The 143,134-nt window shown below is 39.7% G+C and overlaps 13 protein-coding genes across 13 annotated transcripts; all 13 read right to left on the reverse strand.

Annotated features, from left to right (window-relative positions):
- Positions 1–2,516: 2,516 nt before the first annotated feature.
- Positions 2,517–14,655, reverse strand: KRT23 (keratin 23). The gene is made up of 8 exons (XM_037809824.1): positions 14,219–14,655; positions 10,183–10,265; positions 9,346–9,502; positions 8,122–8,283; positions 7,912–8,034; positions 4,912–5,132; positions 4,041–4,072; positions 2,517–2,630 (listed from the first exon to the last, which is right to left on the reverse strand). Exons 1-8 carry the CDS (start codon positions 14,612–14,614, stop codon positions 2,527–2,529), a joined length of 1,278 nt encoding a protein of 425 aa, XP_037665752.1. The 5' UTR covers positions 14,615–14,655; the 3' UTR covers positions 2,517–2,526.
- A 17,524-nt stretch (positions 14,656–32,179) lies between these two features.
- Positions 32,180–38,628, reverse strand: KRT39 (keratin 39). Its single transcript, XM_037809080.1, has 7 exons — positions 38,170–38,628; positions 37,221–37,303; positions 36,451–36,607; positions 35,639–35,800; positions 35,407–35,532; positions 33,846–34,066; positions 32,180–32,456 (listed from the first exon to the last, which is right to left on the reverse strand). The coding sequence occupies exons 1-7, from the start codon at positions 38,626–38,628 to the stop codon at positions 32,180–32,182; spliced, it is 1,485 nt and encodes a 494-aa protein (XP_037665008.1).
- Positions 38,629–55,721: 17,093 nt separating this feature from the next.
- Positions 55,722–60,573, reverse strand: KRT40 (keratin 40). The gene is made up of 7 exons (XM_037809079.1): positions 60,127–60,573; positions 59,478–59,560; positions 59,056–59,212; positions 58,134–58,295; positions 57,929–58,054; positions 56,336–56,556; positions 55,722–55,821 (listed from the first exon to the last, which is right to left on the reverse strand). The coding sequence occupies exons 1-7, from the start codon at positions 60,571–60,573 to the stop codon at positions 55,722–55,724; spliced, it is 1,296 nt and encodes a 431-aa protein (XP_037665007.1).
- A 12,509-nt stretch (positions 60,574–73,082) lies between these two features.
- On the reverse strand, positions 73,083–73,376 carry LOC119514320 (keratin-associated protein 3-3-like). Its single transcript, XM_037810034.1, has one exon. The coding sequence runs from the start codon at positions 73,374–73,376 to the stop codon at positions 73,083–73,085; it is 294 nt and encodes a 97-aa protein (XP_037665962.1).
- A 5,615-nt stretch (positions 73,377–78,991) lies between these two features.
- On the reverse strand, positions 78,992–79,285 carry LOC119514321 (keratin-associated protein 3-3-like). The gene has a single exon (XM_037810035.1). The coding sequence runs from the start codon at positions 79,283–79,285 to the stop codon at positions 78,992–78,994; it is 294 nt and encodes a 97-aa protein (XP_037665963.1).
- Positions 79,286–87,062: 7,777 nt separating this feature from the next.
- Positions 87,063–87,365, reverse strand: LOC119514753 (keratin-associated protein 3-1). The gene has a single exon (XM_037810494.1). The coding sequence runs from the start codon at positions 87,363–87,365 to the stop codon at positions 87,063–87,065; it is 303 nt and encodes a 100-aa protein (XP_037666422.1).
- Positions 87,366–108,675: 21,310 nt separating this feature from the next.
- LOC119513101 (keratin-associated protein 1-4-like) lies at positions 108,676–109,116 on the reverse strand. Its single transcript, XM_037807980.1, has one exon. It carries the CDS (start codon positions 109,099–109,101, stop codon positions 108,676–108,678), a length of 426 nt encoding a protein of 141 aa, XP_037663908.1. The 5' UTR covers positions 109,102–109,116.
- Positions 109,117–111,574: 2,458 nt separating this feature from the next.
- On the reverse strand, positions 111,575–112,045 carry LOC119513098 (keratin-associated protein 1-3-like). The gene has a single exon (XM_037807978.1). The coding sequence runs from the start codon at positions 112,043–112,045 to the stop codon at positions 111,575–111,577; it is 471 nt and encodes a 156-aa protein (XP_037663906.1).
- Positions 112,046–118,724: 6,679 nt separating this feature from the next.
- LOC119513096 (keratin-associated protein 1-4-like) lies at positions 118,725–119,225 on the reverse strand. The gene has a single exon (XM_037807976.1). It carries the CDS (start codon positions 119,223–119,225, stop codon positions 118,725–118,727), a length of 501 nt encoding a protein of 166 aa, XP_037663904.1.
- A 4,791-nt stretch (positions 119,226–124,016) lies between these two features.
- On the reverse strand, positions 124,017–124,472 carry LOC119513100 (keratin-associated protein 9-3-like). The gene has a single exon (XM_037807979.1). It carries the CDS (start codon positions 124,470–124,472, stop codon positions 124,017–124,019), a length of 456 nt encoding a protein of 151 aa, XP_037663907.1.
- Positions 124,473–128,550: 4,078 nt separating this feature from the next.
- Positions 128,551–128,949, reverse strand: LOC119513102 (keratin-associated protein 2-3). The gene has a single exon (XM_037807981.1). It carries the CDS (start codon positions 128,947–128,949, stop codon positions 128,551–128,553), a length of 399 nt encoding a protein of 132 aa, XP_037663909.1.
- Positions 128,950–137,341: 8,392 nt separating this feature from the next.
- LOC119513104 (keratin-associated protein 2-3) lies at positions 137,342–137,740 on the reverse strand. The gene has a single exon (XM_037807982.1). It carries the CDS (start codon positions 137,738–137,740, stop codon positions 137,342–137,344), a length of 399 nt encoding a protein of 132 aa, XP_037663910.1.
- Positions 137,741–141,878: 4,138 nt separating this feature from the next.
- LOC119513105 (keratin-associated protein 2-3) lies at positions 141,879–142,277 on the reverse strand. Its single transcript, XM_037807983.1, has one exon. It carries the CDS (start codon positions 142,275–142,277, stop codon positions 141,879–141,881), a length of 399 nt encoding a protein of 132 aa, XP_037663911.1.
- Positions 142,278–143,134: the final 857 nt, after the last annotated feature.

The raw sequence follows: 143,134 nt of genomic DNA on the forward strand, positions 1-143,134 counted from the left end.
AACATTTGATTAAGCACCTAGACAAGATTTTGCTATACTTAGATGGAAACAATTTTTTAGAGTTTTGTGAAATACTCTTTAGCATTATTCTTATTTCTAAGTTTTTATTTAGCTATGTTTCCTGGAAGTGTTCTCTGCAGTTATTTAAAATGAAACTCTTATCATAAACATTTGGGAATGACATGAAGAAATTTCTTATTTTTCTATTAGCTGCCATTAATGCTTAGGGAGAGTATTAAAAAACTAGTAATGCAGAAACATACAAACAAAAAAGCACCAGAAACTATGAAAGCAGTGGCTCTCAAACAAGGCTGTGCATTGCAGTTACTTGGGTGGGTGCGTGGGGCTTTAAAAAATATTGATGCCTGGGTTCCAACCCTTAGAGATTTTGATTTATTTGGTCTGGAATATGGCTTAGCATTGGAATTTTTGAATCTCTCCAGGTGTTCCTGAGATGCAGCCAAGTATGAGCACACCTCTGCCCTAAAGAAAACTTCTCTGACTACCTTCTCTTACTCATCTTTTCTCAATATGATATGAGGCCTTGCTCCCACCCTTCTCAGCTTTATGACGTCTCCTCCAACAAACACTCCAAATCCACATTCCTTAGTAATGAATTTTTATGAAGTCTAGTTCCCAATTTCTCAAATCATTAATGGGGTAGGTGTGTAAAATTGTTGGTGGGAATATGGACATTTAGGAAAGACATGAATTGGGTTACATTTAAAAATAATGGCTCTATCCACCCAACGATTTTGTGGTGCTATTGGCAAATATGTTAACATAAATATTAAATCCCCAAATAATACTTTAGGCTTCTCTGGATTAGCCAACTCTGTTTAATTGGGATTTGGGAAGTGGAATGATAACTGCTAATTATTCAAAGTGTTTCCGTATGAAAACAATAGAATTTATCACAGGTAATGGGAACAGTCTTCTTTATGTGGGTGTGTGTTGATCAAAACCAAATGCAAAGAAGTCTTTGGTTGGTAACTCATCTGATTACACAGATGATTTGTAATGAGTATTTTGCAAGTTTTCTGGTTGATTTAGATGTGGGAGAGAGGTTATCTTAAGTGTTATCTAGACAGAACTTTTGAAATTGTCTATTCGGGCAAATGGTTTAACTTCATTCTACTTGTTTCTACTTAGTGAAATAGAGGCACTTCTTTACTGATGGGGTGACTAACCATCCCAGTTTGTCTGGGATGAGGAGTTTCCTGTGAAAACTGGGACGAGCTGGTCACCTGGCTTTTTTTTTTGGCTATGATTGTCAGGGGCTGGCTTTCTATTCTTTGGGTATCAAGAATCAGAAACACCAATTGTTTTAAAGGGAAGACTATCCAGCTATAACTTATGTCTAGCTCAGAAAAAAATATCAAAAGCAGTCCTTTCCAAGAGAATATTAAAATCTGGAGACAGAAACTATACTGGACATTGCCCATGTGTTAGACAATAGTCACTTTTAATTTGCTATCAACTGTTAAAGAAGTCAAAGACCAAGATCCAAACCCAGCTGGACCAATGCAGTGAGTTTTTGGGGAAGTGCTTTTACCTCTCTGTATTTCAGTTTCTTTGTCTGTAAAATGCAGTTCAACTCGCCTATTCCAATGGTCCCTTAAATTTCTAATATCCTAGAATTCCATGTGCAACATTCTGATGATGTCTTATGGGAAGTACAGATGGACTTTTGCCTTCCTTTTCGTCAGCATCGCTCCTCGGTACTGACCTCGGGACAATGACCCACGCTGCTACAATTAGAGAAAATGGCATCTTCCTCAGAGGCCGGAGGTACACAGCCTCAGTACTCTAGCCACCTCTGCAGCTCAGCATAATACTCTTGATCCTAATATTGGTGATTCAAATCTTGGAGATGTCACTTCCCCTTTCAATGTCTTAGAGTCTTGTCTTTAATGAAGTTTTTTTTTTTTTTTTTTTTTTTTTTTTTAAATGTGAGATGGCATAGTTTTTGGTTATTTCACAGTCTAAGTGAGGCTTTCTGGCCCTCCCTTCTCTGTTGCTCTTCCCGCCTTTACTGCTGGCAGAGCCCGTGAGCTGGACATGCACACTTGTCATCCCTGGCTGCATGGCTGCAGGCACCAACCGGGTCCTGTGGCCATCAGCTGTGACATGTGCGAAGCATTAAGGACCCTTGGGATCGTGTGTGGACGAAGCTCTGAGAACTCCTGGTCGGGGTGAGACCTTGAGGTCCTGTTGCATTTTATGATATATATAAAAAAACACGATGCAGCTGGTGTGGGGTTTATTGGCTACAAAACTGCGTCACAGTGATAGGAATCTGAAGATTGTGGTGGGAGAGTAGAGCTTTAAACTCATAAACTTTGGTTTGGAAAGTGCGGCAACATATTAGGATCATTATGGAAAGTCTGGTGCGATTGTTATGGAGAGAAAAATACAAGTTCCTGAGTTTGATAACTCCAAGGGTAGTTCTTAGGACGTGCCCATTAGTGTCTGGGAAAGGACTTTCCACTGGGGAAAACACAATTTTTACACCAGGCAGAATTTTTATTGGTCTGTCACATTCTTTTGGATCTCATTCACTTGAGAAAGAATTACTCTTCCATTAATGCTCTCCCGTGTGATGGCCTTGATCTTTGGAGCTGCAGATGCTGAGGAAAAGAAGCATTGAACAGGTCACTGCTATGCCCCTCTTACCACCAGGACTGGACTCATTCTCAGTTCCCTGCTGTGAGGATTTGGATTTCTGTGCCTTCTAAAATGACTACTAAGCAATACGGCAGACTCTTCTGGAAAGGGACCTCACTGGGGAAGGCCTTTTCTCCCACCTTCCAGGTAATGAGGATATCTGAACAGCGTCACCTTCCAGAAATCAAGCCCTTTTTCTAGGCGTGCCTGATACAGAATCTAGTCTGAGCACAGACAACCAAGAAATCCTTTCTGCTGGTGTGGGTTTACAGTGCTTGCCCCAGTTTCTGTGATCTTACAGAGCACTAAATGTCATTCTGCAACTCATTTTAACAGGGACATTCTAGAAAGAAGGCCACTGGTGGGTGAGAATGCAGGCAGGGGTATTTATCTTGGTCACAGTTTTCAAAGATTGGATTCATTTGAGTAAGTGCCTTCTTGACACATCAATAAACCAATTCTAGACCAGAGGGCAGAATTGAAACCACTAACAGAAATACAGAGGGGCACTTTTAAAAATCAAACCTCTACAATTATAGATTGGGCCACCCCATAAAGTACCCTAGCTATGAGTAAGGAGGGGCTGAGAGACCATTGTCAGAGTCTTGTAGACGGCTATCAGTTAGGCCAGCTGTTCTGTGGCAGTTCTCCCAACTCTGATTCTGAGTCTCCAATGCCTGAAAACAGATTTTACCACCAACTGATCAGGAAGTGCAGTTGGTCACAGGCTGTGGTCCCAGAACTTTCGTGTGAGATGTTAAGGATAATCTAAGAAAATAGGGTTTCCAAGTCAAAGAAGTTTGGGAACATTGGGTTAAACAAAGTAAATCTTGGCTGTTTTTTTCCCCCTCTTTCCTGTTCCTTTTCTTCCCCACAGCAGTACTTGTTGATCCCTAAGACACTAAGACGCAGCTTGTGTCTTCAAGAGGAAGAGTTTTGTACATAGTGTTCCCCAATTTATCTGGCTACAGAACACATCTTTCATCATTCACTATTAAAATCTCATAGAACTAGTGTTCAACAGAATATAGTTTGAAAATTTTGTGGAATCATTTCCCCTTAATTTCCTAGGCGTTTATAAACACACTCTATTATTTAATAGAGATAAAATCATATTAATGATCTTTTTTACCTACTTTACTGCCTGTAAAGAACTTTCATATATATTTTTGAGGACAATATTGAGAGCTCATTTCATTCTGTAGTGCCCAATTTGTTGATTTAAAATCTCTGACCATTTGGGAGTAAAACAAAAATTGAACACAGTGTATTTGGAAGTACACTAAAGGATTATGACTATTACAGAACGGATGAAAAAACATGCTGATCCATTAAGAACACAGGTAGAGTCAAACAATAACATAAATTTTTACCTTTCACGCTCGACTTGGATTCCTCTGTTATCCTATAAAAGTGATAAAGGTTAAAGCTCATTTTAGTATTAGCAACAATCATAAAAACTTCTCAGGATGAACCCCCAGCCTGTCTGGCTTGTAAATTCTCAGCTCTTTAATGAGAATAATTTTCTGAGGTGGGTAGTCACAAGGATCACGAGTGCATGGGAAAAACCTTCTAGGTGCAGAGAGCAGTAGGTACTTGGGATCAGGGCTGTTCTCCCAAGCCACCCCCCTTTTCAGCTGAATGCTTTGCCTGTACCAGTCTTCTAGGCCCTGGGTCTCAAGCCCAGAACCACTGGGCTTCTCAGACCATTCAAAGTTTGGTCCAATGACTTTTTATTTGTGTATTTCCAAAAATCTTCTAATCCCTTCTCTTGGGTCATAGAATGTATGTGTCAACTACGTGGCCAGCCATTGTGATTTCCTGGGATGGTTAGATTGAAAATCTCGGCATCTAAATCTCTTATGGATCTTTTCCTGCTGTTGGCCTAAAACATCCTCCCCCACTTTTCACCTTTTTTTTCTGAGCCAGAACTGTAATTGTGTGCATTCCCACTGGGAAATACCACAGCCAAACCCTTATAGTTGTTTTTTTTACTAGGTACTTTCATATATTAACTTTAATTGTTCTGAGTGCATATCTTAGCATCCTAGCAGTAATAGCTAATTAATTCACACTTGCTCCTTAATGAAATACAACCTAATATAATTATCTTCAGGAGAAATTCAACATAAACCTCTCTTTTTCTAGAGTGATGTTCAATAACAGAACCAATAAGGTACATGAATGCACACACACGAGTCGGGTGCCTTTTGCATCCTCCTCTCCCATCAGGCTGTGCCTTACCCGTCACCCTCTCCCTCCAGGAGCTGGCGGTAGGTGATGATTTCCTTCTCTAGGTGTATTTTGACACCCAGGAGGACTTTGTATTCACTGTCCTGACGCTCCAGGTCCTGGCGGATCTGCCTCAGTTCTTCCTCGTAGTGGCAGATGATTTGCTGCATGTCCTGGAGTTGGCAGGAGTACTGAGACCGGGTCTCTGACAACATGTTTTCCAAAGCACATTTCTAAAAGAGGAAATGATATTCCTTTTGCTAAGTGATTGATGGATGATGGATTCAATTACTTGTGCTTATCGAGTACTTGGAATATGCCAGTCACTGTGCTTGGCAGCTGCTGGGGATACAAAGATGAGAAGCAGGATGACTTACTAGGTTTGGGGCTTGGACAATCAGGAGTTGAGCAATGTTGGGACTTTGGAAGCCCCATTTTCTGTGCATAAAACCTTTGCATCAGGGAGCTCTTGGCAATTCCGCCACACTTCGGCAGCGTTCATTATCTACGCTGCTCATTTGGGATTGGACATGTAGTGTCTTGTGCTGAACTATTGTTTACCTTCTGATGTGTACATTTCATCTCTGGCCAGATGGAAACCTTCTAGAGGGAAACAGAAACTAGGATTGCCATCTCTTTATATCTTCAGTGAAGGATCTCAAGTAGGAATGTCAGATTAAATACAGGGCTCCCAGTTAAATTTGAATTTCAGATGAGCAAAGAAATATTATTTTAGTACAAGTATGTCCCAAATATTGCTCAATATTGCATGGAACATATTTATACTAAAAAAAATTGTTGTTTATCTGAAATTCAAATTTAACTGGCGTTCTGTAATTTTATTTGCTAAATATGGCAACCGCAGTCTCAAGCAATGCTTTTTGATTATGACAATGGTGACAAATTGCCATTTTTGAAGAAATTCTAAAAGCTGCAAAATGAAGTTGCTGGGCTTGGATACAGAAAGCCTGAGTTCATGTCCCCATTCTGTCTGGATTGCCACTTGCCTATTTGGAGCACATAAGTTGAAGCTTAAAGAAAAACTCCTGACTGTGCTGACTGCTCTCACTTTGTCATGGCTGCTAACTTTCAGTTGGCTTTTAATGCTGCCTGCTGCCAAGCCACATTTCCCTGGTCCAGCCATCCTCCATCCCTCCAGAGGACTCGTTCATTCCTTCTCCTCCATCCTCAGACCTCCTCCCTTCCCATTCTGTCTCTCAGCCAGCGGTCTTGCTCCCTCAGCCATTGGTTGTTGATCAGATGAAAGCAATCAGGAGAGAAGTCCCACCAGCTCCCGCCATTACTCCCACCCTCGTACTTGCACCTGGGTTCCTGTCCTCGCTTCCCCATTGTTCCATTGCTGTTGTAAGTGAGCTGTCTGTGTTCTGGCCATCTTGGCAACTGCCCACCTTCCTGCCTCAATGGTGGTCTCCTCTTATCAGGTTATTACTACCAGCATTCAAATAGGATAATTTCTCCCACCTTAAAAATGTTCTCTCTGGAAAGCATATCTCCCTTGGCAACTTTCGATTTTTCTGTTCCCTGCCTGCAGCTGAGCTCCTTGAAGGGTTGTCTACACCTACTGTTTCAAATTCCTTGTGGACCCCCGCCAAGGCCCTGCAGGTCTTGCTCCATTGTTACATCAGTGCAGCCTCTCCCCTTCCCTCCCGTCCTCTCCTCTCATCAACTGCAGCCACACCAGCTTCCTTTCCTGCAGCAAGCAGGACACACCTGTCTCACAGCATTTGCACTTGCTGCTCTCTCTACCTGGAACACTCCCCCTTTCCCTGCTGTGGTCACATCAAACACCACCTCATCTCTCAGATCTTTGCTCTCCTGTTCCTGTAATTACTTTTTTTTTTTTTTTTAAACTATATCTTTCCTGACCAATTTGTTTAAAATGCCAGCTCTTCACCTTGGCACATCTTACCTCCCTCCCATGCTTCATTTCTTTGTCCCACTTTTCTCCTGCTAACATATCATATATTTTGATGCTTTGTGCATTTATTATCCATTGTTCCCCACTAGAATATAAACTCCTCCATTGCCAAACCCTTAGTCCTTAGAATAGTGTCAGATATGGCATTCAGGAGAATGGGTATAATGGCCTTGCTGACCTCACAGCGTGGTTGTGAAGTATTGCTTGTAAAAATGTTTTGAAAACTGTAAGACACTGTCATTATTTCTGTGCTCATTATTACCTTGACAGTGCACATTTTCAATGTTTGTCACCACCACTGATTTGTGTTAACGTAACAGTTTACCGTGTCCACCTTCAACACAATTGAACTAATTATTTCTCCCCAAGACCTAGGAGGGAGAGGCACTCAGGAATTATACTGATGAATGATTGGACGACTTGGATAGGCTATAAAAGGAATGAAATGATAGATTCTATTTAATGAATTGTGAGTGCTTATGACGGTCGTACAAAACCTTTTACTCAAAACCACAAGGGTGATAGAAATGACTTAGAAACAAGAACTTACAATTTCCTGGGTGGTAAGACATACACAAAATGAATAGGGCAGTACTTTGGAGTCAGCCAAGCCTGGAATTGCCACCTACTATTTTGCACCTGGAGTTTTTTTTTTTTTTTATTTGGGGATTGGGGGACAGCCTGGTTGTAGGTGGGGAGAGCAATCTTAGAGATTGTGGGGGCCTAGGGCCCTCGTCAACCCCGGTACGCCATGTGGCCTCTAACTAGCTGTGTTACTTTCACCAAATTACTTAACTGGTTGGAGCTTTGTTTTCTGCATCTCTAAAATGGAAAGATTAATGTGAGGATTAATGACTTAATATAACTAGCTACCTAGCACACTGTCTGGCTCAATGGGGACACTCAATGATTGATTGCTCTTATTTTCATTCTCATCGTGAACAGTTTGGATGGAAAGTGGAAAGTGAGAGATGTCCTGAGGGATTTGGGGCATTGGAGAAGGGGTGAGGGGTAACGGAAGGCTTTGTGGAGGAGGTGGTACCCTACCGAGGACTTTCCTAGCCCAGACTCACCCTGTTGGCCTGTGCCTGCAGGTCAATTTCCAGAGCCTGGAAAGTGCGCTTCAGCTCATGGATGCCACTCTGGCTGCTCTGCACAGGCGCTGGACTGGCCACCTCCTGGGACATGGCTGCTGACTATAAGACCAAGCAAAGGGCGGAGACATCAGCATTGGAACCACGTGGAAATGGAACCTTTAGGAACTTAGGGCGCCTTTCTTTTACCTGCTGTTTATACCAAGTGTCCAACTCTTGATGCTTCCTCTTCATTATAAACTCATATTCCTGTCTCATATCCTCCAGGACCTTAATCAGATCTTCCGCTGGGGTTGTATCCACCTTCACATTGACCTTGAGGTCATTTGGCATATGATGTTTCTCTATGTCCTGTTTAATAATAGAGAAAGAAAATGAATCAGCTGTGACAATCAGAAGGCAGGAAGTGTGTTGCTTGCAGAAGTAACCGTATCTTTAAAAAATTATGTTTCTATGGTTGCTACCCTTTCACTGGTTTGGCTTGGTTTTTCAGTTATTTCTTGTTGATGACAAAACATTATATGCTTTCTTTTTTCTCTTATAATTTCCTAAAACAAAGAATAGCACCAGACGGGTAAGTAGATGGCTTTCATGATTACTGATTTCATCCTTGGTTAAAAAACATTTCAGAGAGAATTATGCTGATGTGGTATGTAAAGACCTGCTCAGCAAATGTTTTTTATTGGTGAAGTGCTCACACAGTTAACCAGTTAAACATTTCAGGTTGTATGCAAAAGCTTTTGGGAACTGTTCAGTAACCAAAAGCCAGAAGGTGTGGAAGCTTTTAAAATCTTGTCAATGCATTCTGGCTTTGTAGGGCCGACGCCCATGGGATTTCATGAAAACCAAGCAACCACAGGAAAGGTTTAATTAACAATGATTGTCTAACCAGCTATTCAGAAGGCAGGTTCTTTGATGTTCAGAAGCAATTTTGTTTGTCTAAAATGGGAATTGTTCCTCTCATGTGATCAGACTCTCAGGGAATTGAGATGTTTTAGAAGTCAGTTAAATGCTTCTGGAAATTAGGATTCATAATTTTTGTCACTAATCTTATTTACCTTGCTTAGTGGCAGATTCCCTTTATTCTGTTGTCCCTCAATTTGCTCTACATTGGGTCAATGAACGAAGTTCAACCTGATACACTTATTCATTTAGTATCGTATAAACAAACAAGCCTAGAAAGCATTATGCATTAACAAAATTGTTGACAACTGTTCATTAATTTTGATTGTGCTTTGGCTGTTGTGTTGACATCTGAGCAGATAACTTTGAAATGGAAAAAATTAGATATTTATATAGTTCCTTTAATTCTTTAGGTGGCAAGACAATAGGAGTGGCATCCAGACAGTGGTTTCTTCTGTAGCTATTGCATCTCCTTGAAATGTGCAGGTTAAGGAGCGGGGGGAGTTCTACCTGCTCATGGCACTTCTTCATGAGGATGAGCTCTTTCCTCATTCCCTCGACCTCCAGTTCCAGATCCGTTGTGACAATGGTCAGATTGTCCAAGGTCTTTCGGAGGCCTTCAACTTCAGTTTCCAAGTCTTTCATGAAGGAGTATTCATTTTCATACCTTTAGTTGGAAGGAAAGGAAACAATATACCTCTTGTTGAAAGGCTGTGGTGTTTGTAAGGATTCACCTTAGTTTAGAGGTGAACTCTTACTTTTTACATTTAATGAGAATCAGTGAATACATGCAGCATGTCCTTTGTTTCATGCCACAATTTCTATGATTGTGACTCTTTGTTAATTTTTTAATCGAGTAGAGAAAATAGAATAAAAATCCTCCGTATGTACATCACCTAGATTTAGCAACCATGAACACCATGAACATTCTGCCATATTGGCTTCATCTGTATTCTTTGCTGAAGTATTTTAAAGTAGTTTATAGACATTATGACATTTCATCCACTAAGTACTTCAGAATGATTTTTTTTTAAAGAAAAAGACATTTTCCTAAATAACCGTAATACTATTATGACATCTAAAAATTAACACTAACTCTTTAATATCATCCAATGGTGGGTTCCATATTAAAATTCCCCCATTTGATTGGTTTGTTTAAGCTAGAGTCTAATTAAGTACCATGCATTGCATTTGGTTATTATGTCTCTTAATTATAATTTAGTAAGATTTTAGATGTGGATAATGGCGAGATACATTGTCATTTTGCAAATAAATAAATAAATAAATAAAAGAACAATAGAAACAAACACGCAAACAAAAATCCAACACTGTCAGGAAGGAGCTTACTTGAGGCTAAAGTCATCCGCGGCCATCCTGGCATTGTCAATGAGCAGAGCAACCCGAGCGTTTGTCAGTTTACCATCCACTATCTGTAAAACATGCACCAAGAGCCATTTCAGCTGGACACACTCACACTGCCTTTTTGCACTCTCGTTTCCTGGGTGTCTGACTTGCCAGAACAGATGACTTCTCTTTCTGGCAGTGCAACGGTAAGTATTCAAATCAATAAACATTGATTGAGCAGCTACTAGGTGCAAAGCACCAGAATGATTTGTGGGAAGAAATGATCATATCCTATGATCTGTAGACAGTCTCCCTGTTTTCGAAAGACTAGGATTGATGCAAGTGCTGAAAGTATGCTTTCAAAGGAAAGATAGTAATTATTCAAAATGTCTTACAATTTTCTAGTATTATGAACATGTCTTAATGTTTTGATTAAGTTCATCGACATCTGAAGATATAAAAAGGAGTCTAGGTTCTGTTCCTTTTCCTACTGTGAATATTAGTTCCGTTCTCCTAAAGTACAATAATTATTATTTTAGATGACCATAATCCTTCCTTGTGATAGCATTCATGTTTCTGATCAGTGTTGCTGAATAAAGATGACAAACTAATTTTAAATGTATTTCATAACAGTCATCACATAGCACAAGTTTTTTTTGTCCAATGTGTGCTATAGCCATACAAAACTTATAGGTATATGTATGTATTTGTAGCATTACATGAGAATACTCAATTGCAACTATTAAAGTATTACCTGAAATAATTATTTACCATCTAATGAAGCAGCTTCATAAGCTTTAACTGTGTTAAAGCCTCCAGTTAATTTTGCTAGTTTTTAAATATATTTTTTACTTAAAAAAGAAAAATATTGTTGACTAGGTAATTGTGTATGCATTTGTAAACATTTGTAGATTTGATTTGTAAACACTTGTAGGTGTGTTATATTCATAGAAGTGGTGCATATTTGATGTATGTCACTGTCTGTAGGAAAATGGGGTAGAAAATGTCTCAATGTTAAAAGTATTATTGGATAAAATGCTGAACTAGGAACCGAGGGATTCCCTTTGGTTCTGGCTCCATGACTGACCATCGGCATGATCTGGGGCCAGTCATTCCATTCTCGGGACTTCAATTTCATCATCTGTTAAGTAAGGAGTTCATACTAGAAACAGATGACATTAAAAGTCCCAGCTCTAAACTTTGTAATTTAATGGGAGCCTAAGAATCCTGTGACATCCCCATTGTATTTCTACAGTTAATCCCTTTATTTAGAAAGGATTTTGTTAGGACGAAGTTATACCTCAATACAAAGGCACCTTTTAGAAATCTGGTCCACTGCTTACTTGGAATTTAGTATCATGAATGTACAATAGCATGATTCTGAAATGGTAAGAATGCCAGGTCTGAAACCCAAGGACTGGGGCTGGGATCCTGATCCAGGCCCCCCTGAGTGACCTTTGCTGAGTCTCAGTTTCTCCATCTACATCAAGGCAATAATAATTGCTACTTCACCAAAGAGTTATGAGAATTAGAAGAGTTACATAGGATAGCACTGTTTCCCACTGTTTGGCATTGCTGGATACGACGTTATGATTCAGCCACTATTTCTGAGACATCGTTCATGACCATGAATGGATGAGGATTGATTGAGAAATAATATGTAAGGCATAGGTTTTGCATTGTATGTTGTAATTAATCACCTGGATTTGCCTCTGAGGCCCTGAGTTCATTCTACAAAACAAAACAAAACAAAACAAAAAAACCTAGCTGGTGTATTGATGCAGCATACTTGCTGCGGGGTGTGGAATCTCCTGCCAGGGAGAGGAAAATAGTGTTTTTGACCATATACCAAAATGCCTATTTCAGCCTTACTGAGAGCCATTCAGGAGGCTTTATTTTTAGTATCTCTATGACTATGTCCAATCCTGTGTTTCACAGGGATTCAATTAATTCTTGAGTGCAGTTTCTTATAGTCTTCTTGGGTAATAGTTAATATTTCTAAAGGGGAGTTAATATACTGCTCGGAGCACCACAGCGAGGTCCAGGAACGGCTTCCAGAACCAGGTAGGGTGTGACTTCTTTGGGCCTCTGTTTTCTCTGCAGACCGGGGAGGCCGGGGTGGGTAGACAACCTCAACTCCAAAGCATTGCTTTCTTATAGCTAACAGAAGATACAGCCGACTTAAGAAAACCAGAAAAGAGGCAATGCGATATTTAAGCTGAAGTTTTGTATTTAATCTCAGAACCCAGAATCCTGGGATGCCTGGAGAATGGAAGTGCTCCCCCTCCTTGTCATTGCCCCTGTTCACTTTTCTCAGTTCTGGTCCAAAGAGCTGAGTCCACCATTTGGGCTTCCTCTCCTCTTCCATAAATTGGGATTAAAGATACCACACAGAGTTGTCATGTGAATTAAATGAGATAATGTGTATTAAAAGTGTTTCGTATGACTAAAATGCAAATGTGTTGTATTATATGTATTAATAATAAGTATTATTTTTGTATTAGTCAGCACTATGCTATAGTGGAAAATACAGATCACTGGAAACAGACCTGTGTTAGAATCCCAGTTCTGCCTGGTGGCTTTGGATGTCTGTTTAACTTTTTTGAGCTTCAGTGTCTTTACAGGGTTGTTGTGAGAATTAAATGAGTTGATGTAGAAGGTTTCCATATTGCAGAAAGCTCTATTGGGCAGCGTTGATATGTATATTAATAGTACCCACCGTGGTGCCTGGCACAGAAAAGTGCTCAATAGATTTCCCCATTTCCCTCCTTCTCTCTTCTGTCAGCTCATAAGTTATTTTACCGGGCTAACCTCATGTTTCTTTTGGGAGTCATGTTTTCAGCTGTCCGTTTATAAGAATCTATTCTCTCTATCTAAAACCAAAGCAACTTTATTAAACAAAAAACATGACAGGAGTGTTGAGTCACCTTGTTTTTTTTTTTGTAAAGAGAACCATGCACTATGTAGTTAAGGTAATTACATGCTCAGTTATTAGGTTGATTATTCAATAATTAGGGTTCATTATGAGGACAGATTTATATTATCTTGATTGCTCCTTCCTGTATTCAAGCAAGGATGACTGAGTGTTGTGAAATAATACTGTGTAAATATTAGAAACCTGTGATGCCCTTTCTAGGTAGGTTAAATTATGATCTCACAGGGAATTTCTGGGCCTGCTTTATATAAAAGAGAAGCTACATATTTAAAAAAAAATTAAGAGATAACTGATTCCCTTTCCTTCTAGCCAATATAATGAGATATCCCAGAAGGCGTGAGCTTAGTTTTTTTGATGTTTGGTTGAAAAGTTATTTATTTGTTGGAGAAGGTTTCCATAACTCATGCCAACTCTAAGATTCTATAAATTATGCTGATTTCTTTTTTTTTTTTTTTCCTAGAAATATATCATTTTCAGAACTATAAGCAACTTTCTCTTCTGGCAGCCCACAAGGAAGTAACTAGGCATGCTATAATAATAACATCTCTTTGTGGAGTGACAGCTTTTAGGCATGATCTCCAAAATGGTATAACTCAGCTTTTCATGGATGGGGAATCACTGTCTCCAGGACTTTGAGGTGGAGCAGAACTGATGTAATGAGAAAGCAAATGCCTACTTGTGCCTTGTGCACTGTGCATGCAAAATGAATACTGGCCAATGTCCCCTAATATTACATTGTTGGATCATAAGTGATACTGGATATCAGCTGGCTGCCTTACATAGTTTAGTGTGTGTGTGTGCATGTGTGTATGTGTGGAAAATCAGCTAATCTCATTTTTAAGATAGTCTGTAGCATTTCTGTAATTTTTGCTGTCTTCATTTTCTACATAATTTATGCATAGAAGATCAATTATACAAAACAGACTTGCCAAAGTCCAAATTTATGGTATAATAAGAAAATATCCTCAAATGCCATTGGGCACGATTACTTTAAGCTCATTTGCCATTTTCCTAGAAGTTGTCTTCTGTGCTGCTTTTTCCTCCCCGGGGGTTCCCCTGGAAAAGCAGCTCCATCTTGAGCTGCAGTGTCACCCAGAACCTTACCTGATCCTGCAGGCGAGTGACGCTTTCCTCATATTGGGAGTAATCTTGCTTTCCTCCGGGATCTCTCTGCTGATGCCACTTCAGGATGTGGCTTTCCAGCCGCTCGTTGGCCTCCTCCAGGGCGCGCACCTTCTCCAGGTAGGAGGCCAGGCGGTCGTTGAGGTTCTGCATGGTGGCCTTCCCATTTCCGCCCAGGAGGAAGCCTCCTCTTTCAGACCCCCAAAACCCTCCAGAGGGCGGGCACCTTGGCTTGGTGAAGGAAAGGGAGATGCGGGCACCTCCCGCGCCGCCGTGGACGCTGCGGGCGCGGGGGAATCTCCCCGCCTGGCCCCAGCCACCTGCGGTGCCATGGAGCAGCGCCGAGGGGCTCTGGCTGAAACGGTGGCCAGAGTTCATGGTCCCATCGGTGTGTGGGGCCGGGCTGGGCTCTGCTCTGCTCCCTGGCACCACAGAACTGTGCCGCCCCAGACGGCCCGGCATGGTTTTATGCCCTTCACTGTGGGAGTTCCCTCTCTGACAACTGTACCAACAAGATCGTATCATTGTGCAACATGTGTTTCCTCTTGGTCAATGCCGCGGTGCCCCTGGGCCTTTACACACGTGGTTGTTGTGTAGAGCCACATCAACACGCCCGCTTGCTTGCTTCCTCCCTTCCAGCAGTGACCTCAGGTGGGGCCCAGCTGTCTCAGTTGTCTTTCTAATCTTTCCGTGGAGTTTTCCCATTGTCCATTTGACATGAAAGGATCAGATTAAAGCCCACAAAAAGTTATTAGGTGAGGCATAGATTTCCTTTTAAAAAAATAGAAATTAAACACATACACACACACACACATAACAAGTAAACAAACCCCAACTCTAAAGTGAAGGTGGGAGAGACACATAAGGGCAGAGCCAGATCAAAATACAGTCTTAGATTCCACAATAAAATAATCGTACTGAGGAAATAGCAAATGGTCTGAACAGTTAATGCCTTGGTGGCAGTTGCTGTTTGATGGAAAGTAATTTCAAAGGAACCACTCTTAAGAACAAACCCTCAATTATAATTAATTAATTAATGACTGTGCCTTCCACTTCTAAGAAGCCTTTCATCCAGCGCACTTGAAAACTAAGCCACCCGGCCTGGGTCAGGACCGCTTCGGCTTTTGGGAGGAAGGCAGCCACTGCCTCCCTGCCCGGCAGCCCTGTCCCAAGGCTGAGCTCCGGAAAGCCTGGCTCCTGGGTGACCTTTCCCCGCAGAGGGGATGCAGGAAAGCAGGAAATGTGCCATAGTGTGTCTAACATGCTTGACGGATTAAAGACTTTGTCTGCCAAGGTAAAGGTTAGGCATGGATTAAAAAGTAGGTTGGGGGCGGGGAGCCCCGTGCTGGTTATGGGAGACTAGATTTAAAGAGAACTTAAAAATAAAATGACAGTAATGGAAGGAACTTTGGTGTGCCTCGGTCCAAGCCACCTATTTTATAGATGAGGAAAACTGAGGACTGTGGAGGGATCTGGCCAGGACAAGCCATGTGTCAGTGACAAAGTCAGGGCAGTGTTCATTCCCCCGTGGAGCAGACTTATCAGAGTTGAATCTTCGCAGAGTTCAGTATGACAATCTTCTCTTCGTAATGATGATGGTGGGACTTCCCAGTTTACATAGCCTATTGATACGCTTTGTTCAATCCTCACGAAAACTCTTGATGTACCCATTTTACAGATGAAGAATCGGGGGGTCCTAGACGTAAACTGAGTCAGAGCTGATTTGCCTGTGCACCGAATGTCATTCAGGAAGTCTTATGTGCCTGTGCTGTCCCCTCTGTCTGAGAAGTCACTGCCTGTGCTGCTCACCCTGTTCTGCTGTCTTCAAGATGTAGTGCAAAGGTTATCTCCTTTATCAGTTGCTTTCTGAATTCTCCTGCTTAAGTTGGGTGCCCCTTCTATGAGGAAAACACCTCTTCTGAACCCCGAGATCCTCTTCTGAACCCCGAGATCTTCCTGCTGTGGAAGCTGGAACCCCCTGCCCCACCCTGCTCCCCAGTCCAGCTCACCACCGCCTGTGCCCAGGGTGGAGGGCCCTCCTAGCCATTTACTCACCACATTACACCTCATCTGTTACTCTCCTCTGAGGCTGTGGGCTTCTTGAAACAGAGATTATGTCTTCTGGGTTTTAAACACCAAAGTCTGGCTTCTCTTAGGCATTTAATAAATATGTGTTGACTGAATAATGAACTTTTTACAGTCAGGATTTTAACTCCGATCCTCTGATGCCATCACCCCTACGCCTTTTAGTGGTGTGAGTTATCGAACCAGAGAGCAGTGAAAAGCCTCTCCCCGAAGTGGAGTGACAATTCACAAAGGCAAAACATTTTCTAACTACAAATAAAACCAGCTATAATTCAATTGGCTCTGCTCCTCCTTCCCTTACAACAAAACCTTATAAAGGGAGGCCCTCTGCATTGTTCTCATCTCACTGTGCACAAGCTGAAATAATTTGGGGGGCTGCTTAGAGGGAGTGCCTTTTCAAAGTGACCTATGGTCACTTACTTACATCTGAACATGAGAAAAAGACAAATGATGACAAAAGAGCACATGAGGGAAACAGAGACTTCTTTTAACGTGTGGTGGCAAGCAGGGTTCTGAGCGATGTGGACGGTCCCCGATGATTTGTTTTGACTGCCTACTTCCTAGACAGTGCAGTGCACTTCCTGTTGGTCACGTAACAAAATACCTTATGTCACTCTCAGCAGCAACCTTACTTGACTACTGAAGTGAAGTTCTTGTAGCTTCTATATCCATTGGGAAGTTTTTCCCAGTTGAAAAAACAATGTAGTGCTTTAATTCAAGCTAGGCTGGAATTCAATGGACAGACTTGAGGAAGTTAATAACATTTCTAAAACTGTTCCTATGCTCACGTCTCTGAGAAGGAGGCCCATGGTTTTCATTAATTTTTCGAGGAAGCATATAAATAGGAAAAGTTAGGCTCCAATAATGTAAAATGTTAAAGATGCCCTCCTTCTGTTAATATCTAGTTACCAATAAAACGTTTAGGATTTTCAATGTAGTTTTCGACTTTGAAATGAATCATATTTGTCATCTGTCTCATACCCCTTGATTTACAGACAAAAGAATAGTAACCAAAAGAGGGACAGGGCCTTCGGCAAGGGCACATGGCCGGTTAATAGCAGAGCTAGGACTGGCGACAGGATTTTTGCCACTACCTCTTGAGCTCCTTATTCCCTCTATTTTTTTCCCCCTAAGCCACAGAAATGATGCTTTTGATTCATTAAAATATTTGCAGTTGTGGGAGGTTGATTCAAGCACGTGTTTATTTACAAATGGCCAGCTAGGTTTAAAATGTTCCTATGACTTTTCTCCTACCCTCAAACTACTTATTTTCTCCCCAATTCAATTTCTAGTTAAAAGTCCATAGCAACAAATAACTTGAATTAAAATTCTTGGATTTAATTAATTTAATTTATTTCATTGAGAGCTGAGTTTATAGGTGTTCTGGTTCTGTTGATACAGAGACAAATAAGACATGGTTCCTGCTTTCAAGGACCCTTCAGTATTGGATATAGCTTTTTGTTTTGTTTTGTCTTGTTGGTTTGCAAATTCAGTGCTCTGCCAAATGACACCACTTGTCATGAGGGCTCTGGAGTGCCAGGAGCAGTTACTAATCTTTACTCTTTTATTCCTTGAATTCAAAGTTGCCACTTCTCAGACTGACATGACAATTTTGCCGTATCACCAACAGAGAAAGCCTCCTTTTCCTGATCATCACCTGGTGGCAATGAGGTCATCATCATTTGAGTGACATATTTGTCATTCTATACCTTGGCGTAAGCCTCAGAAGAATGGGTCAGCCTAGCCCGTGATACTGGGAGTTGAACCTCACTTATTCTTTTTATTATTATTATTATCATTACGTCTTTCAACTTCCTTTTTGAGTTGACACCAAGCCCTTCTAAGAAGGCAAGAAATGTTTCGGCCAGATAACTTCTTTGCAATGAGTGCCAGGATAATCTGGCCTATGCTTGTTTTTCTTGACAGATCCTGAAGTCCTTTTGTGTTACCTTTTGGCATACCACCAGGCCTGTTGGGGTGACTTTGTTCATTTAAGGCTGCAGAAGAAAATCAGATTCCCATTAGTGGGTGGGGAGTTCTAGCACAAGATTTGAAATGATGTCACTCTTCCTTTTTCTCCTAATTATCATCTTAATCCAAAGAACATGATAGGCAATCAAGTAAATCCCTTATACAAAGCCTGTTGTCATTAATAATCCTTGAATTGAATTAACCTGCACATTAGCTGTAGTGCTCACTGGGCACTGCTTTCTTTTGCTGTGTAAGGAGACATTTTGAGTAACTGTGGTATTGGTTTGCTGAGGCATCATCTCATGCAATTGCTGAAATCTTGCCTTTTATAGGTTTTACCTTTAACTCAGTGTGTTTCATGTTGTCACAGGGCCAGTGTGTGGAGGCAAATTGGAGGGCTGTGGGAAGGTCCACACACCCTCAGAATTCCTCCCCACTCACAGTCATTGTTGACTGAAATTCAACCACTTATTTGATTGGTTCACCAACATGCTGCTTCCTATTAAAAAAGAAAACCTAAAACATGTTTATTCAATTTTTCATCCATCCACCCACCTACCCACCCACCATCCATCCACAATCCATACATCCACTGTCCATCCATCCATCCATCTACCTACCCACCCACCCACCACCCTTCTATCCATCCACCCACCATCCATCCATCCATCCATCCAACAAATAGTTATTGAATATCTACTCTGAGTGACTGGAGTATAGAGAGCAAGGGGAGATGGTGGGTGGAGAAGGACAAGATGAAGCTGGTGATGCACTTAGTTGCTGGGTTGCTCTGGGCTTTCTCAGCTCTGCTAAGTATTTTGATCTCCAATGTAAAAGCCATGGAAAAGCACAGAAGGGTTTTTAAGCAGGGGAGTTGTGTGATCATGTTTGTATTTTTAAAAGATAATTCTGGCTGCCTTGAGAATGAATGAGAGCAAGAGTAATCATATGGGGATCAGCTTGAAGGCTATTGTTCCTGTCTGGAAGAGAAATGAGGGTGCTTTATTTATTTATTATTTTTTGTAGGAGACTGATTTAGTGAAATATCCAGGGACATTGGAGTGGTAGTTTTCGAAAAAGAAATGTCTTTTTAACATCATAATACAATTCAATATATTGTTGATTTTTAATAATAATTATTATTAATAATAATAACAATGTATGCACCATATTTGTTGATTCAACAGGATTCTATACGAAACACATGTTTATTATGCTATCTTAAACTGGATCGTTTGATGCAGCTCCTAATCACTGCGCTTTTAGACAGGAAGTAATCATGTATTTTGCTGAAGTACTCTTTTGTACTCTCAACTTGCTTAATAGACAAGTAGCTACTATGATGAACTCGCTTTTATAGACGGAAGAATTAAAGCAGTGAAAGGAGAAGCCTAAGGTTGTGCAGTGAGTCAGTGGCAGAAGTTCAGTGGAGCCCAGCTCCCAGGTAGCCACTGGCTTCATGTTTCATCGGTGTATTTACAGTGACTTCATAGGTGTTTACGGTGTCTCTGCACGTTTATTGCCAGGTGGCTCCCCTCTATATTTATGAGTGCTGTTCTCCTTAGCCGTTTTCCTGCTTGTTAGTTAATATACATGATTTTGACTTTTAGTTTGGGAAACTGAGGTTTAGTCTATCCCTTTTCTGCTTTCTTTCGGTTAGGAATGTTTGCTTTTCAAAGTTCTCTTATAGTCTTCCTGTTTCAAAGAAAAATTTTTCCTTTTATCACCCTGTTGTTGTTGTACCTTCTTTATACCCTTTGTTGCGGTGTGGACAAATGGAAAGGACTTTGGGCTGGAGGATTAAAGTCCTTGTTCCAGCTATTAACTCACCCCCTGGCGATCTTAACTTCTCTGGTCTCAATTTTCTTATCATTCAAATGGGACTAATTATCTCCCCTGTAATTTGCAGAGTTGTTGTGGGGAATTGTAAAAGTCAGAGTTGTCCAGAGAAACAGAACAAACCAGCAGAGTGAGAGACAGGTCTGGGTGGGGTGGGGGATCTTTATATATTTATATATATAAGCAGAGATTTATCATAAAGAATTGGCTTACAAAGTTGTGGGGTGGGGTCTGGCAAGTCTGAACTCTGTAGGGCAGAACATGTGCTGGAAACTCCAGTGAGGGTGATGTTGAAGTCCTTAGTCTGAATTCTCCAGGGGAAGCTGGCTGGTCGGAACTTCTGGCAAGAGCCAATGCTGAAGTTGAATCCAAATTCCCCAGGAGAAATTGGCTGCTGAAGTGGAGGAGGAAATTCTTCTGACTTCTGAAATCCTCAATTCTGGCTTTTACGACCTCCAACTGATTGGATGAGAAGACTCTACATGTTGCTGATTGTAGATGCAATTAACTGATTATAGATGCAAATCCTATCTCTGAAATACCCTCACAGCCACAGGCAGGCCAGTGGTTGGCCAAACAACTGGACTCCATAACCTAGTGCCTTGACACATGAAATTAACCATCGCAGGAGCCAGTGAATTAATGTATATGCGTGAGAATTTTAATCTGTAAACTTCTGTCCACAGCTGAGGGCAGAGGATGAAGACATTTGTCAACATGTCTCACCTAACCTGCAGCTATGATTCTGCAGAGGACTGGGTAGAGAGGAGACCAATGAAGTTGCCAGGAGGTCACAGTGGCTAGAAGAAAAGATTAAAGATCTTAGCCTAAAAGACATACTTCTCTCTCCAAATGAACTCAAAGATAAACATTAACTGCAGGACTTTGCATTTTATAAACACAGTCCATGTAAATAAATGTTAGTCTAAATTTATCCTGGTTACTGGTCATTTGTTCAAATCCCAACTCTGCCATCTATCTTCATACCCCTCAAGGCCTCGATTCCACATCTGTAAACTGAACTCACCCTTGAACAACATTGTTATTGTGAGCATTAAACTAGATAATCTATGTGTTGCACATGTAAAGTGCTCAATAGTTCCAGCTATTATAAAAAATAAATTTGCACACGTGCAGTAGAATACTCTATTTTTGTCAAGTAAAATAAGCCTTATCTGTGTTCTGATTTTGGGTAAAGTTTGCTGGGAAATTATATATTTTTTATAGAATGCTTTAAACTTATAGAATTTATATGAATATCCTTGATGCCTCTTAAGTTGTTGCTTCTCTCTGGAAACTATACCCCCAATATAATTCCTCATTTCTTTGTTTTGGTACCTTCTATCCTTACTCCTGCTATGTTATTGGATTAAAGTTATTTATCATTTAGAATGGGTACTAAGTCCACTCTGCAAAAGTTACCAGAACATTCCATGTGTTAGGTTGTGTGGTAATAACTGGGGCTTAACTTAGGGTAGAACCCAGTGGACCGTCTTGTTCTTCCCTAGGACGGCTCAAATTTGAGCTATTTCTTTTGAGCAGGGGAAAGTCATTCCTGAATGCCTTTTGTTAGATCTTGCTCCTACTCTTTCCCCTCCGTCTCTCTATCGTCCTCATTTCCCCCATGGTTTGTAGCTCTGTTTTACTGTCTTTGTTCTTTCCCTTTTCTCTCAGAATTGTGGGAGAGGTGAGGGGAGAGTGGTCAAAATTGGCTAGACAAACAGAATCATTTCAGTTAGTCATCTTTTTTTCCACACTGAGATCATAACAAGTCAATTAGGGACTCCATTCTTGCAATGTGTGTAGAAGAGAGTTTGGTTAAAAAAAAAAAGGAGGCGGTGATTTTGCATGATGGTTAAACTGGTGGGATCTGGAGTCATATGGTTCTGGGTTTGAGTCCTGGCTCTGCCACCAACTGTCCATGTGACCTGATATGTGAGGAGTCTCTCACGCCTTAGGTTCTTCATCTGTAAAATGAGTATTTGTGCAGAAGACACAGATGGAGAACACGTAACACTTATTGTAAGTGCTCATAAATGTTAATTGTTGTTTTTGTTGTTATAAAAAGATGACCCCTGGAAGGTTGAGTATGTTTACATCTTCAAACTTTTAGGTAAGATATAGCCTTAAATATATACTATCTTTACATGACTTAGCTTCCCTGAGACTTGAAGTACAAAATGGGATCTTGATTGGTTGGTGGACTTAAGCTCTCACGATTTCATTACTGTCTCTTTTTATCTCTCTGTGTCTCTTGGGCTTTCCTTTGGTTTAATTGTGGGCAAGTGTGTGTGTGCGTGCGCGCATGTGTGTGTGTGTGTCTCAGGCGCATACATGGGCCTATACAAACAGGAACTCCAGTGATTGATTTTTGCTGAAGATTAAGTTAAGGTGGATAGAATAATTTTTCCATGTCAATTATAAAACGCATGTATTTTCTTTTCTTTTTCTTTCTTTTTTTGGTTTTATTCATATACCATACAATCCATCCAAAGGGTACAGTCAATAGCTGTTGGTATACTCACATGGTTATGCATTTCACCACCACAGTCAGTATAAGAACATTCTCATTTCTCCAAAAAAAAAAAAAAAATCCCATATTCTTTATATCCCCTATTCTTGACATTTAGCTTGGTAAAATGGTTTTGTTACAATTGATGAAAGAATATTACAATGTCACTATTAACTATAGTCCTTAGTTTTGCATTAAATGTATTTTTCCCATATACTACCCTATTTTTAACACCTTGTAATAGTGATGTACATTTGTTCTAGTTCATGTAAGAACTTTCTTGTATTTGTACAATTAACCACAGTCACTGTCTGCTATAGGTTTCTCTATGTTATACAGACTCATGTTTTATCCTCTAATTTTCCTTCTAGTCACATACATGACCCTAGGCATCCTTTTTTTTTTGGTATCAATTTTAAAGAGCTTTATTTAAGACGTTGCATTTCCCACTTACAATACAGTGCTAATATAAAGTGCAATGTTATGTCCTTTCCCCGTGCACATATTCTGTGGTCAAGTATTGAGAATGCCCAGGAATTTTGAATAGCAGCTGAACCACCACAGAATGTGCTACAAAAGAGAAAGGGTGGTATAGCCTTTCCCTTTCAACTACACTGAGAATCAGCATGGTGGTTACACTTACACAATTGTGCTACCATCACATAGTATTGTGCTATCCATTTCTGAACATTTACAAACAACCTTATTAAACATTCTTTACAGATTAAACATCATCTATCCATTCTCAACCCTCTTTCAATATCCTGGTAAAACACATGTATTTTCAATCCACATGTTTAATATGGATCTTTAATTATTAGTATACTGGCAAAGATAGCATAGTGGCTATATTTCATAAATCCTAAGTTAGTCAAATTATAGGCCCCCATTTTTCTTATTTTTAATTTGTGTAATATACCTCCCCAAATTATAGACTTTAAATCATGTTTAATTTAACATTTCAAAAATCATTTTTTTTGAAGAGTATAAAATTAAAAAAAAATCAAGGCTGTTCCTGAAGATCCAGAACATATGCTTACCATATTCAGGGTAGATGTGAATACTTTTCTTTTCTTTACAACCCAAGCCTCTCCCCTTCCTGATCTCGCCTTTAGTCCATAGCTCCTGAACTCCTCCATGGACCTGCCTCCCAGACAGAGCTTCTTGGGTCCCAGATTTCTCTATCCCTAACTATTGTTTATGACATAGACTTCATGGCATTAATATGAAGATGTAGTGCTGTAACTGGGGCACTGGACCTGGCCTTCCATCTGGCCCTATTGGATACTCTGTTACATTTGGGTGAGTCCAACCAGCACCTTGGCTCAACTCATTTTTGTGGCCATAGGAATATTCATATTTTGCTTCTTCCTCCTTCTTATTTTGTCTGTTTCTCCCAATGTCTCCCCTGAATTCACAGACATAGCATCTTCTATTTCTACCTTTCAAACCTTCTGATTACTAATCCCTTACAACGATAGCTCTTATTAAAAGGGGGCCTGGGAGTGGACTTTGGATATCCTATCCTTTGTGTGTATCCCTGTGTCCACTTAGGTCAGCTGGCCTCCAAGTCAAGCTGCACAAGATGATGCTCTTTTGTACAGTCCATGTCTGTTCTCAGGCCTGTGGATTCAGAAACACCCTTTACATTAGTGCAGCCAGAAACAAGGGGATTCTGGGGAGCCACCTCACAGTAACCCAACTCTTAAGTGACAGATGAACAAGCCATGATACAAACTTATTAATTTAACATTGAGAGATGATGCATTTCTGAAGCAATAAAATTCCCCTCTGCAAATCAGAGCACCCTCTTTGTCATGTCTGAGAATTGGAGAAATTAAATTGTGATATGGAAGTTGTTTGGCAAAAAATGGAACCAGAATATGAGAGAGGTGGGGTTGTAAGGAATGAGGCCCGAGGAACTGCCCCCAATCCCATTTGTGAGTAAGTGATTTTTCTCAGCATCATGCTCCTTCCTGGGGTGGATATAAACACCATCAAGTTGTGCTTTTAGGACTCACTTCCTTTAGGACTCCATGACAAACATAGTATTTCTTTATATATTAATCTTTTGATTAGGCTACAGATACTACATTATCAAATTTGAGTGGTTAAGACCAGGGCATTTGGAATATAGAAGCTGTGAGTTTGTTCAAATTTTGACTTTGCCATTTATTAAGTGTGTGATGTTGAGCAAATTATTTAACTTCTGTAAACCTTGGCTCACTCATTAGTAAAGTGGGAATAATAATAGTATTATAGGGTTGTTGTGAGGATTGAGTGAGATAATTCATGTGAAGCACTTAGTACAGTGTCTGAGGCATTATAGTCAATCAATTTTTTAATTAAATAGAAGGAGCATTGCTCTTTCTACTTTTTGGCCCTAGAAGACACCATGACTTCTGCACATATATAATTAATTATATGTTGGCTGCATTCATTAATTCTAAGAGTTTTGCAGGAACCTTCCTGCTGCCTTCTATCCTTAGCTTATTACCTGATTCCAAGGAGCATCAGGGCCATGAGAGACAAGGATAACAGATGCTGTAAGAGGAGAAGGGCCACCAGTCCTGCCTGAATGCCCTGTCATTTCAGAACTCTGCAAAAGTCCCACTTACAAGGCTAGCTTCAAATCATTCGCTCTCCTGCTACTGGACCATCTTCTTCCTGTTGGTTGCCAAAGGGTGTGAAGGTTGATAAAAATGGGAAAATCCTTTCCAACTAAGATCCATAACTCTCTGCAAAAAACCCTGCAAGGGGTTTTACTTTAGGCTATCATGTGACTCAGCTTTTTATTAAAAAGATAGTTTCCATCCTATTATGCTTTCATTAGTTATATTATCAAAATGGCTTTGTGTGTTTATGCCATTGTCAGTTAACATAACTGAAACATTTCATCAGTTCTAGTGTGATTTTCTTTTTGCGAGTTGAACTTAAGCTTCTTAAAGCAGCACAATGAAATTATATGAACAATATTACTGTGTGCCAGATGCTGTGTTAAGATTTTTGCACACATTAATTAATGGGATCATCTCAACCCTACAATGTAGATTCTATTGATAGCCCCATTTTGTAGATGAAGAAGCAGAGATAGAGAGGTTAAGAAATTTGTCCGAGGTCTCCCAGTAGGTGTCAGGGCTGGGAATCAGACTCAGCCGGTCTGACATCAAGTTCCTGACCTTAATCAGCACATGATTCTGCTTCTTGACCAGAGATGGACAAAGTTGTCTTCTGGCTTTTTCTAATGCCTTTGTAGAGGTCACTTTTTCTGAATTTTCATCCAGGTCTCATTTTCTCCCTCAAGTTACAGAGTCCTCTTAAATGGGTTGTAATTTTTATATGCCTTCCCTGTATGAGACTTCTTTCTGTACCACACAGGCTATATTGGGGTGTCTCTTGGGCAGTGGCAATGAAGGAGGATGGTACAATGGTTTATTTTCTGGTGAGTGAATAGCAAATGAGCTGACAACCACTTAGTCCCCACTGAGGTGCAGAGAGGAGACCTTTCTACTCAATTATCTGTTCTTACACAGAAGTTGGGTGTAGGCAGTTCTCTAGAATCAACTATGTGGTTTTGGAGAAACTCAGCTCAATGTGGGGTCTCTCTCTAGGTTTGTTGGGATCAGTAGGGTTAAGTTGCTTCTTCCAGGGCCACAGAGATAAGTGAGCAGTTACAGTTCGTTCCAGATAATCTTGCAGTCTACCCACTAAGCCACCTCAAGGAGTTGTACTACAGAGATTTTTGCTTCAGGTTTACAAGAAAAGGCAAAACTTCTTCTGTTTTTTTTTTTTTTTTTTTGTCCTTTAGAGCCGCAGAGAAGGTAGACCCAAACCTTTTGTATTCCTAAGAAATAATAAGGGAATTTGTAACCTCAGCTGTTTTTCCAGGTGCCACCAGGTTGCCCACCTTGATTGTAATGCCATTCCAGAGAGGGAAGACAGGGAAAGAAAGGAAGAGGGGAAAACATGTTCAGAAACTTTGCTACTGGTAATAACTTAATTAGGGTGTTTAGAAACATTGGCTTGTTACATATTTTCCCTATATGCTTGCAATTGATGGCATATGACTTAAAAGCATCACGTAAGAAAACCCTTCAAATATGATGCTCAACCTGAAAGGATAACTCAAATCAAAACAGATCTTTCCAATGTTGCCAAGTAAGGTTGAGTTGATCCCATTTGAACTGGGCATGTGGGTTGTTCCCATGAAGCTCATGAATCATAAATGAACACACTGACCAGAAATTTCCAGCCAGCAAAATAGCCAAAGGATTCATTCCCTTTAAAAGATATTTGGTTACCATGTTGCAACAGTGCATTCCAGCTTTGCTTGCACTGCTAATAACCCACAGCACTGTGACGTGGATGTTGATCGCCTCAACCTAGAAATTCTTCCTAACATGGGCAGAGTTCTTCCCTTCTCTTCTGGGACACTTCCCTTTTCTCCTGAATTTTGGTCTCTTCCTCCATCCCTCCCATTAAGAGAGGGCATCTGCTTTTAAAATTCTTTTTATTAAGGAAACTTCAATTGTAAATCAAAATGGACAGAATTAGGATAAATCTACTCAGGTAATGGGTTCATTTCTGTCTATAGGAAGATACTTTTCTTTATTGTTGATAAATGGAAATTGTGGGACCTAATAATAGTAGCAAATTGAATTTTAAATGCTTTGATTTCCTTATTAGCATCTAGAGATCTTAAAGATTTTATTGATATCATTTAATTGCTATTAAAAGACCCTGAGAGAGAGGGTGTTGGAGGGCATTATTTCCAGTGTCACTTCCCATTTACAGATGCAAGGACTAGACATGATAAGGTGGGTAATGTCAGGGGTGGTAAGAGAAATTAAGGATATTAGACCTGATGAGTCCCTGATGAGCAGGCAGAGTCCAAGCACAGAGAAGCCAAACGATGCTCCAAAGAACTGGAACCGATGGTCACTGCTGTTTCCATGAGACCTGCTCCCCTGCTGTCCACGACAGATGAGGGGAGCAAGGTATAGAGGAAAGAGCACCGGAATCTCTTAGGGTCACCTCCATCTCTGAGCCCCAGATTCTCTATCTCTGATAAGAAAAGGCTATCAGATGCCATAAAAATACCTCTCAAATTCTAAAACTCAGGTAGTCTGTGCATTTCTGAATGAAGGGAATGATAACGACTCTCCTTCATGAGAAGCAGGGACAAGCAAGCTGGAGAAGGATGCTTTGAAGAGTTGAACGACAATCTGTTGCTATTGGGACTTATTTCTGTTCATGGAGACTGACTATATAATGTATCAGGTGCTGTTTTGGCCTTCCTAAGGAAATCAAAGTATTAGAATTCAGTTTTATTACTGGATGGTGCTGGGTGAGTCATTAACTTCTCAGGTCATCAGTTTCTTCATCTATTGAATGGAAATATTAATAGTAGCTGCTTCATGGTAGTGTTGTGAGATTAAATGGTTCAATAACATTTACTAGCTTATTGGTTATTATTGATCATCCCCATTTTGTAAACAGATGGATGGATATGTAGAGGAGGCTTGCCAGCAAGCCTTGCCGTCTATCAAGCTGGAATCGGAATCTAAAAGAGAACCTCAAAGAGGCATCAAGACGTTTAGATCTTTAAACCAAAAAATATGTGTTAATTATAAAGCCCAGCCTTTTATTTCTGCTGAGAATTTTGCTAAACTTTGGATTCACAGGTCTCACCCCTGGGAAGAGATGCTATTTCAGGAGGTCTGGGATAAGGCCCAAGAATCTGAATTTTACAAGCTCCCCAGGGATTTGGATGCAGGTGGTTTCTGAGTGAAACTGGAGAAATCCTAGTGGGAAGTGATGTAAGGGGGTTACCACTAACTGAGCTCTTGAGGAAGGTCTCTTCTGAGCAGCAACTGCTGGAATTGATGCTGGGGGATAAGGATGTTGGGGGCCTGAGGGTGGGGTGTACTGGGGGTGGGAGCTGGAGGGGCAGTTAAAGGGCAAGAGGTAAAGGGTAAGAGAGGATGGGGTTTACTGCTGTATTTGGAAGGGTTTAAAGCAGCTATTGTATTAAGTGGAGTCAACGTGAAAGAAAGACAAAATACAGAAAAAATTCATCTAAAATAACCTACCTTGCTTCTAAATATAATCATGTACCAACAAATGGGTTCTGATCCCCTCTCCCCTCTCAAGACAGGCTCTGGAAAACAAAAAGCCATGTGGGTCCATGGAGTCGATATGTGGCAGGACTGTATTTTACCACGGTTTTAGTAGACTTCTGGGAAAAGAAACCTGGCATCCTACCTGCCCTAACCTGCCTGCCAGGAGTGGTGTGCACAGCCTTCTTGGTTTTGAGTACTTCTAATTCCGCATAGTGGCTAAGAGTATGAATTTTGGGGTCAGAGATCTGGGTCAGAATTCTGGCTCTGCCACTTTCTAGCTCTGGGCAATTCACTCTCTCTGAGATTTGGTTTAATCTAATGGAGAGAGAAGTAATAATTAGGGCTGTGCTGAGGGATAGACGTTGTGCATGTGAAAGGCTCACATGGGACCTGGTGCGTGGGGAGTGCATGGGGAGAATAGCTGCAGCGTATTCTCTTCCTCCCCCCTCCCCCTCCTCCCCTCCTCCTCCTCCTCCCCCTCCTCCTCCTTCTTCAAGGCGTTATTAGTACTCTACAGCAATGTCTCCCAAATGGCCTAAACTGGTGAGATGTTCAAGTTAATAATTTTAATACTGATCCTACTGGCAGCTAACATTCATTGAATATGTGCCGTTTTCCAGGTACTCCTCTAAGTGCTTTGCACACTTTAGTTTACTTAATCCTCACAACAATCCAATGGTAGATACTATTAATACCCTGTTTTCACAGGTGTCAGTAACGCACTTGAGGTCCCACAGGGAGAAGCAGAGGTGGGATTTGAACCCAGGTATTCTGGCTCCAGAGACCACACGGTATTTCCTGATTCATGGTTATTTTGTCTTTTGAGCTGTGCTATAATTATACTTGTCTTGAGCCCCTTCCGCCCTTTCCCCCAGCCTCTTTTGGACTCTAGTTGCTGGCCTACACTGAATCCCTCCTGTGGCTGATAGCTTACTTATTTAGCTTCCTGGTTCAATCCAGACTCCTTGCTGCCTTTACAAGGTTCAGCCATGTGTATGCAAGTTCCAGCAGATGGTTTAGGTACAGAGAAGAAACTTAAAATCTTTAAGCCTTTGAGTGGCCAAGCCTCTTTACCTTGCCGTTTGCAATAAACTTCTTCTTATTTTTTTTTTAATCATGGAAGGCAAGTGGGATCCTTTCTGGGAAAAACTGGGAATGGCATTGCTTCATCAGCCCGAGTTAGCCTAAGTCCAGTGAGGCTCCTAAACCCTGACTCTGGCTGGAATCAGAAGCCCGGAGCAGATCGAGCTGCTTTGACTTCTCATCCATTGATTTCCCCAGGGCCCAGCACAACAGAAGAAGATATGGAAGGAAATGATATATTCCTGGCTTTCAAATAGGGGATAAAAACTTCCTTCTGCAGAGCACTTAACAGTTTACAGGACCCTTTTACCATCATTATCCCACTGAATCCTTCTAGCTCTGTGGTAGCTGGGACTTACAATTGTTGTGTCCCTTTTACTCAGGGTCACACACGCAGCTGGGTTGAGACTCCCTCTCATGGTTTCTGAATCCAAGCCCCATGCTCTTTCTCCATTTCCATCATGCAGTTTGAGATAGTATGCAATTAAGGGCTGAAGTGAATTATATAGACCAGAGGTACTCTGGATATTTACAAGGAGAAAAAATTACTGATAGAAAAGAGATCATCCTAGGAGTTCTGAATTCTGCTTGCTTAGAGGGAGTTGCTACTTGTTTGGAGAAAGTGAGTCTCTGTGCTGTGAGTTAGACTATGCACATGTCTTTGATGTGGGCATCGGGCATCAACTGATATCAAATTTTATACCAATAAAGACTTCAAAAATGCTTTATTGAGGAGAATTGTGTGTTTAATTACAACAAATTTTATTCTATTCTCCCTGACCCCCCAAAGTGTAACATTATTAAAACTCCAAAAGCATGACTGGGTAACTAAGTTAGCCGAGAAAGAATTGTAACATGAGATAATAGTGAAAAACAAACAAACAAAAGAACAAAAGAAAACAACAACACAAACTAGGTCTGGGTGGAGTTAAAAGTAAAGCTGATATAAAAATAATATTTGTGTAATGCTTCTCAGCATACAAAGCAGGATTACATAAACAATTTCATCTGATCACCACAACAACCATGTGAAGTAGGCAGATCCTTACTTTAATAAACAAGGAAATAGAATTCTCTGAAGGCTCCATGTTTTGCCCAGGGTAGAAGTGGCAACTTGAGGACTTCAGACCTTTTGCTTCCACATTCCGGGTCTTTTTTTTTTTTCGTTATGTCCTAAAACCTCTGGAAATATGAGATAATTTCTGTAGGGAATGACTTAAATACTCTGTGGCTATACTGTAAAAAGCTGTGATAACAGCTGCTGCATAAATATTGTCTTCTTAACCCTGGCACTGCATCGTGCTTGCAAGCACAATTAGTCATTATTACTTCTCTGCAAAGTTTGTGGATTTTAAGTCCATTCTCTCTGATGGATAGATTGAAGCAGGAAGCTAAGCTATATATATGTATGTATGTGTGTGTGTATATATATATATAATTTATTATTATTATTTTTTTCACTGTTACCCAGCACAGGGAGATAGAGAAGCAGGGGTTATGTCTTGAGAGTTCCAGCTACATGTCCCTTGTCAAACAATCAAAACTCCCATTCCCTAAAGAATAGAAAGAGAAATAGCAAGCATTAATGAAAGGATCCATGCTATTTCTTCAAAATGTCCTAGATTCACTCCCTACAGCTACTCCTGATTCTGGGGTTTGACAAAGAAAAGAAAAAGAAAATATTTGGAGAGCGTAATGGTTCACAAAAATTTGGAGAGTGTGGACTTCTTTAAAAACATCTTGGGGTAGGTAAAGTATGTTAGAATGGATCAGGAATAATCGAGATGGCAGAGTTCAACAGTATGCAGACTTGTAACTATCTGTTCAAGGAGACTAAATATTAAATATTTTCCCCCTTATTCCAACTGTTCCTATGTGGGCTTTCTTTCTATATCCAAAGAAGGAGTTTAGAAAGAAAGGTTGTAGCTTTTCACCTTCATGTGCCATGGCCAAAATCAATTCTAGAACTTGTTCGACTGGCTTCAATGAAGAATGTGAGTAAACAAGGCCCGAGTAAACGTACAGAAACCAGCCCGTCCGCCATTGAGTCAAGCAATATAGGCCATTCTTCCAGGGCAGCTACAAGTCGGTTCTCATTCCTCAGATGAAATGCAAGATGCACTTCCAGAGAAATATAATTTATCTTCATGTTGGCAGCAGTGACTTAGGGAAGGAGCAGAATAGAGGATGCTCTATCTAGCAATGTGGGCCTGTAGTAAGCAGAAAGAAACTAAGTACCTTCAAGGGAATGGGGGGTTTGTGAACCTTTCGGAAGGAGCATTTATCGGCCTCTCTTTCACAGAGGTGGGTCATTTCCATCATCTTGGGGTGTTAGACTTTGGCACGTCTGGGGATGAAGCAAGGCTGCACATGCTCATAAAAAGAAATGACCTTCCCATCCTTAATCTCCTTGGTGATGGTGCATATTTTAACCAGTAGCTGGGACAGGGTTTCGCAGGCACTGTTGGCCTCGTGTGTCCCACAGGTGGCTGAGGACATATGCTGACTGCGTGTTGGATAAACTGGAGCCATGCAATCCACAGCTTGGGCCTTATAGGCTGTGCAAGTGGAAGGGTCACATTTGGTGGCACATGGGTTACAGGGAAGCCTAGAAAAAAACAAAACAAAACAGAATTTTTACTATGATTGGGGGAGGATAGCAATGGCTATTGAGAAAAACGGCAATGGTTAATTTTTCAATACATGTCGCTCAAAACAAGTACTTTCAAATGTAGTTAGTAGAAGAGAGTTAGACCAGACCCATCAGAAAGTGGCATCCTAGGTTTTGAAGTACCAGATTAGGTAAGCGTCCATTGTAGTAGAAGTTGTAGCGTCACGGCACCAGGAGTCAAAGACTGAGATGGAGCCCAGTTGTCACTCACCAGCTGGTGACCTCTGGTAAGTTAGTTAATCCTCCTGAGCTGTAGTTTTTCATCCACAGAATGGAGATAATGGCAACTAAACTCCCCTGTTTGTACAAACAAGTGAGGATCAACAACGATAAGGGACAAGTGGGCAGGGTTGTTATCTGAGGAATGGGAGGTAACCAAATCTTGTTCTTATTGGAGAGTTGGTCACACTACTAATGGTGGCCTGAGCCCCATCTTCTGAAGGGTCCTCAGCACTTCATCAGGAAGCTCCAAAGTGCCTTCAGGTGTCTATAAATGAATAATTTTTAGAGAATTGGAGTAAGAGGCAGTTAATAGTAAACACTCTTTTATACAGCAACCTTGTTCTTTGATGATTCAAGACACTTTGGCAGCTCCTTAAGGTTATAGCATTGGTGAACATCATGCTAGTGTAATGTGGACATGCCAGTTAAGAGAATGCTGTGAACAGAGTTAATTAATTACTTTGAGGAGGGAGGTCTCCTTAGCAATTGTATCCAAATCTGGGTTTTGGGTGTTTGTTTGAACTGGGTTGTTTCAAAGAACCGGTGCTCCAGGTTAATGCCTTATGTGTTGGTTAGCTTGTTGTCATCATGAAAATTACAATTTCTCTAAAAAAATGCTGAAGCAGACCTATGTACATGCTGCTATTGGCATCAAGGACAAATGGCTAGACAGCCATTACAGGGATTTCAGTCTGAGCAGAGTGTCCCTCCAAAGGGAGCAAGGCTGTGCTGTTAGACCTTATGATCTAATGAAAGTGAGACTTTCATCTCAGAGAGAAGTTGGTAATGGTCACCAGGAATGTTCATCTTTGGGAAACCACTTTTTCTTTTCCTAGTAGTTTTTAAAACTCTAAGAAGCTAAACAACCTATAAGGATTTAACCTGGTGCACTGGCTCTACAAAACAATTCAGCTTAGCAAACACCTGAAATATGGACTGGGCTACAACTGTACGTCTCCAGACAGCACAGCAGGAGGAGCCTATGGAAGTGTCCATCCAAAGCACCCCCCCTCCGTCACTGACAAGATCAAGGCACTGTCCCGCCTGTTGCCAACGCACAACCATGTGTGCGTTTCTCATAGAAGTTGTTTTTATTTTACGTACTTGCTGTCTGAGCTCTCCAGAAGGCTGCAGTATGTGGCAATCTCACACTCTAGTTGGGACTTGATGTTCAGTAGAATCTCATATTCTTGGTTCTGTCTCTCCAGGGCACACCGGATCTCCGCCAGTTGAGCCTCCAGGCTGTCAATCAGACTCTGGATCTGGGCCAGCAGGGTTGTGTAGCGGGCCCCCGTCTCCGTCAGGATGCATTCCTGGGAATCTCTCTAACATAGAGGAGGAAAGCAGGATTTGAAATGATGACTCCTTTAAGCGCAGGTCAATGTATGTCACTTGTGAACTGTATGGTTTTAAACAGTGGTTTCTTGGTAACAGGTGCTAATGGATCTGTAAGCCCTTTCATTACCTCCTAAGCAAATCCAATCCAAAGATGAAATTATTAACTATGCTAAGGCTTGCCTTCCTTTTTCCCTTCTTTTTTGTCCCCCTTTATGTGTTAACTTCTCTTCCTCTTACTTAATCATGTGATAATCGTCTATCACACTCTCCTACCTATGAGAGACAAAAATGTTTCAACTCATTTCACATCCAGGCATTAAAAATGCATTACTAGGGCACCCCATTCAATGAATGTTTTTACCTTTAAAGGAAGTGAGCAACATTTAACCATAAACATTTTTCCTCTCTGGATTGATTCTTTTACCTTTAAAATATGAATGTTGAAACTTTGATGATTACAATTCTTTCCTCCTGTATCATTCTGTAATTCTATGGATGATAGTGGAATTTCAGGTTTTAATAACCTATTATTTGCATGATTATCCCAATTTTTATAGATGAGAAAGCTGAGGTTCAAGAAGTTAAATGAGTTGCCCAAGGTCACCTGACTAACTAGTGACAAAAGCAGTTTCGGGGCAAAGGTTTTCCTAATACCCTTCAAATCAGAGCATTTAAGTGGTTTCCTATGTCAGAGAGGCAGTATAATGAGGCAGAAGCAGTACTAGCTTTGGAATCTGAATTCTGGCACCTACTCATTTCTTTTGTGAATTTGGGCTTGTTATTTAAGGTCTCAAGATCTCATTGTCTCTATAAAGTAGGACATTTGGCTTGGGAAAATCACCTTAGCTTTCTGAGCCTCATCTGTAGAACTGATTTAATAATTATGCCCCCTCCCTTATAAGAGTGTTTTATAAATTTAATGTGATAGGTTGCAAGGATGCTTTGCATATAATAAAATGCTCTTGTCTGCTTCCCCAAGTGTACTCCATAGCTCATTATTACCATGAAATGCTCTTTAAGGAAAACAAAAATTCCATTATCAAGTAAGTTTTGGAATGCTGAATATCATATATCCCCTTCTTGGAGAGTCATGGTGTATATCAGCTTGTTAAAAGCCTGTGGTCTGGCACTCTGTTTAACCTTGATTTAATCCAGCATTTCCCAGACTTATTTGACCACAAAGTCCTTTTTTGGACTTTAACCTTTAGACCTATTAACAGCCAGAGGAACTGTTGTTCCGAGGGACACATTTGGGGAAAGTTGTGACCCAGGGGTCAAGTGCCGCGGCCATAGTTCCTGCTCTAGGCTTGGTCGGCTGGCAGGTTACCATTTGGTGCTGGGCCTGTAGTTCAATCTGCAGAGAGTTCACGGTGCGTCTCAGTTCAATGATCTCCTTCTGGTAGGACTGCTGTTGTTGAGAGCTGCTCGCCACCTGTTGATTCAGCTCCTCTATCTGAAACATAGTCAAGGACCACCGATGTAACGGAATGAAAACGGCTTTGACAAATGGCCAATGGAAATGCAACGTCTATGTATTTTTTTTTTCCTACCCTGCCCACCTGTGCATTGAACCATTGTTCTACATCTTTGAGGTTTGTCTCCACAATGGACTCATATTGACATCTCATTTTTTGTAGAACCTGGTTTAGGTCCACAGAAGGGGCAGCGGTCACTTCAATGTTGAATCTGTCCCCAAGCTGACTCTGTAAGGAATTGACTTCCTGTGGAAAGAAAAAGAACATGAAGTCACTTGGAAAGGAGATGACCCCCTTGCATTCTTGTTTCAGTCTAACAGCAATAATTTAGCTTAACTGCATCTGAAATAGAGCTACAGTAAAGGAACTCATGATTCGTAGGTGCTACTGAGATACTATGACTTATGACTATTTCAGATATGACTATGTGTTAAAATATGTGCCACGTTAAAAGGAATTGACTAGTAAGATCAGGATTTTAAAGAATTTAGATCATTTCTAGGGATGGGTAATGGATGAAGTAGCTTACAGGTAGAATTTAATGAGAGGTCATAACCTCTATGATGCCGATATGGGCTTGTGTTACTGTTGACTTGTGAACTAATATGAGGTGGCAGAAGTCTGTGTAGGCTTGCCTACAAAAAAGTGGGAAACCTGTGAGAGTAGGAAAATTGAGTTGCTTCCTTCTCCCTAAAAAGATGAATGGGGAAATGTGGCTTCAGGTACTGTGTTGTAGCCAATGGATTTGAAACATGCTGGGTAGTAGCAATAGGTGTTTTTGGTGCTAAAACCTGATAGTATTCAGTGGGGACACCCTTTGTCAAAGTTAAACTCAAAGGAATTTGTGCTGTGTTTAGAGTCTGGGCTTGTGATGACTCGCTTGGTCTTTCTCTAACCTGTTCGTGGTTGCTTTTGAGGCAGAGGAGCGCCTCCTTCAGAGACTCAAGCTGTGCCGTCAGGTCAGCCTTGCCCAGCGTCAGTGCATTTAGGATTTGCTGCAGACCCTTGGCATCTGCTCCCACCAGCTGGTGTAAGGACACCTCAGTTTCATACCTTTAAAAATGAGATATGAAAAGAAAACCTGTGTTAAAAGGTAGATGGTGTAAGTCAAGCCAAGCAGAACTCCCTCCTGCATTTTTCTCTTGGCCTGCCATTTACTGTATTTCTCTTGTGAGTTTTATTCCCTTTAAAAGTAAAAGCATTTGATAAACATCACCACTTAATTCTTATTCCTAAATTAGTTTGCCAGTGTGATGCAATGTTGCTATTCTTTGAGATAGGCAGTTTATCCCTTTCCCTAGAGTCCGTGCAGTATAAGTGAAAAAGTACTCAGTTAGGACTTAGAAAGCTTGGGTCCAAGTTTTGGCTCTGGCTTGTGCTGGTTGACTGTCACAGTTTTCTCACCTTAACAAAATATTAGCCCTATATATTTTATTGAGCCATTGTGCAGATAACCAGACGACTTCATAGTTAGAAACCACAGGTGTTGTGTACATGTAAGCTGCTATTAATCTCAATAATTTATTGAATTTGAAGGTCTTTTCTGGACTAGTGCCAACGTGGCATGTGTCGGGGGGTTAGTAGACTTGGAGGGGCATCTTATGGGGAACGTTCAGTGTGAGATTCAAGGTGAATCCATCATGCATGATGGGGTGGGTGGGCTTACTTGGCTCTCAAGTCATCAGCAGCCAGTTTGGTGTTGTCAATTTGTGAGACCAGCCTGGAATTCTCAGCCTTGGTGCACAAGATCTAGAATTAAGAAATTGTACACACAAATGAGACAAACACCAGAACCTCCTTCTTTAAGAACCAAGGGACTTGCCTGTGTTTTAATCAATAGAGAAAAGCTAGTTAGGCTTTTCATTAATTGTCAAAGTTGTGCTCAGGAAGACTGAGAGTCATTGGAAAGTCAGAGTTTTTTTTTGTCTTCCCTAAAAGATCAGCAAAAATTATTTACATAAAAGCTTTTGTATGTATTTTTCTGTTAAGAGACAGAGTTAGTCTTAAATTTGCGCAGCATATCATGATCCGCTAGAATGTAAACTCCATGAGGGCAGGGACTTTCTTTAGTTCACCAGTATTTTCAAGAGCCTACAACCATTGTTGTAGTACATTGTTGTTGGCATTCAGTAACTATTCAAACAAATAACTGGATGAATCTTGCATGTGGAGCAGCACCATATCATTCTGAATAGAAAACTTAGGTTTGATGTGAGAAGAAACTAAACATTTTGGAGATGATGAAATGAGCATAAAAGGAGAAAAAGGTGGTGACAGTTGCAAAATAATAAAAACTAAACTATTTAGGAACTTCTTGAAACTAAATTCATTTTCTTAGATCCCTGATTTCTTATTTTTTGTTAAAGAGATGGCAGCAACTGGCTATTGACACATTTTGGTCCTGAGTTGTCTGATTATAATGATACAGTCCATCTCTGGAAAAACAAAGAGCTATAAAACTTTGTTGCCTAAAGATGACAATTTCTCTTGGTATTTTCTTATTGGACACAATATTTTTAATAAAGGAATTAAAAGAAAATTAAAATTTAGCAAATAATTACTTTTTGAATATCATCAGTTCACAATTTAATTCTATGGGTCCCTAAGAACCTTACCTTCTGCTGGAGCTCTTCGATGGCAGTGTAGTAGGACAGGTAGTCAGGACACACAACGGGGACCTCTTTGTTACACTCCTCCTGGATTTTACACTCCAGGTTGGCATTTTCTCGTTCCAGCATTTGTACCTTTTCCAGGTAGTTAGTGAGGCGATTGTTCAAGAGTTTCATGGTTTCCTTCTCATTACTGTTGATGCCTTCACCACACCAGTAGCAGTTCCCCAGAGAGGGACAGGCACTGACATGGCTTGTTAGGCAGACAGGCATGTGACAGAAGCAAGGTTGACAACCCTGAGTCTGGGGAGCTCTCAGAATATGCCCAGTTGGTTGGCAGCTGTTGCTTTCAAGACCAGCACGATGGCAGCTTTTGTTAGAAGAGATGGTCCTAAAATTTGTAATCCTAGAGCAGCTTTGGAGTGGCATTGAAGAAGAAACTGTTGTACAGCCTTTGGCATCCATCGTCTGTGTCCAGCTTTGGTTTGTTTCAACCCCGATCGAAAGCGCAAGCAACCTTGACTGAATCAAATTCCAAGCCTCTTGGCTTTTTCCTCTTTGAAGTACTTATATAGCCTTTCTTCTAGGTGGTGTCATAGCAGGCAGGATGTTTTCCTTTCTAATGTTTATATCAAATCCCATAGGAACATCTCATTAGTCTGCTTTTTACTTGCCTGAGAAGAGTTACTTGTCTCATAAAAATGTGCATTTAGGATGTTACTAAGTTATTACACATCACAACTACTGTTTGTCATTGAAACCAAAGCTTCACATTATGTCTTCAAAAGGAACTGTCATCACAGTCCCAACAGCATCCATTATTAAGCATGTGTGAGTATATTAAGTTCATTAAGTCCTTCTTGACCTCTGTCTAGCACTGATCTTGACCAGGAAAGAGTCCATCCTTCTTTTCCTTTCTTTTATAGAAAAGCAAAACTATTACTATCTAATAATTAGAGTTGAACTTAAAATCAGTACTTTATTTTGTTCTGTCCAACTAATTTTCCCATTTTCATTTTTAGCCCATTGTGTGGGTATAAATGAAAAGTTTTCCTCTTAAATAGATTATTTTGAAAGTAATTAATTGCTAGATTCATGTTTTATCTTTCCAGATAGGATTTGTTTGCTAACAAGAAATTTGGAAAAGAGGCTGGTTACTTTTGGTCTTTCAAAGCCCACATTTTGTAGCATTTTTAATGTTATAAAACTCAAAACATCAGTGTTTGCTTGTGGTATTACATTAGCTAAAACTTTGTCATTGTTGACTTATATTTGTTGTTTAAATATGTTCTGCTGAAATGAATATATGTTCTTCTGAGGAACTTTCTCAGCATTTTCTTAAGAAAGTTATTTGTCCTGCCCTTGTATGGGAACAAAAGAGAAATGTTTAATGAGTAAATTTAAGAGACACACATGTAATTTAAATAACATCTACCTAGCAACTAGTAGCTAGAAAGTTGTTTAAGTAACAATAAAAACAACAATAATAATAATACCTCTCTCTTTAAATCATACTGAAAAGTTTCCTTCTTCTGATTGGAGAAGAAACCTCATATGTATATTTTTCTGCTCCAGTATCCCCAATTGTTAAAAGTGATTTTTGTCCCCATTTATCATGTGTGGAAGAAGCCCAGGTGCCTGCTGTGAGTTACCTCGACATCTGCTCCTCACCTGGTTGGTTGTCCATGGACCCAGTCCTGTGTCTGCAGACTCAAATCTTGAACCATTTACCTCACCTCATACCATTCTTTCAGCTTCTATCCTCTTTTCCAGCCCTTTGGTTTGACATCATGCCGTGTTCTCAGACAAGAACCCTATGAATAGGTATTAATAATTATGCCAACTTACTAATGAGGACGTGGAAGCACAGAGAGATTGAGTAATTTGTCACACAGCTAGTCATTGGTAAAGCCACAAATCAAACCTAGGCCATCAGACCTTAGAATTCATGCTCATAACTGCTCAGCGTTCCGTCACAATGGCTCTGGTTTCTCTTGACCCTTTATTCTCTACATGCAGTTCAGCAGTTGCTTGCCAAATTTCAAGAGAGACCCAGCTGGGATTTTGATTGTAATTTCTTTAGCTCTATAGATTAATTTGGGGAATAATTGGTATCTTTTAATACTGGGTCTTCACTAGCCTAATATGAGAAGTACAGCTCTCAATGGAGCTAGGTCTCCTTTACATCTTTCAATAAAGTCTTACACTTCCTAATTTTACATATATCCATGGGAACCTTGTAGTTTTTGTTGTTTGCGTGTATTTTTGTAAATTTACACATTATAGCTGGTTGTTGACTTATTAATAGATCACTGTTAATTTCTTGTATATTGCTCTTGAATCTAAAAATCTCTTACTACTTTTAACAGTGTGCAGATTCTTTTGAATAAGAGAAAATGAGAGTTTTATTTATTCTGTACCAATCCTTAAACCTTTTATTTTCCTGCTTTTTTGTGCTCTCTTGGAGAGTGCAATGTTAAAAAGAAATGGGGCTAGCAGGCACTTTTTTCCTGATTTTAAAGGAGATCTTTTAATTTTTTACCTTAAGAATGATATTAGATACTTTATTAGGTTAAACATGTTGCCTTCTATTCCTAAGACTCTTTATTATAAACAGGTTTTAACTTTTACTGAATAATCTTTCTCTGCCTATAAAGTAATTATGTACGTTTCTGTTTGACATGTGAATGGATTTTTTAGGGTTAACCAATTCTTGTATTTATGGTATAAATGTTATTTGTTTTAACATGTATATTCATAATGAAGATTGGCCTCTAATATTAATTTCTTATATCATGTATGACCAGACTTGGTATAAAGGTTATTCTGGTCTCTTATGCAGCATTTTGATTGAGATGGAGATGATCTGCTTTTTGAAGACTTAGAAGAGATCAACTGTAAACTTATCTGGGCCTGATTTTGTTTACATATGTATGTATATATGAATGTATTTGTGCATAGATTTTAAATTATTATTTTTTAAATGGTTTAGATTCATTTGGGTTTTCTATTTCTTATTAAGCAAATTTGGTTATTTAAATTCTTCTAAAATTTGTCCATTAAGACAAAATTTAATAATTTATTGGTTATAAATTACTCATTATATTTTCTTGTGATTTGGTAATCTGTACTGTATTAGTATTACATACTTTTTCAGTCCTAATATTTATTTTTGCTGTTTCTTTTTTATTTATCAGGTCTTCCAGAGGCCTGTCTTCTTATCAAAGAACTGGATTTTGGTTTCAGTGAGTCTATCTTATTATTTCTTTGTTTTGTATTTCCTTTCTTTTATTTTCTTTAGGTTTACTCTTTCATTTGTTTTCTAGCTTGTCAAATTGATCATCGATTTTCATTATTTATTTATAATATATGCACCTAATACACTTTAAATTTTTATCTAAGTATTGCTTTTACTGTATTCCATAAATTTTTTTTGCCTTTATTTAATGATTCATTTATTCCACAGACTTTTTTTTATTAAATTCAGTTTTATTGAAATACATTCACACACCATGCAATCATCCATGATATACAATCCACTGTCCACAGTACGATAACAGTTATGCGCTCATCACCACAATCTATCTCTGAACATTTTCCTTACATCAGAAAGAACCAGAACAAGAATAAAAAATAAAAGTGAAAAAAGAACACCCAAATCATCCCCCCATCCCACCCCATTTGTCCTTTAGTTTTTATCCCCATTCCTCCACTCATCCATACACTAGATAAAGGGGGTGTGATCTACAAGGTCTTCACAATCACACTGTCACCCCTTGTAATCTACATTATTACATAATTGTCTTCAGGAGTCCAGACTGCTGGGTTGGAGTTTGGTAGTTTCAGGTATTTACTTCTAGCTATTCCAATACATTAAAGCCTAAGAGGAGTCATCTATATAGTGCATAAGAATGTCCACCAGAGTGACCTCTCGACTCCATTTGGAATCTCTCAGCCACTGAAACTATTTCATCTCATTTTGCATCCCCCTTTTGGTCAAGAAGATACTCTCAGTCCCACGATGCCGGGTCCACATTCATCCCCGGGAGTCATACTCTGCGTTGCCAGGGAGATTTACACCCCTGGGAGTCGGGTCCCACGTAGGGGGGAGGGCAGCAAGTTCCCCTGTCGAGATGGCTCAGTTAGAGAGAGAGAGGGCCACATCTGAGCAACAAAGAGGTACTCAGGGGGAAACTCTTAGGCACCATTACATACAACTTTAGACTCTCCTTTGTGGTAATGAGCTTCATAAGGGCAAGTCCCTTGCTCGAGGGCTCAGCACATCAAACCGCCAGTCCCAATGTTTGTGACAACACCACCAGTCCAGGTGAGGATATCCAACACATCCGCACCTTCCCCCAGATCCTCGGGGCTGGGGAGGGGGAGGCTGTAAATATGTTTTTTATTATCTGCCCAAATTACTCTAGGATGTGTCACTATTTCACTCCAGCCTATACTAACCTACCGTATCTCACTTCCTATTCAAAGTTCCATGCAATTGTGGTGTTTGAACAAATTGACTGTAGAGTTGTACCGTTTAGAAAATTTAGACCCTGTACCAAATAGTTATCTCTTCCCTTGGTCTCATATGAAAGTTGACGTTTTAAAACACAATCAGTTTCAACCTTTATCCTTTGGCCTGGCTTGCCCTGGTCTTAACCAGACTTGCTTCATTCATGTCACTAATTGAATTCTGGGCTCTTTTTCAGCTTTTTTTTTCTTTTTGACAGTGGCTGTATGCACTAATACTGACATTCATATCTGCCGAGCTCTAGCTCTGAGTTTTAGGTGTCTCAGAGATATGCATTGTTCCAGAGACCAATCAGGTTATACGCTAGGGGATCAGCATCTCAAAGTTTAGAGATAGGCCTTACAATTCAGGCATAGAGTTAACTGCTGTAAGAGCTTACAATCTATGGACTATTACAATTATTGTGTCCACGTTAGTCCATAAATTTTGACATGTAGTGTTAGTGTGTTTAACTTTCCAAAATTTTGCTGAATTTGTGGATTCTTTTTATTTTTTATTTACAATTTGTTGGCATTGTTAATGAACATAGTATAAAGGAAACTTATTCTTTGATATTTGATATTTAATGTCCTAGTATGGGGTCATTTGTGTAAATGTTTCCTGTGAGCTTAAAAAGAATGTTTATTTTTAATAGATAGGTACACAGTTCTATGTATTTATATTGAGTCAGGTTTAATTGTGTTTCTTATGTTTATTCTTTAGTATTTCTTTGATTGCTTCATCCATCATTTATTGAAAGAAAGTGCTAAAATCTCCAGTATGATTATTGGTTTGCCGTTTTCCTTGCAGTTGTGTCAATTTTTGCTTTATATATTTTATGGGTATGCTGTTGGGTGCCTGAAGATTTAGTATTCCTGGTAAATTGTCCCCTTTATCATTATGTAAAACTCCCTTTCTCTCTATTAAGATCTTTTTTTAAACTTCATTTTTGACATCTGCTATTGAAAGAGTATACCAGATTTCTTTCATTGTTATCTGTCCCATCTCTTTCAGTTTTTCTGTACCATTATGTTTTAGATGTGTCTCCTGAAACTAGCATAAAATTGAGTTTTTTCCCCCTAATCTGAGAAGCTCTTTATTTTACCTTGAGTGTTTAATTAGTTTAGTTTCTTCTCTTTGCTAATTGTGGTGGTTTAAAAAACATCATCAAATCTTTTGACAGTTACTTCAAAACTTGGAGCTGGATTCCCTTCCCCTTGAGTGTGGACTAGAATTAGAGACTCACTTCTGACAAATATGATAAATGGGTGTGATGCTGTGATTTTGGAGGCTGGGTAACTAAAGGCACCATGGCCTGGCTTGCTGTGGGAGAAGACAGGCGCCGTGTTATGAGGACATTCAAGGAGCCCCGTGTAGAGGCCCACGTGATGAGGAACTGATGTCAAGGTGGTGCGAGTGAGCCATCTTGCGGGTGACCCTCCAGCTCAGGTCAATTTTCAAGTGGCCGCAGCCCCACTTGACACCTTCACTGGAACCTAATGAGAGGCCTTGAGCCAGAGCCACCCAGCGGAGCTGCTCCCCAGTTCCTAGCTATGTGAGGTAAAAAACGTTTGTGGCTTTAAGATGCTAAATTTTGGGTGGCTTTTTTTTTTTTTTTTTTTACACAGCAACAGATAGTGAATGCATATATATATATATATATATATATATATATGTATGTATATGAATACGGTCTTTCTATCTCATTTGGTATTTTTTATTTATCATGATTATTTTTCTTCCCTCTACTATCTTGCCTTCTGTTCTTGCCCAGGTAATATCTGGGCAGGGCAATGTAATCACAAGGGTCTTTAGATGTGGAGGAGGGAGACGGAAGAGTCAGTGTGAACATGATGCACTGTGAGACTCGGCCTGCCTTTGCTGGCTTTGAAGACAGAAGGGGCCATAAGCCAAGGAACAGGCAGCCTCGAGAACTGGAAAAGACATGGAGACATGTTGTCCTCTAGAGCCTCCAAAAGGAACACATCTCTTTCAACCTGGATTTTAGCCCAGTGAGAACAATTTTGGACTTCTGACATCCAGAATTGTAAGATAATAATAAGGACAATCTTCCTTTTTAAGGTCACTTGGTTAGCAAGCTTAATTCCATCTGCAAACTTAATTCCCCCTTGCCATGTAACCTAACACATTCACAGGTTTGGAGATCAGGCTGTGGACATCTTTGGGGGCCCATTATTCTGCCTACCATACATTGAAAGGAAAAAGCCCAATTTATAATAGCACTAACAAATCTAAAATACCCAAGAATAAATTTAGTAAGAAAGGTACTGGAGCTACATGAATAAAATGTTAAAATAAACTAAAAGCCATTTGTTATAGAAAACTGGAATAAATGGAAAGATATTTCCTGTTTTTGGATAGAAATACATAATTCATTATTATAAATATGTCAATTGCCCTAAGTTAATTTAACTTTAGATCCTGATAAATTTATTGAAATTCCCCAAAATACAGATAACCTTTTCTAACTAGACAAGATAATTCTGAAATTTTATGAGAAAAAGTAAACAACTAAGATAGCCAAGAAAATTCAGAAACAGAAAAGGATAAATTCTAAGTGGATCACAGATTCGAATGTGAAAAAGTGACATCATAAATATGCTAAAAGAAAGCATAGAAGAATTCTTTTTTTAAATTTTGAGTGAAGAAGTCCTTTCTAACAGTAACTCAAAATAAAGAAACCATAAAAATGGATGAATCTACATAAAATAAATGAAATAGTTCATGATTTTTAAAATGCATGAAAATGACTGGAAGAAAATATATAAAAATTTACTGGAATTCTGTGTTTTATAATCATTGATTATTATTTTTCCTTTATGTGCTTATAATTTCCACAAATTGCATGTATTACTTTCAGAATCAGGAAAAGAATGTTTAAAAAGTATGTATTCTTTCTGTTTTCTTTGCCTTCTCTCCACCTTATTGTTTTTCTTCTTCTCTTGTATGCTGTAGGCAGAGTTGTTCCTTCCTTCCCTGGTTGACTCCTTTACTTGTGCTATTCAGCTGATTCCTCTTTGATTCCTTCAGGTCCATCTTGCATAAATTATACTCTTCTTTTATTGCATCTTTCATGTCTTCTATACTACTTGACCAATTTTCCTTTCTCTATAAGAATGTTGTTTGCATGATCCTCAAATATGTCTTCCCCATAACCATGAAACCCTCTGTAATGGGTTGAATTATGTTCAACTTGGTAGGCAAAGAGGACTGCTGGAGGGTCCTGAGCCAGAAATTAAAGTCTCAGTTATACCCTGCCTAACTGAAAGCAGACAAGGGATTATCCTCCTCTCAAGTGCTCAAAACGTGCCAGAAGGCATTGTGCTCATATTATGTTGGAGCTCTAACCCCAATACCTGTGGATGTGGCCTTATTTAGAAATAGCGTTTTTGCAGATGTAATCAATTTAAGATGAGGTTATACTGGATTAGAGTGGGCTCTGAATCCAATGACTGGTGTCTTTCTGGGGGAAAGGAGAGAGACAAACAGACACACAGGGAAGAAGGCCATGTGGCCACAGAGGTGAGATTGGAGTGACACAGCTTCCAAGGATTACCAAGGAGTGATGGGAGCCACCTGTAGCTAGAGGAGGTGAGGAAGGGCTCCTCCCTCCGGCCTTCAGCAGGAGCAGGGCCCTGCTAGCAACTTGATTTCAGGCGTCCAACCTCCGGACTGCAAGAGAATAAATTTCTGTTGTTCTAAGTCACCCGGTTTGTGGAGGTTGTTAGGTCAGCCCTATGAAACTAAGACACCATTTTTCTATGAAGGCAGCTTCTTCCTTTCATCACCAAACTTTTTGAGATATCAGTGGATGTTGGTACCTTCATTTTTCTATTGCCAGCTCATTGCTAACCTTTTGGCAATCTGGCTACTACTACAGAGTTTATCCTGAGGAGCTTCTTTATCTACCTTAACATATCCCTATTTTTCCTGCACAGAAGCTTTCAGGGTTTCCTACAGAGCAAGGAACACGTTTTTTATTGCCTGGCAATCAGGACCCCCCCCACTCTTGACTCAACGGACCCAACCTCATATCCCATGACCCCTATACCCACTCCCTACATTCCAGCCAAACTGCATCCCCTTCCATTTTTCAAGCTTTCCATGCCTTGTCCTTTCACTGCACATTTACTGTTGGGTTCCCTCCATCTTTCCTCCTCTTTGTGCTTCAGGGCTGCTGTGGGAGGGACTCCAGAGCTCACCCATAACTGGTTCTCCTCTCCTTTTAGGCATTTGAGAGGATTTTAATCCCTGTCCACTTTCAGTTAGGCAGGGTGTAACCGAGCCTTTAATTCCTGGCTCAGGACCCTCCGGCAGTCTCTTTGCCCACCACAGGGAAGGAGGGGGCTGCGCGTTTCACATGCTGCAGACACAAGTGCTTCTCTCTTCTTCTCCTCTTTTTGCAAGTCATTTCAGAGACTCTCAGCTGTAAACTTCTTGAATCCTTCCTGGAAAAGCGAATCTGGAAGTTACAGGGAGGAGTTCTCTTCACAGCTTTGTCTCTGACAGAACCTTCTAGGAAGGGGCTCTGTGGGATTGAGGGAGGAGGGGCTTTGGGACCAGACTGAGAACAAGAGCTAAGGGATAGGAGTCTCTCCTTCTGCAGAGCGAGGAGGGATCCCGTGATTACACATACTAAATACGTGCGGTGAGGCACGTGAGGTGCTGAGTCATGAATGCTTCTTGCCTTTAGAGCAGGTGAAGTTCAAGGCGACTGTTGTGCATGAGGGTCTTCATGGTGGGCTGTGCACAGAGCCTAGAATGAAAGGCTTTTTGATGGTTATTACAGATGAGTGACATACCATATTTTATATTTTAATTTTTATGTAACCCTAAGTGATAAAATTACCGGTGTCTTGTTAATTAAATTATTGAAGCCTGAAAATGTTATTTTCTTTAGTGAAAATTAGGGTTCTATTAGATTTTTTTTTTACCGCCATATTATTAACACCTTGTAATAGTGATATATATTTGTTATAATTCACAAAATAATTTTCTTATATTTTTAACCACAGCCATCATCCACAACAGGGTTCAGTGTGTTATATACTCCCATGTTTTATCCTGTAACTTTCCTTCTAGTAACAAACACAACCAAAAATGTACCCTTTCACACACATAATTCACAAATATAATTATATTCACAAATACAATTCAGCACTGCTAATTACACTCACAATAATGTGCTACCTCACCATTATCCATTTCCAAACATTTACATCAACCTAAATACAAATTCTGCATGAATTATGCATCAGCTCCCCATTCTCTACCCCCATTCTCTCTCCTGGTAACCTATATTCTAGATTCTAACTCTGTTCATTTTTTTAAATAATAATTAGTACATGTCAATGAGATCATACAATATTTTTCCTTTTGTGTTTGGCTTAGCTCACTCAACGTAATGCCCTTAAAGTTCATCCATATTATCACATACATCATGACTTCATTCCTTCTTACAGCTGAATAATATTCCATCATATGTGTATACCACATTTTGTCTATCCATTCATCTGTTGATGGACACTTGGATTGATTCCATCTTTTGGCAGTTGTGAACAATGCCACTATGAACATCAGTGTTCAAATGTCTTTTCAAGTCCCTGCTTTCAGTTCTTCTGGGTTTATACCTAGCAATGGAATTGCCAGTTCATATGGTAGTTCTATACTTAGCATCCTAAGGAAACATCAAACTGTCTTCCACAGTGGCTGCAACACTCATTTCATTGCTCTTTATATTCCCAACAGCAATGAAATGAGTGTTCCTGTTTCTCCACATCCTCTCCAATGCTTTAAGTTTTCTGTTTTCTTAATAGTGGTCATCCTAGTAAATGTGAAATGGTATCTCATTGTGTTTTTTTTTTTTTTTTTCATTTTTATTGAGATTGTTCAGATACCATACAATTATCCAAAGATCCAAAGTGTACAATCACTTGCCCCTGGGTACCCTCATACAGCTGTGCATCCATCACACTTAATTTTTGTTCAATTTTTAGAAACTTTTCATTACTCCAGACAAGAAATAAAGTGAAAGATGAAAAGAGAAAAAAAGAAAAGGAAACTCTAAACCTCCCTTATCCCTAATCAACCCCCCTCAATTGTTGACTCCTAGTATTGATATAGTATGTTTGTTACTGTTTGCGAAAAAATGTTGAAATACTACTAACTGTAGTATATAGTTTGTAATAGGTATATAGTTCTTCCCTATATGCCCCTCTATTATTAACTTCTAATTGTATTGTCATACATTTGTTCTGGTTCATGGAAGCGATTTCTAGTATTTGTACAGTTGATCATGGACATTGCCCACCATAGGATTCAGTTTTATACATTCCCATCTTTTGACCTCCAACTTTCCTTCTGGTGACATATATGACTCTGAGCTTCCCCTTTCCACCTCATTCACACACCATTCGGTGCTGTTAGTTATTCTCACATCTTGCTACCAACACCCCTGTTCATTTCCAAACATTTAAGTTCATCCTAATCGAACATTCTGCTCATACTAAGCAAGAGCATCTACATTTCTTTCGCAAGGCAGGAGGGAGAGTCATAGAAGGTAGAGAGGCAAAAGAAAGAGGAAACAAAAAAATGACAGCTAGAAAGCAGCAAAAGGAAAAATAACCTTAAATCAAAGTAGAATAAAGAATCAGACAATACCACCAATGTCAAGTGTCTAACATGCCTCCCCTATCCCCCCCTCTTATCTGCATTCACCTTGGTATATCACCTTTGTTACATTAAAGGAAGCATAATACAATGATTCTATTAGTTACAGTCTCTAGTTTATGCTGATTGCATCCCTCCCCCAATGCCTCCCCATTTTTAACACCTTGCAAGGTTGACATTTGCTTGCTCTCCCTCGTAAAAGAACATATTTGTACATTTTATCACAGTTGTTGAATACTCTAGATTTCACCAAGTTACACAGTCCCAGTCGTTATCTTTCCTCCTTTCTTGTGGTGTCTCACATGCTCCCCATCTTCCTCTCTCAACCGTATTCATAGTTACCTTTGTTCAATGTACTTACATTGTTGTGCTACCATCTCCCAAAATTGTGTTCGAAACCACACACTCCTGTCTTCTATCACCCTGTAGTGCTCCCTTTAGTATTTCCTGTAGGGCAGGTGTCTTGTTCACAAAGTCTCTCATTGTCTGTCAGAAAATATTTTGAGCTCTCCCTCATATTTGAAGGACAGCTTTGCTGGATACAGGATTCTTGGTTGGTGGTTTTTCTCTTTCAGTATCTTAAATGTATCACACCACTTCCTTCTTGCCTCCATGGTTTCTGCTGAGAGATCCGCACATAGTCTTATTAAGCTTCCTTTGTATGTGATGGATTGCTTTTCTCTTGCTGCTTTCAGGATTCTCTCTTTGTCTTTGACATTTGATAATCTGATTATTAAGTGTCTTGGTGTAGGCCTATTCATATCTCTTCTGTTTGGAGTACGCTGCGCTTCTTGGATCTGTAATTTTATGTCTTTCATAAGAGATGGGAAATTTTCATTAATTATTTCCTCTATTATTGCTTCTGCCCCCTTTCCCTTCTCTTCTCCTTCTGGGACACCAATGATACATACATTATTGTACTTTGTTTCATCCTTGAGTTCCCGGAGACGTTGCTCATATTTTTTCATTCTTTTCTCCATCTGCTCCTTTGCATGTAGGCTTTCAGGTGTTTTGTTCTCCAGTTCCTGAGTGTTTTCTTCTGCCTCTTGAGATCTGCTGTTGTATGTTTCCATTGTGTCTTTCATCTCTTGTGTTGTACCTTTCATTTCCATAGATTCTACTAGTAGGTTTTTTGAACTTTTGATTTCTGCCGTATACATGTCCAGTGCTTCCTTTACAGCCTCTATCTCTTTTGCAATATCTTCTCTAAACTTTTTGAATTGATTTAGCATTAGTTGTTTAAACTCCTGTATCTCAGTTGAAGTGTACGTTTGTTCCTTTGACTGGGCCATAACTTTGTTTTTCTTAGTGTAGGTTGTAATTTTCTGTTGTCTAGGCATGGTTTCCTTGGTTATCCAAATCAGGTTTTCCCAGACCAGAACAGGCTCAGGTCCCAGAGGGAAGAAATATTCAGTATCTGGTTTCCCTGTGGGTGTGTCTTAGAAGATTGCTCCACCCTTTGATGCCTGGGGTCACTGTGCTTTTCTGCCCAGCAGGTGACGCCTGTTAGCCTATAATTCTTGACTGGTGTGAGGAGGTATGGCCGTGTTCCCCCAGGCTCTGGGGTCTGGTTGTGAATGGAAAGGGCCCCACCCCTTTCCTCCTAGAGAAGACAGACCCCTCAGGTGGAGGTCATTAGCATTTCAATGGTCTCGCTCTCTGCTTGTGGTGTCTCCACCCTTCCCAGAGTCACAACCCTGGAAACTGAAGATGACTGGGGCTTTCTCCACTGAGCCAAAAAAGAAACAGATAGTCCCCTTCAGACCCAGTCCAAGGCAACCCTCCGGCTCTCCTAGGTCAGTCGTCACCCAAAGCCTCTGTCTGTTTTTTAGGGCTGCGTACCTGTAGTGAGAAGTTCACACTCGCTACTTAAAACCCCAGTTGGAGCTCAGCTGAGCTGTATTCGCTTGCTGGGAGAGAGATTCTCTGTGGCACCACACGGCTCTGCAGCTCGGGCTATGGGGGAGGGGGTCTCCCGACCTGGTTCCGCAGGTTTTACTTACAGATTTTATGCTGTGTTCTCGGGCATTCCTCCCACTTCAGGTTGGTGTATAATGAATGGATGGTCTCGTTTGTCCCCCCGCAGTTATTCTGGATTATTTACTAGTTGTTTCTGGTTTTTTGTAGTTGTTCCAGGGGGACTACTTAGCTTCCACTCCTCTCTATGCCGCCATCTTGCCCGAGTCCTGGGTTCTATTAGATTTTACCAAGGGGGGTCTTAGTGTTCTAACAAGATGTACAACTGCCATTTCAATGCTCAATTAAAATGGTGATTGTGAGACAATATTGTGCTTTTATTAGGACTGAAAATGCTTAGATGACAAAGTGAAGACAATAGGTTGCACAACTGTATGTAAGTATGATTATAAGTATATGAAAAATCTATTATAAGAAAGAAAATTGGAAGGAAGTTCCTAAAAATATTGACAATGGATGTTTTGGGGATGGAATTATGAGTGAATTTTCCTCTTTCATGTACCAAATTTAAAAAAGAGAATCTATTACTTTTTTTTTTTACATTTTATTTTGAAATAAATTCAAAGTTATAGGAACAGTTGCAAAAACAATACAAACCCCATACACAGAGCTCCAGCATTCCCTGACCCCCCCCCCGATACCCCGATCCACTAACTTTAACATGTTGTCACACCGCTATTTCTTTCCCTCCCTCCCTCTCTCCGTATCTATCATCCATCATCTATTGCTCTGTCTTCTGAACATATGAGAGCTAGTTGCACACATCCTTGAACAAACACTATAATTCACATATACAATTCCCATGAACAAGAACATTCTTTTATGCAATCCCATTAAGTGCAGCTAAAAAGTACAAGAGATTCAACAATGATACAAAGCTTACATTCTATATTTCCTTTTCCTTATGTTTCAACTATGTCCCTTTGAGCCTCCTGTCCTCCATCCTCAGATCCCATCCAGGGTCATCCTTGGCATTCAATTGTCATCTATTTAGACTGTCTTTTTTTTTTTTTTTTCTCAATTGTGGAAACATATATACAGCCTAAATCTTCCCATTCCACCCCCTCCTTAGCATTCCATTAGTGGGATTAATCACATTTAGAATGTTGTAATGCTATCACCTTCCCACCATCCATTACTAGAAATTTCCCTTCACCTCAAATAGCAACCCTACACTCATTTCTTAACTCCCCATTGCCCCTTCTCCCATTTCTCTTAACCCATACTCTACTTTTCATCTCTATGGTCATATTCTCTGATAATTTCTTTGTGTTTGCTGTGGGGCTTAAAATTAAACTCTTAAATCCATAACAATCTTGTTTTTCTTTGATACCAACTTAATTTCAATAGGACACTTAAACTATGTATCTATACTCCTCCATTTCCCCACCTTTATATAGTTCTTGTCAAAAATTACATATTTTACATTGAGTTCAAAACCACTGATTTATCATTAGAGTTTGTGTATTTTATATCATGTAGGAAGTAAATAGTGGAGTTACAATTCAAAAATTATTGACTTCCATTTGTATTCCATTGTGGTCAGAGATTGTGCTTTGAATATGTTCAATTGTTGTTTTTGTTTTCTTTTTAATTTATTGAGGCTTGTTTTATGTCCCAGCATATGGTCCATTCTGGAGAAAGATCCATGATCACTAGAGAAAAATGAGAGTCCTGGTTATTTGGGATGTAAGGTTCTACATATGTCTGTTAAAATTCTCTGTATCTCTTTCTCCTTTCTTTGTTTCTCTGTCGGTAGGGCTCCCTTTAGTATCTGAAGTAGTGCAGATCTTTTATTGGCAAACTCTCTCAGCATTTGTTTGTCTGTGAAAAATGTAAGCTCTCCCTCAATTTGAAGGAGAGTTTTGCTGGATAAAGTATTCTTGGTTGGAAATTTTTCTCTCTCAGAGTTTTAAATATGTCATGCCACTGCCTTCTCACCTCCATGGTGGCCACTGAGTAGTCACAACTTAGTCTTATGTTGTTTCCTTTGTATGTGGTGAATTGCTTTTCTCTTGCTGCTTTCAGAACTTGCTCCTTTTCTTCAGTATTTGACAGTCTGATCAGAATATGTCTTGGAGTGGGTTTATTTGGATTTATTCTATTTGGAGTTCGCTGGGCATTTATGCTTTGTGTATTTATATTGTGTAGAAGGTTTGGGAAGTTTTTCCCAACAATTTCTTTGAATACTCTTTCTCGACCTTTATCCTTTTCTTCCCCTTCTGGGACACCAGTGAGTCTTAAATTTGGACATTTTATTTTATCTTTCATATCCCTGAAATCCTTTTCGATTTTTTTTGAATTTTTTCTCCATTCTTTCTTTTGTTCTTTCATTTTCTGTTCTGTGGACCTCTAGGACACTGAGTCATTGTTCAGATTCCTCTAATCTTGTATTATAAGTATCCAGAGTCTTTTTAATTTGGCCAACACTTTCTTTTATTTCCATAAGATCTTCTATTTTTTTATTTAGTCTTGCAATTTCTTCTTCATGCTCTTCTAGGGTCTTCTTTATGTCCCTTATATCCTGTTCCATGGTCTTCTTCATGTCTTTTATATCCTGCGCCATGTTTTCATTCCTCGATTGTGATTGTTTGATTAATTGTGCCAAGTACTGTGTTTCTTCTGATATTTTGATTTGGGTGTTTGGGATCGGGGTCTCCATGTCGTCTGGTTTTATCATATGCATTAAGATTTTCTGTTGTTTTTGGCCTCTTGGCATTTGCTTTGCTTGATAGGGTTCTTTCAAGTTGTAAAAAAACAAAAATACCAATCTAATTTTTCAGAAATACAAGTTGGTGGCATACACTTTCTCCAACTAACCAGCAGATGGTGTCTGCGAGTCACCTATACCCCTCAAGTCAGTTTTCCCCAACTCTGTCTCTGTGGTGTGTGGGGAAATGATTCTTGTGGGGTTCAGTTGGAGAACTCAGCTTGGGTTTGTTGTTGGAGCCATCTGCCCTGAATGTGGTGCATGTGTCTGGGTGGTCAGGGAGGCAGGGAAGCTTTATTATTCAAACCTCCCAGGTGTTCCCGGAGATTCAAGGCTGTTGCAAGAGTCTAAGCCTTCATTTCAGTTTTGCCCCAGATTTTCTCTGTTGCTGACCCACAAACCACCGGCATTGACGTAGTGTCCCTGGGTTTTCCGAGCGGGCCCCCCTCCTCAGCTGTGATCTTCCAGGACCTCTGCTGAGGGAAGGCTGTGCTACATCACTAGTGCACATCGTCCCTCAAGGGAAGCCCTGGGCCGCCAGGCCGTGTGGGGTGCTCTCTGCCTGATGCAAAGATTAGCGTATAATTCTTGACTGGTGTAGGTTCTGAATGAAAGGCAGGTAGTAGAGCTGGGCCCCACCCCTTTCCTCTTAGAGAAGATAGATGCCCTAGGGGGAGGTTATTAGCATTTCAATGGTCTCTCTCTGCCTGTGCCACACCCCTGTCTGGGTCACAGAACTGGGAACTGAAAATGGCCGAGGCTTTCTCCACTGAGTTGAAAAAGGAACAGAGCTAGTCCAAGGCGACCATCCGGCTCTCCAAGGTCAGTCGTCTCCCAAAGCCTCTGTCTACTTGTTGGGGATTTGTACCTTGTAGTGAGCAGTTCCCACTCACTAATTAAAACCCCAGGTGGAGCTCAGCTGAGCTATGTTTGCTCGCTGGGAGAAAGCTTCTTTCTGGCACCATGAGGCTTTGTAGCTTGGGCTGTGAGGGAGGGGACTCCCAATTTGGATCCGCAGTTCTTACTTACAGATTTTAGTCTGTGATCTTAGGCAATCCTTCCAATTCAGGTTGATGTATGATGAGTGGATGGTCATGTCTGTCCCCCTGCAGTTATTCTGGATTATTTACTAGTTGTTTCTGGTTTTTTTTAGTTGTTCCAGGGAGACTACTTAGCGTCCTCTCCTCTCTATGCTGCCATCTTAGATCCTCCCCTCTCTATTACTTTTATAGTTAAAATGTAATAGAATTTGTTGTATTTTATTTCTGTTCTCAGGAAGATATACACAGGTGTCTTCCATTGTATTTGATATTTTGCATGGATTAATTAATCTATTTGCATCTGAGGAGACACTTGGGTTTATACAAAATCAAACTATGGGCATTTGTTTAGACAATTTCCCTGGGATCAAATGGCTATTTGCAAAGCTATATTTACCATGTTAAAGAATAAAACACATTTTATTTGGAGATTAGCAAGAAAGCTTTATGGCCCCTGAAATGCCACAAATAAACAGGCAGCAGAAGAAATGAAGCAGAACATACTGAGAATGCCAAGAGGACAATTTTAGCAAGCGTTTCAGGTTTGCATGTCTTTGACTGAAGCCCAATCTTTTTCCTAGGACGCTGCTGATTTCCAGTCCTCTGTCAGCTGCGCTGGGTGTTGAATATTTCAAGCATAGCAATTTTCAACTGCGCAGATTACATAGGCAGAGCACAGCTCGCAGGCATTGCTTGACGTGTAGGTTGTAGAACAAGGGTTACAGGGAAGCCTGGGGAAAAAGAATTTCAAACTAAGCTTAACACGGGAAAGCTTAATAGGCTGTCAACTTGGAAAAATCATGGCTAAATTTGCCTACAAATTATGTTATGAAAGAAACTCTCTGCAGAATAGCACTTTGATTTAAGTCTATTTTATCCCTGGACCCAGAATTGCATTTCAGCAGTGATGTTGAACAATATTTTATATATTTTCTTCATTTTGCAAATATCGTATTATGCATGTTTCTGATTTCCCTTTAATGGAAAACAGGAGCAAAGGGAGAGCCCGGCATGAAATGTTATATATGGTATTTATTCTGCTTTAGAACTTCATAATATTTCAGAATGTTTCTATCATCATGTGCTTAGCGGTAACCACCTTGCATCCCTCTTTTAAGATCCCTTACTACATCGGGTTTGACCTTGGCGGGCCCTTGGAGAAAGCAGGATTCTCTGACATCAGCGCTTTACTTTCAACCTCCTTGTGACTCTGGGGGATTTCATGACTAGTTGCCTGGTACTTGCCTGCTGTCCTCCCTCTCAAGGAGGCCCCTGTACATGGCGATCTCGCACTCCAGCCGGGCTTTCGTGTCCAGCAGCACCTCATGTTCCTGGTTCTGCCACTCCACGTCGCAGCGGATCTCGGCCAGCTGGGCCTGCACGTTATCGATCAGGCTCTGCATCTGGGCCAGCTGGGAGCTATACTGGGCCTCGGTCTCTGCCACAGTGCATTCTAGAGATTCTGTCTGTGGGAGTTAAAACAACAACAACAACAACAGAAACTATAAAAAGGACAGGATAAATAGGATAAACAGGACAGTGTAGCCCAGACTCAAACAGACTCAAACAGACTCAAACTCAAACAGACTCAAACGTATTGAGCCCATACTCAATATGGTGGAGCCAGGACCTGTTTTCAGGTCCTGGCTCCACCCTTTTCTGGTTATGTGACCTTGGAAAAATTACTTTGCTTCTGTGAGCTAAGTTTTATTATATATAAAATGGAGACTGCAAAGTACTTCTCTTGTAGGATGGTTGTGAGGATTAAATGAATTAATATGTGTAAAAGTACTTAGAACAGTGCCTGGAAATTTTTAAAGGCAATTTATCAAGCTTACCCTTGTTAAGCTCAGTATAAAATTGTTTTTCCCCAGGCTTCCCTGAAACCCATTGTTTACAGCCTGCATGTTAGCTACTACCACACCACTCTGACTACTGCAACCCACAGCATACTTCTGTAGCTTCTGGAGGATCTCCAACGTTTGAGAGAACATGTTGAGTATGGGCTCCCCGCGGGGAGGGGCACTGCAGTGTGGTTAGGAGAAGAGGTTCCAGGGTGGAAACACCTGGGTTCAGCTTCCACATTTACCTCTTAAAATTGTATGATGGCCTGTAGGTTACTTAATCTGATCTCAGTTTTCCTCATCTGTATCATGGAGCTTGTAAAGCCATGTACCCCATAAGTATTGTGAGGATTAGATTAGCCAGTGTCTCTCACGAGACTGATGCTCAGCTGTTAATCACCTGGATATTCTCCATAACAGCTAACATGGCATACGCTTGACTGGAACCGGCTGATATAACTTCTTGAGTGTATGATATTCATGTTGCTCGGTTGGAGTGGGGTGCAGTGAAGGGTCAGGTTGAGATATCAATCTGAGGGAACTTTAGGGTAGTTGTAGGGTAAAAAAGTTTGAAAAGCTTTTTTTTTTCCTTTATAAATGATGGTCATATGGAAAATTGAGCATGAAAGAGCATTAAAATCCATTGGAATTTTCGAGTGCTTTGGCTGAGAGGTCCCCCATCCCTCTCTGCTCCTTCCTTCTCCCTCTTTCTCTGGCTCTGGGGGTGGCTGCTAGATCATGCCCAGGATCACGCTGGCCGGAGCATCCTGCTGGGATAGTACACACTGTTCACCTGTCACTTCTGCTAGCTGACCAACAGTGTGCTCAGAGAAGGCAAGAAAATGTAGGCCCTGCAAATTGGAATTTCAGATCTTTTCCTATGTGAACTATGAGTTTCTCCCTTGGGTTATGGAAGAGAGGACAATATCTCCCTGGAGTATCTCAGGGTCTGATTCATCCGTGACAAAACAGAAGCTGTCTTTCCCTTACGCACCAGACTTTGTTGGGTTTGGAGCTCAGTCTCCAGAGTGCTAGCTGTGCGTTTCAGTTCCAGGATCTCTCTCTGGCAGCCCTGCAGCTGCTCCGTGCTGGACAGCTGCTGCTGATTTAGCTCCTCTGTCTGAAACACAGGCACGATTAGAGAACACAAATAAGACAGGGATCGGGAAGCCTGCCATTCTCCTGCTGCAGGTGCCCACCTGAGCAGCAAACCATTCTTCCACGTCTCTGCGGTTGTCGGCGAGCACTGTTTCATACTGGCAACGCATCTCATCCAGGACCCCGTTGAGGTCGATGGTGGGGGCAGTGTCTAGCTCCACATTGAGCCGGTCACCAAGCTGTTCACTAAGCAAGTTGACCTCCTGAAAGCGGAAATGGTTTGACAGGGTCACTTCCCAGTGGCATCCCATTTCTGGTTTTGGGAGTTGTAGTTTTAAGTGTGGGATTTAGATTCGATTGCCTGGGTTGAATCTCTCTTCAGCACTTATAAGTAAGTGCCTTTGTTTCTTCATCTGCAATATGGGTATAATAATGTACCTTTTCCAAAGTGTTAATGTGAACTATATGAGAGTGTGTATATATATATTTACACAAAGAATTTATAAAAGTCTTGGCACATGGTAAGATCTCAGTAAGTGTTAGTTATTATTATCATCAACAAATGTTCAGAGGGAAAATGTACTTTGTTGCATTAGCCAGCTTTTCATTTTCCAGCTTCATCAATATGGGGTATATGTAGAACATTTAAGAAAATTGATCCAAATATTGCATGAATCTTTATCCCCTTTTTGAAATGGACTTCATAGTCTGTGTTATCAGCCTGATTTTTGTAGACTGGGGTTGGCATAAGGAAAGTAGTTTATAAAGTTGTTTATCTCCTCCACAGAAAACCACAGAAAGAGGAGAGTTTGGACCCTTCACCAGGCGCTGGCCAGGGGCTAGTTCACGTCCACATTCTGAGACAAACTGGAATGATCAGGCTGAATAGTAATAGTGCCCTCAAGTAATTCTGTTCCAGCTTAAGCAACGTCTACCCAAGTTCAGCTTACATACTTCAACATGAAATCTTAGTTCAATTTTGTCACTCTAGGAGTCCTTCAACCACTTTGCCACTTTACTCACCTCTTCATGGTTTTTCTTAAGGCAAAGCAGATCATCCTTCAGAGATTCCACCTGGGCCTCCAGGTCAGCTTTGCACAGGGTCAGCTCATCCAGGATCCTGCGCAGGCCACTGAGGTCAGTCTCTACTAGCTGGTGAAGAGACAGTTCAGCCTCGTACCTTTCATAAAAAAAAGACATGCAGATCCAATGCTTACTCTGCCAGGCACTGTGCAAAGTACTGGGGGTGTACGGGTGAATGACATGTGGACTCAAGGGAGCCACATGCCATGATTTATTTTATATTCTAAATAACTATAAATTACAGCTTTGTGACAATTATTAGCTTAAAAATATTTGTGCTGAATGTGTGTTATGTGTGTGTGCATGAGAGTAAGAGAGAGAGAGAGAATCATAAATTATTTTTGAATTCAAATTAAACTTACTTTGACCTAAAGTCATCGGCAGCCAGTTTGCAGTTGTCAAGCTGTACAGCAAGTCTAGAATTCTCTGCCTTCGTGCACAAGATCTGGGAAGAAGGTATTCTGTAATAAATGATTATTTGCAAGAAACCTATCTATCCATTTAACGTCTATGCAATTATCTTTTAAAAATCTCTATAAGAAAGTATAACTAGCTTTCAGCCTGCTTTTCTGATTAACTATGCCACTCATGACTGTTTACCCATCTGTGATAATAGAAATTCATCAGAAAGAGAAGAAAAAGGCTACTAGATGAAATTTTATGATTAAAAAGATGACAGTTAAGGTACTGTTTAAATCTAATATAAATATACAGTGTTAAATACAGAAGTGGTTTTGGATATAAAATAGTTTTTCCTCATTTTATGGAAGATAAAGGTAAAGCCTACAGGTAAGTGACTTTAATATGGTCACTCAGGTAATTAGTGGCAGTGCTGGGGCTAGTGCTAATGTTTCCTGACTCTTAGCCCAGAGATCTCTCCATTCTATCACATTAGCTCTTGCAATTTCCCTCTCCCTTGGTTTCCTTTCATCAAACGGCCTCTTCTAGGATAAAGATAAAGCAAATCACTGAGTGGGAAAGCAGAGGAATTAGGACAACAAGACAGCAGACCTTTTGTTGGAGGTCTTCAATGGTGTTGAAGTAGCACTGATAATTGGGACACACCAATGGGATCTCCTGATCACATTGTTCCCGGATCCTGCTTTCCAGCTCTGCGTTCATCTCTTCCAGGCCGCGCACCTTCTCCAGATAGCTGGCGAGTCTGTCATTGAGGAACTGCATCGTCTCCTTCTCATTGCTGTTGAACACCACATCCTCACACCAAGCACCGTTCCCCACCAAGCATGGACTACTACAGCTCCCAGCAAAGTAGTAACGGGCAAAGCACCCAGCTGGCAAGTGCGACCTGGGTAGGAAGCTGGGGTTCTGGCATGTGGATGTAGAGCAGACCTTGGGGAGACAAGTTGTTTCCACTGAGCAGGTTGAAGCAGACGGAAGATTAGAAGCCCTGACACAGGACTCAGTAGAGCAGCAAGTGGGGGAACAGTGAGAAGTCATCCTAGAAATAAAGAACAGAGACTATTTGCAAAACCCAAGTGGCCTGACTCCAGAAGCCTCCTCCGTTCCTGGGACTTTTATACAGCCCCCCAAAATGGGTATTTACAGGTCGCAGCGGATGTTTTCTTTATCACTGTTCATGCCAGTTTTCATAAGAACATTTCATTAGTCTTGTTTTGTTTACTGAGGATGAGTTTTATGCCTCATAAAAGAGGGATAACTTCAGGTTACTAAATCAGGACTTATACTATTTCCATGTGCTAGTAGGATAAAAACTTGTTTCAGAAAATCTTCACAGGAAGCACTGTCCTTTTGACAGAATAAAGAAAGGAAGAGAAAATTTGGCCAATTAGTAATTGATTAAAATAAGGAAAATAGTATTCCCATAGATTTTGATCCTGTGCATTAAAAAGTTGCTTCTTTTAAAATTAATATTGCAACTCGTTAAATGCCATTTACTTGTTTGTGCCACCATCATAAAAATGTTCAGTGTGATTAACCATCTTTGTAATGCTTTTTGCAATCTTGACTTAGCATATACGGGCTTATATGGTAGAGGACTGAGGTATGTATTTGGTTAGAAGTGTGTGTGTGTTAACCGTACCTCACTGTGTGAAAATAGAAAGATCCCATTGCCTAACTGTTGTTGGGCATAATTGGTGCCCTATAGGCCAAAATATAAATTGGTTATCAGGAGCTAGAGTTGTAATCCTTGATTTGTTGAAACTTGCCTTCTCCACATTCTTTGTGTCTCATTTTTTTAGATCAGGGGAACTATTATTACTATTACTACTATTACTACTACTACCACCTTGGGGATACCTATTGGTTACTTAGGTATTTCTAATAAGAGTGAAATATAAATTCTAAGTTACAATCTTTTAGGCAGTTGGGAAATCCTCACTGATTGCCCTTAGAATAGGAGCAAGGAAGCTACAGGAGGCTATTCTTCTGATATGGAGTCTGCTTTCTCATTTATTTTTTTTGAAGCCTTCAATTTAATGAAAATTAAAAAATACTGGAACTTGGGGATAAAAATTGTATAATGTGGATCCATACCAGTAGTTCTATTGGTTGAAATCCCTGGTGGATGGAGTCTGTAATGGAAAGGGACTTGAGATATAATTTTCTTTGATTCTCTTTTGATCTCACCTCTACTATGAAAGTTTATCTCTTCCCAATTTGCTTAGCTTTAATTGCAGTATTTCTTTCATTTTCAAAGGTAACACAGAGCAAATTGCCTCAAGGATCTTTGAGATCCTTATAAGAAAGAAACAGTAATCTGACAAAGTTAAAAGTTTCATGATCCAGAACAAATTAATTTTTTTCTAACTCAGGGTCTTGCTTCTTAGGTATCTGTTAATGAAAAAACAAAAGAAAACAAAAACAGGAGACTATGTATAATGGATTAAAATAGTCTGTTAGGATTTATTATTCATTGAACAAAGTTGGATTTGATTTTAGTGATTCTCTTTACATTTCAATACCTATACAAAAGTTCTTAGAGTGCCTCATAATACTTTGATGCTGTTCTGCAAATGATATGAGTTAAAGAATTCAAGACCACATTTGAGCAGAGAAAGTTCTGAACTAGCTATGGTGATGGTTGCTCAACATTTTGAGTGTACTTAATGGTGCTGAATTGTAAACTTTAAAAAGGTAAATTTTATGTTACATTTATTTTACCGCAGTAAAAATGCAGGTGTTAATAAAATTTCAAAGATGAAATAAAAAACATTATCTGAAGAGAAATTACAATTCTATAGTATTTTAATGAGTCAAAAGAAAAATATCATTGAAGAGAATCCATGACTTGGTTGTCCATCATAGGGTCCAGTTAATTAAAATGCAGCAATGTTCATTGTTTTAAGTTACAGGTAAAATAAGACATATTTCCTTTTGTCTCATGCTAATTTCTATTTGTAAAATGTTGATTACTGGTTATTGTACATAAACATCAAGAAGGGCTATTTATGTTGTCCTTGATTAGCTAGTGCAGTGTTGTACGATAATCTGTAGCTATCATTCCTAGCTTAGAATAAGGAAATTGCCCAGCAATTATTTTTATAGCATATCATCCTCAGAAGAAGGGACATTGGGAATACAGAAAAATAAATAGACCTCATAGAAGGTCATGATAAAAACACACAGTTATTTCATTTTGTAATATGCTCTTACTCCAGAACATTCACCTGCTGCTGCTAGAATGTCTGAAATTACAAGTTTATTTTTGTCACTCTCCATTTATGAAGTGAAAACTGCATAACTTGGCATATATAATGTTCCTCAATCTGGTCTTGATTTACTTTTTCTAGGCTCATTTTTTGATATTTCCTCTCACCAACATCAAATTCCAGCCATGCCTCCATGTTTTGTAGGTGTTGTTTCCTTTGTCTAATATTCTACTACCATTCCTTTCCTGGATGAACTCATGCATCAAGACTTGGCTGAAGTGTTATCCAGCTACCTCGCACTGAGATGGGGCCCTTACCATAGCAATGTGTACACACCTCCACTGTAGCAGCTGTTACACTGCATTGCAATTTTTCAATGATTTTAATGTTTACTGGTCTTATTTGACAATGTCTCTTTAAAACTTCATAGCCATAGTGCATCAGGCCTAATACAACAGGTTCTTAATAAATGTTTGCTAAAAATATATCCCCTATTCTTAGTAGAGATTACTGTTTTGGTACATAATTCCTCTGAAAATAACTGAATGTTGAAGGCCAAGGAAAATTGGTGGAGAAAAACAATCCTGTCCTAGGGCTCATAATAGTTAGATTCTGGTTCCCACATACCTTATTAGCTGTATTGTCTTTTATCTAGTCATGAGACCCTTTTGGGACTCAGTCCACTATAAAATGAGAAAAATAATCTCTCTCTTTTATTTCATAAAGTTGTCAGGAAATAAACAATATGAATGTCTACCACTTTATCAATAGTAAAATGCAATGCCAATGTAGGGTCTCCAATTAATGAATGTTTCTCTCCATCAATTCCTTAATTGTCAAATCCAGGGACATGTTCTTTTTGTTCCTCCAACTTTTGTTTTTATTGAGATAAAATCGATACATTATATGTAGTAAAATGTACAGTTTTGCCAAATGTATATACCCATGTAGCCAGCACCCCAGTCGAGATATCAAACATTTCCATCACACCAGAATGTGTCCTTATGTCCCCTTTTCACTCATTTCCAACTCCTGTAGGTGATAGCTGGATAAGTAGAAAAAATACTCAATATGATTCTTTGGCTGGAAAATGCTTAGTAGTCTTCAGTAGCCAAAAAACAAAACAAAACAAAACAAAAAACATTTATTAAGATCACTTCACTCAAGCAGCCTTGAGTTATTCTAAGCATAAAAAAGCCCTTGTTAAAATAACTTGCTGTTGCTCTAATCTCAACAACAACAAAAGAACTTACTCCCTGTTCCTAGGAACTCTCCCAGGATTGCCTGCAGGAGGATGCAAGGGATATCACCACATGGTCTGATAATCAGTTCCTTCTTCTCCATGAAACAAGCCTGAATGAGGGGAGGACTTCAAGATAACAGGCGACATTGCCCAAATAACTTTTTCTCTTCTATTTTTTCCCCCGACTGCTTTCTTCCGGGTCCTGGCCCTTCCTTTGTCTGTTTGGGGTTATAAAAGCCCAAACCACTCTTCTCACTCTGAACTGGTCTTGGAAAGTTTTTTTTTTCCCTTTAGTTCCTTGTTGATGCATCTTCAGTAAACTCACATTCCCACCAGAACAAAGAGACTTGTTTCTCTCTTTGATGCGGGATCAGGCGGGCCTGACTATTTAAGACCGTGTTTTCTAACAGTATCAATTTGGCTACCCAGATGGGACGCCCGTTGCCTATTGTGCAGCCCTGATCCATGTCTCATCAGCTGCAGGGCTTCCCTGGACCCCTCAATTCTGTGCCTAGCAGCTGCCCAGGAATTTTTCCTGGAGGACTAGGACTGGAGGGTCCAGGTGGAGGCACCTGCCACGAATGGACACCAGGTGCATCTGGGTGGAGGTGACTTTGCAATCGAGACTTTTCTTGTCCTGGGTAAGTGTGTGATCTTTTGTTTGTTGTGTTCACTTTGCTTCCTTTTGTTTCAATTAGCCTATTGTGTGAAAAGGCTAATTGAGTTTATCCAGTGGTCGCATGCAGATTCGGTGGGCTTGAGCCTCACTATCTGTGACCCTGGATTTGTGGTTCTCCTTCTGAATGTGTGCAGTTTGCACAGTTTGCATTTGTGTGGGGAACCAGTTGTATTTGAGGAGCTCCTACTCTGATGTTCTGTCTTCGTGATTTCTGTTGTTATTACCCAGCCATGGAAAACTCTCAAAGTGTGCCAGCTACATCTCCCTTGGGAACTATTCTTAATAATGGGCTAAATTTGGAGAGTACCATTTACAAAAATAAATTGTTAGTACATTATTGCAACACTGTGTGGCCACAATATAAATTAAGTAAAGGGGCAGAGTGGCCGGAAGATGGGACTCCTGGCCTTCAGGTAATTATCCAATTATAATTGTATTACAAGAACAAAAGATTATGAAATTTAGTAAAAATAACAGATGAGCTGCAGCTGCAGTCAGCTGGCCATTATGTGCAGTACGGCTAGCTATAGCAGACTGTCTCAAGAAAGAGAGAGAAATCTGCAAATTAAAGGAAAAGTTACGGTTAAAAAAAATATGCAGACTTCCACCTCTGCTTTAGTAGCAGGCCTTCCAGAGCACTTAGATAAGAGATATAGAAGTGCTGGCCTGTCAGTTTTTAAAGTTAAGAAGTCAGAAAAAAGGACCTGGCCAAAGGGGTCCTCCCAAAAACCATAAATCCCTGTGAGAACATTAAGAAGTAAGTGATACTAAAAATTAGCAAACGTGCAAATTGTCAAACCAGTGTTGCAGGATAATATCTCTACTGAGGAATCTGATAATGAGAATGCTGACTCCTTCTCTCTATATAGGGATCAGTCAGCTGAGGAGCCTTGCTGCCCTCATATACCACCTGATGCTTTCTGTTCTGATGGTAAAGAACCAGCTATTCTTTCTGATATAGACGCATATTTAACAGAATTTTACCCCGAAACACTCAAGTACAATTTTCAAATGATAGAAAGTGAAAAGCCTTACTATAATAACTGGGACAGATGGTTCATATCCTTTGAGTCCAATATTAGAAGATTGTACTGAGGGAGAAGCTAAACAGTTAAAAGCCATGAATATTTTCAGGAAAGCAAAAAGCCCTTCTCAACCTTCTTAGATATAGGTAACATGTAACCATCTTGTCCTCTGTGTAAAAAAAGAAAACAGTATAGGTCTGTAGCTGTTACTTCAATCATAAATAAATCATAACTAATGTAACAAGGCTGAATACAGTTTTGAGCAAATGTATACTTATCAACATGGTGCAGTGGTTAAACTAATTATAGCATGAAATAAGAAAACTATACTAGTAAGTTAGATATAAGTAATGGTAATCTCTCTTCTAAATTTTAGATTTTATATAAGTAAAAGATATGTTATGTTGCTCTTACAGAAGTCATAGCTTAATTAGTAGAAATATTTTCAGTAAAGTTTTGCAGACATTCAAGGTTAAGTTTGAATCTCTGATAACACATGAATACCCTCCTTTATTTTTGACTCATCTGTGACTCATCTGTGGTTCACCACCTGTAGTTCATCACCTGTAGTTCAAACATAAAAATAGAATATGATTTAATTGAACATACCTTAAATAAATGCTCTATAAATACTCTATAACTTAAACAGGAGGGGTCTTCTGATCTCATATCCAACCTCATTTTGATCTCATATCCAACTACAACCACAGGTCCCCAGGTTTGGTAATGTATCAGTTAATTTTTGCATTGTAAACATGTTCCTTTTACCTCAAGTACTCCTTCAGTAATATGTGTTGAATTTGAATTCTTGTCTTGAGTGCTTTTTACTTTTAAACTATTGTCTGTCTCTATACTCTTATTTGAGTGGGTGGTTACATGATGAAGCCCAAACTGGCTGAATCACAACCTGGTAAGGGTCAGGGCTTTTCTAATGGAGATCATAGGTTTAAGGTGTAAAAAGACAGACCCATGACACTAGCACAAAGTCCCTTTAACAGCCCAGTTTGGCCAGTCAATAAAACGATGGTTATAAGAGAATACTCTGATAGATAATTAATTAAATTGGGAAAACTCCTCCTAGTAACCAAGAAGCAAACGCTTTAACCCATATCCTCCTAATATGTCCACACCTGCTGAGGAGGCTGCCTTAGGATGCATAAAAAAAGTGGGCAAAGAGGAGCAGCCATGGGGTGCAAATGACAAGAACATTAGGAATCCCCCTCAAATAATCTAATTTAATAACTGTTATATATGATTGTGAGGCTTATGCCTGGCTTCACTCTCTTTCAGTACCCTTTAGTAGTGGACACATACGCAAAGCCAATATGCCTCTAAAGAATTTAACAAAACTGTGAAGACAGGATACTTTCATGAATTTCAAAATTCATACAAAATTAAATCATTGTGTTTGAGGGAGGAACAATGTAATACCTATATATTCCATTAATCCTTGTCAAAAGATTCTTTATTACTGTTTTAAAATGCATCGACTAAAGTGTTTTAAATATTTAGCATTATTCTGACACATTTGATTTTAATGGTAATTGTATGTTGTAAGATATTTGCTTGAAAAAAATTTCCAAAATCATTTTGGTGATTTTTAATATAAAATATAAAAATTTGTTTTTATTATAAAAAGGAAAAAAAAAAAAAGTAATTTTGTCCAGGAAAGATTTTATGGGTCTATCTTAAAAATTTTTTTTAAGCCTTAGGCAAACAAAAATTTAGTTTTCTCTCTTAAAAGTAAAAAAGTTTCCTTGGATTATTAATGTGTTTTTAGTAAGAGGTTATAAATTTTTTTTTTCTGAATAATCAGTGTAAAAGGCAGAAAGTCTGTGTTTTATCAAAATAACTTTTTATACTTTATGTTAACTTTATCATGTCTTTTCCTTAACTTTAGTTAAATAAAAAAGCCAAATACTGTTTCAAATCTGACAACTTTTAACATTTTGCTTTCTCAAGGTCAAGCCATAAAGAATACCTTTTTATTCCCAACAGTTGCAAAGAATTTGTTCTTTCACCTTGAGAAAATGAAGTGCTAAAAATGGTTAAGTTCATTTGTTATGTTGTAAGTTGCATAAAAAATGTTTAGACAATGTTATAAAAATTAAAAAAAAATTCTAACCTTCTGTTGGTTACTGATCTGCATAATATTAAACAACAATATAGTGCTGCTAGTTATGGTTTTAAAGATGTTATATAAAAAATGTTATATGTCACAGAAACAGCCAAATTTCCTTGTCAGTTACATTGTTTTACTGTGATGCTTCTCTGAAAGTGCTTGCAGTTAGCTACAATTGAGAGCTTCATCTTCAAAAACAACAACAAAAAAAGACTTTTAAAAAGAAGCAAGGCAAGTATGTAAATTATGTTCTACCCATTAACTAACAACCCTAGTAAAATGTAAAGAAAAAAATTAGACCTCTGTTTTAATTGAAGTGCGTGCATGTTTAAACCAAGCTCCTAGTAATGTGCATGGTGTTTCCCCATCTGAGTTATTGGCTAGACCCGTTTCTGTAGTTACTAGAACTATAAAGGTGTCAACCACATCACATGGACATGCTCCAGAAGTAGATGGGAACATGCTGTTACTGAAAACACCTTTTGCTATGGACAACTTGGGCTCTGCCTGCCAGAAAAGACTCGGTCACTTTAGCTCTTCAGTGGACACTGCCTCCAGACCGGCTCTGCTGGCAGGAAGCAGTTATACAAGGTTCATCTTCACCCACTTTCCCTTTTAAAAGAAATGCTCACAAGATACCACTACTTAAGAACAAGAAAATATCACATAAAAAGGGGGGATTTGGTAGCTGGGTAAGTATAAAAAATACTCAATATAATTCTTTAGCTGGAAAATGCTTAGTATAGTCTTCAGTAGCCAAAAAACAAAACAAAACAAAACACATTTATTAAGAACACTCAAGCAGCCTTGAGTTACTCTAAGTGTAAAAAAGCCCTTGTTAGAATAATTTGCTGTTGCTGTAATCTCAACAACAAAAAACTTACTCTCTGTTCCCAGGAACTTTCCCAGCATTGCTGGCAAGAGAATGCAAGGGATATCACCATATAGTCTGGTAACCAGTGTCTTCTTGAAAAACAAGCCTGAATGAGGGGAGGACTCTAAGATAACAGGAGATGTTGACCAAACAACTTTTTCTCTTCTATTTTTTCCCCTTCTGCTTTCTTCTGGGTCCTGGCCATTCCTTTGTTTGTTTGGGGTTATGAAAGCCCAAACCATTCTTCTCACTCTGAACTGGTCTTGGAAAGTCTTTTTTTTTTTTAGCCCTCCAGTTCCTTGTTGATGCATCTTCAATAAACTCACCTTCTCACCAAAGCAAAGAGACTTGTTTCTGTGTTTTATGCGGGATGAGGTGGGCCTATTTAGGATGATGTTTTCTGACAGTAAAAATGCAGTGCCAATGTAGGGTCTCCGACAATTTCTCTCCAACAATTCCATAATTGTCAAATCCAGGGACATGTTCTTTTTGTTCCTCCAACTTTCGTTTTTACTGAGGTAACTGTTACCAGACCAAGGTGGTGGTTTCTTTTGCCTGATGCACTCAAATGACCACTTTCTAAGACACTGGGGTTTCAAAGAGAGAAAGAGTTTATAGATAGGCATGAAGCAGGAGAGCAGATGGCCTATCAGTCCAAAATCTGTTTCCCCGAACTGCAGTAATTCTGATAATTTTAAAGCATCAAAAGATGGGCAGGTTTTAGGATAATGAGTATAGTGGCCCCAGATTATGTAATTAGAGGTGATCTAATCATTGAGCATGTGCAGATTGATTACATGCTTAGTCACAGAACATATGTAAGAAAATGGCAGCCTTAATATGATGAGTGTGATTTTTAGTATTATAATGAGGTATAGGTGACTTGTAGGTTAAAGTTTAAACTACTGCACATATCAGGTGGGGCCCATTTTGGTTAGATCCAGCTTCAGTTATCAAGATAATTTGGACTTGGGGTGGGTTAGTTCTGGGCTGACCCAAGACCCTTCATTAATAAACATTAGGGGCTGTCTTTAGTGATCATAAGAATTTGAAGTCGAAAAACTAGATAAATGGGTACAAGTGAAGGTTGGTCACAAGGTTTTTACAATTACAAGGGCACAAGATAAAGGCTGTACAATCATTATCAGAGATCAAGGCAGCTGGATTACAATTCAGGTTTCAGGTATTTCCCTTTGTCTGCTTTAATATACCAGAAAGTAAAAAGGAGTATCTATATAATGACTCAGTAATCATAATCAGTCCTTAAATCCTAACTTCTCAGTTACAGTAAAATTTATATATAGCAAAATGTACAGTTTTGCCAAATGTATAAACCCATGTAACCAGCACCCCAGTTGAGATAGCAAATGTTTGCATCGCACCAGAATGTGTCCTTATGTCCCCTTTTCACATATTTTCACCTCCTGTAGGTGACCACTGTTCTGATTCCTATTGTCATAGATTAGTATATCCCATTCATGAATTTAATAAGTGGAATCATATAGCATGCATACTTTTGTGTCTGGTTTCTTTTACTCTGCGTATTTTTTTTTAATTTATCCACATTGTCATTTGCATCACTAGTAGTTCATTCTTTTTATTTTTTTTAATTGATGAGTATTTCATTTTATGAATATACCACAGTTTGTTTATCCATTCTCCTTTGGATTAACATTTAGATTGTTTTTCTTTGGGGGCTATTAGGATAAAACTGCTGTAGATATTCTTATACAAATCTTTTTGTAGATACATGTTCTCACTACTCTTGCGTAAATAACCTAGGGGTAGAAGTGCTGAGTCATAGAGTAAGTGTATGTGTCTTTTCAATAAGAAACCACCAGACTTTTTTTCCAAAGCAGTTGTATATTCTCACCAATAAAGTATGAGAGATCTAGTTGTTTCTTATCCTTACCAACATTTGGTGTTGTGAAAGTTTTAAATTTTAGATATTTTAGTGGGTGTGAAGTGTTATTTCATTGTGGTTTAATTTACATTTCCTTGATGACTAATGATGTTGAGCATCTTTTCATGTGCTTATTGACCACTTGGATATCTTCTTTTGTGAAGCAACTATTCAAACCCAGGCTTCATTTTTTAAAAAAGTCTTTTTACCACTGATTTATAGGAATTCATTTTGTATTATGGGTACATGTCCTTTGCCAGATACATACATTGCAAATATTTTTTTTTTCCCCTGCCAGTGGCTTGCCTTTTCATTTTCTTAATGATGTCTTTTGATGCACATGAGCTTTTAACCTTGTTAAAGTCCTGTTTATAATGTCTCATGGTTAGGGCTTTGTGTGCCCTCTCTAAGAAATATTTGTGTTCTCCAAGGTGACTTGTAAGTTTATAGGTTGCTATCCTAAATCTTATTCCAAAAACATTATAATTTTAGCTTTTACATTTAGGACTATAAACCAGTTTAATTAATATTCTTGTGTGAGCACGACATGAGGTGGGGTCGAGGCTCATTTTATTTCATGCATTTATCTTATTGCTCCAGCATCATTTGTTGAAACGATCTTCTATCTTCATTGATTGGAACGACACATTCATTGAAAATCAACAACTATGCATGTGTTTGCCTGTTTCTGGACTTTCCATTCTGTTCTAATCATCTGTTTGTCTATCCTTATGCCAATACCATGTTGTCTTAGTTAACCTTGATTTATGACTTTGATATCAGCAAGTGTGAATCCTTAACTTTGTTTTCTTTTTTTCAAGATTGTTTTGGCCAGTCTATACCCTTTGCATTTCCATAGAATTTTAGACTTAGCTGGTCAATTCTACAAAAAACTCTGCTGAGATTTTGATTGTGATAACATTGAACATTTTTTTGAGGATGGTTGCTGTCTTAATAATAGAGTTTTCCAGAACATGAGCATGATATATCTTTTCATTTGTTTAGGTCTTTTTAAACTTTTCTCAGCAATGTTTTGTGTTTTATAGTGAGGAGTTCTTAAAAGATATTTTGTTAACTTACTCCTAAATGTTTTATATTTTGATTATTGTAAATGGCATTAAAAATGTTTTTCCAATTGTTTGTTGCTAGTATATGGACATACAATTACTTTTTGTACATTAAATTTGTATCCTAGGACCTTGATGGATTTATTACTCCTAGTAGGTTTATTTATCTTTTTGTAGATTCCTTTGGATCTTCTACAACACAATTGTGTTATTTGCCAATGGAAACCGTTTTGTTTTATTCTTTCCATTGTATCTGCTTTTCATTTCAAGTTTTTGCCTTATTGAATTGGCCTGGACATTCAGTAAAATGTTGAATAGGTGTGTTGGAAGCAAACATCTTTGCCCTATATCTGACCTTAGGAGGAAATTGTTCAGTATTTCATCAAGTGTACTGTTAGCTGTGGGATTTCGCCCAGATGTTATTAGATTGAAGGAGTTCCTTGAATTCCTAGTTTGCTGAGAATTTTTATCATGAATGGGTATTGCATTTTGTCAAATAATTCTTCCATATCTATTGAGATGATTGTGAAGGCTTTCTCCTTTTTTGGTCAACATGATAAATTATATTGATCGGTTTTTCAGTGTTAAACATTTCTGAGATAAATCCCACTTGGTCATTAGATATACCTTTTATGTTGCTGGATTTGAATAGCTAATAGGATTAGCTGGTAAGATTAGCTAAAGGAGTTGTTTTATCCATGATTGTGAGAAATACTGGTTTGCAATTTTCTTGTAATATCTTTTTCAGATTGTGGTATCGAGGTTATTGTCTTGGTTTGCCAGACCTGCTATGCCTCACACTGGTTGACTCAAACAACAGGAATTAGGGAAAGTTCTACTTCCAGTATGTCAGTATATTATATCATCTTCTACACGAGGCCATTGAATTTTCTTAAAACAGCAAGAACAACAAAAGCAAAAAATATTTGTCTCTATTCCCACCATTTTCAGTTTTAAAGATGTTCACAGTTTTCCTTAAAATCCTGACATTTATAGTTAAGAAACACATTTAATGAATGGACAGAAATAAACAAAAGTAATTTTAGACGTTTTGAATTATGCCAGAGATGTGGAATTTATTAGGATGATCATGAAGAAGTTCTTCAATTTCCAGAAAGAAACCCAAGGTAGAAACAAAATTCCCAAAGCTCCCAAAGAAAGATATACTTTAACATGAGGGAAGTGAACAACTGTGGGAAGCCTATCAGCATCCACCCGTTCAAATTTCACTTGGTTATTGTTAACAGCTACATGGCCTTTTACGGTCTCTTGGTTTCCTTTTGGGTGGATTGTCGGTGATAGTGCCACCCGTAGTTCAACTTCTAAAGCAGAGGAGATTAGGCGCAGGTACTGACACAGGTGAGCACTGACGCTTCTGTGCTGACTCCTGCATTGTCAGGCCCCGGGCAATGCGGTCATCGATCAGCAGCTCGGGAGGCAGGGCTCACAGCAGGGCTGAACGCAGACTGTGAGGTCCAGGGACTCCAGGTTTGGGGTTGGCTGGCAGGAGTTGACCAGGAAGCAGGTGGGCACACAGGGCTGAGGAATGTGGCAGGGTGGGGGGCAGTTGTCACAGCAGGTTGGCTCCAGTAACCAAGTGGTGTGTGGGCAGGCGCTGGGCAGGCAGACTCCGCATCGGCAGCATTTGTCAGAGGAGCAGATGGTGGTGGCGGGGCCGGTGGGGACACTGCAGCAGCAGGGAGCGTGGTAAGTCATGGTGCTGGGAGTCTGTGTTTTTTACTTGGTTTGATTGAAAAGAAAGGTGAGACTTGTGCGGTGTGAATGTCTGCCCTCGGTCCGGGGCTCTTATATACCCTCCCTAATAGGTGTTGGTCCAACCAGGAGGCTTCTTTCCTGGTTTTTGCTTCTGTTAGTATGCTCATTATGTTTTGTTTGGTTTGCCATTTAGATGCTTGTAATGAGTCTCTGTTCTAATTTACTTTTATTGGAGTTCATTGCTAAATATGAACTGATTACTCTTGTTATTCATGACTGGAACTCAAGCTTTATGAGGTATCATCAAAGACCTCATCTATTATAATTCCAACACCAGCCCTGTCAGGGAATAATGAGTGACAGTGGACCCGTAGTATGTAAGTCTTCTTTCCATTGCCGTTCAGTCTTTATTCTCTTTATCTTTATCTGTGTCAGTTAGTCTGATCAAGTGTTGTTTAAAGAGCTGAGCTTAATTTTAGTAAATTTCTTTTACCTTTGGAGCTCTTGAAGATCAAAATCACGTCAATGTGGAGAAGTGCACTATTAATAAGTAGGGACAGACTTAAAAAAAAAATTATCAATCCCTTCTCCAAATGTAAAATATTATTTCATGTTTGAAAATGTAGAAAAAGTTTGAAAAGTATCAAGAAAAACAAGTCCACAATCTTGCCATTGAGAGAAATTCTTTGTTAATATTAATATATATCTTTCTAATAATTTCTACAAGAATTTGCTTATTTTATTAGATTATAGGAATCATATTATACCTATGGTTCTATAGCTTGTCTTTTCACTTAAGCACATATATTTTTTCATCCTGATACCTCAAACCATTTTCCACTCCATCTTGACTCACTCATCCTTCAAGTGATGGTCCTTCTCATTATCCTCCCATCTCCTCCTTCAAGTATATCTGTTCAATATATGATGGTGGACTTGTCTGTATGTCTTAGAGGATGCTGTAGAATCAAGAGGAGCCCATCTGGAGTCCGAAGAGCTGTTTACTGGTCCCAGTAGTGCTAGTTCTCTCCATTGTAATGGCAAGAGTCACTTTTGGGTACCAACCCCTTCCCTTTTCTCCTCTGCAAAAATAATACCTGCATTTTCCAAAGCAGAAGATTGTTGTGAGACTCATGTGAGACAAAATGGGTTAAGTCTGTAGGCAAACATAAAGTGCTATAGAAAGATAAAGTATCATCATCATTGAAGTAATTTGCATTTTAAAATGAAGGTAAGGTTAAGATAAAAGAATAGACAGAAAAAAAATAGCTGAAGGTAAGTAAGAGCAACCTTATAAAGAAAAGAAAACACTTTTCTAAAAGTCCACACCTACAATTAGAGTAAGTGGTTGATTCTTAATAAGTTTAAAAATTTTAAAAAGGTCTTTATGGCTCTCCTTGGAGGATAAGATTTATGATCTCTGCTGGTGTCCCTGGATTTCCCCCCGATTTATCTTTGAATATATTGATTATGATTATTTACTATAATTACCTGCCAGATTGTTTATCCTGTTACTTAGGACTGATTAAGATTTCATTCATTCATTCAAAAATAATTCAAAAGTAATTTGGGTGGAGAATAAAAATATATATTTGGGGCCCCCCTGAAGAGCTGGGGGAAGATACAGAGGTGTTGGACTGTATCTGGATTGTTGCTGATGTTCTCACAAACACTGGGGACTGACAGCTTGATGGGCTGAGCCCTCTGTCTGGGGCTGGCCCCTATGAAGCTGGTTGCTGCAAGGAGAGGCTAAACCTGCTTATAATTGTGCCTAAGATTCTCCCCCTGACTGTCTCTTTATTGCTCAGATGTGGCCCTCTCTCTCTCTCTAACTAAGCCACCATGGCAAGTGATCTCGCTGCCCTCCTCCCTACATGGGACCTGACTCCTGGGGGTGTAAATCTCACTGGCAACGCAGGATGTGACTCCCGGGGATGAATCTGGACCTGGCATCGTGGGATTGAGAACATCTTCTTGACCAAAAGGGGGATGCGAAATGAAATGAAATAAAGCTTCAGTGGCTGAGAGATTTCAAATCGAGTCGAGAGGTCACTCGGGTGGGCATTCTTACGCACTATATAGATAACACTTTTTAGGTTTTAATATATTGGAATAGCTAGAAGTAAATACCTTAAACTACCAAACTCCAACCCAGTAGTCTTGACTCTTGAAGATGATTGTAAGACAATGTAGCTTACCAGGGGTGACAGTACAATTGTGAAAACCTTGTGGATCACACTCCCTTTATCCAGTGTATGAATGGATGAGTAGAAAAATGGGGACAAAACCTCAATGAAAAATATGGTGGGATGGGGGGGTGGTGTGTGAGTGTGTGATTTGGGTGTTCTTTTTTATTTTTATTTTATATTCTTATTTTGATTCTTTCTGGTGTAAGGAAAATGTTCAAAAATAGATTGGGGTGATGAATGCACAGCTGTATGACGGTACTGTGAACAGCTGATTGTACACCATGGATGATTGTATGGTATGTGAATATATCTCAATAAAACTGAAATAAAAAAATAATTCAAAAGATTTTTCTTGAGCCACCATGTGCCAGGCACTGTGCCAAGTGTCAGGTATTCAGCAGTGAACAGAACTGACATGGCCCCCATCCTCAGAGCACTTATAGTCTGGTGGAGGAATTTATCACACACGTAATTTATTACTATAAATTAATTGCTTTTGTAAATTATTAAGTGAAGGAAAAAGACTTGGTTCTATGAGAAAAAAAAACAGAAGGGAATTATTTTGACACTTAAGAAAAGCATTGCAAAGGAAAAATTGCACATGGACCCTCAAAATTAGAATCTCATAACAGAGAGATTTTGATTTCTTATCTGGAATGCAATATTACTCTGGGACAACCATGAAAGAATAAAGGACTTGTAGCAGGTTTATATAGAGCATTGTGTTTCTCTAATTATAAACAAGATTGAGGGTTGCAGATTAGAAATAGTGTAAAATAAGAAGTTTATAATAATAAACTCATCTCTTTTACTGGTAAGACTTGCAGTACTTTATTAAAATGTATGTCTCTTCAGTGGTCTGCAAGATCTAGGGATTACTATCCTTTGTTTATAAATTAAGATAATGGGTCAGAGTGCTGAAATAATTTGCCTTATATGGCCTGGTGACTGACTTGTTATAAACTAAAAATAGGACCCATGGGAATTGAGCTGACTTTTATGTGGTTTAAAAGGGAAGTTTAAAGTATGTGTCAGAAATACTGAACATATCAATTTTATAAACAAAGAGCAATCTTTTTCAATTTAGCTAATGTGGGAAAAAAATGGTGATTCTTGACTAGATGATACCTTTTCCAAGTAATAAAAATCTCCACACCCCTAACCCCCACCCCAAGAACTTGCCCTGTTTTAATTACATCTTTCTATAGTTAATGGGGGCACCTAGGACAATGGAGAAATAAATCAAAGATTGATAATAAGAAAAAACAGAAGAAAAATGTGGTTAATGTCAGTCTCTTGCTTCAAATATCTCAGGGCTTCGAGGTTTTAGCAAACCCCTTTGGTTTGCGGAGCCCCACCTCTGGGTCTATGCATTTCTTTCTTCCTCGTCTCATCCTTTTCTTCTCCGCATCTTCAGTGCATCCTTCACTCTAGTAATTCCCAACTACCTCCTGTAGCTTAAAAACACCATGCTTTCTGATGGCTCCATGATTTATTAAGCTGCTACCCCTGCACTGCAACAACTGCTCCCATCCCTTGTATTGTCTATTCATCTTCTTATGTTTAGCCTGGACAGCTCAAAGACCTTCCATAGCTATTCCTCATCCCCTGATGCTCTTTGTTTGTAAAATTGATATGTTCAGAATCACTTTATCTCTGAATCTGAGTTTCAGTTCTTTCTGTTTGCTTTCATAGCATGCTAGTCACACCTCAGTTGCAGCAGAAATCACACCGCATTGTAATTGTATACATAGAACATATATAATGCGTATGTGCATGATGATTATGATTACTTATCTGACTCCATCGCCAAATTTGAAAGAAACTTTACGGCAGTTTAGGTAATAACATTTCTTTTACCTTTATCCTCCCACCATGAATATCATGCCTTGCACAGAGGAGGCCAAATGAATAATTAAATGGACTACATCCTTTTTTGACAGTGTCCTGGGTTGTGTTCCATCTACTCCATGGTTTCTAAGTTCTGTTCACTCACAGTTGAGCTACCAATAAACTGGAGATCACGTGTGGAATTCCTCTCTGGAGAGACCAGTAGATGACAGGCAAACTTAGGACATTTTAAAACATGTTTATTTAAGGCATTTGCTTCTACCCTTTCTTGCCCTACCTTTATTCACATGCATTCCTTTGGGTTTATCTCAGTGCTTTTGCATATTTTGATTTGTGTCTTTATATATGTACATATAGGCTGGGAAAAGAATAATTTGCACAAGTTGAAATTAATCTGGTTAACATGTTTAATCAGCATTTTAGCTCTCAGCCCATCACCTGAGAAGTATTGGCAGTCTATTGATTATGAGGGTAGAACTTCTGTGCTGAGTTATGGTGGCAAGGAGGGATTTGTTTCCAGTTTCCTGATAATAAAGTTGACCTGACAATAAAGTTCTCTCTAAGGGAAAATGATGTCAAAATTGGTAGGCCTTCTAATTCGGCTAGTTCTTAGAACTGAATATCTGTGAATTTTAATCTATGAGCCAATATATCCTTTTCCTATTACATTTGGATGTGATTGTTTTGTTAAATAATTTTACACCTTCCATTACTCTTGCATATTTTAGGTTAATGTCATAACTGTGTTCATTAAACTTCTGGCTCTATTTAGCATTGGAGGCCCTGTAAGGCGGTATAAAGAACTCAACTTTACAGTCAGACTTACAAGGGGTTGAATTCTGGCCTTCTTAGTAACAAGCTGTATGACTTTGAGAGTGTTAAATACCTCTTAAAGTTTCATTTTTTGTCATCTTGTAATGTTACTGTAAGGATTAAATGAGTAAATGTATGTGTCCCACTTAACAAAGTGTAGGTAAGTACGTTTTGGTTTGCCCCCAAATTGTATTTGTCTGAGAAAGAAGAGAGAAGAGAAGGTGAACATAATGGATAATTTAAAGTTAGGAAGCTAGTTCAAAGTCATTCCTCTAATATATCCTTTTAAAAAATAAAACAATTATCTAATTTTTGCCTTTTTTTTTTTAAATGAAAGAAACATACCAAAAGCTCTAACATGAACAAAGAACACATCTTGCCAGAGAAATAAAGTTTATTGGGAAACCCATCGAGAAATTCTTTTTGCCTCTATGAAAATACCCAGTATATGAAATAAGATCCAAGAAACAACATGGTCAAGAAAATATAACATGAGATCTTAAAGACTTCTATAGGTTTTTTGATAAGAGATGACATCCACCTGCAAAGCAAATTCTTGCTTTCCTTTCTATTAGAATGAGAGGTAGATTTTCCATATCTGGACCAGCTGTACTACCTCCCAACACCTGATAAACTACTGATGCAGGTGAATACGGAATAGGCGACTTGGGTTCTTCATTGTCAGGCCCTGGGCAATGCGGTCATCGATCAGCTCCTGTGCTGACTCCTTCATTGTCAGGCCCCGGGCAATGCGGTCATCGATCAGCAGCTCGGGAGGCAGGGCTCACAGCAGGGCCGAACGCAGACTGTGAGGTCCAGGGACTCCAGGTTTGGGGTTGGCTGGCAGGAGTTGACCAGGAAGCAGGTGGGCACACAGGGCTGAGGAATGTGGCAGGGTGGGGGGCAGTTGTCACAGCAGGTTGGCTCCAGTAACCAAGTGGTGTGTGGGCAGGCGCTGGGCAGGCAGACTCCGCATCGGCAGCATTTGTCAGAGGAGCAGATGGTGGTGGCGGGGCCGGTGGGGACGCTGCAGCAGCAGGGAGCGTGGTAAGTCATGGTGCTGGGAGTCTGGTTTGCTTCGGGTTTCTCAGAAAGACAGATGAGGCTTCTGAGGCGCCAATGTCTCCTCTTGCTTTGGGGCTCTTATATACCCTCCCCGATAGGTGTTGGTCCAATCAGAAGGCTTCCTCTCCTTGTTTTTGTTTATGCCACTCTTTTTCACTGAGATTCTCTAATCAGTTTGGTATTTTGTTGCCTATTAAGAGTTCCTGCCCTTATTAAATTAATCGTGCTTTCGACTCATTGGCCTGACCTGCCATTTTTGTCATGAGATCATCACATTTTATCTTTAGAGGGTCCTGGTATGCCAAAACTTACATGAATCATGGACAATCAGTTCAAATGATAATTCAGCTATACTTTCTGAGGTTAAACTCTTCTTCTTGATTTTTTCGCCTCGATTTTGAATAATATGCAAAGCATCATGCTATTTTTAATTACTAATTTTACAACAAGCAAGTCAAATGATTAATTGGAGCATTTTCTGCTTAATAGATTCAACATGGATGTGGCTACTTTTAGATGTACATAGCACATGGCTATGTGCAACTCAGACATATTTGTCTTATTTGTTGATGGTATAAGTCACGTTCTATTGAGAAAGCCAGGTGACACCCAGAATGGTATAGGATGAAACCTCTTTTCATTATGCTTAAAAAATTTATAATGAATTTCCAAAGGTTGGGTTAGTCTATGGTGTGTGTGTGTGTTCAAGAGTCTCTGTTCTCGAAGTTATGGCAGTCTTGTAGTGAGTCGAGTGTAAATTCACTGGAAGGAAGGACCCACCCAGCAGGGTTGCCATCCTTTGTTAAAGGTGCCATGACAAGAAAACCTCCTCAGTCTTCATTCATTTTCACATCAATGATGTATGTAATTTAAAATAAGATTAAACAGATATTAAAAGGAGAAATCATAAGATTTACATTTGCTTGTATTTCCAGAATGACAGTGGGTTCTGGAAGGGAATCTCATCCGATGTGACTTAAGAACTGTGGCATTCATAGAAATCATTTTTCACTGACTTACTCCCTAGTTTGCATGTTTATTTGTGTTCATGTATCGGGTCTTCAACTACATTGTAAATTCCTTTGAGGAATGCCTTATATTACATCCTTCACCTCAATTTACCTTGATTTGCCCTTCTGTCATCTCCCTATGATCAGCACAAAACTATTCAGATAATAGAATTTAAATTACATAATTTGTTGAATGGCAAATAATTGTTGAATAAACACAAAGTACAGACTCCTTGGTAAGTTATTTCCCAGGGGACAATCCAGAAAAACTTTTAACCTGCTTGAAAGATAAGAAAGCTGACTCAACTGAATCAGTGGAAAATCCCAAATTCCAATGGTTAAGTCTGCTTTATACATTTTGGGTAGGAAGAATCTGCTAGTGCGGTTTGTTTGATTTTTGTTTAAATATTGATATTTATCATAAAACACATAAAATAAAAATGAAAGTTAAGAGACTCCTAGGCACTCTTCACCACTGTGCCTTGTTCATGTTGCTTCTTTGACCTAAAATACCTTCCCCAATTATTTGCCTCTCATATCCCGCTTATCCCTGACCCACCAGCTCAAATATCACCTCCATAAATAAACTTTTGCTGATTTGTCTATATTTTTTATTCTTTTCTCTGCTGTCACAAAATGTGCTGCCTGTACTTTCATTTAGCCTTCATTTCATTCTGCCTAAATTGTAATTTATCAGTTGTATTTCTCTTCCTCACTACAATGTATGATCCCTGAAAGTAGGGATCATGTCTTATTCTTCTTCATCTCTCTCAAGCACCTAGGACAATGCCTGACACATGGTCGGCATTCTATAAATATTTATTAAATTGGATTAAATTGAGGTGCAGATTAGAATGGAAAAAAAATATTTCATTTTAGAATAACCTTATATAATAATAACCCCTTACATAAGCAGAATTATTTGTTCCATTTGTGAAGCACTTTACATTTTCAAAGCAGTTTTATGTTCAAAGCTTAAACTAACTATGATGAAGAAAAAGTATGGCTCAACTCAAACTCCGGGGTCCTTCTGTGTGTATGTTGATTTCTTAATTGCTGGTTTCTCAGGCTCTTTAAGGACATAAGTGAATTTATTCAAAGAGGCAGGAAAAAAATAAAAGTAGGGGCTGAACTTGGAATTTAAAATGATCCTAAGCTTAGAAAGAGCCTAATATATTTTATTATCCAGACAAATTTTCTTCAGGTATTTAAATATCCCTTAACACTCCTTTTAGCTATGAGATTTATGTTGATGTCATCAGAAAGTGTAATTCTGCTGGACATATTTATAGGTTCATGACGCATGTGTTGAGTTGTTGGGTAATTATAGTATTAAACAAAGAGAGCATGGTTTGAAGAGCAATGCTGTTTATGGAGTTTTAAAGTAAGGAGGTCCATCATAGCAGTTTCCCCACTTCTCATTTAAAATCATCTTTTAAAACATGAAAAGAACACTTTGCCAAACTGAAGAGTCATAACCTTTTCTTCCAGAGCTTCCAGTTGTAGGCCATTTGCTGAGCAGCTTATAATGATGATTGATGCTTGGGGCAAACTGGACAAGTTCTTTGAAAAATCTTCGGTTAGCAGCAAGGTGTTGCACGCTCATGGGGCTGGAGGCAGGTTGTGACAGAGAGCCCACTCAGGTTTGGAGTAGGGTGGCATGTAAGAGTCAGGCATGCAGCAGGATTGGGGGCAGGTGCCACAGCAGGTTGCCTGGAGGAGGCCGATCTCAGGTGGGCAGGTGCTGGGCAGGCAGACTCTGTACCCACTGCCTGTGTCAGAGGAGCAGATGGTGGTGTCAGGGCCAGTGGGAATGCGCAGCATTGTCTGAGGCAAGACTCACGACAAGACATGGTGACAGTAGATCAGGTTGATGCTCTGTTGCAAAGGATAGTTTTCTTATACAAAGTTATCCTCTGTGGGTCTTTTGTATCTACGTGCCACAGGGAACATGGCTTCCATCCATCAGAATGTTTCCTTGTTGTTGTTTGTATATTCCCACACAAATAATGCAGTAATTTCTTATTTATCAGCGATGGGATGAGCTCTCCTTCAGTTTTATTTGGTTTGTGTTGCTACATTCAAAATTCCTGTTGCAGTTTCAAAATGGTGTCAAGGCAGTTTCTCCATTTGCTCAATCACATGTAAATATACTAGTATCTCCCTTGGCATTCCTCTTTTTTACAAACCAGAATTTATTCTTGTGTGTAATCACTGCTGAGTATAAAGGATTAAGAGTGATTTCTCTGAGAATGAAGAAATGAGCCTTCTCAAATTGGGTGCCCTGAATATATTTGGGAACTCAAAACCTATGTGACTTTTCCTACCAGAAACACCTTGTTATCTTCTCATGGATTTGAGGGAATAAATGAATATTGAAGATACACATGATCCTGATTGGGAGGTGCAGAACCTGCTGGATAATTTTCTATACATCTTCACTCTATTATCAATATAGGGAATTATATTTAAACAGAAATGCATTCTCAATCCTGCAAAGGATTTTTGTTTTTTTAACTACAAGTGGGAGTAGGTTGACCATAGGTTAATAGGACCATACATGGGCTGAAAATTGAGTTTGCATTTCTTTGCAAAACAGCATGAATAGTTCTTTCTTGTTGAAAAAGTCAAACTATAGATCCTCCTGTTCCATTTTTCAAAATCGACTGCTGAAGCTGATGATCTACCTCCTGTCAGACAAGTACATTTTTTTTCTTTTACTTCAATTATTGTGTTACATAACATGGCTAAAGTAGTATATAACTAAAGCATAGCAGACTGATCAGCAAATTCATTCTTTATGAGTCAAGTATTTATGGAATCCCTAGTAAGTTCTGAACAGTATGGCAGAGACGGAAAAACAGAAGACATGGTCCTTATTCTCTAGGAATACATGGTATGATGGAAGCTGCTATAAGTTCCTTTGCATGTATTTCAAACAAAGAATTATTGAATGTTTCTGTATCAAGTTTAGTTAGAAAAACAAATAAAAAACTGACACAAGGTATTTCAACAGAGAGAAATTTAATATAGGGAATTGGTTAAACAGGTGTTGGAGGACTGAAAAACAAAGAAGGAAAACTGTGATAACACAAGAAACAGCTACCAGTTCTAGGGCTGAGAAGAAAGAGAAGAGTTGGGGTTATCTGAACTTAGTAGCTTGGGAGTGTGGTCCTGCAGAAGTGATCTCTGCCATCCATGGGGGTTGCTGCCTAGCTGGTGCTCTTTCCTCAAAAGCTAGGAGGAGGGGCTCTGTGGGACTGGGGTTCACATCTGGGGGGTGAGGGAGGCTATCATGGGGTCCCTACCTTTCAGATGCTCGTATTTCTAAGGAGGTGCAGTGAGGCTGTTTTCTGGAGTGCCAACAGAATCTGAAGACTAGAACCAACTGCTGCTGTGGGATAAAGGACTGTTGCTGGGGCAGTGAGACCCTTCTTCCTTCTTCAGCCCTATAGTGTCCCTCTCACTCCCTCAGTTGGTGGAAACTAGGAGAAAACCAGCCAAAGGAGCAATGTAGAGTTCTCACCCCAGCCTCACAGAGCAGAGTATAATATGGTGGGTTTAGAGGTAAACAACCAGAATAGATTGTTCTAAGGGCTCCACTTAATTAATTAATTAATTAATTTAATCTTCACTACAATTTTCCAAGACACATACTCTTTTTAATCTTAATTAACAGTTAAGGAACTTGAGGCATAGAGAGAAGTGAAATTATGTCACCAAGGCCATGATTCAGAGCAAGGCAGTCTGCCTTCAGAGACTGCTCTCTGAACCACAGTTCTGATTAGAGTGCAGATTACATGTTTCCCTAAAATGAATAGCATAAGATTTAATGAGAAGGATTGGACCAGATTATTGAAGACAGAAGAGCCACATTGAGGAGTTTAGCCTTGATTCAGCAAAAACAAAAATCTTGAGGCATTCTAGCTTTTTTTTTTTGCAATTCAATTCAATAAAGAGCTAGAAGCCTGGATGTCAGAGGTACAGTTTGGGTGGATGAAGGAGCATAGAATACTTGATTCAAGGTCAACTAGGACACTTGGCCGTGATCGGAAATGTGGTGTGAGGGTCTAGTTTAGGCTAGAGTCGGGGAGGATGGAGAAAATAGCCTGGAGGCCAGGAACAATTTGAAGGATAAAAATGAAATGATTTGGTTTTCCCATTCTTTTATCAATGATAAACAATAACTCTAAGGATATCTGTTTTACCTTGACCTATAGAAGCTCATCAGAAAATTGAAAATGTGTTTGAAATGCCAAATGCTTTGCATTTCAATGCAAGGTTAATGATCCAGCCAATATTAAGTGCTAACATTGCTAATCAGTATTTAAAGTCTGACTTTGAAAAAAGTTTATTTATTTTCACTTAGAAACCTAAACAGCTTTTCCTATTCTCCTTGCGTACATACATTCATCTGTGTCTTTAGCTATAATCACCACAGTGTAAGCAGAGTTACTATATGCAACCAAATATACAATTTAGAGGGATAGTAAGGAATGAATTGTGGCATTTGCTTCTGACTGGATAAAGAGAGCCACATGTAGTCGTATTCCTCTCTGATTTATTGCTGTCTATGCTTTGGGGTAATGGAAAGAGAATGGACTTTGGATTCAGACAGTTTAGGTTTAATCCATTCTGTCACTTATTATTTGTGCAACTTTTGCAAGTAACAGTCTTTCTCAGCTTTAGTTTCCTTGTCTGTGAACGGTGGTGGGGGAATAATGGTAGCTACTTCTTAGCTTTGTTAGAAATAAATGAGATAATGCATATAAATCACCTGTTAGAGTGCTCAGTAGATAGTCACTAAATGGTAGCTATTAATAATGAAAACAAAATAATAAAGTGGGATGGGGTTGGTTAGCCGTATGAGTAATTGTTTCTTCTAATGCTTCTGGGTGATGTAGAGCCATAGAATGTTAAAACTGAAAGTGACTTTAGAAATTATCTGGTCTACCCACCCATTCTAGCGATTTGAGGATGAGACCCAGAGAGCTTAAGTGCTGTGCTCAGGGTCACAGAGGCAGCCAGAGGCATGGCCAGGACTAAAATGCAACATCTCTTTAGTTTCCAGATGGAGCTTTTAAACCAGCCCAGGGTCCTTGAATTTTTAAAGGCCCACAGTAGTAGTAACAGGGCACAAAGAGCTGTTTTCAGTATTTAAAAAAAAAGTTTAAATATTTATGCCTTTTTAACATGTACGAAAACATCAAATGTCTTTGCTTTTGACTGAAATACTATTAATTTGGGATGGTGACAATGGTCATATTCTAAAACTCTCACTGGTACTTACATATGTCTTTATGAACAAAAATGAAGGAAGGAATAAATTATTGTCTGAAAAAGCCACCTGGGAAAAATTCAAATTTCAAGAAATAAAAAGATGTGTTTTGATGAGGCAGCTGGGAACTGCCGTGTAGCAGTCTGTGCTGGTGAGAATGCTTCACCAGTGCCTGGAGTGATGCTGTTGACACAGCGGTTGCTACATTTTTGGTTTGTTTGATGCATGCAATAATCCTGGGACATAAAGAGTGCAGCAGTGATTATCCTCATTGTTATAGTGAGGAACTGAGGCTGAGAGGGAAACGACTGGCCCAAAGTCCAGTACGGGATTGTATTCTGGGTACTTTTGCAAATGCACCTTAGCTACATTTAGATTTTTCCAGGACAACTAAGGACATGAGTTAAAAGTCATCATAAAAATTTTGTTCTAAGAAGGATTGTATGTTTTTGCTCCCAAAAGTGTATGACTTTTGCTGATGTATAGAAAATACTGTACTGTGGCCCGATATTTTAAGTTTATTTCAATGATAGATAATATATGTCACTTGGATTAGTAAACTTCTAAACATAGTTATGACTGATGTAAACCAAGTCTCATTCAAGGGAGCAAGAGATACTCAATAAATGCTATTATTCTTAATATTCTTTCAAAATATATATTTTCTAGAAGATAACATGTATCAAGAAATGGGTAGATAGATGGACATAAAATACATATATACACATAATTGACAAAATTTGCTCCCTAAAATTGCATTGCATTTTGAGATTTTGAGCTTGGAATTTCATTGATGACTCTGACTAATGGAGTCAAAATTAGTTCCATACACTAACAAATGACCAATTTGTTTAGTCCCTTAAGGAAGAAAGAAAAATCAATGTTAGTCAATGGAAATTAAAACTAAATCAAATATTTATAAAACATATTAATCTCTAGACTCGAGCGTAGCCCTTGGCCACAGTGTATGCCTTCAAAAAATATCTATTGAATTAAAAAAAAAATCCTACAAAATGACAGCTGAATTTTTCACTTTTCAAAATATAATGAAGAGCCAGTATGTAATTTTTCAAAAGTTCTACCACGAGAACTCTCATTCTGCTGGGGTAAATCTTGGGTAATATGATAATCTGCTGAGAAACTTCACAAAGGCTGTTCAGATTTAACCACTTAGGCTGTTCCCTAAGAAGAAACATGGAAATGAATAATCACAAAGCCATATATATTTGCTAAGCCAGAATGAAGTTTATTAATTAATAGTTAAAATGGTTATTTCTCAAAGAGCAGCAGTGAAGTAACCTGAAACAGAGAAAGAAGGTCTCTAACCCTACCCAAAGGGGCAAAGACTTAAGAAGCTGAGCAAATTCATGAAAACATGGGTCTGGCAATTGGAATTGATTTAGGCAGGAGTGAGTGTCGAGGACAGGGTGACTGATAGATGCTGAGCAGCCGGTGAACCTCTCCAACACCTTGCTGGTCATCAGCAGGGCTCACAGGGATTTTCACAGCAAGGCTGAACGTAGGTGGTCAGGTTGATCCCACTCAGTCCAGGAGTTGGGTAGCCAGAGTTGAGCAGCCAGCAAGTTGGCACATAGGTGTCAGGCATCGGGCAGACTGGGGTGCAGGTGTCACAGCAGGTGGGCTGCAGCAGGCTGATCTCATGTGGGCAGGTGCTGGGCAGGCAGACTCCACACCGGCAGCACTTGTCGGAAGAGCAGATGGTGGTGGCAGGGCCGGTGGGGACACTGCAGCAGCAGTCATGAGTGATTCCATAGCAGGCCATGGTGTCAGGAGTTGGGTTTTTGTTTGGTTGAGAGGAGAAGTGTCTTGATGTCTCAATGGTTCTCTCTTCTGACCTGGCTCTTATATACCCACCTCCCTGGGCGTTGGCCCATTACCAGGATTTTTTTCCCTCATGTTTCAGTTTATAGCTATCTTCATAAAAACCGTCTAATTACTTAAATGTTTATTACCTAAGACACACTCCTCACCCCATAAAAGACATTTAGGTTGTTTTGTTTTCAAATTAGGACTCTTCACGTTGGCTGTTTGTCACCCCGTGGGGAGCTTTATTTCAGGCTTCAAAGACACCAAGTCATTTTCTTCTAATCATTAAACATCGTTAATGATGGCTTGGTATGTCAGGTATCTGAAAATATTCCTCACGTTTTTTGTCTACTCTTATGATGAAAAGATAAGTAGGCTTTTTGATTGCTCTTCTTGCAGCAACTGAATATTCTATGTGACAACTTAGGCCCTATCCTTGTAAAAGTGATAAAATTTTAGATTTATTCCTTGTGGCTGCAAGATGCTGAATTTAGATCAACAGATGGAATCTATAGAGAAATAGATTTTGGTTCAGTGTAAAACAGTACTAACAAATAGCTGTAAAAGATAATTCGTTCTCCATTATCTTCATATGTGCTTTGAATGGTAAACTTACTTGTTGGGGATATGTAGATGGGGTCAAGACCTGCATACATGACAGTGCCAGATGCCCTTTAAAACTCCATCTGATCGTGTACAGAATGAAGATTATTTATGACCAAAGATGATTTGTATTGAGCCATCTGGAAGTTAAACAGTGAAGTATTTACCAAACTCAGTTTGATGAACAATTGTTCCAAGGGATATTTACAGGGTTCCCGGGTAAAAAAGTTTGGGAAATATGGAGTTCTTTATTAGTGGACTTCTCAGGGCCTTTTATATGTTAAAGTGCTCTGTGACTTTTCAAGAAAGAGATACAGCATGTATTTTTCTCCAAACTTACTTGAACATGGGATCCTTTATGTTTGTTTGTTGTCATAGGTTACCTTTCTAATTCAGTTGAATAATGGAGCACACTGCTGTCCAGCAGAAAAGAGAAATTTCCAAATTACATCCAAACCACTAAAACCCTAATAGTAAGATTTTAATTTTATTTATTTTTAAAATCAATAAAATAATAAAATTTAATGTGATGTAGAATTACTCTAGAGTAAGAAACATTTAGAATATAGCCTATTTTGAACGGTGTAAAAACATGTATATATTTTCTTGAACTATCTTTGGGTAAGGTGGCTCAATCTCTAAAAATAAGTAGAAAATTGCACAGCATAAGAGGAGCCTGAAGCAAATCAACAAAATGGTGCATCCCCAAAACTGCTTAATGTTGAAACTGCTTTAATTTTAGTCATCTTTTTACTAGAATAATTTTGCAGATTTGGATTCCTGTACTAGAATTTAACTTAGGTACGTTGCTTAAATAGATTTCTTTTAGTTCATTTGGACTCGCTGAGTGCTCATTGATTGAGCACCTGCTGTAAGCCAGGAAGTATGCAAACAGATCCCTTCCCTTGAGGAGGTCACAGAAAAGAAGCACAGGAGTAAACTGGCAGATGACAGCACAGGGTTGTACATTCAAGTTTTCTGTGCAGTGATGCAGAAGTGTAGGGGTGAGACCCACTGACTTATGGTGCTAACATGTGCGATTCAGGGAGCACTTCATGGAAAAAGAACATTTATGTGGGTCTTAAAGGGTGACCAGGAGGTTAGCAGGTAGAATAGCACAGGAAGGAGATTTCAGCAAGTGAAGTAGAGCAACAAAATGCAATGAGATGTTCATGGGATGGTATAAGGGTTGGTTGCCAGAAACATAGATTCTGAATCTGATGGTAGAGAGACTTTGGAAAGGAATGATGAGCGATGAAGTTGAAAATGTGGGTTAGTGCCACAATGTAAAGAATTTGTGTTATACTTAGTATCCAACAGGATTTTGAACTTCATACTATAGGCAATGGACAGTTATTAAAGGTTTTTGAACAGATATGTGAAATGATTGGATTTGTATTTTAGAAAAGTGACTGTAGTTTTTGAGTGGAGGACCATCGTTATCATCATCGCTTATTAGGTATCAGGCTTTACATGTATTATCTCATATAATTCTCCCTACAAGCATATGACGTTTGAAATATTATCATCCTTGCCATTTTATAGATGAGGAAACTGAGGTGTAGAGAGGCTATGTACCTAGATGGAGGTGACACGAGAAGTCCAGCAGTCCCTTGTTCTTAACCGCTGTGCCATATTCCCTCTCACCATGGGTGTGTTATTCTGACGAGAATGAGGATTACTCTCAAGACTAGTTGTATGTAAGATTGGTTGGGAGAATGGGACCAGTTTATTGATGGTCTTGATACCATAAGGGGAGTTGATTTTAGAGCTTGTGTTCTTAATCAAAATACTATGTTGTAGGGAAGAGATAATTCAAAGACAGGACAATGGTTGGGAAGCTATTTTGGCATGGTTTTTGTCTTACAGAGTGTCCTGGCTTGATGGAACTGGGAAGAGGGGACAAATCTGGGATTTTTCATTACATCATTCAGTTTTCAGGAGACCAGTGGCATAAATAATATTCTTGTTTTTAAGACAATCAGAATATGGTAATTTTATCCTCCACCAATAGGACTTATTGAATGAATTCTGTATGCCAGTCATGGTGCTAAGTATTTTATACACAGTCTTCTTCCTTATTTCTTACAGTTCTATTAGATCAGGGGTATTACTATACCCATTTCCCAGATAATGAAATTGAGAGTAAGGATATGAAATGATTCTAAAATCACACAGCTAGTGAATGACAGGGCTCATCTAACAACATCAGTTCAGACATCCATAAGATCAATGTTTTTGTGGAATTTAATTTTGTATAATTGTAAATTATATTCATTTGCTCATTCATTTGTTCATTTCTTTTTATTCATTCAACAAAATGCCTAGCACTGTGCTAGGTATTGCTAAGCATGCAGCAATACAGAGGTCAGATAAGGTCTTTCTTGCCAAAATGTTGATTCTAGTGGAGGAGACAGAAAAAAAACAAGTAGATAAATGAATAACTAAGAACTTTAGACAGTGATAAGTGCCAGAAGAAAATAAAACAGAGTACTGTAATGGAGAATGATTGGGAAGATAGTGCAGGAAATGTAGCTACTTTAGTTAGGGTGGTCAGGGAAAGTGTTTGCCAGGATGGCTGCAGTACAGTGAAGAAGGAGTAAGAGGAAATGAGGTCAAAGAGGTAGGCAGAATCCAGGCCATGGAGGACTCTGTAGGTTGTTCTACAGAGTTTGGATTTAATTCTAAGGGCATTGAGAATCCACTGGATGGTTTCAAGCAGGGAATGATGAAACGTGATTTATATTCTATGGAAAATGAACTGCAGCAGAGCCAAAGTGGATCCATGCAGAACATTTAAGTGGTCCAGATGAGAGGATGAGTGGTGATGCCAGCAGCAAATGTGGCTGTCAAAAGTGGTGGAGTCTGGGAGACAATTTTGAAAGTAGCGAAGGTAAGGCATGCTAATTAAGAGGATGCTAGGGGGTGGGGGGTGGGGGCTAAGGAGAGAATGAATCATGTTTAGGTCTCTGTTTACTCATAGGTAAGGGGGACCTGAATGAAAAAGCTGTCTTTTGGGGTGGTAGGGAGGGGGTTGATGAGTCTGGTTTGGGACCTGCAGAGAGTGAGCAGGCTTGGGCTGTGTCTGGCAGACATTTGGATGCACAAGTGAAGCGCATAAGATGCAGAAGGGCTGAAGACAAAGATTCAGGAGGCTCCAATACAGAGATGAAAATTTTGCTTATTACAAACTTCCTGGAATGAGAACAAGACAATTTTTATGAGCATTAGTCATGGTTTGTTGTAAGCCTTGTTGTGCCTTACCAACATCCACCTCCCCAACAACTCAGCGGAGTTCTGGGTTGCTGCTGGGAAAACCCTCCCACTCCGCACCTCCTGAGTCAGCAGGAATGCCACTGTTGGGAGGCTTCTCATTCTGGGGCCACTCAATTTTCTTTACGCCTCATGGAGTGCTTCGTCCCATGGAGAAACAGGATATAGGAACCTTTTTAGTTTGTCATCCTAATAAAAGTGCCTGTAAGTAAAAACATTTTGTCTTTATTTCCTGAATTGCATGATCTTTTAGATTTCTGGTGAACTCCTTTGTAGTACAGATTGTGTTATATCAAGAGCTGGTCTCCAGTCTGCATTGGCATCCGTCCATTCACTGCAGAATGTCACTTTGATTTTGCTGAGCATGCAGGCAAATGATTCTGGGTTTGGGCTCAATGGTGGATTTGGGGGCCGTTTCTAGTTGCCCCAGCAGACTTTTTCTAGTTTGTAGTTACGGTCAAGTCTGATGTAACTCTTGTTAGCTTAATAGCCTGTGTTGGAACGTACTCTGAAGCTGGATTTCTTTTAGTGTTGTTTTGCCGTTTGAGGACAGCTGATATTGGTTATAGTTGGGTAGGTGTGTATGACCTAAAGAGGGTGACACTTCTGCCCTGTTTCATGTGAACATGTAAAATCCCATTGCAACATGCCAGAGCCAATTTTATAGCACTCAGTGACATGGCATGTGCAATAGTCTTACAAGTTGTTGCTTAGCCCAGCTTCTGCTGTCTGGAGGTGTTACATATTTTTCTTGGGGACCCTAGACTTCCAGTTTAATTCTTATGTATGTAGACTGTAGTGTACACAAATAGTAAAGGAGAATTTTACAGTTTAGAAAGTATAAATTATACCTTTGTGTAATTTGAATTATACAGTTAAGTAAGGTATAAATGTATGTGCTATATAAAATAAACCTGGTTGGGAAAGTGGACATTCAACAACAACAAAAAATTAAGTGCCTAATATATGCTAGGCATGGGAAAATACAATTTTCAGCTGTTTATTTTGTGAAATAGAATACTGAGGTACTTAAATTTAAAACTATTCTGTAACAAAATTTGGATTTTTCATCCTTAGAATTATTATTAACAATAAGGTGTATCATACTTTTATTTTGAATCAAGATGTTTTTGTCCATTGATTAGTCAAGTCTGGTTACTAGATTGAATTAAATCACTTCTGATTTTCCAAAGAGCTTCTGTAGTACTAAAGGTTTTGGAAATTAAAAGAGTTAAATGTTTATGTATTTAAATGTTAGCAGTCAGTGCGACTTTAAAGTATGTTTTCAATTGTTAGCTTAGTTTACTCCATAAACAGTTGGTTATATAAAAGCAGCAAACCCTTATGCAGCACCTACTATGCAACAGACATGGTTCTAAGTTATGTCATTTAACTCTCAGAACAACCCGATTAGGTAGGTATTAAAGTTATCTCCTGTTTTACAGATAGGGGAAACCGAGGCATAGAGGGTTTGAGTTGTCCAAGGTCCCATAGCTGGTAAAGTGGGGGAGTTGGGAACTGAACCCAGGCTGTCCGGCTGCAGAATCTGTTCTTAATCACTATATGCTAATCCATAATCGGTACATTATTTGATTACTATTGGATTTTCAAGAGAAAATTTACAATTTGCTTCTCTTTTTGTGGCCCATCTCTTTTGAGTTCCTGCCATTTGCCTTGCAGTGTGCTAGGATATTTAGGGCATTCAGGAACGAGCAAGACACAGGTGTGCTTTCAAGTATTCAAGTATCTTAGAATCTTCTGGAGTTGACGAGGGCACACAGGACTCACATACAAGGCACAGAGTATCTTGGTTTACTTACTAGACAGTTTGTTAATAAAGTACAAAGATGCTTCCCTTTAGATGTCAAGAACCCATAAGTGTTAAGAAGGGCATTTCCAGAGGGCAAAGCAGCAATAAATGCATCGAAACAGAAAAGAACAAATTGTTGCCAGGAGAAAGCGAGTAGTGCACTGTTTTCTAGAGGAGACTGACGTGAGATAAAAGCTGGACATAGAGGGTCTTGACTCCCAGGATGAGAAGTTTGAACTTAATCAGGTAGACTATGGAGAGCCACTGGTATTGTAAAGCAGGGAAGTTACTTCATTAATCCCCTTGTTTGTGAAATGGAAGTATTACTATCCCATTGATGGAGTACTTAAGAAATAAACTGAATATTGACTTTAAAATGTTCAACTCAGTGTCTGGAACATAGTTAAGTGCCCAATAAATGGTTCTAATAGGTGTGATTACTGTTGAATAAGCCACCCTTTATGGATGTTTTTCTGTTCCACCAGTGGGGAGAGCTAGGGGCAAATCAGAGAGGTTAGCCTTCAGGTCTATAATGCCTGGAAAGTCATTTTCCTGTTCACAGTCTTCACTATAACTTTTATAAGTTACAATGGATGTCCCACCCAGTAATCCACCAAGGGAGGGCTTGTAACCTTCAGACTTGCTTTTCTGGACCCCTGTGAGGACATTTGGAGGTAGTGTCTGCTTCTCAAGTATCTTCTGCCTTGCCAGTATCCTCCACCCCACCAGATATTCTCTGCCCCCATTTATCTGAAGACCCCATCCCTAACCACATGAGAAAGAATTTCCAGCTGTCCCTTCTTGCGTGTTGCAAAGCTAGACTGCAATTGGATGCTAATGGACAATTTCCTCTGACCAGGATTTGTAGGTTTTAAAGAAAAGAGGAATAGGGTCAGCTCTGGAGGGGGGCTGATGGGGGTTCCTTCAACTCCAGCACAGTCTCTGCACCAGGAGAGCTGCAGATGACTGCTGAAGAGCAAGCACACACCATCACAGTATTATTCTTCTAAACACCACACAGCTCAGTTTTTTATGAAGAACTAGTGACGTGACTTTGACACTAACCCAGGTGTTATCTTTCTAAGATGCATTTGACTCCTCCTCCCTGAGCTATGAGGGTCACCTTTTATATCTGACTCCTCCATGACGGGTGGTGCCAGCTACTGGTAGGTCTTTCCGACTTCCAAAACTCCCTTGAAAGGAAGAGTAAGGTGGGATGACTCAGCTCCACCATAATAACTGAATCTTTACTAAATGTTTGTATAAAAATGAGAATCTTGGTTTATATACTAGTTTGTTAATAAAGTGCAAAGATGCTTCCCTTTAGATGTCAAGAACCCAAAAGGCAATAGAAAATCAGAAAACACTTACCCACCTTGAGCTGCTACATATCTTAGAAATTTGGCATGAAAATGAGATTGCTTGGACCTTATAAGGGGGATCTGTCATAAGTGTGATGCTTTTGTTGTCAGAAATGTGCTGGGACTATGTCCAAGAAAGAAGGGAGATGCATATTCCAGACAAAGAAGGAGTCTTAAGTGTCACTGACCTCAGATAACTTTTAAATTTCACAGTCTGTAATGACAGTGAAGGACATATTAACATTCTAGTATTTTCTTAAAGGTTAGAAACCACATAGCATTAAAATGCCCTTGTTTACACTACGTTAGATTTTTCTGACAGACTGGAACATCCTCACGTGGGCAGGTACTGAGCAAAGCAAGTAATCAACATCTACTGTTGCTGATTTTTCCCCTTATGGTAATGAAGTTGCCATTCTTTACAGGTGTATATTGTTTTTAGGTTGTTCCAGGAGACAGCAAGTTGGCTGGAAGTGTATCTGGAAGGCTGACATTTCCTAGAAAGGTAGATTCATTCTTCTCAGGTAAATAATTAAAGAGCATTGTATGTGTATATGGTCTGTGACTTGATTTTTATGATCAGTGGTTGTTTGCAGAGTCAGTGGTCATGTACTCTAAATGCAAGACCAGTGCCAAGAGTCACGAGGACAAGGCTAGATCTCATGGAATAGGAAACAGTCACATCACTGGACCCTGCAACTTTGAAGCTGGTCAGTAGCAGGCTCACAGTGACTCCCTAAGAGAGCCCAGGAAGAACCTGAGTTGGGTGGCTGGAGCTGAGCAACCAGCAAGATAGCATGTAGGTTCCAGGCATGCAGCAGGATGGGGAGTAGGTGTAGCAACAGGTGGGTTGAAGGAGGCTAATACACGTGGGCAGGTACCGGGCAGGTAGACTCCACACCACCAGTGCTTGTTAGAGGATTAGATGGTGGGGTGTGGCCGAGTGGTGGGGATATTGTAGAAGAAGAGAGACCTTAACATGGGCCATAGGCATAGGCGAGAACTGTTGTGTCAGTGATCTGGAGTGAAGTTAAGAGGCAAAGACAAGTTTCCTAGGTGTGAGTGCAGTTCTCTTCTTGGAGACTATGTATTTGCTATAGAGGATGTAGGTTCCAATCCTTAGGACATTTTTCAAGCTGCTGGTCATACCTATTTACACAAGTTAAAACTCATCATTAGACTTTTTAGTGATTGTTCTAGTTTGCTAATGCTGTGGAATGCAAAACACCAGAGATGGATTGGCTTTTATAAAAAGGGGGTTTATTTATAAGTTGCAGTCTTAAGGCCATAAAGTGTCCAAGGTAACACATCAGTAATCGGGTGCCTTCACTGGAGGATGGCCAATGGCATCCGGAAAACCTCTGTTAGCTGGGAAGGCATGTGGCTGGCGTCTGCTCCAAAGTACTGGTTTCAAAATGGCTTTCTCCCAGGACGTTCCTCCCTAGCAAGCTTGCTCCTCTTCAAAACGTCACTCACAGCTGCACTCAGTTCAGTCTCTTTGAGTCAGCACATTTATATGGCTCCACTGATCAAGGCCCACCCTGAATGGGTGGGGCCACGCCTCCATGGAAATATCCCGTCAGTTATCATCTACGGTTGGGTGGGGCACATCTCAATGCAAACAACCTAATTCAAACGTTCCAACTTAATCCCCACTATTATGTCTGCCCCACAAGACTGCATCAAAGAATATGGCTTTTTCTGGGGGACATAATACATTCAAACCAGCACAGTGATCTTGGGAAAAATTGTTCCTAAGGAAATGTTTCATTTCATTGGCTGCTAAATATAAAATCATCACCACTGCTTTTTGCCAATTGAGTGAGAGCTTTGTGTTGCCTTTTTGTAGAGACAGTCATTACCAATCTCAGAAGGATTTATTACTCAGAGGGCACTGTAGCAAGTCTCTGTCAGCTTGGGTATTGAATTCTGCTCCATTCTATATTTCTCATTATATGAATTGCAGAATTATATGAAGTGCTGAAGTTCACATCTAATACAGTTAGAAATTTTAGCTGGAGAATAAGATGTGTTGGGGACAGGTCATAATCATAGTTGCTCAGTGTTCCTCAGTAGAAATTTGGCTTCTTGGTCAACTGGGAAAAAGTGTGAGAAAGAAGGAGTGTGAAATGAGGAAAATATTCTGGCAAATAATAGGAGTGTTTTGATTTTTTTTTTAAAGAGTGCAGATGAATTGGGTAAAGAAGGTCCAACCACTCAAATGGACTAAAATGTCACCCTGAGAGGCCCTCTTCCTAGTTTTCCTAGCTATTTTCCATACTTGGGATAGCTGTTGCTATCCTCCCATTGTCCAAAAGGGTTTTCTCCTACTAAAGTCATATACTTGGAAGGGGAAAACTTCTTTATTGAGCACCTACTATGTGTCAGGTATATTAATATTGATAATCTTGTTTGATTCAGAACACTGAGGCAGATATTGGAGCCCACATTTGATAGACAAGACAAAAAGTGAGCATCCAAGAAATTATGAGACTTTTTTCCATGGCCACACCATGAATTAGTAAGTAGATTAAGGATTTAAACTCAGGTCTTCTGATTTCTGTCTTCATTCCAGTCTTCTGTACTTCCCTATAGCTCAAATGTACAAATCATAGTGATCAAAGTGTACAAATTATACTCAACTATAACACAGCAAGTTATTTGTTTTGCTTAGTACATATTAACACATAAAACAGGTATTTAGCATTAATTCCAGTTTTAGCTCCTGATTTCATTCTAATTTCTTTTCCCAACCTTTGTACAGTTCTCTCACATTTTGATTTCTTCTTATCACTAATACATTTTAAGTGTTGGGGTAAAGTTTCAAAGTAGTGACTTCAAAGTTTCCAGAATGAGGACTGTTTGTTATCTTGACTTCCCCCTCCTGAGTGGAGAACCTTGCATTCCTCCTGCTTCAGGGAGGATGGCCTAAAATTCCAACACCTTTGCCTTTTCCCAAACTTCCTCGGGCTTCCTAACCTTGGTTGCTCTCCCATTATCACCCCACAATATCATCAACCCATTCGGTTTTTATTTCCAGGTTTATGGATCTCATCTTTTAAAGAAATGAACACTATCTTACAGATCACATAATTCTATTTCATTAGTCTAGTCCATTTAGACCAAGATTCCTCTGATCCTTTTGGAAAACAGGCTTACTTTGTCTTGTCCAACTAAAATAAGTACTATATTAAAAACTTGAGAAACCAAAAGACTTGGAATTTTACAGAGTTTAAAGATTAACCTTTTAGAATCCAGGAATCTTGATCTTAGGGTTTTATAGTATATCAATCCTGTTTCTCTGGCTTGTATTTACACTGTGGGAACAAACAAGGGAAAATATTCAGTTCAAAAATGAATAGGCTCAATATGGACCAATACTAGTGCTTGGGACTAGACTCTGTCAGCCTCACAAAAACCATTTTACTTAATAATCTCTGGTCTTATCCAAAGCTTCCATCCTTCAGTTGATGCAATGACTCAACATTTTCTCCCTTCAAGTTTCTCAAAACCCATTTGAATCCTTGGAATTTTGATAATGATTTTGCCCATTGACATTTAATAGATTACGTGTGATGGAAAGCAAATTTCTTAAGCCAAAAATATGGCTTTGGGGATAAGTCAGTAATTAACACAGCCTGCTTTACATGGGTGGCTTTGACTAGAAATGGTGGACTTTCTTATCTAGAGCTAAACGGTGCTGAGTGATCTTTCTAGCGCCTCAACCAGATTCTAACAGGCCTAAAATGTTGTAATTCTCTGACTTCTATCTCCAAAGTGCGGGGACTAATTCTTTCCATAATCAACTACTGTGATGAACCAGAGGTAGTTAAGTGAAAGATTTGAACAAATAGTTCACCAAATAATCTGGATTTTTAAAGGTAATAATTGTGTAACAGACAGGGTCCATGTAGGAGATAAGAATCACAGATGTTAATTGAACAGAGTGATCTTTATATGAAGAATTTTTAACTAAGTTGCTTTAGCTAGGTAACTGAAAGTACAAAAAGAGGTAAGGTAGCACAAATGTAGCAACCGTAAAGAGCCTTGGAGCAAAAGATGCTTTAAAGAGAGAAGGTTTGTAGTAATTAAGACTTAGAAACTTAGAGAAGGGGTTGCCCTGCAGAGTAGAAACTCAGGCCTCTTAGGAGAGGGCTGGCTGGCAGGTGCTGATTTCTCTGAGAGTTGCAACGAGGCTGGTCTTGCAAGTGTTGGGAAAGCCAGAAACTGAATTCAGGGGCTGCTTTGGCAAGGATCTGCAGCTGCTGAACCACTAGCAGACAGAAAGCCCCTAGTTAAGTAAACAGAAAGCAAAAAAGAAAGAACAAGTCTCTCCTTCTGCCAGCTTTGTAGTTTTACTCCATCACCCCCTACTGGCAAAGCATCCCACAGAGCAGCTGGCAAAACGGAAATGGGGTTTTCACCATTCCATCTCCAGCATCACATAGAAGGGAGGGCATGAAGCTGACAGTAGCTTAACAACCAGCACAAAGAGTAACTTATTCCTAAGCCCATAGCCATCTGTAAATCTTCTGAATCACCTCACACCTTTCTTTACTTCCAGGTCCTTAATTTCATTGTCTCTCCATGAGTTTTGGAGTTAGAGCTGGGTTCAGATTTCAATTTTACTTATGTGCTGTGTGATTGTACACAAGCTATTTAATCGCTTTAACCCTAATTCCCTCATCTACAAAACCATGTTAATACTATTTCACTGGATTGGTGCTAATGTTAAATAAAATAAAGTTCATGTGACATATACTTAGTTTGTGGTACAACATATGGTACTAAACAAGGGAAGGAGGAAAGAGAAGAAAGCAAGAAAGGAAGAGAATTCACATGGTTTCTACAATCCTTGTTTCCACAATTGGTCACAAGACTGTAGTTAATATGTATTACTTCTTACACTACCCATTTCATGTTTTCTTTACCCTCAGCCAGGACCTCAGCTGGTTGGGGTTCTTTATCTGGTGGGTTGATTTAAATCTTCATTCATGAAGGGTCTGAGTACACAGTGGTCCTGTCTCTTTGGGTTGTCCCATTAAATTTTACAACTGGACATGGAAATACCAAGAGAATCTCCTGGGTTCCAAAGAGAGTCCTCTCTGCTCCCATTGTGTCAGCAGCACATTTCTCTTTTGGTAATCAGGATCAATTTACACCGGCCAGGAGAGTAACCCCCTTCTTTACCTATGGTTTAGTAGCACGAGGAACACAAAATGGCCAGGTGGTGGTCTCAACATCCAATTCATTGTTTTGCCTCTTGGTGGGACCATTGTTCCCTTGGAAACCACAACAACCAAACCAGCATAACTCAAAGTTGAAGAGGCAAGAAGAAGAAAAAAAAAATCTGCAACTGGGTTATTAGGTTTAATAGTGAGAGGAATCACTCTCATTTCCACCCTTTGATTCTGGCTGTGGGAGACACAGCATTATGTATTGGTCTGAGATTCAAAGCATTTTCTGCATCCTGTTAGGAAGAATCCATCCTTTCAGTGTGTTGTCTCCCAATGGAATCTTCGGGAGACCTTCAACCTTTCTTTTAGACCAGCTGCTTTTTGGTGATGATGTAGGTAATAAGACCAGTTAATTCCACAGGTATGAACCTATTGCTGCATTAAAAATTTTAATTTTTTTATTTTTTGCTGTGAAGAGAATTCTTTCATCAGAATCAATGTTGTGTTGAATAGCATGATGGCATTCCTTTAGCCCAGATATGGTGGCACTAGCAATACATATCCTTATTCAGAAACCACTTCTTTTCCAGATAAGTCAAATCTCTTCCCCCTCCACAATGGAAGGTACCAAATATAATCAACTTACCACCAGATATCCAGCTTGTGCCTTTGGGAAATAGTGCCAAGTCAGGAGCCCATTGTTGGTTTCTGCTTTTGGCAGGTTAGGTATTCATTAGTAGGCGCACCTAGGTCAACATTTGGGAGGAGAAGTCTGTGTTGTCAAGCCCATGTATGACCTCTGTCACCACTAACATAGCTACTCTGCACATGTGCCCATTGAACATGCACCGAGATGGCTGTGGGAAGGGGCTGAATGACATGCACAGAACATGTTACTTTGTCTGCCTAATTATTGAGAATCTCTTCTGTCATGGCTGCCTTTTGGTGAACATTCACCTGGGACACAGATATATTCAAACTCTGTGTCCATTATGACAGAGGTTTCCCCACAAACCTCATCCCTAGAACTCCTTGTCCCCAGTCTTCTAATCCTGTCTGTTCCAAGTCTCTGACTGTCCAGTCAAACCATTAGAGATTGTTTATGTGTCACTGTAGATCTGTACTTCTGGCCATCTTTAAGTGCATCTAAAGTGAGTAAGCAAAAGTACCACTCAACTTTCTGCGCACAGACAGAATTTCCCTTCACCCCTGTCCTACAGAGCCACTCTTGAATGGGGCTGTAATGATGAAGCTATCCATTTTCAGTTTGTGCCAGTATGTCATTAAGAACTATCTGTAAACCAGAGATTTTTTTTTTTTTCCTTTTTAACAAACTGGTCAAAAGGAACTCCCCAGTAAGCCAGATATGTGGATTGAGGAAAAGGAGACAAGCAGATGGGGCTGGTGTTGAAACAGTTTGAGTCATCTGCTTGCTCAGCTTACCTGTACCATTTGGCTATGGTTTAGCCCTATCTCTTATATACCATTTCCACCTTTTAATAGCTTGCTCCTGTGTACACCCAACCTTATGGCTTGGTTAGTCAGATAATACTCAGTTCATGATTGGAAGCTCAGTTTGCCTAGACATTCAGTCACTTCCAGGGCCTGATAGAAAGCCAGAAGTAAGTTATCAAAAGAAGAATAGTCATTTTCAGAAGAGGGCATGGGTTGTTTTCAAAACCCTACGTGACTTCCCTGTAACTGACACTTCTGTTGGTGTTTGCTGGAGTCTCCATTAGGTGACTCTATTTGTCATAGACTCTTCAAGTATAATTGAATCTGCTGGGTCATGAGGTTCAAATGGAAGAGAAGCTTGTATTGTAGCTGGGACTTTGCTGCAGAACCTTCTCTTGCGCTTGTCTCCACTAAAAAGCTGGCAGCATTTTGAGTTACTCAAAATGGATTGAAGTAGCATACACAAATATAGTATATGTCGATTTCAAAATAAAAAATGGTCCACCAAGTGGCGTGCTTTTTTTAGCACAAGGTGGTCCAAGGTGCAGTGATATTTCTTTCACCTTGGAAAGGAGATCTCAACATGTTCCAGACAATTGGAACCCAAGACACTTCTCTGAGGAGGTTAGCTCCTTAATTTTTGTGGGTTTTATCTCCTAACTTGGAGTTCACATGTTTTGCTAAGACATCTAAAGGACTTGCTACTTCTTGCTCATCAGATCCAGTCAGCATAATGTCATTAGTGTAGTGGACTGATGTGATGTGTGCAATATAAGGATGATTTGCTCTAATAAATATACTACATCTGCACAATCAGTGCCATTTGGGGTCACCACCTGAATTAGTTTAAAATAATCCACTGTAATTCACCAAGATTTTCCTTCTTTCTCTGCAGAATGAACAAGTTAGCTAAATGGCTAAATGGTAGGTATTGCCACCTCTGCTTTTTTCAAATCTCTGATAATAGCATTCATCTTTGAAAATTTTCCATGGATATGGTATTGTTTTTGGTTTACTATCCTTGTAGGTAGTGGAAGTTCCATGTGCTTCTGCTTGGCCCTTCCTGCCATAATGCTGTTTATTCCTCAGGCCAGAGTGCCATTGTGGGGATTCTGCCAGTTGTCAAGCATGATTATTATTCCAATTATATGTTCACAAACTGGAAAATTGGTCTGTGGACCTACTGGATCTACCGTGATTCAAACTTGAGATAAGATTCCAACCATCACCTACCCACCACAAGCCCCAACTTCCATTGGTGGAGAAGAGTGGCATTTTGGGGGTACTAGAATTAGTGTCAACTCAATATCTAATAATCCTGGTGGCAGGCAGAATTTTGGACCCAATGACCTTTGAACCCTGGTGTCACTTTGCAGATGTAGTTAAGATTACTAATCAGTTAACTTTAAAATATGGAGACTATCCTGGATTACCCAGGTGGACCCAATGTAATCACATGCTCCCTTAAAAAGCAAGCTTTCTCCCTGATGAGAGCAGAAGAGGTGGAGGAGAAGCGATGTGGCAGAGGGGAGGAGTCAGAGAGATGCTAAAGTGTAAAAAGGACTCGACCTGCCATTGTTGGCTTGAAGATGGAGAAGTCTTTGAAAAAAGCACTAGAAGAAAATGAATTCTGCCAATAGCCATTGAGCTTGGAAGAGGGCCCTCACCTCCAGATGAGAACCAGCTGATTCCTTGATTTTACTCCAACGAGACCTTCATCAGAGAATCCAGCCATGCCTTCCCAGACTTCTGACCTACAAAAACTGAAATAATACATTTGTGTTGTTTTAAGCTGCTAAATTTGTGGTGATTTGTTATAGCAGCAATTTAAAACTGCTATAAAACCCCCCAAAGTTCTAGGTATAGAGATCAAACAAAATTTTAGTAGGTCTCCTATTTATTTCTTTCCTAGAGATACTATGATCAATTAACCATTGCCTGAAGGTCAGAGCATTCTGATTGCCACTGTGTCTCTGATGCCTTTTACAGTAAATGTACTTTGTGTTTTTGTTTTGTTGTGGTTAGTTAAATGCTGTCATTTATCCTCAGCTGCTCTGGGATAGCATCATCTCCATTGAAAGAGTTCATCTCAATGGCAGTATCTCCCATCATCATACCTAGCCAACCACTCAGATTCTTTCTCCATGAATTTATTTCTAAATGACTCAGGTGAAGGTACTTTTCTCTGGGATCTTTGGGGTATTGGTTGGGGATGGGTTGGTATGCACTGTCATGTGATAAATCTTCTCCAACATTCCTATCTTCCTAAGTCTTTGAATTCTTTCTTTTACATCATGTCAGAGAAGTTTTGGTTCTCAGCATTGATTAAACATAGACCACTGTTGAGTCCAAGTTTTAGTTAACAAACTGAATAAACTTGGGCAACTTACAACTACATAAGCTAGTGTATTTCTTTCAGAGTCTTTGTTAAATGTGGCCATACCAATAAATTGATTCAATGTTTTATTCCTTCTGCCTTGGTATAACACCCTAGGAATACACTCCTACACATATTCCCCAGGTTTCTTCTAATATGTTGTATTAAATATTGCAGGTTTTTAATGTATGAGATTTCCTCTTGTGTCAAACTTTGTACTTGCTTGACCCATGGACATCTGAGATTTGATCTTAGGTATGGGACTAGTAGCAAAGTGGGGTAGTTATTGTGGCTTTTCAGGACAAATGACATTCCTTGCAAGCAACTTCTCTCAAATAGTTTATTAGAGGTATTTCAAGTAATGAAAGTTTATTCATTATTATGCACAGGAGGGCCATCTATTTATACTGGTAAGGTAAGCTCAGTGACTTGGAGGTTCATGATTCACCATCGTGAATCCAACAAGATGTCCCTATTCCAAATTTCAGAGACCCACTCTTTATCAATTCATTAACTTTCCCTTGAGAGACTTGGTGAAGCAGTGAATTAAAATGGCTTTGTAATTCTGAATCCCACATAATTAAATTTAGTGTTTGACTTTAAGCAACATTGATCCTATGGCTACAAGAAGAAGATGAATTTCTCAGGGCTGCCATTAAATCTATCTGGTTCTCTGATTATGACAACCTGAGATATTAAGGTCTTGAACTTGTCATCTTCTTTCTGTAAGCACTGCAGTGTACTCAGAAGACTTCACCCCCCTCCAAGCCATGACACTCAAGTGGAGCAGCCACTTGGCCCCCAGACCATTTGCTTTAGAAGGAAACTTATTAAAATCAACCAAAGTAATAATTTGATTAATTGTGATCCTATTGTCTGACATGGACCCTAATTCCCTTGGAAAGGAGGTCAGCATTGTGTTCAAGCCCAAGGACTCTCCCAAAGCAATCCCCAGATCTCTTATTTAAGGGCCTATTTCCTGGGACCACTCTTGGTTCCAACTTCTGTATCAGTTGGATTCCAATAAGGAGACAGAAACCACATCAGTTATTTGAACAGAGAGAATTTAATATAAAGAATTGTTAGCCAGGTATAAACGGTATTAACCAGGTAATTAAAAGAGAAGGATAGGACTCTATACTTATCATGGAGGAAGCAACTGCAGGAAGCAGCTATGGACTCGAGGGTTGAAGGAACAAAGAGACGAGTTTGGAGTTATTAAAATGTATAAATTTAGAGAAGAGGTCTTCTGGCACTTATATTCATATTACTTCTTAACTGGTTCTGGTGTCTCTGAACCTGGAAGATAGTCTCAGGGACTTGAAACTCAGACCTCTGATGATGGGGTGCTGGCTGGCTGGTCCTGGGCTCTCTGAGATAGGATGCAATGAAGTGTGTTCTGCTAATACTGATAAAACTGCAAACTGAATTTAGCTACTTCTAAGGGAAGGAACTGCTGCTACCCGGGTGAAGAAGTATTGCCGGGATAACACTCACAAGACTCACAGGAACATCAAGCAGACAAGAAACCCACGGGAAGCAAACAGGAAGTAAATAGGAAGAAGCAAGTCTCTACTTCCTCTTCCAACCTTGCAATCCCCTTCTGGTGCCCCCCATTGGAAAAATCTAACATGGAGACAGTGGGCAAAATGGCAATGTGGTTTTCAGAGACACATTCCCGGCATCAAAGAGCAGATTATAGAAGGAAGGGTGTGGAGCTGAGTGACAATCACTTAATAACCAGTGCAAAGAGTGACTTATTCTGAAGCCCGCAGCTTCCGTAGTAGCCATCTGTAATTCCTGTGAACTTCCCCACACCTTTATCTCTGACTTCTTAATTTCATTCTCTCTTTGTGAGTTTTGGGGTCAGACAGAGTTAGGTTCAGAGTTCAATTTTTTTTTTTTTTAACCTGTGAGCTGTGTGACTATAAGCAAGCTATTTAACCTCTTTTAAACTTAATTTCCTCATCTACAAAACCAGGATACAGTATTTCTTTCACAGGATTGATATAAGTGTTAAATGAAATAAAGTTCACGTGAAGGATACTTAGCATATGGTACTAAACAAGGTCGCTTTGGTTACTGTCTTTCCCCTTCCTATGTGTCTTCCCCTTCCTTCTTCTTCCTTTTTCTTTGTTGCCTCTTGCCCCCTTGTCTTTTTCTTTGTGTCTTCTCTCTGTATTTTATTGTCTTTTCCCCCCCATCTTTTATTTCCTTCATCCTCCACCCATTATTTTCCCTATCCATTTTGTTGTTCATTTACCCTCATATGGTCAATGATCCTGAATAAGAGAAATGGTCAATAAAAGAAAATAACTTGCTTTGGAGTTTGCAGTTGATGTCCTTTTGCCATCAGTGAACCGTTTATGCATCTCAAGTCCTCTTAGGTGTCATATATTGGAAATGCCATTTTGAGAGTTTGCTGCAGTCTACCGTATAACCTATCAGTTAGGAATGTTCTGGGTTTCAAATTATAGAAAATCCAACTATTATTGGCTGGATCAAATAGAGTTTATTCTTCTGACAGATAGGCAGCTGCTAGCATTGGTTCAAAGGCTCAACTGTGTCAAGATCAGTGTCTCTTCCATTCTCTTGGGCTTTTGTATTTCCAGACATAGTATCTATGTTAAAAGTCGGAAGAAGGGTGGGGGTAAAGACTAAGAGGAAGCACCAGCAATGCCTTTCTCTTTTACCAAGAAAGGAAAGCTTTCTCAGAAGTCCACGGCTGACTTCTGATTAGGTCTCATTGGCCAGTCCTGAGTCTCTCTATCCATTAAGCTTTATTAAAAAAAAAAAACAAAAAAAAACCCTCACACGTAATATAACAGTGTTAAATTGCAGGCAGCTACAGGTCACCATAGGCAAGCCAGAAGAGTGAGGGTGAGTAATCTATGGACAGAATGATTAGAGATTATTGAGGATGTTCAGTCTGTAGGAGAAGAGTGTGAATTTACCGTAAGTTCTAAGGACAGTCCATGTGAGCGTGCACCGTACCATCCCAAGATGCGGGGCGCCACTGAGATCCACAGGCCAGGTCAGGGGGAGGCTGGCAGTCAGGACACAGGATGCAGAAGCCACACTGAGTAGATGGGCACAGGCAAGAGCCTCAGTTAATAGCATAAGTCAAGGTACAACATTCAAGACAGGAATGAGAGACTAAACAAGGTGGTGAGGAATAATGTCTCAGGGCCGAGCAACTGGTAACTTCACATGACAGAACAGAAATAGAGGAAGCCCATCTGATTTTTAAGCAATTTTTATGGGGAGAGCGATTGAGAATTAGACTAGTCCTATGTTTTGGGAAATGTTGGGTCTCATGGGAGCTGGGGATTATAGCAACAGTTCTGATACGGTGATGGGCAGTAAGAGCTGCTGTCTGGCTATTTTCACATTCACTCCCCACCCTCTTCTCTTTACCTGCTCCTTTATTTAGGCTGAAAAGAGAGAACACTCACTTTCTTAACCTCCCTTGCAGGACAGCACAGTTCCAGCCATTGAGAACAGATTGAAGAAAGACCCTTGTACACAAACTTATCTGTTATAACAGTAAAATATCGAATGATTAAACTTTGATTTGAATCTGGAATAAAAGTACTGGTATATTTTAATCCACATCCATTCAAATATGTTTTCCCAAGGTTGTCTGCAGGGAATAGGTAGAGAAGGGCACAAAAGTCTTCGTGGTTGATTGGGCTCTTTTTTATTCACTCTTTTCCCTCCACTTAGAATGACCTTCAAGGCCCAACTCAAAGATTACCTCCCTTGTGATACCTTCCCCGATCCTACCCCACTGCACAGCCCCTAGTGGTACTGAAGTGATCTCTTCCTTTTTGAACACATGCTTATAGAATTCTTCTTTGCATTCTACATAATTAAGATAGTAGTTTCTACAGCATGTGACAATTCAAAACCTTCCCACAATTTCTGCAAGTTCTTAAGGAGTTACTTTCTTGTGGTTCCTGCTCTCTGGATTCAGGGCTGACTCTGTCTTTCTTTGAATCAACTCAGACATGAAACTCAGCTCCTTCACTAAGTTTTCATAAGAAAGCTCAACCATGCCAAGGGCTTTGTGAGTTTGTTACTTTAATGGGGAGGAATCATATAGCAAAAATCATGGCCTTCTGACTAGATCTCTCCTCTCCTCTTTTCCCCTTTCCAGAGAAAATACATTCCCCCTTTTGTCTCATGTATAATTGTTTTGCATCCTTTTATGCTTTTGGGGCTGCCAACGTGCCTACTAAAAGTTGGCCTGTCAAGGCATGTTGACCACAAAGGCATCTGTCCCTCTAAGAAGAAGAGTTCCACCAACTGCTGAGAGAACACACTATCTCATTACAGGTAGTTCTGAAGTTATTGTTACACATACATTTCCTATCTCTGGATATTAAGGTCTTCAAGATTCATTCCTTCTTCATCTTTCTGATCTCCATAGTACCTCCTTAGAAGTGAGTGGTCCATAAATTCATATTAAATAGTAAATGAATATACTATATATGACTTCAGCCTCTTAAACAAAGAAACAAATGAACTTCTTTCAAGTGGGCATTCTTGATTATGAGCAGTGAACCTACTCTATGTTCAAGGTGAAACACGGACCATGGTTTCTTTGCCCAGTACATAACTTTATTAGGAAAAGACTAAAGACATGGTAACACAGATAACATTGATACAGCCAACAGGCAAGATCATTATGATCCAAAAAGCAAGGGGTAGAATCAGATATTGAAATGTGGAGAAGTCCAACCTATTTAGAGGCTGAATTTTGGATGAATAGCTTCCATTCTCCCTGGTGACACCTGAGGAATTTCACTTGGCTCTTCTCTGATGCTCTTGATGTTGGGAAAAAAATTTAGATATAGAAGCCATAAGTAGATTAAAAAGCAGGCAAACATTAGCCTTGTGGACAGTTTTCAAAGATAAATTCTGCAACCTCAGTAATTTTCAATCCTGTAGGCAGATCATAAATAATATATCCAAAGCAATTTGATGATCAGCAGTTAGGCTTGCAGATTTCTGGATCTTCAGCGGAGGGTCTAGGTATTTATTGAAGAATGGTATCAGATGGAACTGTGAGGCTCATATACTTGGTAGGCCCATAACAAAAGCTAAAGTGAAGTCTGAGAACTTGTTAGTGGTCCAGGGGAGGTTGAGGAGATAATCAGATTGGAGATATTGAGTCCTGGGCAGACTGAAAATCAGCAGCCTGGCTTTTAGCAGGTGGGCTCACAGCAGGTGGGCTCACAGCAGGTGGGCTGGCAGCAGTAACAGCAGCAGGCTGGGCGGCAGCAGGACTGTCCACAGTAGGATGGGCGGCAGCAGGAGGCCTGGGAGTGGTGCAGCTGGCAGCAGGATGGTGAGGTGCAGCTTGCCACGCAGCAGGGGGGCAGGCAGGTGCCCTCCACGCGGCAGTCTGGGCGGGTCCACCTAGTGCGGCAGCTCACAGCTCCACAGCCACCTGCCTGGCCACCGCCGATGCCACAGCCAAAGCCACCACCGGTCCCGCAGCAGCTGTTTGTGCAGCAGCTTGGCTGGCAGCAGCTGGTCTGGCAGCTGCTTGGCTGGCAGCAGCTGGAGCCACAGGTCCCACAGGTGGAGCAGCTGGGAAATCCACAGAAGCTGGTGTTGCAGCAGGCCATGGTGCCAGGAGTTGGATAGGGAGTCGGGCTGTTAAGAGAAGTTTCTGAGTTTTGGCTGTGACTTCCACATCGGGCCTTTTATATATCTCAGCCAGCTGCTGTTTATAAAATTCTTAACATATCTTCCTTGTTTTTGTTTAAATTCGTTCCTCAGTGGTCCTCTGATTGGCTTATTTTGAAGCACTTATGACACATTTCAAGCAGAGTTTAGAAATTACTTTGTTTTATAGTTTCATTAGGACTCGTCATATCAGTCCTTTGCTCATTGGAATGCATTTGTGGTTTCCCATGTTCAAAGGGTCCTTCCATTTTAGTCCAAGTCAACAGCTTCATTTTGCAGAGGTAGTTATTCCACTTGATAACCTGCTCATACCTCAAAGGTTAAGGGTAACTGTGCTCTTATTTTTAACTATTATTTTTTCCTGTTGCATATAGACTGAATTCCCTAGAATTTAGGACAACAGAGCATATACCGAATTGAAGAAATAACTCTAGTCATGCCTAATTAAAAGTTTCCAACTCATTTACTACAACAGCAAATCAAATTGCCATTCCAGTTTTTCTGTTTTCAACTAATTTGAAACATGTAAAATATTGTTTGTGTTTCAGGCCAGAAATCCTTTTTTTCTGAATGAAATGGCACAGTATGTACGAAGGTATCCAGATACTGTGTGGCTTGAGGTTGAAACATAATAAATGGTTATTGAATCTGATTTGAATAGGTGGAGTAAAAGGCATGATTCATGGATATCTGTACCATCTGTAGTGCCTCTCGTGAAGGAGTGCTTGTTACTTGTTAAAAAAAGACTAGGAAATGTTGAATCATTTTTGTTTCTAGATTTAATAGTTAAACCAAGACTCAGGAAAAACATCTAGGGGTTATGACATTTTGAAGAATACACTGCCATTTGCTTTGTTCTTCTCTGAAGTTCTTAATTGCATCTGTGACTCATCATTGCTACCAATTGAATGATAGAGGTAAGTGCTGAGAGAGCTTGTAAATAACTTAGAAAACCTTTTCTCAGAATGTCATATATTTGCATCCCATTCTATCTTGTTTATTCAATATTTCAATGAAGAGTTGAAAAATTAAATGATAAAAGCTATTTTGTTTTTCTTCTAGGTTTATGTTGACTTCTTAAGAGGTGTTTTCCAAGTTGAGTTACAAAGTGAAAAATATAATGTAGCTGTTTCAGATTTCTACAATATCTGTCCCACAAATGGTGATGGTGGAGCTCAGTGAGTACCCTCTATAGCTGTTTCTTCTATTATCATTTAGACAGGAAATACACCTTATACACATTTTTAGTAAATGGAGGTGAATTTTAGGGGTTGAAACTTAGAGGGCAATTTGGGGATCAATGGGAAGGATTGCTAAGCTAATGCATAGGAATTAAGTCTAAATGCTCTTGGAAGATAGTATCTGGCAGATACATTTTTCAAATCTATTTAGTTGGTGTTCCAGTTTGAATCTATTATGTACCCCAGAAAAGACTCTTCTTTTAATCCAATCTTGTGGGGGCAGCTTATTGTGGGTGGGACCTTTTGATTAGAATATTTCCATGGAGATGTGACCCCGCCCATTCAAGGTGGGTCTTAGTTTACTGGAGTCCCTAAGAGAGCCGATACAGATGTTTGGAGATGCTTAGAGAAAAAACACAGTAAATTTATAACCTAATAACCCCCCTTTTAAAAGCCAATCCATTTCTGGTATATTGCATTTCTGGCAGCTGTAGCAAACCGGAACAGTTTCTTTAGATATTGGGCACAAATTAAGGAGAACATCTAGTATATTAAGTGGAAAGAGACTGAAGGTGATAGAAGAACATTTAGGTAGGCATCTCATAGTTTTGATCAACCTAAAAATTTTAGCTAAAAATGGCCTCATCAGTCTAGACCTAACTGTAATAGATTAGAGCATGTAAGCATTTGAAGATCTATAAAGACTAATGCATGGAGCATTTTGTTAAACTGATGCATTCAAGCATAGTTCAATTTGTATTTAATTTTTCTGGTTTAGTCTTTATGCTTATGCCTTAGTATCATTATCAAAATGCAAATCACTTTTCTTGAATTCCCGCTATAGGTGGACAAACGTAAAGGTAGAAGGAGGACAGTAACTCTGTTTACTTTGCAAATTTAAACATTTTATTTGAAATTAACAGAGGATATTCCGGGAGAAAGGAGGTTTGAAAATATGGGGGGATTAGGAGATAGGGAGGAGACCAGAGTTATCACTAAATTGAAGAACTGCTCTATCCTGCTATGCTGCTGAAGGAAGGCAGGTGACCCAGAACACTCTGCTTGATGCATGTTTTCAATGAGCTAATTCAGCACATCCAAGGGGTTGTGACCAAGACTTTTGTTATTTCTGAGCAGCTTAGAAACATAAAAAAGGAACACTTCAGTGAAATTTTGCTGTGTTTCTCCTTTCATTCTTAACTCCTTTCATTCTTAATCAGGAGCCTGGCTTTTAGCAGGTGGACTGGCAGCAGGTGGGCTCACAGCAGGTGGGTTGGCAGCAGTAACAGCAGCAGGCTGGGCGGCAGCAGGACTGTCCACAGTAGGATGGGCGGCAGCAGGAGGCCTGGGCATGGTGCAGCTGGCAGCAGGATGGGGGAATGCAGCTCGCCACACAGCAGGGGGGCAGGCAGGTGCCCTCCACGCGGCAGTCTGGGCGGGTCCACCTGGTGCGGCAGCTCACAGCTCCAGAGCCACCATCCTGGCCATAGCCAATTCCATAGCCAAAGCCACCGCCGGTCCCGCAGCAGCTTGGCTGGCAGCAGCTGGTCTGGCAGCAGCTTGGCTGGCAGCAGCTAGACCCGCAGCAGCTTGGCTGGCAGCAGCTGGTCTGGCAGCAGCTTGGCTGGCAGCAGCTGGAGCCACAGGTCCCGCAGGTGGAGCAGCTGGGAAATCCACAGAAGCTGGTGTTGCAGCAGGCCATGGTGTCAGGAGTTGGACTGATAGTTGAGTTGCTTGAAGAAGTTTCTGAGTTTTGATTGTGACCTCCACATCTGGCCTTTTATATACTCCCTAGAACTGCATATTTCCATAACGTTTAGCATCTTTCCTTGATTCCAGTTGAAAAAAACAGTCTCTGATTGGCTAACACCTGAGTTGTTTAGGAAAGTTATAAATAGCATTTGAGTAGCCTCTTTGGTCATTGTTCAATTAAGTCTCATTAGGTTTATTCTTTGTCCTCTGGGCTAAGTGGAGGCTCACCATAGAAGCCAATCATGACAGCTCATCTTTATGCAAGTCACATAACAGACTAGACTACTTGGCCAAGCATTGCTCTGGCTCCCTCGTCATACCTGTCCTTTGATAATCTTTAGATGGAGTTTATCTAAACTAAGCATTTTCTTTCTAAATGGTCACTTAATTAAGGATCATGATTTCATTAACAATTTGTCCAGACTTGGAAAGACTAATGTTAGTGTCATCAGAACTTGAGTTATCACCGGATTCATCAACATCTATCTTAGTTTCCTAGGGCTGCTGTAATGAGTATCACAAACTGAACGACTTAAAACAAAATTTATTATCTCAGAGTTCCGGAGGCTAGAAGTCCAAAATCAAGGTGTGAGTAGGGCCATGCTTCACCTGAAATTTGTAGAGGAGAATCTTCCTTGATTCTTCTAGATTCTCGTGTTTGCTGGCAAACCTTGGCGTTTCTTGGTGAATAGATGCATCACTCCAATCTCTGCCTCCTCCATCTTCACATGGCCTTCTCCCTGGTGTCTGTCTGTCTACAAATTTCCCTCTTCTTAAAAGGATACCAGTCCTATAGGATTATGGCCCACCCTAATCCAGTTTGGCCTCTTATTAATCAATTCCATCTGTAATGACTCTATTTCCAAATAAGGTTACATTCAGAGGTACTAGGTGTTAAGGTTTCAACACATCTTCCCTGGAGGAAAGAATTTAACCCTTAACAGTCTGCCCTCTGCCCCCCTAAATTTTTGTCCTTCCCATGTGCAAAATACATTGACTCCATCCTAATAATCCCCAAAGTCTTAATCATTCTAGCATCAACTGTAAGTCCAATATCTCATCTAAATCAGTTAGGAGTGAGATTTGGGGGATGGCCCTACCTGGGTCCATCTATGGATCTGTGAAACCAGAAAACAAATTATCTTCTTCCAAAATACGATGTTCAGACAGGCATAGGATAGGTATTCCCATTTCAAAAGGAAGAAAAGATAAAAAGGGGTCATGGCTCCCGAGCAAGTCCAAAACCCAGCAGGGCAAACTCCATTAGATTTCTAGGCCTAAGAGTATATTCCTTGGCTTGATGCTGTCTTCCTGGTTCACCAGGGTACGTGCCCTGCCTTCTTAGCCCAAGGAGGTCCCTTGGCCCAGGTCTTTGCAGCTCCATGCTTGGTCAGTCTTCCTTCATTTCCTCCTATCTCTGCCCCTATCAATCTAGGATGTTAGCACTTCTGCTGATCTAAAATTTGCAAAAAAGCCTTGTTGGCCTTCTGTGCAATTCTCAGGAGTCCAATCTATCAGACAAGAGGTTCCTCCACAGACCATTCCTGGATAACTTCATCTCTGTTGCTGAGATGAATGTTTGAATCCATGAGTCACATACCTACTCTCTTTAGCACGGCACCAGGGCTCTGTTTTTCAAAGCACATAGGTGAGAGTTTCCCAGAGCATCAATGGCTGGTTCCTTTTGGCTTCGAAGTTTATTCCTCAACTTATCTCTTTCCTCTCACATCTTACTATAAGCAGCAAGCAGAAACCAGGCTGTGCCTTCTACACTTTGCTTGGAAATCTTCTCAGCTAAATATCTAAGTTCATTGCTTACAAGTTCTCTCTTCCATCTGACATCAGAACACAACTCTGTCATGTTCTCTGCCACTTTATAACGAGGATCACCTTTACTCCAGTTTCTAAAAGCACGTTCATTATTTCCATCTAAGTCCTCACTAGAAGTACCCTTATCATTCATATTTCTAGCAACATTCTGTACATGCCATCTGCGAATTCTTGAAGACAGTAGAAACTTTGACTATCGCTCTCTTCACTTCTTTCTGAGCCCTTACCAGAATTGCTGTTAATGTCAATATTTTTACCAATAGTCTCTTCAAGGCAATCTAGGCTTTTACTATCAAGCACCTCAAAACTCTTCCAGCCTCTGTCCATTATCCAATTCTAATGCCATTTCTACATTTTTAGATATTTGTTACGGCACCACCTCACTCCCAGTACCAAAAACTGTCTTAGTTTCCTAGGGATGCCATAATAAGTACCACAAATGAGATGTCAAAAAAACCCCAGTAGGTATTTCACAGTTCTGAAGACTAAAAACCCAACCCAAAATCAAGGTGTCAGCAGGGCCATCTTCACTTGAAACCTGTAGGGGAGAATCTTTTCCTGCCTCTGGTGTTTGCTGACAATCTATGGTGCTCCTCTTGTGTACGTGCAGTCCTCCAAGCTCTGCCTCCTCTATCTTCACGTGGTCTTCTCCCTGGTGTCTCTTTGTGTCCAAATTTTGCACCTCTTATAAGTTTGGCCTCATTTTAACTAATTCCTTATGCAACAACCTTATTTCTAGATAAGGTTACATACTGAGATGCTGGAGGTTAGGACTTCAACATATATTTTTAGGAGGACACAATTCAACCCATAAAATGTCCGAAGTAAGTATGCCTTTCTATGATCAGTTTGTGCAAGTTATAGGATCCCTAGAGCTCCAAGTGTTATTGCCTTCAGTCATCAATTTATTCATGTCTATGAGTTTATATATTATAATTAGTTCTTATCAGTGAGACCCTGCAATATTTGTCCTTAGGTGTCTGGCTTATTTCACGCAGTATATTGCCCTTGAGGTTTTGTCATCAACCCATTTTTTTTTAAGATGGTTTTGCTCACACACCATACATTCCATCCTAAGTAAACAATCAATGTTTCTCTGTATGGTCCCATATTTATGCCTTCACCACCTTCACCACTATGTATATAACGGCATCTACATTTCTTCCACAAGGCAGGAGGGAGAGTCAAAGAAGGAAGAGAGGCAAAAGAAAGAGAGAAAAAAAATGACAGCTAGGAAGTAGCAAAAGGAAAAGTAACCTTAAATCAAAGTAGAGTAAAGAGTCAGACAACACCACCAATGTCAAGTGTCTAACATGCCTCCCCTATCTCCCCCTCTTATTTGCATTTACCTTGGTATATCACCTTTGTTACATTAAAGGAAGCATAATACAATGATTCTGTTAGTTACAGTCTCTAGTTTATGTTGATTTCATCCCTCCCCCAATGCCTCCCCATTTTTAACATCTTGCAAGGTTGACATTTGCTTGTTCTCCTTCATAAAAGAACATATTTGTACATTTTATCACAATTGTTGAACACTCTAGATTTCACCAAGTTACACAGTCCCAGTCTTTATCTTTCCTCCTTTCTTCTGGTGTCTCACATGCTCCCAACCTTCCTCTCTCAACCGTATTCATAGCTATCTTTGTTCAGTGTACTTACATTGCTGTGCTACCATCTCCCAAAATTGTGTTCCAACCACGCACTCCTGTCTTCTCCTATCACTCTGTAGTGCTCCCTTTAGTATTTCCTGTAGGGCAGGTGTCTTGTTCACAAAGTCTCTCATTGTCTGTTTGTCAGAAAATATTTTGAGCTCTCCCTCATATTTGAAGGACAGCTTTGCTGGATATAGGATTCTTGGTTGGCGGTTTTTCTCTTTCAGTATCTTAAGTATATCACACCACTTCCTTCTTGCCTCCATGGTTTCTGCTGAGAGATCCGCACATAGTCTTATTAAGCTTCCTTTGTATGTGATGGATTGCTTTTCTCTTACTGCTTTCAGGATTCTCTCTTTGTCTTTGACATTTGATAATCTGATTATTAAGTGTCTTGCATAGGCCTATTCAGATCTATTCTGCTTGGAGTACACTGCACTTCTTGGATCTGTAATTTTATGTCTTTCATAAGAGATGGGAAATTTTCATTGATTATTTCCTCTATTATTGCCTCTGCCCCTTTTCCCTTCTCTTCTTCTGGGACACCAGTGATACGTACATTCTTGTACTTTGGTTTCATCCTTAAGTTCCCATAGACATTGCTCATATTTTTTCATTCTTTTCTCCATCTGCTCCTTTGCGTGTAGGCTTTCAGGTGTTTGGTTCTCCAGTTTTCGAGTGTTTTCGTCTGCCTCTTGAGATCTGCTGTTGTATGTTTCCATTGTGTCTTTCACCTCTTGTGTTGTGCCTTTCATTTCCATAGATTCTACTAGTTGTTTTTTTGAACTTTTGATTTCTGCCTTATGTATGCCCAGTGTTTTCTTTACAGCCTGTGTCTCTTTTGTGAAATCTTCTCTAAACTTTTTGATCTGATTTAGCATTAGTTGTTTAAATTCCTGTATCTCAATTGAAGTGTTCATTTGTTCCTTTGACTGGGCCATAGCTTCGTTTTTCTTAGTGTAGGTTGTAGTTTTCTGTTGTCTAGGCATCTGACCTCCTAGGCCACCCCAATCAGGTTTTCCCAGACGAGAACAGGCTCAGGTCACAGGAGGAGGAAATATTCAGTATCTGGTTTCCCTGATGGTTTTTCTTAGAGGGTTGATACACCTGTGCTTTTCTGCCTGGCAGGTGCACCTGTCAGCCTGTCACTGGCTGGTGTAAGAGGGTGTGGCCTGTGGCTCTCCTCCCCCAGGCTTTGGGGTCTGGTTCTGGAAAGGCAGGCAGTGGAGCTGGGCCCCTCCCTTTCCTCTTGGGAAGCTATGCCCCCTCCAGAGAGGTCATCTGAATATCAGTAAGTTCTTTGTTTCTCTGACTCTGCTGATCAAAGTATTTTCATGTTAAAATGACTGAGGCTTCTTTACTGCAAAGTGCTGCAGGCTGAAAATGGCTGAGGTTTTCTCCACAGAGAGAGAAAGGGACAGAAAAGCTCTCAGGTTCACCTGTCAGCCAGAGATAGCACCTGATCCTCTCGGTTCCCTGTCCTGAGACAGCTATGTCCCCCGACTCTCCCAAGTTCAGTTGTCACCAAAAGCCTCTGTCTGCTTGTTGAGGATTCGCTGTCTGTATTGAGCAGTTAACATTTAAACCCCCAGTTGGATTTTGGCTGAGAGAGTGCTGCTCTCTAGCACCACGCGGCTTCCATGAGGGAGGGGCTCTTGGCTCTCAGCACGGGTCTGCAGTTTTATTTACAGATTTTATGCTGCGATCTTGGGCATTCCTCCCAATTCAGGTTGGTGGACGATGAGTGGACAGTCACCTTTGTCTCCCCGCAGTTAGTCCAGGTTACTAACTAGATTTTGGTCATTTATGAATTGTTCCGGGAGGGACTAACAGTCTTCCACTCCTCTCTATGCCACCATCTTAGCTCCTCACATGTTATCTTTTATTCATGCTTTCTAATTTCCCAATTTTCATGAATGAAACTTGAATGAATAAAGCATTGTACTTTTAACCAAGGTAATATTCTTTATTAGAAAATACTTCAGTGCCCTCCAGTTCTGTGAGTCTAAGGAACCATGAATTAATCCTGATCTTGGTCTGAAAAATCACACAAATTTATAAAACATAGCTTGATATTTGTGTTTAAATGTGTATAAGTTAATTGTGATGTATATTATATTGAAATATAAAATTATATATAATAAATATGTGTATATCTCTAAGTGAACATTTTGAGCCAGAGTAGGTATATTGATTCTAAAAATAAATCAAAACCTTTGTTATTCTCCCTTCCTGTTTAGAATATGGGGGAACAATTGGAATTAAAAACGCCATCTGGTTGAGTGCATGTTTCCTCAGACACCCTCCTCCTCCTTATGTTTCTCTTGCTGTACTCTGTAAGTCTACATGTGAATGTGTGATTTATTAACACATACCACCACTGTTTGAAGACCTTCTGAAAGACCATTCCTCTAGCTAATAAGAAAAAGAAATAATCTTTTGTACTAGATTCAGAGATCCTGATTTCTATAACTTTCTGGTTGTGAAAGCACTGCATGAGGTCTGGAAACGGTAATGGAGCATGAACCAACTGTGAGGTCCTTGATAACCCCAGTTATTGTCTCTTTCTATGGGAACCAGCCTCCACTGAACCCAATCAAATTTCCTAGCATGGGATCAGAAAAACAGTGTGGGGCATCAAACACAGATTGAAATCTTCCACATGACTTTCTTTGAAATATATATTACTAACACACTCAATGAAGAAAAAGAAATACGTTTGTGACATCAAATTGATATACTTTATTAAACTTTAGAATATCATTCCCATTTCACAGGAAGTACAGTTTGCAGGCTGGTGGGGTAGAGGAGGTGACTGTGTCTGAGAAAGACAGATGGTTCTTCCATGGCCTTGGCAGCATTAAGCCTCAGACAGTGGTGTTGAATTCTTGCTGAGGGTCAATCAAAAAGCAAATTTGTTCCCCTGTTTCTTGGTCAGGTTTGTATTTTGGCATCCTCAGTGGAGAGGTCAAGGGCTTTCAGTTTTGAGTGGAATCAGATAAGTCTGTGAAGCTCAAATATTTGGTAATGCTGATAAAAGTCAAATAAAGTTCCATAACTTGTTACTGGCCCAGGGATGGCTGAAGAGATAATTAGTTCAGAGTCATTGTATCCTCAACAAGTTGACAATCAGCAGCCTGGCTTTTAGCAGGTGGACTGGCAGCAGGTGGGCTCACAGCAGGTGAGCTCACAGCAGGTGGGCTGGCAGCAGTAACAGCAGCAGGCTGGGCGGCAGCAGGACTGTCCACAGTAGGATGGGCGGCAGCAGGAGGCCTGGGAGTGGTGCAGCTGGCAGCAGGATGGGGGAATGCAGCTCACCACGCAGCAGGGGGGCAGGCAGGTGCCCTCCACGCGGCAGTCTGGGCGGGTCCACCTGGTGCGGCAGCTCACAGCTCCAGAGCCACCGTCCTGGCCATAGCCGATGCCATAGCCGAAGCCACCTCCGGTCCCACAGCAGCTGGTCCCGCAGCAGCTTGGCTGGCAGCAGCTGATCTGGCAGCAACTTGGCTGGCAGCAGCTAGACCCACAGCAGCTTGGCTGACAGCAGCTGGTCTGGCAGCAGTTTGGCTGGCAGCAGCTGGAGCCACAGGTCCTGCAGGTGGAGCAGCTGGGAAATCCACAGAAGCTGGTGTTGCAGCAGGCCATGGTACCAGGAGATGGGTTGAGAGCTGGGCTGTTAAGTGAAGTTTCTGAGTTTTGGCTGTGACTTCCACATCGGGCCTTTTATAATCCTTGGCCAGTTATTATTTATGCTTTTCCCAAAGTTTCTTCCTTGTTTGCATTTAAATAATTTGTCTCTGAATAATAATTGTCCTTTCCTTGAGTTATTTTGTTCAACCTTCTGAAAGCCTTTAAAAAGTTGGTTTTATTTTGTCTTCAATTAGGATTCTTCACCATGATCAGGTAGTCATTAAGTTTCATTGGGTGCTCAACCTCTAATACCCCATATTTGTTAAAATTTGCTTGTTATCCAAAGAATAATTGACTGATGCCTCATCTTTAAGGAGTGTCAATATTAGTCTATGATGACCCTTATAATTGGGCTTTTGGGTCTCACATGACAGTTTACTTCCCAGTGAAGTGGCCTCCAGTGTTGACTTCTGCCCCTTTACTATCTTTCTCATCTCCACTTCGACATGAAGCAAGGCTAGATTCAGCTGACGAGGAGGGATGTTTCCTTGGCTGGGAAATTTGGATGAGTTGTTATTGATAGCCTTTTTTTTAGCACTTATTATGTACCTAAACCTTTCTGAGTACACTGCATGTATCAATTCATTTAATTTTCACAACAATCTTTTGAGGTAGGTAGTGTTGCTATTCTCATAATCCAAGTGAGGAAACTGAGCCACAAACAGATATAAGTTACTGCCCAAGTTCACACTAAGAAGTGGTGAATCTGAGCATTGAATCCATACCATCTAACTCTAGAATAAACTCTTTTAACTACTATAGTCAACTTCTTTTTGATGCAAGCAGTTGTTTGAGTGAAAATCAGAAAAAGAATGAAAGCAAGACGTGGAAATTTGCCTACTTTCTTGTAGACATTTTTGACAATAAAAGGAAGAACAGCAGAGCTTAGGGTGACTTATAAGACTGTTTATTAGAGACTTCTATGGATATTTTATTTAATTTTTCTGAACAGTATAATAAACATATTTCATGAAAATCTCAAGTGCTAAAAAAGTTAATGTGCTTGATTTGCAACTTAGTCTAGTCTTTTATCTTACAATGTTCTATAGATTTAAATATGCTTAACTGCATAAAAATCATATCTTTAATATAGTAATCCTGGAGCATATGGAATACTATAGTGTGTTAGATCTGCAGTAGGTAGTTTACTACAGTAGGTTAGACTAGTCCAGTTAGCTGGAGAGTTTATATAATTTAAATGAGGTGATGATGAGGGTGAAGATCAAGGTTTTGTCTAGATGTGATCAAAGATGACTTCTATGGAGTATGGGCTCTGTTGTGAATTGAACTGTGGCATAAAAAGATATGTTGAAGTCCTAACTCCAGTCAACTGTGAATGTGGCCTTATTTGGAAATGGAGACTTTGTGGGTGTAATCAAGTTAATATGAAGTCCTACAAGATTAGGGTGGACCCTATATCCAATGCCTGGTGTCTTTATAAGGAGATGGAGACTTGGGGACACAGAGACACACAGAAAGAAGAAGGCCACGTGAAGATGGAGGCAAAGATTTGAGTGCTACGGCTGCAAGCCAAGGATGGCTGGCAACTTCCAGAAGCTGGGAAGTGTCAAGGAAGGATTCTTCCCCAGAACCTTCAGAGGGGTCATGGCCCTGCTGACACCTTTATTTTGGGCTTCCAGCCCCCAGAACAGTGAGACAACACATTTCTGTTGTTTTAATCCACCCCATTTGTGGTACTTTATTGTGACAGCCCTAGGAAATTAATGCAGGCAAATGGAAGTTAAAATGCCACTCACGTGGGGTTTGAACCATAATACTAGGTGTTAGTTCTACTTCTCCATGATGACTGCTTTGAGGCTAGATCATAGTGCTTCCCAATTCAGAATTCAGTTATATTTTTAAGTCTCACATCACATTTCAATTAAATTGTATGCTTCGTTGTGAATTTCTTGCTTATTGTCCTTAAGAAAGTCCATATTACAGATTCTTTTATTGGCTGTTTTTTCCCACCTTGGATGCTTGAAATATATGGATTTGTTATTGTTATAAACTCAGGAGCTATTTGATCTGTATCTAAATTCAGCAGATATCTTATCTCCCCTTGAATAAAGTTCAGAAGTTGGAGCATTTGAATATATATGCTGATAAGAGCACTGGAGATAGGAGCATTGCAACTTGGGCCATCATTTCTGGGCTTTTCTACTGTGGCACCACTTTAAGCATATCCCTCAGTGCATAATTTAATTCAATATTAATGTTTCTGACATCTTCATTATATGGTCTCTAGATGCCCTTAGAGAATTTTTAAATATGAGGTACGACACCTAAAATTTGAGTACTCCACTCCCCTGCCATAGAATGAAGACTAATCTGAATATTCCCTTAGCTCCCAAACAAATCAAGAAAATAAAATTTAACCAGAATCCTGCCTCCGACCATTGAAATCCATTTCTTCTTGATTGGTTCCCACGGAAATAGAGTAACAATTTAGTCATTCATTATATTTCCCTTCATAGATTTTCTATCTGTTCCAAAGGCTGGGCACCCCTATTCTTGATCTTCTTTGGTGGAAAAAAAGCTAGTCCCTTTACATTTAAGATTTTTTTGTTATCCTGACTTTTATCTTTATTGTTTCCCATTACTTCATTTTAATTATGGGGCTCAGACCTTTCTTGTACTGTTAAAAGAAAGTATGTGTTCACCTGGAATTCTTGAATATTTGCCTTCTGTTTGTAGATACTAATCTTTTGAATAGTTTTCCTTTAAAATATCAGGGTTCCCATTTTCTAGTTGCAAATTTTGGAAGTTCTCCAAATTCCTTAACCTCCACTTTGCCAGTTCACTAATCCAGTTGCGTCTGCCTTGGTCAGGTTTCTGAGAGGTAATTACGGCTGAGGCACCAGTCAAATGCATGCCATTTGCACCCAGGGCTCCTGTTCTAGACCCCAGCTTGCAGCCAGCCCAGGCTGGGCCACATGTAAACTTTAAGGGTCTCCTCTCACCCCGACTTCTTATCCTGAACCAAGTAACAATTTCCTTTCTTCTCTCCTGAATGCCAACCTGAGTCCTCTCGGTGCTTCTGAGGCAAAGCTCCTCTAAGTAAAAGGTGAATCCCACCTAAATCATCCCCCCTCCACGGGAGACATGAGGGCTGCACTGAGGGGAATAGAATATTGACCCACTTTGTTGGATATGCAGGTTCTGTGCGCTAATGTGCGACTCTGCCCACCCAGAGGAAGGGGCGTCTTACCATTACACGAAGATGCAAAGGCTTAACAGGCTTTGCACCCCTGCATCTGCATCCTCTCAAAAGGGAACTTTTATCTAATTCTCATAAAGTTGTGCTAATGGAGACCCCTCCACTACACCTTGGAATAAAGTCCCTATCATGTGTCTTGATTTCATCCTTGCTGCATTCCCGAATTCTTTCAGGAGATTAGAGTAAGAATAGGGATGTTGTATGGTTAACATCATGTTCATTTAAATCCATCCCAGTAATGAACACATTTTCTGCTTCATGGGACATGAGAGGACATGACACATGGAGATATCAGAGGTATTATAAAAGCATCAGTTGATATTCTCTTTCCTCATTTTCTAAAGCATGTTTTGAGAAACACTAGCTTTATGGGATATTAATATAGATTAAATGATAGAGAAGTTCCCGTTTAGATCCTTTTAGGAGTGGAGTGAAGGTTATAGAGAATTTTTAATTGTGGTATTTTGCAGTCCCTTTAATATTCTTATGTACTTTGTAAACTTTCAAGATGATGATAACACATGTGATATTTTTTGGCCATTGAATACTTTTGTTCTTTGGGCATCTGAAGGGACTAATTGAGTCACCAGTTTAGGAATTGATTTACCATTAGATGACTACAAGGGGCCTTGGAAGTAATAAAACTCAATTCGTCATCTTCCAGATTTAGAAATAGGTGTCAAGGAATTTTGAAGGGACTTCCTGAAGAATTCATACAATGGTAGTTACAAAGCTGAAACTAAAATTTGGGATGCCTTTACATGTTGTGTCATTTTAGTCTCTCTAATTGTTGTTACAAATAGACTTTTGTGTATCCTTCTTGATGATTAAATGAATTGTACACATACTGACACATGAGTGAAATGAATAGACTTTTCAACATAGCAAAAACTCAAATGACATGAAATTCCTTTTTGTAAAACTCATCTTCTAGAACACCTAACCCACCGCCTTGCATGGGGAAGACCTCAAGAAATAGTTCCTAAATACTGATGTATTCTTTTAATCATATATTTTGGCTGTGGAACACCAGACCATTTAACAGAGAAAAAAGGAAAAACCACCTTTAAAGGACCATTCTTAAAAGAAAAAAGAACAAAGAAAAACCATAATGCCATGCCACATTTATTGAGAATTTTAAAAATACCGATAGCCCAGTGTCATTAGGAAAATTCAAGTAAAATAAAGCTTCAACAATGACTTCATCACTGAAGAGATGAAAAAATTCATGAAATCCAAGTTCCAATGAGCTGTTGACATATTTCTGAAATATTTCAGATGATATTTAGAGTAAAAGATTACACACTTTTTTCATATTGTGGGACTTCTGTTGATGGCCAGGTCTATGAAAGGTTCCTGGTCTTCTGTTATAAATGAATTTATATCCTAGTGAAATGATGTAGCTGTGATAACAGGTTGCAAGCTGGGTTATGGATATTGAAGCTCGTAAGTTTGTTGGGCTTCTACATTGGATGGTGCTTAGTTTCAAAGTGCTGTTTTCTCAGGATTCTCATAGAAGCAAGTTTTCAACAGGTGGACTGGCAGCAGGTGGGCTCACAGCAGGTGAGCTCACAGCAGGTGGGCTGGCAGCAGTAACAGCAGCAGGCTGGGCGGCAGCAGGACTGTCCACAGTAGGATGGGCGGCAGCAGGAGGCCTGGGCGTGGTGCAGCTGGCAGCAGGATGGGGGAATGCAGCTTGCCACACAGCAGGGGGGCAGGCAGGTGCCCTCCACACGGCAGTCTGGGCGGGTCCACCTGGTGCGGCAGCTCACAGCTCCAGAGCCACCATCCTGGCCATAGCCAATGCCATAGCCAAAGCCACCGCCGGTCCCGCAGCAGCTTGGCTGGCAGCAGCTGGTCTGGCAGCAGCTTGGCTGGCAGCAGCTAGACCCGCAGCAGCTTGGCTGGCAGCAGCTGGAGCCACAGGTCCCGCAGGTGGAGCAACTGGGAAATCCACAGAAGCTGGTGTTGCAGCAGGCCATGGTGTCAGGAGATGGGTTGAGAGTTGGGCTGTTTAGAGATGTTTCTGGGTTTTGGCTGTGACTTCCACATCGGGCCTTTTATAGACCTGACCAGTTCCTCTGTTTGTGATGGACAGCATTTGTATCTTGTTACTCTTTAGACCAGCTTTCCTGGGATCCTCTGATTATTCAACTCCTGAGTTATTTTAAGTATCTCTCCAAATTGGTTTTACTCTATTGCTCAGGTAATACTCACCAAATGTGTTCATCCTTGGAAGAAATGTTAATGTATCGTTTCCAGACAGTGCTGTAATTTCTAATCATACCTCAGCCTCAGTTCTGCACTTGTGGTTGTATCACCTGACAAGGTGACTCTTGCACACAAGATGATGTGGTTTTGGGGTCATATTCACCAAACCACAAGTCGCCTCTTTCCAATGGGGAAAAAATTATTGATCTTTGACTGCCCTTCAGGTAAGACTATAAAGTTTTTATATTAATAAGGTTATAGTCTCTACAATCAGCCAGGTAGAAACATAAACTCCAAATTCATAGAAATTCTGTGAAATTTCTATCACCTTTCCTGCACTTCAGAAATTCAAACTTGAGGAAACATTTATCACCTGGGAGGAAATAAATAGCACAAAATCTCTTCCATTCCAATTCACTTTGGATCTTCTGTTAGCACAAATTTAAAAGAAAGTTAAAATTCATACCCAGTCATTGAGAAAAATCATCAAAATTTTAATTGAAGTGACACCTCTCTGAAAAGATAAAAATTGCTGCTATATGGATTATCTGATCAGTATTTATTTATCAAAGATGGAATTTACTTTGGTCTATGTCATGTTTTCTTTTAGTTTTTTTTTAATGTCATGTTTATGCTATTATACAATGTGTCCTATGAAAGAATATTAGACCAGAGAGCATGACAAGAGAATTTGTGAAAGGGAAACAATAAAAGAAGGGGCAGAAGCCAGGAAATAGTTTTTCTGGATCACAATGCTTTAAAGACAGGTTAGGAAATAGCTGACCAAGTTCCATAGATATAAAAGCAAAGAGATTAAGATAAATTTCAGTAAAATAAAAACTGAGACAATTCCTGGTGTTTGCAAAAAAAAAAAAAAAATAGTGGGCTTTTCTACTGGGAGTTTGCAGTTATATGGGGGAAATGAAAAAATATAGTGGCCAACGAACATATTATTGCTGCATGTGGTAGACTTTTTTCCTCTTTTCTGATCATGAATGGATAATCATAAGTTTTTGAGAGGGAGAGATATTTGCTTCTATAGTGATAGAATTACATTGGAATGTGATTCATGCCAATATCAGTAAAGATGTTCATATCATATGGTAACCATGACTAGATTTGAAGTTGGAGAATGATTATATGGAATCATCAAATACTGGAGATCAAAGGGAATAAATAAGTCATCTTGTCCAACCACTTAATTTTATAGATGTGGAAACTGAGCTCATTCTTGTTGTAAGTAGCACATGGTGATTCAATCCTATTAGGCACAGAGTTCTGAAAGGTTATACAGAAAGCAAGATGTAATCTCTGGGTCTTGTATCTTATTCTAGTTCACAAACCAGTGTGGTAACAATAGGAGGTATTAATCAAGGGAAAGAGTTGAATAGAGAACCATTCAGCTTCAAAGTTCTAAGTTGGAACATGGTGTGGTGGTATGGCCCATTTCTAATTTCCCATCAGGTTCGGTTATGTTAGAAACTACTGAGTACGAGAATGGCTACATTTTGGAGGAGTTAAGTGACTTGACACAGTTACACAGGACGCAGCTAGAAAAGCTGGGTATAAAACTCCTATTCCTGCTAGACCAGTTCTTTTTCTCTTACACCATGTTGCTTTCCAAAATCAATGTCAGTAAAACTCTTTGCTTCATATTTTTTTTTGTTTTTAATATTTTATAATAGATCAAGAATAGAAATGGTGGTGGTGGGTGGAATATACTATGGAGTACTGATTTTGAACACACAGTTAATCAGCACAAATATTTTTAAACCACCTTTTGACAGAAAGAATTTCCCCTAGAATTGCAGAAAGTTGCATTTTCTTCCTGTTTCTTGTTTCCCACATTCAAATCAATTACCACCAGCTGTGTTTCTATGTCTTCCACACTTGTTTTCTTTATTCTATTCCATCACCACCACCTTAGTTCAGCCTTTATTGTGTTTCACTTACTTCCACGAGGGCAGTGACCTCTTAATTAGTTGCTTTATATCTAATCTATGGCCTGTGCCTTATATGCAGCTGCCATAGACATCATCCCAGTGCCAACCTCCTGTGATGCCATCCATTCTTCTACCCAAAGCCTTCAACAGCTCTTTTAGTGCTTATGGAATTAAGGTATACCTTTTAGACTAGTCTTCAAGGCATGCAAATGTTTCAAATTTATCTTCCATTATCACTGTACCTATATTCAGTGCTCCTAGCCAAAATGTCCTGTGAACAACCCTTATGATCTCTTCCTTCCATACCTTCACTTCTAACTGTTCCACTGCTGAGAATGCCATCTTCCCTTAGATATGTGTACCCAAAGTTTAACCTATACAAAATGCTAGCTTCTCCTTTCAGTCTTTCTTGCCTCCCATCAATAGTGACTTCTCAGTTGACACTGTACAGTATATCATATATTTCTTTTTTATATTCAACTTTTTAGTAGTCATTGTGTCTTTGACTCATTCCCCTAGAAGTTCCTAGTAGAGGGGACTTTTTAAACTCAATTTCAATTTCCCATCATATGCCATGCAGTCTGTTACTTGTTTTATTTAAACAATTTAAATATATTTTTATTTTATATTTTAAATACATTATTAAACACATTCATTTAAATACTTTTTTGTTGTATTTAAACTCTTTTTATTTATGGAAACATACATGCAACATGGCATTTCCCATCTCAACCACTCCCAAGCACACAATTCAGTGGGATCACAATGTGCTAGCCTCACCACCATTCATTACCAGAAATTTCCCATTACTCCAAACAAAAACTCTCATCTATTACGCATTGACTACCCATCCCCCCACGTCCCTGGTAGCCTGTACTCTACCTTCTGTCTCTCTGAAATTACATATTCTAGTTATTTCATATAAATGAAATCATACAATATTTATCCCTTTGTGTCTGACTTATTTCACTTAGCATGATGTCTTCAAAGTTCATCTACACTGTAGTGTGTATTAGAACTTCATTCCTTTTTACAGCTAAATAATAATCCATATATAATCCATATATATCCATATATATATAAATATATATATATGTCACTTTTTGTTTATCCATTCATCTGTTGATGGACACTTGAGTTGCATTGACCTTTTGGCTATTGTGAATAATGTTGTTACAAACATTGGTGTATAACTATCTGTCTGAGTTCTTGCTTTCAATTCTTTTGGGTATATACCTAGAAGTGAGGTTGCTGGGTAATATGGTAGTTCTATGTTTGGCTTTTTGAGTAACTACCAAACAGTTTTTCATAGGCTGCACCTTTTCACATTCCCACCAACAGTGCATGAGGGGTCCAATTTCTCTGCATTCTTGCCAGCACTAGTGATTTTATATTTTTAAAAAATAATAGCCATTCTAGTGGGTGTGAGGTGGTATCTCATCGTGGTTTTGATTTGCATTTCATTAATGGCTAAGATGTGCATCTTTTCATGTGCTTATTGGCCATATCTTCTTTGGAGAAATGTCTGTTCAAGTCCTTCACCAACTTTTTAATTGGGTTGCTTGTCTTTGTGTTGTTGAGTCTGTTTAAATTCAGTGAAAACATCAGAATGAATAAAGAAAGCCAAGAGTTGTGTTTGCTAGGCCAGAGAGAAGAAGTTTATTAGAAAATAAACATGCCACAAGACCTAAGATCTAAGACTGGAAGAAGGACGTTATTTCTGCTACAAAGACTTGAAAGCTGCCCAAGGTCAGAAGTTTAATAGATGAACTGAGGTCTGGAACTCCATTCAAAGTCAGGTTGGCATGAGGTCTTGATGGCTGAGGGCAGGAGGTTTGTTAGGTAGAGAAACGGGAAGATCACTTTTTCAGGTTATTTTACTTGCTCCTGGCACTTAGCGCTCTGCTCAGCAGCAGCAGGACCTGCAGGTGGTGCGGCAGGCGGCAGGCTGGCAGCACGGGGGGCGGCAGCAGGGCGCCTGCACGGAGATGGGCTGGCAGCAGGTGGAGGCCCAGCAGCAGGGGCGGCACACCACGGCCGTGCAGGACGTGGGGCAGCAGGCGATGGGGCGGCAGCAGCCTTCCTGCAGGGCGCAGGCGTCGCAGCAGATGGGCCGGCGGCAGGGCTCGCAGATGGGGCGGGTGCAGCGCGGTACGCACGTCACGGGGCGGCACACGGTGGTCTGGCAGGACACGGGGCGGCAGCAGCAGGGGTCGCGGCAGCAGCAGGGCTGGCAGCAGTCGCCCCCGCAGCTCAGGGAGGAGCAGGGGGAGCCACAGCAGGAGCCACAGCAGGAGCCGGTCATGGTGGTGTGTGGGGCTGGTGTGGGTTGGGTTGTTGAGAGGAGTCGGGTTTTCTCAGGTGTGAATGTCTTCCTCCCCCTGGGGACCCTTTATATACCCTGGCCAGGTGCTGATGACCCCTAATTCATCTTTTGGGCAATTAAGTAGAATATTTTTTTTGACTAATGGTTACATTGCTTGTGACATACTCATGATCTCATTAAAGAATTCTTGTTTCATCCCTAAATATGGATGCATTCAAGTGGTTCATCATCAAATCTAAGAACTCACAGCCATTTGAGGTGACAGTCACTCTTGATTCTTATTTTCAATGGATGCCAGCCAGTTTAGCCAGGGCAAAATGATTCTAAAGGAACTGCAGTCCTCAAAAGAAATGAAACATATAGGTGTGCCTAATAACATTGGCTCCCAACAGGTTCCCTGGAAGAGTTTACACATGAATCAGACACGGTAGACATGTCTTTCTGTTTGAGTGCCAGGGGAAGGCATCTGCATATCACTTGATATAGTGGAATGTGTTTGTAATGTGCCTTAAATAGGACAGCAGCTCATGCACTTGTAAGAGAAGTACATTAACTTATTTTTGTAAACCAGGAAAGTATTGGAATAAAACATGAAAACTGCCATGAAGTTTTTCTTTCTCCAGCTCAGGTTGTGTGCAACCCTGGTCCTTCTGGTTGTAGGATACTTATATTTTCTCTGAGACATGAAGTTTTTGATGCTTGCCTTTCTAGTGTATATGATGAAGAGTTGTGTGATGAGAAGTCTTTTTTTTTTTCTGAGATATGTCTTGACTATGAAGTGACAAGATGGAAGGTTTTTTTTTTCACCAACATTGCAAACATATGTGATATGTTGCTCAGGGAGGCACACTGGAAGGCCAGCTAGAATCATGATAGAACGCTTCGGGAAGTATTGCTTGAGACAGCATAGGAATCGCATGGGAAAGTTTCATTACTTCTCAGCTTTACCTCTCCTATTATTCACCAGAAAGGGTTTTAAGATCCTTCTCATCATTCAAAAGATTGTGGCCTGGGAATAAAAGCTCCCCCAATAGAATTCCATGCATCATTTCAAAACACAATTGGGGAAATAGAAGAAGGGGAAATCAAGCACAGTCTTTATCTCTGAACTCTGTCAATCTCTCGTGTTTCATGTTCTTTCCTTATCCATGGGCACATGTGATTTTTTGAAAGGGGTCATCAGAGCCTACATTAAAAAGTTGTGTTTTCTGCTCTTTTCATGGAACATAATCTAAATATTGATTTTCATGTTGCTGTGGGGTTTCATGATGATCACATTTTGGGCAATGGGAGCCTCTTTGGAAGCACCTAAAACCTCATAAGATAACAGAATTAAGTTTTCTTCTACAAACACTTCTGACCCAAAGTCATTCCAAAGTGATTTTTTCTCTCCCCTTTACAAAGATCCACAAAGACAGAGAGTCCATGAATCCTTTAGTAAGTTCTTCTAGTGTTTATTCACTCTTAACACACTCATCACCACTCATATCCAAATTTCATTTTCAGACAGAGAAAATGTGGTTCATGCTTCAGTAACTCATGCCACTGAGCTGGGAGAACCTGGCTCTGTGTTTGATGCTGATGTTAGGTCATGTGCTATTTTCTGATGCCACTTATCCTAAAACCAGACCACACCCATTTAAAGCCTTTCTACTCACTGTCTACGTGACCTCAGGCCATGGGAAATAATAGTACATATTTCTTAAGGTTGTTGTGATGATTAAGTGAACCAGTATTTGTCAAGCCCTAAGAACAGTGCCTAGCATATAGTAAGTGCCTTGTAAGTATTTGTCAAATAAGAAAACATTTTTTAAAAAGTCATGCTGCATTCATTATAAATTCTCAATTTTGAATTTAGAACAAAGATAATATATTTCATATGGCAAAAGGACAGTTTCTTACTTAGCTATCACAGAATATACAGTAAATAAGATTATTCATTAAGAGCATGAAATACAATAGAAACAACTGGTAGGAAGATACAGAGCTCCCTTTCTCAAAGCACAAATCTCTGTTAAGGGAAGTCAGGCTGTTGTTGAGCTGATGGGAAGTATTTGTGTTGGAATTGTAGGTAGTGTCATGAATTCTACTGAGAATCCCACAGCCCATGGAGGACAGAGTGAGGTCTTAGAAAAACATCCTAAATAAATAAATAACTCTTAAATTAACTAAGACAGAGTCCTAACGGTGATGGGCAACATATTTTGCATAACAAATACTGGGGCCCTGTTTAATAATATCATTCAACAATAGCATTATGAACAAATTTTAACGTGAAAAAATCATCTTCTTTTGTGTTTTCATCTCTTGGTTGTCTTTACAAATGGAAAAAGACAACTGCACATATAATGTAAAATGGCTAACAATTTAAAAAAAAAAATCCTTAATTTGGAATGTATCAAAAGTGCACCTAGTTATCACGTTTCTGTATATATGTTATATTTCACAATAGGGAAATAACTGAAATTGTGGAACTGTAACCCATAATGTTCTTTGAAATTTGCTCTCTAACTACTTGTTAAATTGTACTTTGAAAGTTAACACTGCTATGTATATATGTTAAATTTTACAATAAAAAGTGTGTTAAAAAAAGTGCACGTTGTTTTATACAATTGAGATGATCCTAAGAAGATAAATGTGAATTTGATTTTTAATAATTTTGATCTCATTTTAAAGATCTCTGAGAAGTCTACTATTTATAACATAGTGGTACACTCTTCTATAAAAAAGACTTTAGCAATACAAACAGCTGCTGTCTAATTTATCTGCTTTAAATCCATTTAGGCTTTCATCGGCAGGGTTTTTAAAGTGGAGTATATGCTCACAGATTTGAAGGAAGAAATTGATGGTTCTACATTAACAGTAGAAAACTTTACCACACCACTCTCAATAGTGGATAAAACATCTAGTCAGAAGGTCAGTAAGGAAGTATAGGATTTTGAATGATAAATTAAACCAACTTGACCTAGCAAACATACAAAAGAGACCAAACAAAAACAGAAATATATTCTTCTTCAGTACACATGGATCATTCTCCAGGATAGACTATCTGTTAGGTCACAAGCCAAGTCTGAATAAATTTAAAAATATTGAAATCATACAAAGTATATTCTCCAGACACAATGGAATAAAGCTAGAAATCAATAACAGAGGGAGAAACGGAAAATTCACAAATATGTGGAAATTAAACAACATACACTTAAACAACCAATGGGTTAAAGAGGAAATCAGAAATGAAATTAGGAAGTACCTTGAGGCAAATGAAAATGAAAATACAGCACACCAAAACTTATGGGATGCAGCAAAGGCACTGCTGAGAGGGAAATTTATAACTCTTAAATGCTTACATTAAAAAAGAAGAAAGAACTCAAACAAGAGAGCTAACCTCAAAACTTGAAGAATAGAAAAGAAGAGCAAATGAAACCCAAAGTGAGAAGAAGAAGGGAAATAACAAAGATCAGAGTGGAGATACTTGACATAGAAAACAAAAAAAAGAGAATTAACAAAAACAAAAGTTAGCTCTTTGAAACAATCAATAAAATTGACAAAACTTTAGCTAATCTGACAAAGAATAAAAGAAAGGATTTAAATACCGAAAATCAGAAATGGAAAGGGGAACATTACTACTACCCCATTGAAATAAAAAGGACTATAAGAGAATCCTATGAACAACTGTATGCCAATAAATTAGATAACCTAGATGAAGTAGACAAATTCTTAGAAACACACATCAACCTACACTGACTCAAGAAAAAATAGATCTCAGCAAAGCAATTACTAGTAAAGAGATTAAATTTGTAATAAAAAAAAACCCTAACAAAGGAAAGCCCAGGACCAGCCCAGGACATTCCAAGAAGACTTAACTCCAATTCTGCTCCAACTTTTCCAGAAAATTGAAGAGAAGGGAACACTCCCTAACTCACTCTACAAAGCCAACATTACCCTCATACCAAAGCCGGATAAAGATACCACAAGAAAAGAAAACTATAGACCAATATCTCTTACAGACATAGATGCAAAAATCCTCAACAAAATACTAGCAAACCATATCCAACAGCATATTACAAGAATTATACACCATGATCAAGTGGGCTTTATCCCTGGTGTGCAAGGTAGGTTCAACATAAGAAATATCAATGAATATGATATGAAACATTAGCAGAATGAAGGGGAAAAAAAACATGATCTTCTCAATTGACACAGAAAAGGCATTTGACAAAATACAGCACCCTTTCTTGGTAAGAACCTTGGAACGCTAGGAATAGAAGGAAACATCCTCAAATGATAAAGAACACACATGAAAATCCCACTGCTAACATCCTACCTAACGGTGAAAGACTGCAAGCTTTCCCTCTGAGATCAGGAACAAGGACAATTACGTCCACTGTTACCACTGTTATTCAGCATTGTACTGGAAGTTCTTGTCAGAGTAGTTAGGCAAGAAAAATAAATAAAAGTCATCCAGACTGGAAAGGAAGAAGTAAAACTTTCCCTATTTACACATATGATCCTATATAAAGAAAATTCTGAAAAATACACAACAAAGCTCCTAGAGCTAATAAATGAATTCAGCAAAGTGGTGGGGTACAAGATCAACACCGCCAAATCAGAAGTGTTTATATACCCAAGCAATGAACATTTGGAAGAAGAAATCAAGAAAAAAAAACCATTCACAATAGCAATTAAAAGAATCAAATATCTCAGAATAAATCTAACCAAGGATATATAAGAATTGTACACAGAAAATGACAAAACATTGCTAAAAGAAATTAAAGAAGTTCTGGATAAATGGAAGGATATTCTGTGTTCATGGACTGAAAAAACTAAATATTATTAAACTGTCAATACTACCCAAAGCAATTTATAGATTCAATGCAACCCCAATCAAAATTCCAGCAACGTTTTTGCAGAAATGGAAAAATCAATCATCAAATTTATATAGAATGGTAAGGGGCCTCTAATAGCTAAATCAATCTTGAAAAAGAAGAATGAAGTTGGAGGACTCACATTTCCCAATCTTAAAAATTATTTCAAAACCACACTAATCAAAACAGCATGGTACTGTCACAAGGGCAGACATATAGACCATTGGAATAGAATTGAGAGCTCAGAAATCAACTCTCACATTTATGGTCAATTGATTTTTGACAAGGTGGCAAATACCACTCAATTGGGAAAGAATCACCTCTTCAACAAATGGTGCTGGGAAAACTGGATGTCCATTTGCAAAAAAAAAAAAAAAAAAAAAAAAAAAAGGAGCCCCGCTAACTCATGCCGTGTAGAAAAATCAAGTCAAAATGGAAGAAAGACCTTAATATAAAAGCTAGAACTATCAAACTCCTAGAAGGAAATGTAAAGAAGCATCTTCAGTACCTTGTGTTAGCAGTGTTTGTTAGACTTTACACCCAAAGCACAAGCAACAAAAGAAAGAATAGATAAATAGTACCTCATCAAAATTAAAAACTTTTGTTCCTCAGGGGATTTTGTCATGAAAGTAAAACAACAACCTACACAATGGGGGGAAATATTTGGAAACCACATATCTGATAAAGGATTAATATCCAGAATATATAAAGAAATCCCTCAACGCAGCAAGAAAAAGACAAACAACCAATTAAAAACATGCAAAAGATTTGAACAGACGTCTCTTCAGAGAAGATATACAAATGGTCAGAAAGCACATGAAAAGATGCTCAACATCATTAGCTGTCAGAGAAAAGTAAATCAAAACCACAATGAGATACCATTTCACACCCATTAGACTGACTGCTATTAAAAAAAAACACAACAAAAAATAACAAGTGTTGGAGAGGATGTGGAGAAATAGGAACTCTCATTCATTGCTGGAAGAAATGTAAAATGATGCAGTCACTGTGCAAGACAGTTTGTTGGTTCCTCAGAAAGCTAAGTATAGAACTACCATATGAACCAGCAATCCTGTTACTAGATATATACACAGAAGAATTGAAAGCAGGGACTCAAACAGATATTTGCACAGCAATGTTCATAGTGGCATTATTCACAATTGCCAAGAAATGGAAGCAATCCAAGTGTCCAGGAACCAAAGAGTGGATAAACAAAATGTGGTATATACATGCACTGATTATTATACAGCCATGAAAAGGAATGAAGTCCCCATGTGACAGCATGGATAAACCCAGACACAAAAGGACAAATATTGTATGATCTCACTATTTTAAAACAATTAGAATAAACAAACTCATAGAGTCAGAATCTAGAACATAGTTTACCAGGGGATGGGTTGGAGATAGGGAACGGGAAGTTAAGGTTTAAAACGTTCAGAGTTCCTATTTGAATGATGGAAATGTTTTGGTAAGTGGTGGTAGTGATGGTAGCACAACATTATGAATGCAATTAATAGCACTGAAATATATATATGAATATGATTAAAAGGAGAAATGTTAGATTGTATGTATGGTAACAGAATACAATTTAAAAAAAATCCACGGAACTACACTATACAAATGGCAAACTCTATGTTAAACAATGGACTTTAATTAATAGTAAAATTATAAAAATGTGCTGTCATCAATTGATACAAATGTTCCACACCAACGCAAGGTGTTGGTGTTGGGCTGGTATATGAGAATCCTGTATATTAAGCATGTCTGTTCTGTAAACCTGTAACGTCTCTAATTAAAAAAAAAAAAAGAGTATAACCATGAGAAGAATTTAAATATTTTCCTCAAATAGATATAGCCTTCCAACATTTCATTTCATTACAAATAAAATACATGTTGATTTTTAAAATTAGATAATTAAAAATACAAAGAAAATGAACGCTATCCCTCACTTACTGTTAGATTTTGTGGCATGATGTTCCAGATGATATTTTAGGCATAAGCACATATACACACAAGAAAACATTTCTCCTCACAAAGTGGTTTCATATTTTATAACAACTTTTTTTTTTACTTAAATATATGCCATGGACAATAAGTAATTTTTTTTTTTTACTTAAATATATGCCATGGATGTTTCCTAAATAGTTCACAATCTTCAATTATTTAACTGTTTTTGATATTTCTTCCATTTTTATATTGTTTATCTTACGTACTCCTTGACACTTTTCTTACTTATACCTACTCTCTTAAAAAATTATAATCACTTTGAAGCAGGTATCTTTATTCCTTTATGTTCCTTTTTATTCCTTTATATTCCTCCAGGGAGGTCAACTCAGTAGCTTACTTATGTAAGTGTTCAATAAGCACATGTACATCGACAGTGATTGATTAATTTGCTTGGAAAATAGCATTAATGTGTGATTCCTAGGTACAAATATAAGCAGCCCTCCAGGGCCAGTGTGGCTTTATTATCCACAAAAGTTGGCATTGTGAATAACATTCTAAATAACAATGAAATTCATAACGTATAAAAGGGAGGGCATTAGCCAAAGTAGCATTATATTTGGGCACACAAGATACTTTGGTCAAATTAATATGTCTCCTAACATGGAGGAAGGAAATGTTTGACTATTCTGGGTCTCTTCTGAACATCTTTGATTAAAAGTAACTTATTTAATTTTTTATTCCTAATTTTTCCTTCTGTTTCAAAAATAGAGGTATTGGCCAGATATTATATCTGAGTTTTCCTCTACCTTCAATATCCCAGATTTCTATCATGTGCACATAATGTGTCTGTTCAGTGAAAAATCATCAGATATGACCTGGTAATCCCACTACTAGATGTATATCCAAAAGAATTGAAAGCAGGGAATCAAACAGGTATTTGCACACTGATGTTCAGCCTCAGGTGATTGTTGTGTGCCAAGAATTGTGAGCACAAGTGTTTGTGTACATGATAAACACGTCAGTTGATGTTTTGATAGCACAAAGTGGCTATAGTGCTGTTAAGTGTTATTAACTAACAGTGGAAGTGAATTCCCCAAGTTGTGAGCATCCTTTTCCACTGCTAAGCTCATTCCCCTCGCTCAGTGTGCTATCCTAATGCCATTTTCAATGAAAGGAAGAAAAGGACACAAGCTTGAGTTATTTCAGAGCATATCAATTTAAGAGGAGTATGCTGCATATTCCTTTAACTGTCTCCAGATGAAACACACAGGCGGAATCTACTGAAAGGAAACAACACAAAGACTGTATTTTCTATGCTGGGGATGTTAAGTTTATTAGAAAACACACAACATGATACAAGAGATAGACTTGGATCCTGAGAGGACAGAGAATTCTTCACCCGTAGTTAGTTTAAAAAGGTGTCTTCAATATATAGTAGGAACTAGTTCCCGGAGAGAAGAAAGGGCTTCTCAAGAAAATACATGTTCTGCCTTGAAGCCATGAGGGACAGAAGGAATTTCCCGGCCGCCTCCTGGGGGACCGTGACTATCATGGGCTGCTCAGCAGCAGCAGGACCTGCAGGTGGTGCGGCAGGCGGCAGGCTGGCAGCACGGGGGGCGGCAGCAGGGCGCCTGCACGGAGATGGGCTGGCAGCAGGTGGAGGCCCAGCAGCAGGGGCGGCACACCACGGCCGTGCAGGACGTGGGGCAGCAGGCGATGGGGCGGCAGCAGCCTTCCTGCAGGGCGCAGGCGTCGCAGCAGATGGGCCGGCGGCAGGGCTCGCAGATGGGGCGGGTGCAGCGCGGCACGCACGTCACGGGGCGGCACACGGTGGTCTGGCAGGACACGGGGCGGCAGCAGCAGGGGTCGCGGCAGCAGCAGGGCTGGCAGCAGTCGCCCCCGCAGCTCAGGGAGGAGCAGGGGGAGCCACAGCAGGAGCCACAGCAGGAGCCGGTCATGGTGGTGTGTGGGGTTGGTGTGGGTTGGGTTGTTGAGAGGAGTTGGGTTTTCTCAGGTGTGAATGTCTTCCTCCCCCTTGGGGACCCTTTATATACCCTAGCCAGGCGCTGATGACCTCTAGGACGCAAGGTCATTTCCTTGTTTTTGTTTATTTCTTCTGAAATGACACTGCCAGGTTAGTAAGTTCTCTAGACGTTTTTTAAGTACTCAGGTATTCATAAAAGCCCATTTGTTTTCCTAATTTAATGGAGACTCATTATGTTTTGCTATTTATGTTGCAGATATGAATTTAATGACCCTAACTTCAAAGTCTCCAATTAGCTTTATAATACAACCCTGTTTTTGTCAGTTGATGTTTTGATAGCACAAAGTGGCTATAGTACTGTTAGCGTTATTAACTAACAGTGGAAGTGAATCCCCCAAGTTGTGAGTGTCCTTTTCCACTGCTAAGCTTCCTGGGCAGAACAAGTTGAGAATAATGTCTACAAGAATATTTTACAAGTCATGGATTGTCTGCAAAAAGAATAATTCAGTCCAGTTTTTGGAGCTACAGGAATGTACCTTAATAGATCTCTAGCAGTGATGGTTTTTGTCTTAAATACATACTCATTAATTCCAGAATTGTACCTCTTCAAAGGAAGGTGAGTTTTACTATTTATAATCTCCATGGAGCCAGTATCGCTGTGCTCTAACTATGTTTTGAGCATCATGCTGAATGAAATAAGAGTGTTACTGTTTTCTTCATAACAATCCTGTGAGTTATTGTTAAAATCGTCATTTTGCATGTAAGGAAACCAGATAAGTGACTTGCTCAAGGTCACACACCTAGTAAGTTTGGGAGCCAATCCTTATTCTGAAAACATCCATGGGAACGTTATTTGTAAGCCCCAAAAGCCGAAGATTAGAACTATGAGTATTTTCCCTGTCTTTTACAAATGTCTGTTTTATCTAGGAATTTTAGCAGTGACTCTATTTTTAGGGCTGTCATTATTTGCATAAAAGCTAATTTTTAGAGTCATCTGAAAGGACTTTGTGTGCTGTCTATATGCTCAGGAATTGGAAGAATTAGCTCCATGCAATCTTCAGAAAATTCCAAGCATTCCCTAAGGAAATAGTATCTCAGTGGGGCCTAATTGAGTGGTCAAGGGCACTGTGAACAAACCACCAGTCTGGTGAAGAAGGAACTTTGAAGTCAAAGAACCTGAGCCCTTCTGGATAAAGGTGGCAGCCTGTCAGCATAACAACTCCCAGGAAGTGAACCCGGCTGAAGCTGGTCTCGGGCCCTGCCATGCCATTCCCTTATCTTCTTTTTCCCTTGCTCCAGCCTCTCCTCATACGCTCTGCTTGATTCCGTTCCTGCTTACAGAGCCAATTGTGATTTTCCAGTTTTACACTTGAGGGCCCTGGGAAATCATGTCACCCAGCCATTTAGTAGCCTCTGCCTCTGGATTTGCTTTGTTCTGACCTTTTTCTACAGCTAAGTCTGTTCTTCTAGACCTGTGATTGAAGGTTCAAGTTGAAGCCATTTTATCGATTAGGGCTCTACCCAGCCCCTTGTTACTGTGGAAACAAACCAGATCCACTACAAATGGTGAGCTGGAGAGAAAACAAAGCATTCCTAGCTGAGAAAATAATGTAAAGTGAGACAGTTTCTAGAAGGCTGACAAGGAAAATTCTGAGAGGAGAAAAAGCAAATGAACTTAGAGAATTTTAAAAATGGTGATCGAGAGTGTATGGAAACTTAAGAAGTACATAATTAATGTTCAGTAAGGTTGATTGCAAAGGTTTGGAAATGGTAGCACAATACTGTGTGATGGTAGCACAATACTGTAAGTGTAATTAACAAAACTGAGTGTGGATATGGTTGAAAGAGGAAGGCTAGAGTCATGTATGTCACCAGAAGGAAAGCTAGAGGATAAAAACTGGGACTGTATAACTTAGCAAAACCTAGAGTGGACAATGATGGTGGTTAATTATAAGAAATTGGTATAAATACAAGAAAGTTCTTACATGAACTAAACAAATGTACGTCGCTATTACAAGGTGTTAATAATAGGGTGTTATATGGGGAAAATGCATTAATGTAAACTAAGGTCTAGAGTTAACAGTAACATTGTAATATTTTTTCGTCAATTGTAACAAAGGCACTATACCAAGCTACATGTCAATAATGGGGGAAATAAGGGGTATGGGATATTTTTCTTCTGTAGAAATGAGACTGTTCTCATATTGACTGTAGTGGTGAATGCATAACTATGTGATTATACCAAGAGCCATTGATTGTACACTTAGGATGGTTTGTGTGGTGTCTGAATAAAACTGTTAAAAACAAAAGAATGCACAGAAAGAAATTGGACTTGTGAGCCAATCCATTGGTAAATTACCAAACCATTGATAAAGAGAAATCTCCATTGTGCACATATTGAAAAAATGTAAAAGTTTTTAATGTAATGGGCTTCTTGTTGAGAAATTTTTGCCACATTTCAAGAGAAATATTTTTTTTCATGAAGTTATTCATTGTTTTATTGCATGAATGCATGTCTGGCATGAGGAAGGAGTGGGGGTTGGCTGATGATGTCATTTGTCCAGTCCCCTTAGAATTTATTCATTCAATCATCCAACAAATAATTCCTGATGATATACTCTGTGTCAAATATTGTGCAGGTCAGTGGGGGAATTCAGCAGTGAACATAGTCAATCAAGGTCCCTGTCTTCACCAAGTTTACATTGCCTTACTCGTCTCAAAGGGCAGGTCAGTATTCCCAAGCATTCCAAAAACAAACAAACAAACAAAAAGCACTTCATAGGACAGATGTCTTAACTCAAACCATATTTCTCAGGGAAACGATATTGGTTAGTTTTCCTGACTAGCCTAAAAGTATTGACCAACAACAAGAGAGTATCCAATGTGGACTACTGTTGGCACTATTGCAAACAGAATGACCTTGCTTCAATAGTGAAATGCGTTTGGAGGTCAAAATTAGAGTGGTTCCAACCAGGGCTACATTTCTCCCTCTCTTCTCAGCAGCAGCGACTTCACTGGAATCAGAATTGATCATGGTGATCCATGGAGAAGATGGGATCACAGTTCTTCCAACAAGAGGGCATGGTGGTTGGGGACTGCCAGACACCAATTTGATATCAATTGCTGCATAGTTTTCTAGACTGGGGAACAAAGGGTGCTCTCTCTTAGGCTCCCTCCCCCGTATCAGTGGGTCTGTGTAGATTATTCAGGAGTCAAGTTCATGATCAGAGACCTCAGCAGAGCCATAAAACCAGTGGCTTGAAATATAAAGTTGCTTCCCATGAGATGTTCTGAATTATTTGAATTGCTACTACAATTTCAGAACTTGCACCTAAATTGCTTCTATTTTAAAGCTCAAAAATGGCCCTTGCAGAAGACTTGAGTTCTCCAATGGGCACATTTGTCTTTTTCTGTTCATTACCTCATTCTCCAGTGAACTCCACCTGACCAGTTGATTCAGAATCAGACAATATCCCCACCCTTTGGCACATCCAGTGAAAGGCCAAACAAGAAGTCCAAGTGAGTTATAAATTTTAATCACCCTTTAGTTTTTTTATACTTGAGAGTGGTTGTAATAAAGGTTATCATTAATAAACTTGGTTCTACCTTAAAAAAATGGGTCCTTTGAAAATCTTTTGCCTATGGTTCTTCTGATTCTGAATACCACAATTTAAGCTAAAAATAAGCTTTTGAAGATTAATAAATGTTAATGAGAAACACATTAGCTTCCCAGAGATAAAATTTTATTTTTTTTTAACATGCAAAAATCACAGCATAAAAATAACATTATTCTGGAAAAGTATCCAATCTGAGGACTTTGCAATAGTAAGGAGATAATGAAGAGTCAGTGGGATGGAGAGCTCCATTTAAGAGGAACTTTGATTTTTGTATAACACATTTTTCAAGCCAGGAATTCAAATGATGAAAGCTGGAATTTTCTAAAGATTGTCAATGTATGGATCAGCTGCATCATAGTGTAGGGAGAGGAATAGGCAGTTACTGTTTAGTTTTTTGAAGAGCAGGTAGCTTGCAAGAATGGTTCTCTCTCATGCAAGGTAGGGAGCCTTTGCACATGTTTCTGGAACACCTGGCAATGTTCCATGCCGGGCTGCTCAGCAGCAGCAGGACCTGCAGGTGGTGCGGCAGGCGGCAGGCTGGCAGCACGGGGGACGGCAGCAGGGCGCCTGCACGGAGATGGGCTGGCAGCAGGTGGAGGCCCAGCAGCAGGGGCGGCACACCACGGCCGTGCAGGACGTGGGGCAGCAGGCGATGGGGCGGCAGCAGCCTTCCTGCAGGGCGCAGGCGTCGCAGCAGATGGGCCGGCGGCAGGGCTCGCAGATGGGGCGGGTGCAGCGCGGCACGCACGTCACGGGGCGGCACACGGTGGTCTGGCAGGACACGGGGCGGCAGCAGCAGGGGTCGCGGCAGCAGCAGGGCTGGCAGCAGTCGCCCCCGCAGCTCAGGGAGGAGCAGGGGGAGCCACAGCAGGAGCCACAGCAGGAGCCGGTCATGGTGGTGTGTGGGGCTGGTGTGAGTTGGGTTGTTGAGAGGAGTTGGGTTTTCTCAGGTGTGAATGTTTTCCTACCCCCCTGGGGACGCTTTATATACCCTGGTCAGGTGCTGATGACCTCAAGGACACAAGATCATTTCTTGGAGTTTTGTTTGTTCATTGAAATGAGAATTCTGAATTGGTGGAATCAATTACTGAAGCAGCAATTCCAACATCACTGAAAGGTGTTGTCTTTTCTTTCCTGTCTGCTTTTTCCCTTGAAATGAATACTTGATGATTTGTAGCATCAGAAAAATTAGTCATCTAACAACCAATCCTTCCAGCCTATGTCATGTGACCAGCTGAAAGTTTGCAGAATTCAGTGTTCCCACCGGACACTTTCCTTTTGTTCACCAACCATGACTAAGTATAAGACTCTAATGTTAATGGTTTCTAATTGGCATTGAGATTAAGCAAGAATCTCTAAAGAACCGAAATGACTCACAAAAAGAGATGTGCGTTGATTCTGCTATGGGAGGAATGGGCCCAGTGTTTCTGTAAAATATTGCTTCATGTTGTTTATAAGGAAATATTTTCCAAAGTTCCTGGTGGGATTTTTTTTTAACATGATTTGGCCAATAACTCACAGTCATTTCTTTATGACGTTTACATAGAGTTACGATACTATACTCTTTGGAGGTGGAGAGAGAAAGGAAAAAAATATGAAATAAATTCTGAATAGTTTTCTATCCACACAGTGATTACGAATTTTAGGAAGGCAAGGCAAAGGCAGATAAAACAATTAAAGAAGAACTCTTCATGGGACATTGGGGTCAAATTTAATGAGGATTTTATTCATAGCTGTGCCTTTTCGAATGC

This window comes from Choloepus didactylus, chromosome 18, assembly GCF_015220235.1.
Source record: "Choloepus didactylus isolate mChoDid1 chromosome 18, mChoDid1.pri, whole genome shotgun sequence".
Lineage (NCBI taxonomy): Eukaryota > Metazoa > Chordata > Mammalia > Pilosa > Megalonychidae > Choloepus > Choloepus didactylus.

Coding starts and splice junctions, on each gene's coding strand:
- LOC119514321 (XM_037810035.1), bottom strand. CDS start 79,285: ATGACTTACCACGCTCCCTGCTGCTGCAGCGTCCCCACCGGCCCCGCC.
- KRT39 (XM_037809080.1), bottom strand. CDS start 38,628: ATGGATGCCAAAGGCTGTACAACAGTTTCTTCTTCAATGCCACTCCAA. Junction 36,608..37,220: donor GCTGATGACTTGAGAGCCAA/GTAAGCCCACCC, acceptor TCATTTTTAAAG/GTATGAAACTGAGGTGTCCT. Junction 35,533..35,638: donor AACAATGGTTCAATGCACAG/GTGGGCAGGGTA, acceptor ACTATGTTTCAG/ATAGAGGAGCTGAATCAACA.
- LOC119513104 (XM_037807982.1), bottom strand. CDS start 137,740: ATGACCGGCTCCTGCTGTGGCTCCTGCTGTGGCTCCCCCTGCTCCTCC.
- LOC119513100 (XM_037807979.1), bottom strand. CDS start 124,472: ATGGCCTGCTGCAACACCAGCTTCTGTGGATTTCCCAGTTGCTCCACC.
- LOC119513101 (XM_037807980.1), bottom strand. CDS start 109,101: ATGGCCTGCTGCAACACCAGCTTCTGTGGATTTCCCAGCTGCTCCACC.
- LOC119513105 (XM_037807983.1), bottom strand. CDS start 142,277: ATGACCGGCTCCTGCTGTGGCTCCTGCTGTGGCTCCCCCTGCTCCTCC.
- LOC119513102 (XM_037807981.1), bottom strand. CDS start 128,949: ATGACCGGCTCCTGCTGTGGCTCCTGCTGTGGCTCCCCCTGCTCCTCC.
- LOC119513096 (XM_037807976.1), bottom strand. CDS start 119,225: ATGGCCTGCTGCAACACCAGCTTCTGTGGATTTCCCAGCTGCTCCACC.
- LOC119514753 (XM_037810494.1), bottom strand. CDS start 87,365: ATGGCCTGCTATGGAATCACTCATGACTGCTGCTGCAGTGTCCCCACC.
- KRT23 (XM_037809824.1), bottom strand. CDS start 14,614: ATGAACTCTGGCCACCGTTTCAGCCAGAGCCCCTCGGCGCTGCTCCAT. Junction 8,035..8,121: donor ACACTTGGTATAAACAGCAG/GTAAAAGAAAGG, acceptor TTGGTCTTATAG/TCAGCAGCCATGTCCCAGGA. Junction 5,133..7,911: donor TGCAGGCACAGGCCAACAGG/GTGAGTCTGGGC, acceptor TTCCTCTTTTAG/AAATGTGCTTTGGAAAACAT.
- KRT40 (XM_037809079.1), bottom strand. CDS start 60,573: ATGACTTCTCACTGTTCCCCCACTTGCTGCTCTACTGAGTCCTGTGTC. Junction 59,561..60,126: donor TTGAAGACCTCCAACAAAAG/GTCTGCTGTCTT, acceptor CCTTCTTCCCAG/ATCTTGTGCACGAAGGCAGA. Junction 56,557..57,928: donor TCCAAACCCAACAAAGTCTG/GTGCGTAAGGGA, acceptor TAACTCCCACAG/ACAGAATCTCTAGAATGCAC.
- LOC119513098 (XM_037807978.1), bottom strand. CDS start 112,045: ATGGCCTGCTGCAACACCAGCTTCTGTGGATTTCCCAGCTGCTCCACC.
- LOC119514320 (XM_037810034.1), bottom strand. CDS start 73,376: ATGACTTACCACGCTCCCTGCTGCTGCAGTGTCCCCACCGGCCCCGCC.